This window comes from Cottoperca gobio, chromosome 8, assembly GCF_900634415.1.
Source record: "Cottoperca gobio chromosome 8, fCotGob3.1, whole genome shotgun sequence".
NCBI lineage: Eukaryota > Metazoa > Chordata > Actinopteri > Perciformes > Bovichtidae > Cottoperca > Cottoperca gobio.
This window is the reverse complement of record NC_041362.1, coordinates 1,957,243-2,081,116: the sequence shown is the minus strand read 5'-3', so window position 1 is coordinate 2,081,116 and position 123,874 is coordinate 1,957,243. Positions and strand designations below refer to the sequence as shown.

General features: G+C 38.3%; 8 protein-coding genes, 1 long non-coding RNA gene and 1 other non-coding gene across 10 annotated transcripts; 6 read left to right on the top strand and 4 right to left on the bottom strand.

The window, feature by feature from the left end:
• Window positions 1–4,755: 4,755 nt before the first annotated feature.
• radil2a (Ras association and DIL domains 2a) lies at window positions 4,756–35,496 on the top strand. Its single transcript, XM_029438412.1, has 16 exons — window positions 4,756–5,357; window positions 6,408–6,713; window positions 7,496–7,731; window positions 9,908–10,236; window positions 12,474–13,157; window positions 13,498–13,535; window positions 14,576–14,745; window positions 14,826–14,938; window positions 22,224–22,443; window positions 22,575–22,747; window positions 25,990–26,134; window positions 27,955–28,136; window positions 28,221–28,572; window positions 32,565–32,704; window positions 33,185–33,324; window positions 34,216–35,496. The coding sequence occupies exons 1-16, from the start codon at window positions 5,230–5,232 to the stop codon at window positions 34,316–34,318; spliced, it is 3,459 nt and encodes a 1,152-aa protein (XP_029294272.1). The 5' UTR covers window positions 4,756–5,229; the 3' UTR covers window positions 34,319–35,496.
• Window positions 35,497–50,891: 15,395 nt separating this feature from the next.
• LOC115012680 (tripartite motif-containing protein 16-like) lies at window positions 50,892–56,123 on the top strand. Its single transcript, XM_029438409.1, has 2 exons — window positions 50,892–52,464; window positions 55,895–56,123. The coding sequence occupies exons 1-2, from the start codon at window positions 51,023–51,025 to the stop codon at window positions 56,121–56,123; spliced, it is 1,671 nt and encodes a 556-aa protein (XP_029294269.1). The 5' UTR covers window positions 50,892–51,022.
• LOC115012682 (tripartite motif-containing protein 16-like) lies at window positions 54,432–55,912 on the top strand. Its single transcript, XM_029438410.1, has one exon. It carries the CDS (start codon window positions 54,455–54,457, stop codon window positions 55,859–55,861), a length of 1,407 nt encoding a protein of 468 aa, XP_029294270.1. The 5' UTR covers window positions 54,432–54,454; the 3' UTR covers window positions 55,862–55,912.
• Window positions 56,124–59,580: 3,457 nt separating the features above from the next.
• Window positions 59,581–62,152, bottom strand: mpv17l (MPV17 mitochondrial membrane protein like). The gene is made up of 4 exons (XM_029438319.1): window positions 61,737–62,152; window positions 60,713–60,783; window positions 60,139–60,168; window positions 59,581–60,012 (listed from the first exon to the last, which is right to left on the bottom strand). Exons 1-4 carry the CDS (start codon window positions 62,041–62,043, stop codon window positions 59,797–59,799), a joined length of 624 nt encoding a protein of 207 aa, XP_029294179.1. The 5' UTR covers window positions 62,044–62,152; the 3' UTR covers window positions 59,581–59,796.
• A 2,001-nt stretch (window positions 62,153–64,153) lies between these two features.
• Window positions 64,154–79,450, top strand: crlf3 (cytokine receptor-like factor 3). The gene is made up of 9 exons (XM_029438411.1): window positions 64,154–64,246; window positions 68,039–68,166; window positions 72,581–72,788; window positions 73,075–73,162; window positions 73,260–73,437; window positions 73,865–74,093; window positions 75,041–75,179; window positions 75,424–75,536; window positions 76,099–79,450. Exons 2-9 carry the CDS (start codon window positions 68,050–68,052, stop codon window positions 76,362–76,364), a joined length of 1,338 nt encoding a protein of 445 aa, XP_029294271.1. The 5' UTR covers window positions 64,154–64,246; window positions 68,039–68,049; the 3' UTR covers window positions 76,365–79,450.
• Window positions 79,451–80,355: 905 nt separating this feature from the next.
• LOC115012408 (polycomb protein suz12-A-like) lies at window positions 80,356–93,455 on the bottom strand. Its single transcript, XM_029438016.1, has 16 exons — window positions 92,759–93,455; window positions 91,615–91,661; window positions 91,420–91,484; window positions 88,519–88,587; window positions 87,987–88,036; window positions 87,821–87,906; window positions 87,387–87,633; window positions 86,790–86,892; window positions 86,556–86,661; window positions 85,585–85,759; window positions 85,409–85,497; window positions 85,112–85,255; window positions 84,390–84,547; window positions 83,576–83,768; window positions 83,213–83,292; window positions 80,356–82,941 (listed from the first exon to the last, which is right to left on the bottom strand). Exons 1-16 carry the CDS (start codon window positions 92,949–92,951, stop codon window positions 82,491–82,493), a joined length of 2,256 nt encoding a protein of 751 aa, XP_029293876.1. The 5' UTR covers window positions 92,952–93,455; the 3' UTR covers window positions 80,356–82,490.
• Window positions 93,456–95,434: 1,979 nt separating this feature from the next.
• Window positions 95,435–98,578, bottom strand: LOC115011639 (uncharacterized). The gene is made up of 2 exons (XR_003832601.1): window positions 98,375–98,578; window positions 95,435–96,914 (listed from the first exon to the last, which is right to left on the bottom strand). It is a non-coding gene; the product is annotated as an uncharacterized LOC115011639 (long non-coding RNA).
• A 434-nt stretch (window positions 98,579–99,012) lies between these two features.
• On the top strand, window positions 99,013–99,084 carry trnat-cgu (transfer RNA threonine (anticodon CGU)). Its single transcript has one exon. It is a non-coding gene; the product is annotated as a tRNA-Thr (tRNA).
• A 916-nt stretch (window positions 99,085–100,000) lies between these two features.
• Window positions 100,001–113,291, top strand: tsen54 (TSEN54 tRNA splicing endonuclease subunit). The gene is made up of 13 exons (XM_029438080.1): window positions 100,001–100,212; window positions 102,857–102,952; window positions 104,142–104,300; window positions 104,837–104,900; window positions 105,019–105,102; window positions 105,617–105,715; window positions 105,797–105,849; window positions 106,354–106,461; window positions 107,384–107,843; window positions 110,256–110,391; window positions 110,720–110,780; window positions 111,692–111,805; window positions 112,704–113,291. The coding sequence occupies exons 1-13, from the start codon at window positions 100,148–100,150 to the stop codon at window positions 112,852–112,854; spliced, it is 1,650 nt and encodes a 549-aa protein (XP_029293940.1). The 5' UTR covers window positions 100,001–100,147; the 3' UTR covers window positions 112,855–113,291.
• Window positions 113,292–115,628: 2,337 nt separating this feature from the next.
• Window positions 115,629–117,432, bottom strand: LOC115012645 (tripartite motif-containing protein 16-like). The gene has a single exon (XM_029438351.1). It carries the CDS (start codon window positions 117,391–117,393, stop codon window positions 115,726–115,728), a length of 1,668 nt encoding a protein of 555 aa, XP_029294211.1. The 5' UTR covers window positions 117,394–117,432; the 3' UTR covers window positions 115,629–115,725.
• Window positions 117,433–123,874: the final 6,442 nt, after the last annotated feature.

The following is a 123,874-nucleotide window of genomic DNA, read 5'->3' as shown; positions in this document are numbered from 1 at the left end:
TTATTATTACAAGGAGAGTCATTTTGATGTTCTCAAACAGATCTAGTTGTTTAAATTTAAACTTTTTGATAATTCTTGTAGACTCTCTTTGTGTCTGGATGTAGATCTTATGAATTAATATAGTTATGTATCCTTTGTCATTTTTGGACATTTTATTAAAAAGTATTGTAATGGTATTGGTATTTATAGCCATGCAAATAGTGAGGTTTCTGCTACAGTAAAAAGGATGTGAATGCGATTTTGTTTGTGGTCCTACAGAAGCCCAATAATGGTAAATTATGTTTTTCTAGTTGATCCCTTATCTGTTTTATTTTAATTTTGACAGTTTCCATACTCTCTCAGTTAACTTGACGCAGCTTCTCCTTCCTTTCTTTGAATTTACACCACTAACCTTCCTCCTCTGTGGACGCTTCACAGATACTACTCTGCAATTACGCAACTGTGGTTTAATCACACATCCATACAAAAACAACCTGACAAATAAAGCATCTCATTTATCTCTTATATATGTAGTGCATATTCTTTTGAAAAGTCTACATTGTTATATTATTATATCAAATCATCATTCTTCCACCTTAGAAATATAGCTAAAATCAGACAATTTATAAATCAAAAGGATGCTGAAAAACTAATCCATGCTTTTATCTCAAGCCGACTCGATTACTGTAACGCACCCTTTACCGGCCTCCCAAACAAAACAACGGAGAGACTTCAGCTCATCCAAAACGCTGCAGCGAGGCTGCTGACTAGAACCAAGAGGAGAGACCACATCATGTGTGTGTGTGTGTGTGTGTGTGTGTGTGTGTGTGTGTGTGTGTGTGTGTGTCTGCTGCTTTACTCACTCCTCTTATGAAACAGGTCGGTCAGCTACAAACAGAGCTTACCTGCTCTGTTGAAAGCCACATTTTGGCCTTTGTTGTGGCTCAAAAACTGCCAATCATAGAAATGTTTGGTCCCATATTGAACCGCAGCATCTGCAGATGAGTTCCACTCCCAATATGTTATAATACACTAAAGTTAAGCACGATACAAGTTGAATAACTCCACGTTGTTGTTATCCTCTCACCCTTCTTATACGGGAGCAGTGAGGGACAATAGAGTGAGATTCAACTCTTCTTTGTTTGGGAGAGGAGAGGGAGACACACCTTCACTGAGGGACACAATTAAACAAGAGCATCCTTTAGAAAATAGTTAACAGTTATGTAAAATATGATCTTGGTTAAAAAAAAAAGCGAAAGCATATATCCCTACGAGGCCTTAAGTGTGTTCAGAAATGTCCTTATAGTTTCTTCTGTATTTCAGCCTAACCTTAAGGCCGTGTCATGTCGAGAGAATGTGACTTCATATTCATTATCTGTATTATCAACTCGACCACCTGCAACATATTGAGTCAGGGGAGTTCCTGAGGAAGTCCCGTTTGCAGAGAAGCTTTTCATCAAGCTGCGAAAAACAAAAGAGAAGTTTAATGTTGTGCATTTATTGCATGTGTAAACAAATGTCTGTATCATGATTTTATATTCATCTCTTGAAGATACACTATGATTTATGTCGTTTTTATGTCTTCCACAGCAGCAGCGTTATAATACATGGCAGCGTTGACATGTTGCCACCAATCAATGAACGTTATCTTGAAGGAGTGCTATTGGACATGGATCTGATTACCTTGTGTGCTTGATTGCGTAATGTAAATGTTATTTATCTGTTTGTACTCCGCTGTAATTAACATGTGAATGTGAATCAGTGAGAAGGAGAATGTTTGATGACAAAATGCCCTTTGTTAATATTGTAAACAAGCACATTTGCGTTATAAATTATTGTCAATTTTGGCATTTAATGAGATAATTCCTCCCATAAATACATCAAAATACCTTTCAATAAGAAAAATCCAATGATTCCTAAAAAGGCGGTAACATCCTCACACAGGGAGAACAGATTCTAACTGATAAATGTTCAGCACAGATAAATAACTGAGTGACTGGATGGATACTGAAGTGCACTGTCGTGTTAGAGTCAGACAGAAACAGGCCTGTTGTTTGCAGAAAAGTGTAAAGATGTGTCTGACCTGAATCTTTGTCATCTCCAAACCGCTTGCTGTGCACAGCAGCTGCAAGTGGAGCTCAGTCACATCCGCCCCTCAGCCTGACTCTTCATACCACAACAGACCTTCGTGTGTGTGTGTGTGTGTGTGTGTGTGAGAGAGAAAGTGTATAGTTGTTAAGAATTCATTGCAGGTGTTTGTGGTGACATATCAAACATATATCATAATGACATGTATGTGGTGTAAGAAAATACAAAAACTTGGGGCGCTATTTCAAAAGGAAAATGACAAAGTGCTTTACAAGACAATAATAAAACTGTCTAAAATATGTTAAGTTATCAATCATATCGAGAAGCTAAAACAGGAGTAATGTGCTCTTTGTATTGGTCTTGTGAGGACTGAGGAGTCTGGCTGCTGCATTTCAGACATTCTGTAGTTCCTGTAAACTCTGTTGACTCAGACGTGTGTAGAGAGAGTTACAATAGTGTAAACGAGAATAAATAAAAGCATGTATGATCTACTGGCTAACATGTAACTGACCTTGAAGAGTCTCACGAGCTGCAGAAAACAACAAGACTGGACAACTGTGTTATTATGAGGTTATTATCAGAAGACACCAAATGGTTACAGTAAATGCTGGTTCTACTGTGTCCCACTGGTAGCTTCAAGGACTCTTAGGGAAACACTGTAACTCCAGACCTGCATATCAGTAGATAAGGAAGGGGCAATCACACATTTCAGTTTGTACATTGTCCAGAAGCTGCTTTAACTGACTGCTGTGTAAACTATATGTTACAATCAGCCTGAGAGGTAGAGGCGGAAAAAATATAAAGGGCCCCAACGCTTAGAAAGATTTCTAGCATGTAGGGCAGCCTGTATGGTACTGCATCCATGGTCTGATTATGAGACAATTGGCCCCTGGGCATAAACATGCAAAAGGCCCAACCACCTCTCCTACATATGATCAACACAATCATTACATTACAGGTCATTTAGCAGACGCTCTTATCCAGAGCGACTTACATTGAACTAAGTACAGGGACAGTCTCCCTGGAGCAACTCAGGGTGAAGTACCTTGCTCAGGGGTGGCAGCCTGGTATTGAACTCCCGGCACAAACTCTAGTGTTCAGCTTTACTACCACCAGATGGAGCTCTCGATGCACCTGTCAGGTGGATGACTGAAGCTTTGGTGTTTATTGTCCTTTACATGATCGTGCACAGCTTTACATAAACAGTATATTAAACAATACTTTGTATCAACATGTAAACTATATACAAGCAATATCATTCTTTTTCCCTTTTATCTTACATTGTGTGATCCACTGCCTGCAACTTATATAATAAATATAATGCACATGAAAACAAAGCATCATCCCTTTTGTTATATTTCTGAAACGTGTGAAGCAGCCAGTTGGAGCTCTTTAAGAGACAGTTTCAGTGTAAAAAATACTTTCAAATCTTTCTTTTTGGTGCAGAAATAACATTGTAGCTTCATGTTTCTGCTGCTAACAAACCCACAATTGCTATTACCCTACTACTATTACTGCACATGTACTACTTCCTCCTGTTTTGATTTCCTGTTTTTCTTTTGACTGTGTGCTCATCAGGATTTATTTAGGGAGTTTTCGTTAACACAAGAGTTAAACTAATCCTCACATAAGCCTTCTCCCTCATCCTCCAGTACAGGTCAAGATGACAGGAGCTGACGTTGTGATATGCAGCCTCAGCTCTTAACCCTGCATGGTATACCTAAACATGACAACTAAATAAAGGAATTAAAGCAACACTGTTTGATACTATAACTAACTAGTGATGCACCTACAGAGAATTAGTACCTGAATCTGCAGCTCCCCTCGGCTTTACGTAGCTTTATAGTGAGTTTATTGTTTATCTGTTTGACCCAAAACTTTACGGTTTTGTTTACTCTCACTGCTATCATAGCGTTGTTTTCTGCAGCAGCAGGCAGCTGTTTTTGAAGAAAAAAAGATTGAAAATTGCCTAAATCCATCAGGTGGATACACAAACAAAGACTTAAAATGAATTAAAATGTTGTTCTGTAACTGTTGGTGGGACACAGTGGTAGTAGAAGTATTCAGCAATACCAAGTATAAATATTTTGTTTACAAGTAAAAGTATAGAAGCAAAATAAAAATAAAATGGCTAGTGAATGTACACATTTTACCAGACACTCAATATATTATTATTGTTTTGTTTTGGCTGGTCAGTGATGCAAATCTGCTCGCCACTTGCATATTTGCCCTTCGTAAAGTACCAAAAGTAAAAGTACTCATTATGCAGAACATAACTCAACAACAAATATAGTTTTATATATAGTTATATAGTTTTTTTATACATTTAATGCGGAAAAGTTACAAATGATCCCTTAAAAAAATAAGATGTATTAGTTTATTATTACCTGCCTTGTAATGTACTTTTTGTTTTGGAAAAGATTGACAATGGATGTTATAAAAAAGTTAATAATTAACATTATTGAGGAAAATAAATGTTTGCTATACATTTCTAAAATCTCAATTACTGATGAAATCTGAGGGTTTGGGGTCTCACGAGGACTCTGAGGTCCCCCCAAGTGTTCATGCGTGTGTATGTGTGTGTTTGTCCCGCCTCCCTCGAGACGCCGCAGTGACGTCACCTGAAGTAGCTCGTGCCTCCAGCAGCAACGGGTCCCCTCTCTCTTCATTCAGTCAGGTCCAAGTCAGTTAACGGATCTCACGGTTGTTAACATGGACCGGGGATGTTTCTCGACCCGTTTTCTAACGGTTTCCAGTCAGCAACGGACTAACGGTGTGTGGAAATGTGTCTACTTCTTGTTATTCTGCTGAATAATCGTTTCAGTTTGGATTTTATCTTCAAGAAAACTGCTTTTTTTGGGAAGTTTGAAACCAACTGGCGCTCTTTTGATTTTAACGTGTGTGGGAATGTAACAAGCTAACATTTTTTTTAAATAACTTTCACAACTTTCATCGAATGGATACCATTACATAGATGATATTGGAGTATTTGTACATCTTTTTGTGATTTGTGAAGGTCTTTTTTGGAGGTGAAAGTGGACTATTCCCTTTGGAAAAACGTCAAGTTTTCATCACTTAGCTTGCGGCGAAGAATGCTATATTCTGGTTATTATTTCAACTGTTCCGGTAGTTTTGTTGTCTTTACGTGAATTAAAAACAACAATGATTTCCGAGGAGAGAAGCAGCCACGTAAATAAACAAGCCCTAAACTTCCCAGTGGGTTTACTGATCCGCTCCCCTAAGAAGCGACTGGCCAAACTGGGGAGGAAACCCAGCAATGGATCTCTCCAGTAAGTCTGAATGTATTGTGTATCCTATAGATATTCTATAACACAATCATTTCCACATTTGGGATCAATAAAGTACATGTATCTATCTATCTATCTATCTATCTATCTATCTATCTATCTATCTATCTATCTATCTATCTATCTATCTATCTATCTATCTATCTATCTATCTATCATATATCATCTATCTATCTATCTATCTATCTATCTATCTATCTATCTATCTATCTATCATCTATCTATCTATCTATCATCTATCTATCTATCTATCTATCATCTATCTATCTATCATCTATCTATCATCTATCTATCTATCTATCTATCATCTATCTATCATCTATCTATCATCTATCTATCTATCTATCTATCTATCTATCTATCTATCTATCTATCTATCTATCTATCTATCTATCTATCTATCTATCTATCTATCTATCTATCTATCACAGTGTAGAAATACTCTTTTCACAAGTAAAAGTATACATAATAAAAATCATCTTTTTTGGTTGATTTATATTTTGTATTATTAATCTGAATCTGCAAAGTCACTAGTATCTAAAGCTGTCAGACAAACATATTGGAGTAATCCGATTGGAGGTCACCTTTTTATTTACCCATAAATCACTGGACATGAAAATGAAAGTGTTGGTCTGGATTAGGGCTGCAACTATCGATTGCTTTCATTATCGATTAATCTGTATTAATCAAGTATTTTCCAGATTTATCCATTACATTTTGCTCAAAATGTCAGACGATAGTGAAAAATATCCATCCCAGTTTCTCAAAGTCCAAGGTGATGTCTTGTTTTGTCAGTCAAAAACCCAAAGATATTCAGTTTATTATGATGAAAAGCAGGAAATCATCATATTTTAGAGGCTGGAAACGTAATTTTTTGCATGACTATCAAATTATTTGGCGATTTATTGTTCTGTCAATCGATTAGTCGACTAATTGTTGCAGCTCTAGTATGGATATACAAAAGAAAATCACTTATGAAGAATGACAGATTATTCCATTGTGTATATTTAACCACTTCTCCCATCTTCTCAGGTCAAACCACTCGGACACCACCGTCCGCTCCACAGAGAGCGTGGGTGTCCGGCAGCCGGCCAAGAGCAAAATCCGCCGCCACAACAACAACCGGCTTTCGACTGTTTTCAACCACAGCCCCTGCAGTGGCCGCCGGGGCCAGGCGCCGGGTGCTGCCGACGACCCTGCAGAGCTGTCCAGTCAAATGTCTGTCCCTGGCATCCTGAAGATCTTCGGCAGCGACATCTGTCAGGGGACCAACTACAAGAGCGTGCTGGCCACCATACAGTCCAGTGCAAAGGAGCTGGTGAAGGAGGCCTTGGAGAGGTGAGGTCTTTCATTCAAATGATCTGAGATGTTAAAGAGTGCTGCAGGGATGACGTAGTTTTGTTAAATCCATTAAAAAAAACAGAACCAGAAGTGCTTAAAAGCTAAATTCTGGGATTTAGGACTCATTCCTGCACCACCCTTTATAAAATGCTAAAAAAAAGTGAAACGCACCATGGGTTGTAGTGAGAGGCTGATCACTGGAAGTAGACTTGAAAGTAGGAAAATATTGTCACACACTCTGGCTCTATTAGCATTTCTCTTTTATTCAGATGACGTTTCTGACCTCAGGCCTTCAAGATCAATGATTTTTGAATATTGTTGTTTATTTAGATTTTGTTGGAAAAAAACAAGCAGTTTGAAGACGTCACTTGAGCGCTCGAGCGACTAAATGATTAATCAGTTAAACAAAAACAAAGCTAAGAGTTTACAGTGGCTCTGTGAAACAGTACTTGTTAGCTAAATGCTAACATCCTAACGTTAAGCAGGTTGTGTCTCTATCTTAGTTTAGCGTGTTAGCATGCTAGTAATTGAACCAATCACCAAATTTACTCAAATTCCTCCTGAAGGTAAAATCAGTACCAAATTTCATACAAATGAATTTAATAGTAGTTGAGATATTTTAGTTTGGATGAAAGTGCTGGACCGACAGACTGCTAGCACGGTTAAAAGAATAAATTGTGACCTCGAGGTTGGCATATAAATAGTTAAACTGACCCTATAACAGCTAGTTAACTCAGTTCCAGAGGATTTAACATCCACCCTGTGGTTCTCTTGTCTAGGTACTGCCTAGAGAAAGAAGACGCCAACGACTACGTGCTCTGTGATGTGATCGGCCAAACGGGCGCAGACAACCAGTGGAAGAGGGAGTGTTTCCGGGTGGTGGGAGACAACGAGAAGCCCCTATTACTGCAGTCACTTTGGAAACCCAAGGAAGGATTCTCAAGGCGTTTTGAAATCCAGCTGAGAGCGAGCGTCCAAGAACAAAGTTTAAAAGACAGAGACACAGTCACAGCAGGTATAACATCTTCGTAGCTTTAGAGTTCATCACTTGCTGTTTTCAGAGACCAAAGATTGTTCCCGCTGTCCTTAAAAAGCATAATCTATCTGGAGCTGTACTTTCGAGGCTTCAAAGCTTCATTCATAACGTTGACATTCAGATTCTAAATAACATTTATAAAGATAAAGATAGGCTACACTAATATCATTAGTATTGGATAGGACAGCTTTAGTCTGAATCACTTCATTCAAATTGAGGATTTTATTCAAAGTTTACTTTTTTTTAGGGCGATGACTTCATAAAATATGACAACAGACATTTGTAGCTTTATTCAAAAACCTCAAAAGAAGCTTTGAATGCAAAAAAAATGACATCCGGTCCAGCACTAATCTGACCATTTTAAGTTCAACTCAGCACCCTTACATCCTTACGCCTGGCTAATCAATCACTTTGTTGATCAAGTCTCTGTTCTGGTGGCATGGGGAGCCTTTATCCTTGTCTCTTATTGCAGGGTAACAGCCTTCATTGTCCAGCTTATCACCAGCTAGAACAGGGGAGATGGCAGGCATGTAAGAGGGGTCAGGAGGAAACAAAAGCTGCAGTGAGGGATAGAGGAGGTCAGCGCGGCCCCACTCTTATCTTTGTTTTATTGCAAGGGCCCGTCAGGACCCTGTGAAACATCCAGGCACAAGCTCTTCCCACTGCAGCTGCCAGAAAGTGGCCACTCACTGTTGTGTTATTCTTCCTATCAGAGCTCACATCCTGCTCACTGGGGACTGTGCTGCAGCCCTGTTGACTTTGGCACAAGTTTGTCGTGGTTCTCTCTGCGTTAGACCAATATACTGGCTTTTTAATCAGTATTGTTCTTGGTACTACTTGGTACAAGTTATAACATTAACATTTGATTTCTGTTGTATTTTTTGCTTTGTTAAATTAGTCATTTTGAGAGTTAATTCTACATTTAAACTTGGGGTAGAGTGATTTGCCTGCACCCAGTAGAAGCACAGTTGACCCAGGACTTGGGGGCAGATGACTGTTAGTGTTTTGTTACCATTGGGCAGCTATGCTAGCTGCTTCCCTCTGTTCCCAGTTATTATACTAAGCTAAATAGCGGCTGGCAGTAGCTTCATATTCACCGTACAGATATGTACAATATATTATTTAATAACAACAACCAATTTAAACTGTATGAAATTAATTTACAGGTTCCATAAACATACGTTTGTTTTCTGGAAAAGAAGCATGTGACCTGTTTTGACCCCCTCAAAGAATCAAAATCAAGAACCGTAATCAATAAGCAGACCTTATTGATGAATGAGTTGTAGTGTCTTATAAAGGTCTTGAGGTTGTTTGAAAGGGTTTCCCACCATCAGAAGAATACAATTCAAGAGCAAGCATTCACAACGTATATTGTAGGTCATTAGAAATTAGCCTGAAATATCGATATTGGTCAACATCAGCCAAACCCGAGTTCTCTCACTGACCGAGGGAAACTGCCCTTTACCTATACAGTGTGAGAGTTTTAGGCACTGAGCCCGGTCTGTCACACTGCTGCTGAACAATGTAGAAAACACCCACTTCCACAGCTGATAAGAGCGGCAGGGCTGCCGGGTGTGAAGCCGGGGCTCGGTGGACATTCCTCGGTGCTTAATGGCTCCAAATGAGTTGAATAGTGTTTGTGTTATGTCAGGCCGACAGAGCGGCTGCTGGTATCAGATAGAGGCGTTCACATCTCACTTTCCCTGCACATTTCCTCTCTTTCCTTCTTTATATGTTTCATTTGAATTGGTGCCAGTGCAGTAAAACGTTATGCTGGAGTCTATTTGATTGACCAGAGTGATTTCAGGGGGATTTTTCATCATTGTTAATGTTTTGCTTATGTGTTACGCTAAATAGGTTTCACTAACAACTTCTGTTTGCCTTCTTGTTAAAAACTCTGGGAAAATGACCTATGGCTTTAGATGACGATACATGATCCTTATCATTTTATATTTACTAGTAACAAAATCAAAGAAGCACATTTTATATGTATTCATAAATCTTGTCTTACTCCAGTACTGACGAATAAGATCTTCAACAGTCTCACAGTCTCATCAGCAGTGTATTATCATGAACATGCAACAGTTTGTTTTTCATATTGTTAATAGTAACATGTACAGTTTAGCTTTAACACACTGTCTTCTTTTCGATCCAGGCATCAATGCTCAGGCTCGAAAGCTGCAGAAGAGCCGCTCCAGAGTGACCTCGCTGTTTGTGGACGGCAGCGGGGACGATGTGGACGGACTGGGGATCTGGAGGAGTCTCAGCGAGATGGATCTGTCTGCGATGGGGAAGGAGGCCAGCCGGGCCCAGCAGAGCGCGCTCAGAGAGGATCCAGAGGCCGAGGCCGACAAGGAGGTGCTGCGACTCGGCATGGAGAAGGAGGAGACGGAGAGCAGCGACGACAACACCACCCAGTACTCCATTCACCCTCCCTTTGACTTCCCGTACTTCCTCCTGCTGCAGGGCTACAGCCAAAGACAGGTCAGTGACAGGGGATATCTGACACTCATAGTGATGTTTCTCAGAACTAAGACTCCATTTCCCATAAACCCTGTTGCCTGCTCGCTAAAGATTATTTGCCACTTAGCTTCACTAAATGGATCTTCCTTTTGTTTCAAGACTTTAAGGTCATAGAAGAGTCTCCTTGAGAGCCTGGCAGTGTGTTGTCAGGCTAACACAGGCTTATAGGAAACATCAAGGTGTAAACCGGAACATAAGAGTGTTGCATTGAACGTCTTAAGTTAAGAACCTCAAGGAGAAAATCCCAGAGTCAGAGAGTCATGTGGTTTAAGAGGCCGGACAGGAAGGAAACACTGGATTTGTCTACAGCGGTGTGTTGTAGGCTCAGAGGGAAACAGAAGTGACCTCCTCCACACAGGACGAGGTGTCTGTCATCATGTTCCAATGAAAGGACTACGTGATCACTATACAGTCAGAGAAACCTGCTCAGGACGTTTAAAACCAGGCGATAACCCTGATTAAAGACACAATGTAGAGGAGATAAGCTCCACGCAAGCTATTCTGAGAGTGTATAAACAAATTTAGAGGGAGGCGTAAACTGTATGTGCTGTAATCTATGTACCAGTATACTTGTTTTAAATGGATAATGTTTGTGGGTTTGTATGAAGTACTTTTCAATAGTCAGTGCCTTAGTGCTGCAATTTACCATTATTTTCATAATCAATGAATCTGCCGATTATTTTATAGATTAATCGCTCCGTCCAAAAAATGTCAGAAAATATTGAAATATGTCCATCGCAGTTTCTTTAAATGTCTTGGTTTGTCAGTCCCAAAGATATCCATTTAAAGCAGAAAACCTCCATAATTGAGATGATGAAACAGCATCTTCTGACATTTTTACATGAAAAAATACTTATTAATTATTAACTAATTAATCAATTTCCAAATAGTTGCTGATTATTTTTCTTTTGACCAATTAATCAAGTACTCGACTAATCGTTGCTGCTCTACTGTGTATTACCTACAGAAGATGGCAGTCAGCAAGCTCCCAGTGTAGAGACACAGACAGGAGTACTAGCAGGAAGCTATGTACTGCTGTAGACAGGGGCGGCAGCAAAACGGCACCTACAAAAATCAATATCAGTTCAAGTGTAGGCTATATTTAGAATATTTTCACCACTTTATCTTGCTGTCGGACAGAGCTTTCCTACGGGGAACTGAAGCCGTTATCTATTCTTTCTTCAAAGCCACCAGACTCCCTTGACGAAAACAGTCATTTTACCTGGCAGAACACGAGGGTTGCTGGTCTAGCGCTGTCTGGATCGGTTAGTTTGTTTGTGTTATTGTATGCAGGGTTTCTGCAGGGTTTCTGTCAATTTCAAAAAGAAGTTTGACCACATAGAATGAATTTTAATACTGTTTGTATAATACAATAACAATATGACAAATGTCTATGAAAAAATATGAACAGTATATCTGATGTAAAAAACGAAAGAGCTGTGCAGTTTTACATAGTTTTCATGAAACTTCTCTTCTCTTCACGATGTAGCAGCTTTACTGTAGCTTCACATTGGTCGTCACAGGCCTGTCAGACAGCAGAGATGATACTGTATCATAGCATGACTAATAGTCTTAACGTGGCGTCCCGGAGGTCACGCACATACCCGACGTCTCACTCTTAAGCTCTTCTTTTCCTGTCTCGCCTCTCACTGCAAGTGTAGGATGATCATGCTGCTGTTCACACGCACACTGCTGGTTCATTTCCAAAATGTTACACAAGAAATTCAATCCCATCTGTCATTGACTGTTGCCTGTCATTAAAAAACAGGTTTTGCATCAAGAGTATGGGATTAACTCTTGTGCCGCACTTTAAAAAAAAAGTTGCTCTGAAAAATGTCTGACAGTAAATTATATATTAATATTATTTTCCACTTTCACTGGATTAAATATTTTTAACCAACTTCAGTCCTATTTATAACCACCAAATATTGATTCATTTTCAGAATTTTAACCCTTTGAATGCAATTTTCTAGTTATTTTCTGTATACTAAATGCTAGGGGGGATTGTTACTTTTTCACAGTCTGGGATATGCCAATGATTAGCAACATTGATTTTGATGTATTTTGATTTTGACAAAGAAAACCTTTTTTTTTAACCAATTTCACAGACAATAAAAGGATTAATCAAGAAAATAAATGGCAGATTAAAAGGTAATTGTTAGTTGCAGCCCTGAATTAAACAACACTTTTTTTTGCAGGATTTTGTCATTTACCTGATGAGTGGGACCACCACCATCTTTGGCTGCTGCAGGGAGCACTGTAACGGAGAAGACGAGGAAAGGTTAAAGGTCGACATCCTTCTCTTTGCCCCTGACGTGTTTCCACAACACTGCTGCGTCAGACGCCTGGACTCTAACACAGGGGAGCACAGAAAGACTCTGACGATGCTGAAGCCCCTGCATGGTGCTCCTGTGACAAGAAATGGTTTCCTCCTTAAAGAGGAGGTGGAACTGAACCCGGGGGACTTGGTGGGCTTAGGGAAACACTATCTGTTCATGTTTAAGGATCCTACCAGCACATCCGGGTCCCTGCAGACTCCTCCGTGGATGACCACACTCTGCCCAAACTCTGACACAAAGACATCATCCTCTTGTTTATCATGTGGCTCGTCTTTCGCCATCAAAAGCCTGCAGAGGAAGTCTTTACTGTCGTGTTGGAGAGACCTGGAGGGAAAAGAGGCTTTGGTGATCTACGAGCTGGAGCAGGAGGAGAGAGTCCTGCAGGAGGTTTTGGATATGTTGGACCCTAGTGGAAATGAACCAAAGCTGACACCTGCTTTCCTGCTGAGCCTTTGCATCCAGCATTCAGCCTCCACCTTCGAGCTGACTCACTTCAGACAGCTGCTGCTCCGGATAGCTGGACAGATCCAGCTCGTTATGTGGGTAAGGATGAATTTACCTTTTAAGTGTGTATTCAGCATAGGGCTGTGCAATTTGGTTTATAAATAATCTCAATATTTTAGGGCTGTATGATGTCTAAACTTTTCCTTAGTTAAAAGATTAGGACTGTGAGGAACTTGTTTTCTTTGTTCTTTGATTTAGTAATTTACTACATCCCACATCTACTATATTCGCCCAGCTCTGATTCAGCCATATATTCCCCTTAGTGTGGCAAAGAATGTCAAGTAATCAAATGTGCCTTTTAAAAATACATGAGATGGTTGATGTTTGCTGGTAAGGCATGCATGAAATGGATATTTTCTTCATGTGTTCTCCCTCTTAGGAGAAGACAAAGGAACTTGCAGCGATCCAGCCACAAACGTGAGTAAACAAAGTGTTTTGTTTTTTTAGAAATACATGACAATGAGCTGCCACAGAGAAAAGAGCAGCCGCTGATATACAATACCTCGAGTTTTACTGTCTGAAAAAAAAGCAGTTAAAGTCTGATTTTACTACTATTTGCTCCTCCAGAAAACAATAAAGGTTTTTCTAAATGCAGGTTGTGCAAAGAGAGCATTTCCCACAGTCTCTTCTTAAGAAAGAAGAAGCAGCTAAGTTTTCTCCCACAGTAACTACTTTTCTTTCACAAGTTTCACCGGATTACACTTTGTCTGACTCAGGAGGTTGCAAAGTTTAACAAACTCTAAAAACCTTCAATAGAATTGGACATGTGACCGTACCTTTAGAAGGATACAGTGTAAGATGTTTAACAGCGGCAAATAATAATCAAAACCCCTATTAATTAATATTATTATTGATTAATTATTTTGTTAAGAAATGTAAACCATAGCTTTGTTTTGACTAACATTTAGAAGCTGGACTAATGAGCTAAACAATAAAATAATCATCAACATTGTTGTTGATGGACTAATCATTTCAGCATTAGTTAAATAAATCTAACAGAACAAGACATTTTGACTGAGAGCAATAACTTTATTAGGAATGGAAAGTTCAATGGAAAATTGCTGTAACCTTCTTGACGGCACTTAAACTTTTAGCTGATTTGCGATAATATTAGAGGAAGTTCAAACGAGGTTAACTGAATGTTAAGTCCACTTTTGTGGATGGTTTAAAACTAAACAAAAAATGTCCATCTTTCCATCTTCACTGTCTCATTATTTTTAGGGTTTCGATTATGTCACAAATATTTCTGACTTCCTCAATTCTGTTGTCACAACAAACAACCTTTTGGAAGTGAAGCATGGGAATGAATTGATGTGATGCAGGATACATTTAATTAATTAATTATTTTGTTATCTTAGTTTCCAGGTTTTAGGTCTTTTTTTAATCTGCCAAATAAATGATAATTAACTTAAACTTCAGTTTATTTATAGCACTGATCCCTGTGTTTTTTCTGTCAGGAGCTCTAATGACGGGCAGCCGGAGCATCTTCAGCTGCTCAGCATGGAGGAGCTGATCCCAGGTCTGCAGCCTCTGGTGCTGTGGATGGCCAACTCTATCGAACTGCTGCACTTCATCCAGCATGAAGTCCCTCAACTGCTGCCCTGGAGGCAGGATCAGGAGGACGAAGGTGCACAACAACACAGCGTGTCCTTTAACTTTGTCATCATCTGTTGTATGTGTTTTTAAAATGTGTTTGTGTGTTGTAAGGTCTGTTGGACTCTGCAATTTCCTCCACTCAGACAGCCTGTGAGGAAGCCATGACGGTCCTAGAGGAAGTCATCATGTTCACCTTCCAGCAGTCTGTCTACTATCTAACAAAGGTTGGCTGCCACACATTAGTATATCTCATTATTTAAAACACAGAAGATACAAACAGTCATATAGGGCTAAATGAAATGAGAAAAAGAAGTGTAAAAAAAAAGAGATTTACATTTTCTTTAATAAGGGAGTCCTGGACAAGACAGCAGCATAAAAACATTTAACATAAAAGAGCAATCAACATAATTCAAGCAAAACAGCAAGAAGTTAAAACAAAAAGCAATTCGAGTTTCACTTGAAAGAAACAAACAACAGCAATAAGACAAACATCTAATAACATAAAATAGGACATGTGCAATTAGTGATCAGATAGTCTTAAATCTAGTTTTATAATCTTACATGCTTACTCACAATGCAGCTATGGTTATTGTTGCCACAGCAACAGCTGTATGTAAGCATTAGTAATGCAAGTGAGTAGTGATGTCACATAATGATCTGTGATGTCACATAATGATCTGTGATGTCACATAATGATCTGTGATGTCACATAATGATCTGTGATGTCACATAATGATCTGTGATGTCACATAATGTTCCGTGATCTTGTGCTTTTTTTTGTTGCTTTGATCTTTTGCTTTGATCTTTGGCTTTAATACATCAACGTGCACATTCTAATTTCTTATAAGGTCAGACAGACACACTGTCTGATACTCACTGATACTGAATATTTTCATCACGACTTTACTGTGCTGCATTGGTTATTATTTCTACAACACTGACAATGCAACTTGGTTCTGTATTTAAGTGGTAAAAAGACAAGTATTATTTATAAGATTTAAGAAAGCAAAACATGAGTTGTCCCGAACAAATCATCCCTCCTCTGGAGTCCTCAGACAACAACATGGACTCCCGTCTGGAACAGAGAGATTTGGTTAGCAACTACAATGACATGGATGTGAACATACAGTCCATCATCCAGCAGCTTAAGACCGTGCACCTCCAAATGAACAAAATGAAGAGAAAGTTTAACAACTGGGGAAGTTTGGAGGATACATACGACACAATGAAGGAAGAGGAAATGACAGACAAACAGAAATGTGTCTTCCTTCAAAGACAAGTCAGGGAGCTCAATGACAAGGTCCAAAATCAAAGCATCATTAATGCAAGGTTAAAAAAAACGATGAGCAACTCTGATAGAGTTAAAGCTGAATTTGAAGCTTCGAAACAAGAGCATGACGGGCTCCAGAAAGAAATTCAGGACCTGCAGGCAAACCTCCAAAATGACACCGATTTGGAGGAAATGTGTGCAGCAATGAAACGGGACAAAGACGCAGTGAGCCAGCAAAACAGCGTCCTGCAGAAAGAACTCCTGGAGCTCAAGGAAAGACATCAACATTTCAAAGATTTGGACAACTCCTACAATGTTGCAAAAGTTGAGAAAGAGGCGTTCAGCCAGCAGAATATCGCTTTGCGACATGAGATTCAGCAGTTGCACGAATGGCTCCAGAATGAAAAAGCTTTGTGTGAAATGCACGCCGCAACTAAAGCATTGAATGAAGACACGAGCCGTGAAAATGACACTCTGCAGCAGGAACTCCAGGCTCTACACAAAGAACATGAAGATGTGAAGATCTGGGGCGATGTTGCGAGGGAAACGTTGGACCGCATGGATGCTTTGGAGAAAGAAAACCAAAATCTTAAACAGAAGATCCAGGTCGACAAAGAACAGCTCACTCTTAAAAATCAGCTTAAGAACAATTACGAAGAACTGGAAGCTGAAGAGGCAGCCCTGCTGGCACAAAGCAGAGTCCTCATTAAAACCCATTCTGATGTCTACAGGAAGCTTTCCAATGAAGAAGACTGGAGGTACAAGTGCGACGTGCTGGGGGAGCAGATAGACGACTTGAGGCTAAAAAACCACAGTGTGACTGAAGAAATCAGGGTTTACAACGACAGCCTCATAACTCTGAGTGCTTTTAACACAACTTACAAGTCAATGAAGGTAGAGAAAAAAGCTCACACCAACCAGAACAACATTCTGCAAAAAGACTTTGATAAACTGGAGAAAAAGCTCTTAAAAGAACACTTTTTGGAGGTCAAGAATAATGTGACAAAAGCAGAGAACGAGGCCCTGATCCGAGCAAACAGCGATCTTCGACTCAAGACTCAGGAGCTCAACAACAAACTCCAGGGAGAAAGCATTTTGGCCGATATCCACGATTCCCTAAAAGTGGAGAAAACCGCCCTGAAACAGCAGAATGACACTCTTCGCAAAGACCTCCAGAAGCTTAGAAAAACAGCGAGCAGAGGGAATGCTCTGACGATGAGAGCAAGGAGAGTCAACAACAGCACACAACATGAAGTCCTGGTAGAAGAAATCAGGCCTTTGGAGGCTGAAATATGATACTTCGGTATCATATTTCAGTTCTTTAAAGAAACTGATGTTACGTTCCCCATTAGTCCCGGAGGGTGGGGAAGTAACAACAAGAAATTAAATAACCCGGGCAAAGAAAGGGAGAACGAGGCAACCGATTTGTAAAAGAAAATAAGAGCATTTATTCATATACAAAGGAAAAATCTCCCCAACCAATACACAAAGGCACAACTGAAAACAAAAGACATAAATTGTATAATGGTCATCAATTAACCGTAAATCCTTTCCTACAGCAGTCTAGCTGACACAGAGTAGGATTGGACACAAACTTCTCCAACACAAAGAAGCCATCTTCAATCAGCCAAATTCTATTCAAACACTATTGAATGCTGTGATATTACAATTTACAGTAAGCAACAAAAAAAAGTATCCTAGAAGCACAAACACAAACATTGACTCCAGTCTTTCTAAAACAATCTTCCCCAGATCCTACCTTACTGATAACTTTCCTACCTATCTTCTGGAGCTTGACGGGCTCGAGGCGACTTTAAAGGCACACATCAGCGGCCGAAACCCTGAAACGCCTGCCTCCAACAGGGACTTAATCCCCACCCAGGATTACCCCAAAACAAAAAAAAACAAAAAATATGAGCGCCTGAAGGAAGAACTGATACAGTCCAGCTGACCAAACTTTCTCTTTTTCAACACAACATCATTTTCTGTCAAATGTTGCATTTGTACTATGTTGTTTATCCTGTACACACGACATCTATTGCACGTCTGTCCGTCCTGGGAGAGGGATCCCTCCTCAGTTGCTCTCCCCGAGGTTTCTTCCATTTTTCCCCCTTTAATTATGGGGTTTCTTTTAGGAAGTTTTTCCTTGTGCGATGCGAGGGTCTAAGGACAGAGGGTGTCGTATCTGTACAGTCCTGTAAAGCACACTGAGACAAATGTATAATTTGTGATATTGGGCTATACAAATACATTTGATTTGATTTGATTTGAAATGATAAGGTCAAATGTCAGGGAGCTCAATGACAAGGTCCAAAATCACAGCATCATTAATGCAATGTTAAAAAAAACGATGAGCAACTCTGATTCTGCAAAACGACTTTGATAAGCTGGAGAAAAAGCTCTTAAAAGAATACACTTTGGAGCTCAAGAATAATGTGACAAAAGCAGAGAACGAGGCCCTGACTGGAGCAAACGACGATCTTCGACTCAAGACCCAGGAGCTCAACAACAAACTCCAGGGAGAAAGCATTTTGGCCTGACATCTACGATTCCCTAAAAGTGGAGAAAACCGCCCTGAAACAGCAGAATGACACTCTTCACAAAGACCAAAGAAAACATTCTTAATTATTGAGTAATAAAAAGTTAATCAACAAACAGTCGTTGTAAGTGTCAAATGTAAATGTACCTTATGAGTTTCCATTTTTATATTTATTGATTGCAATGTTTGCATAAATGACGGTTGTTCACTACTCTAACGTTACAGTATCTACCGCTGTCTTTAACAGCTGTCTTGTTCTGGTAGATCTTTTGATGATCATTTTATTGTTCAGCTCATTAGTCCAGCTTCTAAATGTTGAACAAAACAAAGCTTTGATCAACATTTCTTAACAAAATAATTCATCAATAATAATATTAATTAATAAGGGTTTTGGTTATTATTCGCTGTCTTTTATTTCCTTGTATTATTTTCAAGGAACTACTCTCACACTCAACATGCGAACTTAAATAGGTTTATGCGTGAATGTTTGGTATGAACTATGTGTGTATGTGCATTGTGACGTTAGCAAGTGAGTTGTGTGCTTAAGCGGCTTTGAGCCCAAGACAAATTTCCCAGTGGGAAAATAGAGAGCTGCAAGAATGAGTCCTAAATCCTGGGAAGGATTTAGTCTTTTAGCACATCCCATTCCCTTGTCTCAAAGTCAGTGGTTTTTTAAAAATAAGTTTGTGGTTCGAAGCCTGAAATAAGGTCTGTGGTTAACACAAACTTAATAGATTTTAACCATTTGTTCATCGACATAAAATCAGTCAGCAAATACGCCACTTGTGAATTTCTGAAGCTTATTTTGTTATGGTGGGGAAAAGGTGTGAGGACCCAAACGCAGAGCGGCAGACGAGGGTTTTAACAAAAAGTGAGGAAGCACGGGGGGGCCGTAGAACAAAGCACATCAGGTAACATCGACGAACAGACAAGGAACAATGGGACAGACAGGTATATATAGACATGGTTGAAGTCATGCGACTGGTGTATGTTGTTTACAGCCTAACTACAGCTTCTTTCTTTTTCACTTTTAGCAATTGAATTTACGCTTCAAAAATCATAAAAGTGTCGTTAATATGTGGTGATTATCCTGTTGAACAAAATGCGCAGGTATCATAAACGTTTGTTTGCCACAGAGTTTTTTTTCTGTAATAATCAAAAATCCAACAGAAAATTCCCTTTTTGTTGAGTGAACCAGTGTGGCGCTAACTTCCGGGTGTCGGCCTATAATGTATATATATATATATATATATATATATATATATGCTTCATCCCTGCAGCACTCTATAAAGTATCTTATCTTATTCTCTGTGCCACAAAACAAGAATACACAGACCCTTTAGAGCAGTGGTTCCACAACTTTTAATTATATTTTTATCACCAAGATGGAGCCTTGGTGTACACCACAGGAAACAGATGTTATTTACATCCCTAATGCATATGTCACAGGTACTGCAGGGGGGTCAGAAAATTGTTTGTAGATAAAGCAAATTTTATAAAAACAAAAAAAAGTATTATTCCAATATATATTTTATTTAAAAATATATTTTTTGCTTTGCGCATTCACATTCCCTCCTCCGCTGTGTTTCGCGAGGGGCGGGACTTCGCTCCTGACACACACACCTACAGTCAGAGACAGAGCGGATGAAAGGAGAGGAGTGAACTAAAAGAAATCCCCCCCCCCCCTATCGCACGGACCTATTCAAGCCTCTTCTATACAATATATACAGTAGGGGGTCCCTGCTCCACGCTACACCAGTTTGGGGGTCCTTGGCCTGAAAAACGTTGAAGACCCCTGCTCTAATGCCTTAAAAACTTAAACCTGGACACACTTCAGTATAGACTTGCTGGAAAGGCATTTTAGTGTGTGTCTGGATTTGCTTTGTTACAGTCAGCAGTCAGCTCTGCTCTTTTACAGGCCGACAGGACACTCCCAGGCTATATTTATGAGACTTTCCCATGTTAAAGATGCTTATTAAAGGCTGTTTGGTTCATGCAGAATCTAGTCGACATCACAGCAGCAGAAACACCACCACCCTGCACAGAGACTGTTTGATGAAGGGAGGGAAGGAAGCAGGAACAGTCTGTGCTGTTGTTTTGAATACTCAGACATAGTTCTACAGCCTGTACTGAAAAAAGAAACATTTTACTGTTGTGGCTTTTCAGAGGGAGTTTGCCATCATGTTTATTTTTGCCTTTTTGAGGCTTCTTAATCGAACAGTTTCAAGTTTGATTTTAGCATTAAGATGCATTGCAATATCTCTCTTTTGATCTCGTTTGTTGGTAACTATTTTTCCGATTTAAAGAAAAAGAGGATGTGCTTCCTGTAGAGGAAGACACACTGTCATCAGAGAAACACCCAACAGGGGAAAAGAAGAGAAGCTGTTTTTCAGTTGATTTCCTGTAAAATATGACTCAATGTTCATACTTTACAGCTATCACTTCATCACTTCTTCTTTTTAAATATAGAATATGAATACAACGTAGCCAAAGGGCATTAATGCAGCTGTTAAATACAACACAAAACAGTGCTAAGTAGAACAAAAATAAGGGGAAATATATGGGAAAAATGTATATTTATGTGCTAGTGGGTTCCCAAAAGGCCATACAGATGTGAAGAAAATGTGTAAGCATCCAGATGTTTTTTTAACAACCGTCTACTGTCTCCTTGCAGTCGGTCTCCATGATAACCGACCAGCACCTGCAGTTTTGCTGAGGCTCATATGAACTGTTTTCCAGGAATTAGGGTTATTGTAGTCTTTATGGCATCTTTTAGTTTGTCTGAGGTCATTATCTTAGTCATGTTGTGTGAGTGAGAAAGAGAGTGTGTGTGTGTGTGTACAGGTGATGTCATGCCATGTGAAACAATGGCAGAACTGTGTCAGAACAAGGAGTAGTGATAAAAGCCGGATCAGTGAGGTGGTGTTCAATAAAACAGTTTGCGAGAAGATTCTGCAGTGTTTGCAGTTTGCTGTCTCGTTTCTCCAGTTATTATACTTCAGTAATGGTGTATCAGGGTTAATGTAGGTATAACAAATAAATAAATGACCTGAGATTTAAGTCATAAATTTACAGGAAACTTCTGATTTTCTCTTAGACTAAAATGGTAAATGGTAATGTTTTTATTGTCTATAAGGTGTCAGTTTGTTATGTATGTATGCATGGTGTCACTTAGCTCACTTCCTTATTGCAAGAAGCACATTTATGAATTTAATCTCTATAACTAAATGGTCATATAAGTTTGACCTTTTTTCATTTTAAAATTCAAAGAAGAGAGAAAACATTGTTGCCAATAGTTGTATTTGTTTATTGTTGAATATACTTATGTTTTAACATTGACATAGCAATGGTTTGTTGTTTTATCATAATTGTCAGTGTTCTTTGTTTTCAAGCGTTCAGCTGGGCTTTTATGTTTCCTGCAAAGTTTCCTGAACGCTCTGTGAAGGCCTTCCTCTCTTTGAGTCATTATGTTAGACAGAAAAAGAACATTATTTTCCTTCTAACTTTATTGCACTGATATAATCAGAAGTCACATAAAGAAGAAGGAAAGTTGTGTCTACATGTTGTACATTTTTGTGTTTAAATGATACTCACTATCAGCCTTATCGCTGCTTTCTCCCATGGTGCATTAGCAGCGGTTATCTAGTGCTTCGTACAGCGTGCAGAGATGTAAACTGTCACCATCTCTCTCTCTCCACAGAGTATGTATTCAGCGTTGCCCGGACTGCTGGATGGGAACCCGTTCTCAGAGAGTGGCCAGCTGCGAGTGCCTGATGGACTTGGTGGCATCCTGGAGGTGCTGAAGGAAGCGCTGAAGCTTCTCACGGCCTTCCAGGTCCATCCAGACATCTCGTCACAACTCTGTGCCTACCTGTTCTTCTTCATCAACGCATCACTGTTCAACGCCCTCATGGAGAGAGGTGAGACTTCAGCGCCACCGCTCTGGTTCAAACTGAACTAGCTCACCAACTAGAGAATGAATTGCTCTATAAGATTTGAGCATTAGTTAGGTTGCAGTATTATCTCTAATTTTAAACACCTTGTTCTTCAGGATCGGTCGCTGGGTTCTACCAGTGGTCCCGAGGGGTTCAGATCCGGGCCAACCTGGACCTGCTGATGGATTGGGTCCAGAGCATCGGCCTCGGCGATCTGGCCAACGAATTCTTCCAGAAGCTTTCTACTGCTGTCAATCTGCTGGCCACACCCAAAGAAACCCTCCTGCAGGTCAGAGGACATCCGTCTCTCCTTTCCTGTTTGTCTCTCCTTGGGCGGGTGTAGCCTCGAGAGTCGAGTCACGTTGCCGTCAGCAGAATGTTTTCATTGTCTTTAAGGTGTCAGTTTGTTATGTTTATGTATTCGGTGCAACATGTTTGATCTGACCCTTCCCCATGCAGAGATGTAGCTACTTCTCTTTTCTACAGCTTCTTATTGTTCCCAAACATTGTGTAAAGTCTGTGGAAGCATGTTATTGGTTCATGGTTATAGTAATACTGATTCACATTAATCAGATATGAGGAAATGGCCTTCGGGAACAAAGTAAATAGACTAAAATGATCAACCCATGATGAAGGTTTGGCTTTTCTCTTATCTCACTTAAAATCCTAAGGACCTGAGTATATCCTGTTAGCGAGAGTGTGTATGCATGGATCGATTAAAATAAATACAAAGAAATGCAAAACAGCTGCAAAGAGACACAAAGAGACTCACAACGACCATGAAAAGGTGCAAAATAACCAGAAAGAAACACTTTGACTACAAAGAGACACAAAATGACAACAAAAAGAGGCTAAGAAAACTATAATGTGTGTCCTATACGAGAGGTGGTTGGGCCTTTTGCATGTCCATGCCCAGGGGCCCATTGTCCCATAATCCACCTATGTATTTATGTATTATATTATCAACTTTAATCCTATTTATTCTGACGTTAAACAAGTGGAAACGTGGCCAGAGCTCAGATAGCATTGTACTGTTCAAAGACAGATAAATACATTAGAGTAAAGGGATTTTAACGCCTCTGTTTCAGTGTATGCTCAGGAATACCGCACTCACACATCACTAGAACATCAACTTTTTATCTGCTTTGCTTTCGCTTGTTTTTACTCTTTGCTGCCACTTTAACATTTAATCCCTCCTTAAGCACACCGTTCTCTTAGTTAACCATTCAAAGCTTGTACCGCAGAAGGAAGCTAAGCTCTCACTTCGCTGGCTATTAAATATATAAAGGGAAACCGGCACATAAAATTAGCCAGGTATGCCTTTCAGATCAAAGCTTGCCTGTAACTATTTGTCCACTTTACAAGACAGCTGCAGTGAGAGCATTACTTCTTCCTGGGACATAACTTTGTGAGGGTTGATTGTAAACCAAAGGACGAGAAAGCAGTAGTTACTTTCATACATGAAAAATACTTTCAAACCCCCCTGAACACACTCACACACGCTTGACTAGCGCTCGCAGAACTCCTCATTTCCAAGTCATTGCCTGAGCTCCATCTGTGCAGATCCTCACATGGGTGACATTCGAAGCTTCATTCGAAAATTCCAATAGAAGATTAGATGTAAAAAAATAACAAATAAATTACATTCGGTACAGCTCTAAATTTAAGGTAATTCAACTGACCACAGAAGTTATTTTAAGTTGATATGATGCTGCTCTGTGTCAGTAGTACTATAATTGGTGGATCTGGGTTAATATGAGTTTTACACACCTGTTTTCACTGTATGACTCACAGTTGTACCAGCCTGAAACATCTCCGGGGCACAAACCAGCACCAACCCCCCCTCATCACACAGCTGTTGAAGGCTGCGTCTTGTCTGTTCTTGGTGTTGGCTGGATGCTAGGAAGCTGGTGGTTTTATGTATTCCTGCCCTGGCATGAGGTCACTTTGTGGCTGCTGCAGCGGAGCACACACCCTCGACAGATTTTTCCATCTGGAGTAGTTCTGGGCTTTTAAAAAACTGAAGTGGCACAGTTGTAAATTACACAGAGGGATGTGGCGTCGCTTGTTTTGCCAGCAATTATGAAGAACATCTGAGGAGTTATTTTTAGGAGGAAAAGAGCCGCCAAACTTTAGATCTCAGACATAACAAACAGACATTTTTACATTTCGGCAGCTTTAATAAGCATAATTTAAACTTCACCTTCTGTTGAGCTCAGTGCGTTTGTGTTAAACAACATTGGTTGGTTTATTTTGTGGCCCTGGCATGTCTGGGCAAAGTCCTACTTCCACCAATTCAACTGGAAACAGAATGAATGAACGACGTAATGTTTGTAATAATCACATGAACGTAGCTGAAGGGTGACTCACCTGTTTCCTTATCTTCAAGCTACTTTCTCAAATATTATCTTTCCAATGTGTCGTATTTCCTGATAAGAAACCTGAGGCGCTGAGCGACAGATAATAAAGTTTACACTTCTCACGATGCACAGAACAAGAATTACGTGTTGATTATAATAAGGTGAAACAACTTGAAGTGCTTCTGTATTCACCAGTGGAGAAATATTTTCCCAAGAGGCTTTATTACCACAAGGACAAAAAACATTTACTAGATCATATAATTGGTTTAAAGTACTCTGCATGCAAATAAGAGAGTAGCAATGACTTCGCTCCCTTATTTGGAAACAAGCATGATGGGAACATACTTGTTTCTCCCTCCCTGTCATTCTCACAATGACTACAAAGAGCTTTTGTGGCTCGATCTTTAAGAATAAACCATCACTTTTACAATCCTGTCTTTTAGATCTTGTGCCCCTTTAAAGAAGTCGCTCTGATGTTCTTAGAGGACAACCTTTTTCCACTTTCACTGAGTTGAATCTTTTAACCAACTTCAGTCCTGATCATAACCACCAAATATTCATTCATTTTCAGAATGTTAACCCTTTAAATGCCAGTTTGTTTACACTGTTGTGCAATGGTTGTGACAATGAATTGATAATGTGTATTAAGGCCAAACAATTAATCTGAATTTTATTGAAATCATATATGGAATAATATGGACTAGTGCAATATCCAAATCACATGTTAAAGGCAAAATATGTTGGTGCTGCAGAGATGTCCCGGCCGTTTAATCTATTAAATAAATGCTATTTTATCTTAATAAAAATGTCTCAATCTGGTAGAAAATACTAAAAACTACCAGGGCTCTAGATTTAAAGCCTTATATAACAGAATGCATGATTTTATGCTGTAATGGCCGTGGGATTAAAAATTGTGGTTTACATGGATTTTAGTTGGGACTTTTTTGGTCTTAAGGATCTGAGTGTCTGTATTTTGGCTGCACAGACTTATTATAGGAACTGACTTCCAAAATTAGAAAAGGAATTCACACTTAAGCCAATATTTATATACAAATTAAAAAGCCAAAACTGTCCCTAGTAAGGCACCAGGATTAAGTTGTTGTGAAGGGTTTTAGAATAAGTTTCCTTCATGTCTTTCAATGTCTCTCTTTGTTGTTTTATGTCCGTCCAGGCGTCCTGGGCTTCCCTCAGGACAGAGTTTTCTGGCCTGAACGCTGCTCAGCTTCACCACATGCTGCGGGAGTACAGCTCTGGTAAAGCCTGTCCCACCGGATGGACCCCGACACTGGACGATGCAGACGAAGTTGTCAGGACGGGTGAGTGACGTAGACCATCCTAAGGATAAACGTTTCATCGATAAAATGACAGAAAACATAATCTGCTAATATGAATGGTTTTAGTCATTTTCGTTTTGGACTTTTGGCCGGAAGAAATCGGTAGATGATTCACTAATAAAAATGATTATTAATTGCAATTTAAAAACAATCTGGACTGATTTAAATAATATAATAAATGTAGAAAATAAAAGGTCTTACAAATGTATACGCATGACTTTTCTTGTTTTAGTTTTCGTAAATAGAAATGTGTGGATTTACTGGCATACTTTAAATATATATTATAATATAGATGAAAATGTTAAAACACTAAGAATGCCAAACAACGACCCTGACTCTTCGCTCAGCAGGAATATATTGTGCAGCTTGCATGTCCAGGCTTGACTGTAGACATGCGTCACTGCACACAACTTCATGAGACTCACAATTACACAACTCAAGTGTAATTAAAACTAAGCTGAACTCTGCTCAGAAGCTCTGAAGAAAGAAAACTGTTGCTGAAACATCAATCATAATGTAACAAGTTCGTATAAACTTATTATACTTGTTCCAAAATTACTTTTTACTTTAATTTACAATTTACTTATTTACAAAATTGCCCCAAAATTCAAGATGCTCCATAAAACACAATCAAGAAGACAAAATAAAAGGTGTAATTGTGGATGTAAATGCCTCTAAATTTCAAACATTAGGGGGCAAAATTGCCTAAAATTGTCCTGTGCAAAAATATTTAATTTTCTACCCTAATCATGTTGTAATTATAATAATAGTACACCTTCACACTGACTCACGTACATTTATAAGTGGCAGTCTTCCTCTCAGTCTGTGTTTACCTCCAGAGTAATCCTGTTCTGTCAGTCTGTCTCCACCAATCAGCTTCAGCTCATAGTTTCCTTTCCATTCTGCTGCGTAAAAAAGAAATACCAGTAGCTGATCCAGCAACAGTTGCATCAGTTCTGAACTTTATTTACAGCTTTTAATTATTTGTTAAAGAGACTGTTCTGAGTGGGGTTGTATGTGGAACTTATCCATAGTCTTACCTGCAGTAGAGGGTGGTTGGCACGCCACCAGTTTGGAGAAACAGACTCGGCACAGAAGTAAAGTGGACGTGGGCGGCAGCAGTATTTTAGCCACCTCAAACAAAGCCTAGCTTAAAAAAAATCTGTTTAAGTGTATGCTATATTTAGGGGTGAACATGTGATAGGGTTGTTAAATGTTGCAATAACAGATATTATAATGTACTCAGTTCTGCCTTTCTGTTGCTTTCAATATACTGCTAAAATATAAAATAAAATTGCTTGTTGAATTAAATAAATAAAATGTTTTATTTGCACTTTTCTACTCATGCTCTCTTTCAAAAAGATCTTTCAATATCGCATTTGCGATATACATCGCAATGATGATACAGGACAATAGATGGTGCAGCCCTACACCAGACTCCATTGACAAAAACAGTCATTTGACCTTAGAGACCACGAGAGTTGCTGGTCTACCGATGCTTTGATCAGTACGTTTGTTTGTGTTATTGTGTGTCTTTGGGGAATGCGAACTAACGCTTTAAAACACCAAGGTCACGCAATAACTAACTAACTGGCAACTCTCTTGTTCTGCGAGGTAAAATCACTGTTTTTGTCAATGGAGTATGGTGGCTTTTAAGAGAGCATAGATAACGGCTTGAAACAAACTATCTCTTTAACCAAAATACGGCAACTCTACTTGAAAGTTACAGGATGGAATTTCATTAGAAGGCTGTAATAAAGCTTGTGTTGATGGTGATGGATGCTCTTTCTTTCTTCCTGCAGCCGACATCTTGGAGAGCTTCGACAGCCACCCGCCGCTCATCCTGCCCAGCAGCACGTTTCACCTGGAGCTGTGTAAACCCGTCGTGGAGTCCGCTCTGTTCGAACAGCTCAGCCATCTGCAGGAGTTCATACGCCGACTCTCCCGCAGTGAAACCCAAGCCGAGCCCGATGTGGAGGAACAGGTAACAAGCTCTCTGACCTTGGAGCAGGAAATGAGGCACCTTGATGTTTCTACGTCTGGTATTGATTGACTTTATGTTCCTTAGGCAACCACAGACAGCCAGTCTACAACCTCGTCCTCCGTAAGAGTCTTCCAGGACCCTGCCCATCAGGCGGTCTCTGACCCGGATACCTGCCAGGACCCTGCCTCCCCAGTGGAGCCGTCTCAGGCCCGAGGATCTCACGGTGACCTGAGCAGCTGTGAGGCGGTCCTGACCCAAAAGCTGAAGAGCCTGGAGCTGCAAAACACCCTCCCAGGAGGACAGATCGACATGGGCTACCACAAGAGCATGGCACTGGACCCGTCCTGCCTGCTGACTCCACCCAACACCCCGCAGGGCATGGAGCTGGCCGAGCTGGAGGCGGATCTGCAGGAGGGCGCCCGCCAGCAAAAGAAAGGTAACTGAAGAGGCAGAAGACTAAAGATCTGCACACTTTACTGAAAGCTCCCTGAAAATGTAATTCAACGGGGAGGAACGTTTCAATCTATGGGAGATCTTTGTCAGGCATTGACAAGTAAACATCACAGAACAGAACAAACAATATCAATAACAACATTTAAAATGAACATTTATTTTAACCTTCATGGTGGAGGTAATAAAAGAATGTTTATTTTAAAAACAAACCTTGCTTCACAGATGCTTTAAAGCAGGGCTTCAGACTGCAACTTCGCATTTTTACAAGTGCATAATGATTGTTACCATTGGTGCCCTGCGCTTGTACGTAGCAGCGTAGAACTTTACGAAACAATCCATTTAGCTGTTATCGTGCTCCAAAAATGAAGCGGCCTATACCTTTATTATTAAAGATGATGAAAGTGCAGGCAAAGACCGACTGCCAGTAAAGAAGAAAAAGTACTACTTAATATTCTGGTTAAAGAAAAGTCTGGAGTCCGGCTTTAAAGTTTTCTTTTAAAGCCACAAACAGCTGAAAAACATTAACTGAAACCTGACGATAGAAGATGATAACTAAGTGTGCGTACACGTACAAAGAAAACCATGAAACAAAGAGTAAACCGCACATGATGAGAAACCGACAGCTTCTCAAAAGGCCCATTCATGGCTTCTCTTACACACAGCAGGTTTTGATTCAGATGACACACAGCTCTGTCACTGAGAGTCTGTCCGCCTCAATTCAAACGTTGTCCCCTGTTCCTAACGTCTGGAGTGAGGTCACCTCTTAAAACCTCGTTCAACCTCCTCTGACTGAATCTATTAAGGAAAGTATTTAGTGACTTGACCTTCGTGGACCTGCTGCATATTTGTTCATGCTCCACATAAAAGGTATCCTCGACATAAAAGAGGTGCAGCGCCTTCATCTTTTTACTGACTCTGGGGGTCAGGAATTTCAAGTGGAAGGCTGTGCAGGGCGGGCTCGCTCTGCAAAGGAAAGAGTGTTTCCTCTCCCACATCTATTGTTTCTAGACGCCTCCATCATGAGGTCATCTGTAGGAGTGGGAGGGAGTCAGAGTGAGAGTCGACCCCTCCACGTTTTGTGTTAGGAAAATGATACTGCACTTTATCTAATCTTAGAGTATCTGTGGAAAGAGTGGCGGAATAAGTACTCTCATCTTTCTTATTAAAGGAATACCTCACCCACAAAATGACCATTTGTATATCAATTACACTTCAATATTGTTTTAAATATAAAAATATATAATAAAATGCTAAGGTTTTCGTGAAGATGCATGTGTTTGTGAAGCAGTGAGCGTACGAGTGGATAAATGAGACTTGGATTAAAATGCATGAAATGTGTGAGAGTTTGTAAACTTTTTTTTTATAAAGTTTTGCTGTTGTTAAACACGACTCCGATTCACTTCAATTCATCAAGACTTTTCTCCCTTTTTTATTTTATTATTAACACAGTGTGAGCAATTTATATACAAATGGTTATTCTGTGGGTGAAGTATGCCTTTAATAGTATAACTTTGAAAACGCTAAATTACTTGCAATAACACATTTTGTTAGTTTGTACAATGAAATGTTTCAGATTACAGACAATTAACTTGGCATTTCATATTCCTCGCAGCTAATGGCGAAGTTCATGCTGCATGTAAAGTTTATGTTGTGTTCAATCTAATGTTGAATAACATAAATGCCGTTCTTTTGCCTTAATAATTAATAATACCTCTAAATAATTCAGTGGTCAGGTTTTCTGGTATTCCCAGGACAAAAGATGTCTTCATTTTCTTTTGGTCCTCAGATCTGAATCAGACCTTCAGAAACATTTTTCGTCACATGTGATTGTGTTTGTGTTTAAGAGGTTCAACCTGTGTTAATGCCTCACAGACCTCCCACTGTGGCAGAAAGGCTTTAAAGCTGGAGGATTTTGTTGATCCTAATCAGACGTCTTTACTCTCATTGGTTACTTGTTGTATTACGTTTTCTCTGTTCGTGCCTTTTATAAAAGTAATTTGTTGAAAGGGTTTGAGGATTACATTGAAACAAAGCCATCTGGCACCAATCTCCGTACACCTGTCCTAATTGGCAGTATTTTAACTACCGGTACTTTAACACAATCTGCATAATTAATACTATCATGCAACGATTAATATTAATCTGAAACTATTTTTATAATCATCTTTAAAGCTTAAATGTCAAACATTTAACGATAATAGATCATAGTTAGTAATTAATGATAAAAAACAATTTAAATAAAACAGATAATAATGAATACAAAATTGTAATGTAAAAATGTAATAAAACTAAATAGATAATAATTCATAAGAAATATCATTCTAAAATAAAATAGATAATAATTCATGAATAAAATATACAAATAAAATAGATAATGAATATGAAATAATCATTAAAAAAATAATAGATAATATTTAACTTATATAACTTATTGAACATATTTGTGATAGTATTTTCTATATTTTTATATCCTCTCAATATGAATTTGATTGTATGCAACAAACACCAAGGCAAACTTATTCTGATTCTGAAATAATTAGTAGTTAAACTGTTTAAAACACTGCAAAAATCTATAAATTAGGGATTTACTTTACTTTTTCTCCCAGCACTTATTTATATCCAAGATTCCCCTCTAGTCATTGATCTTCTGGAGTAAATTAACATTTTATCTTGTATTATATATATTATATATTTGATAAATTCTCATGAGAAGTGTCTGAAATTGTCATTTTAAGAGATTTTTTCAGATATTGTAGAAGCAGCCATTTCTGTAAATTAATCTGGATGATAATGATGGAGTTAGTTTTTTTACACCCTGCATATCACCATGCGGAGCCGTACCTTGGCCTCCGGTGTTATCTACCTCTGTGTGGGGTTTTTTGGCTAACAGCTAATGTTATTTTGAAAGTTTGGTAATCCTTTAATCTGGCCCCAAGAATTACAGAGAGGTGGTGATGTCAGGAGAGAAAAGAGCAGTGGCCGATCCGTCATGGGAATTTACAGTTGGGTTGGTGCGTGGAATCTTAATCGGTGGCGGCATTGTTCGGGGGTTAGGGTCCTGCGTGGGGGGCAGACAGGCTGCATGTTGGGAAAAGGCGGAGGGAAGTGGGGAGGGAGGTCGAGCAGGAGCAGCCGGGGTGGAAACAGGTTTTCTTTCCTTTTTTTTGGGAGCGCTACTACTGCTGCTGCGTTGTTGTGACAGGACGAAACACACGAGGAAGACAGGAAGTGTCTGTTACAGCACGCTAACAGGTCGAGTTCCAGCAGGATCATTTAAAATGTTAACACTTCATCTAAAGTTCCCCACAGCTGTGCTTACTGTCTGCAGAACAAGGTTATGATACATTACGTTAAGTGTGCTGCCACCACTAGTACAATCATTTTAACACATTTCTGCAGCTGAAATGTAGAATTTTCTTTGCTGAAATCTGATGAAAAAAAACAATGAAAAATTGTTTTTCTTATCACACTATATTTAGTATTTTGGGCACATTGGACTACTGTGTTTTCTATATATTTCCAAAGACTAAATATAGTATCATAACAAATGGCTGTATCTCAGAGACTACAAGGAGCACAATCAAGTGTTTGGTATCTATGACCTCAAAGATATATATCAAAGTCAAATATTTTCATATAGAAGACATTTAATAAACTCAATGTTAGCGTTTTTACTCATTTTTGGGCAGAAGGGGAAACTGATTTGAAATGAAAATCTTTGTAAATGTCTATGATAAGATTGTCACAATAAAATATCTCTTGATTTCATTCCTCATGAAAATAGGATCTTTTTTTCTGACTGTCAAATTTGAAAGCAGCGTTTAATTGAAAATAATATTTTTTTTAAATGTGAGAAAGAAGATCTTCCTTTTCGAACTTTTGCCAAAGCTTCATTTACAGAACAACTCCTGATTTTATAGCTAACGAGGTTTTAAAAGTCAGTTTTGATGAGTATTTGTGTCTTTGTGTGTTCAGCTAGTGGATGTGCAGACGGGAAGACGGAGAATGTAGAAGAAGAAGAAGAAGAAGAAGAAGAAGAAGACAGAGAGGAAGTGTTCACGGTGGAGCTTCACAGAGGACCTCACGGTCTCGGTCTGGCGCTCGTAGATGGGACGGTGCGACTTCTTTCTTTCTTTAACCCGCATACATCCTTTTCTTTTTCTCATAACATTGAAGTATTTACTGTCACAGTTAAAATGACCTTGAACTCTTATCTGGATTGTTTCTCGTGGGCTTTTGTGTTTTCATAGTTTTTAATCCGGACAGAAAAAACGTATGTAGCTGCTGAGATCTGATGAAGACTAATGAGATCAGACTGTGAACTGGAGGGATTTTAACTACAAATCCAATCTCACTAAATGTTCTTACTGACTGACGGGGGCTCTGCAGTACAACCTCATGAACAAGAGCTGATTGGGTTTAAAACATAAAGTATTACCGCACCCTGAGGACAGCTTTTTAGTTTAAATGTATCGTTAAAAACAGCTTAATGATGGTAACACACAGTAAATAAACAATATAAATATTTGAGCACACTGGCTGACTGTCTCTAAATGTCAATAATCTTTGACTTCAGCTGTTTTTTGTTTGTACAGAAAACACAGCTGAGAATGAGCGGCATTTATGTGAAGTCAGTGGTGCCCGACTCTCCTGCCGCTCAGTGTCAGAAACTGAGAACGGGCGATCGCATCCTGGCTGTTAACGGCATCAGCGTGGTCGGGATGGAGTACAACATGTAAGTATTTAATCCTTGTGCATCACTAGGGACATTTTTGGCTGTTAATGCATACATTTTGACAAGTTTAAGTTAAAATTCAGCTCCTATAATAAGTCAAATGTAGCATGAATAACAGCATGAAAGCATGCATTGTAATTTATCAGGCTTTCAATCTAGAGCCAGGGCTTTAGAATTATAGTTTTTACTAGATTGAGATATTGTATTATGTTTTTTACAAGATATTTCTTTCTAGTTTCCTGCACGAAAAATAAAAATGCATCAAAATCAATATTTTTGCTTATTATTGACATATCCAAACACTGAGAAAGAAATCCCCCTAGCATTTAGTATACATTATGAATACAATTATGAAATATTTGTATTTATCTTAGTTTTTTATCCTTAAAAAACAAAAGTGACATTATGTAAACAAACTGGCATTTAATTGATTAAAATTCAGAAGATTAATTAATATTTGGTAGTTTCGATCAGGTCTGATGTTGGATGTCAGTGAAAGTGGAAAAGAATATATATATATATATATATATATATATATATACAGTATTTCTATAGAAGTTTTAGGAAGGGGATTTTTATATTTTAAATCTGATACGGCACAAACAAATAATAATACTGTTGTTGCTACATATTGTCGTATACAGCCTTTTTTTTTTACCTAGCATTTAGTATACAGAAAATTATTAAATATTTGTCAAAAAAAAACAACCGACAACAACAGTGATTGTGACATGATGTAAACAAACTGGCATTTAAAGGGTTAAAATTCTGAAGTTTTTTCTCCTCTAAGGACACAAGAACAACTTTTTAAAAGTTAAAGTTCACGCAGGTCTGCAGATATTAGTCTGCTTCCTGTCACTGCTTCTTTACAGCGTGTTGTTTTAATTTCAGCGGGAGAGAACTCATCCGATCCTCAGGAGAATCCCTCAGACTGCTGGTGGCCAAAATCGACTCAAAGACGAGCGACAAGGGCTCGGCTACGACTAAATGCTGAAGCGAGAGCTGTGTGTGGACGATCACGTGCAATTGGGAATACCCGGAGGACGTTTGGTTCATCCTTTCTGCTGCATCCAAAGTCAGTATTTCTCACAGAAAGGATGAAGGGAAAACACACTTCTCATTTCAGACTTGTTGTGTGGAATAGAGCTGTTTTCTGTGCATCGAGACAATCAGACTGAGGGCACGGTCAAGTTTTTAAAAGATCATTTTGCTGTCACAGCTTCTTTCTGGCCTATAAATACACTCTCATAAACCACCAGGGTTTGGCGGTGAGTGAAGTAGCTGCCTGTGGCTGTTGGCAAACATCTTATTTGAATGTCTGAGTTCACAGTATTCTGTCTGAAGAGCTTCATCGAGCGGATTCATGTCTGGTAACAACTGCATTTATTCTGAAATGAATCTTCTTACTTATGGCGGTTTAATAGGGAGTCATAAATTCATATTTCATTGCACAGATAAATGTGTCGTTGGACATCAAATATATTTGTTAATATTCTGTCTTTTGGAACACATTTCTGTACATTTCTCAGAACAAGGAAAAACACACTGAGACCAAACAGATTCATCTCAATTTACCGGGAGATTTCTTTCTTGTTTTATGGAAAAACAATTAAGAAAATAGGATTATCTTTGATCTTTGATTATCTGTAAATCATCACTAAGGTTTTTCCACTGTGAAATCTCTTTTATATCGATTGAAAGACGAAAAGTTCAGCAGGTCAAGTGACTATACATGTCCAGGTTAAAGGGTAACTTTGGCATTTTACAACTTTGTCCCTATTTTCCCACGTTAAGTTCCCCGTTTAGTGGAGTGACATTGCATCTACACACTAATATGTACAGTTGTTATATTGAAATGAAGGAACAGTTCAACATTTTGGGAAATATGGTTATTAACTCATTGTTAGATGAAAGGGTTAATAGTAAATAATGTTGAACTTTTCCTTTAAAGCCTTACTGTCGGAGGTGTGGGGATGAAAAACATCAGCAGATATGTTTGAATATGTTTAACACGACAAAGCTGCAGCCCTCATCTAAAGTCTGTCCGTGTTTTCATCCCAAATGTTTTTAAAGTAAAGACACACAGTATTATTCACAGTATTTTGTAATATTTATATTGAGCAGTATTTTTGGAAACTATGGAATAAATATTATTTTGATTTTGAAAACCTCCTGGATGCTTTCTGGTTATTCTGTCTTTATGTTTAACCCTTAAAGGGATAGTTTGGATGTTTTAAAGTGGGGGTGCTTATTAATACATTAATTCAAATTCATTTGAATATTTGATTTATAGGTATAGAAAATGATTTAGAGGCCAAATGCCTTACGTTGTATTAAAAGGACTTCACTACCCATAATGCTCTGGGAGCGTAAGAAAAAGGCAACGTTTGTTGAGACATAAGTTAGCTCTCCACTAAAAGAGAACGTCTGATTGTATGTCCAGAGTTTTGTCATTTTAAAAAGTAGTCAGACGAAGCTACAACACAAACTTAAATCGTTATCGACGCTCTCTTCAAAGCCACCAGACTCCATTGACAAAAACAGTCATTTTACCTCTGAGAACACGGGAGTTGCTTGTCTACCACTGCCTCTATCGGTTAGTTTGCTTGTGTTTTTGTTTGACTTTAATGCATCTGACCTAGCCTTTTAAAACACCAAAGTCACACAAGAACACAAACAAACTAACCGATTGAGGCAGCAGTAGGTCGGCAACTTCCGTGTTATGCAAGGTAAAATTGCTGTTTTTCTCAATGGAGTATGGTGGATTTGAAGAGAACATAGATAACGGCTTCAGCTCCTCGTTGAAAAGGGCTTTCTGACGGTAAGGTAAAGCAGTGAAAATATTCTAAATATAGCGTACACTTAAGCTGATATTTTAAGTAATTTCTTTAGGTGGTTAAAATACGTTTTGCTGCTGCACTCGTCCACAGCAGTACATTGATTTACTTCCGTGCTTCTACTCCTGTTTCTCCAAACTGGGGGCGTGCCAACCGCCATCAAAGTTAGGATAGTACCTCATACAACCCCACTTCAAAAAATACCAACTATCCCTTTAAACCTCCTTAAAATATGTGTTTGTTGGTGTTTTGGAGTGAACTACGTCTGCAGTAGGAATCTAAAAGCCGGGTGGAGCAGCAGGGAAGCTGCTGGGTGTGTCGGCACGCTTTAGTGGTCGCCACCAGCCGCTCTGTTTATAGCTGCTCTGTGGTTTCCACTAGCCAAGCACTTTCCACTGACTCCAACTTCAGCACAGTTCAGCCTCTGTGCCCCCCGAGGCCTCGATTAAGATAAAAACACGGCTTTATGTATTGACGTAAAAGGTTTTAACATGTTGCACGCTGTTATTTAAATGTGAGTGTAATTACAGCGTGGACAAGGTGCTGAGTGTGAGGCTCCCCTGCAGTTTTCTGACATAATTAAGAGTTTCATGTTCACACTGCAGGCTTTTAATGCTCAGGTTTGAAATGCTGCTTAGGTACACGTTTGAGGTACTTTACTTCAGCATTTACTTTTTCATGCCAGATTATACTTCAACTACATTTCAGAGGTAAATATTGTACTATTTACTATTTACTACATTTATCTGAAAGTCCCTTCCTGTCCAGTGAAAACCATGCATCTCCAGATGATTTTAAATGTTTGTGATGAACTGAAGGATGAAGTTTCCTTTATGAGAAGATCCTCCTTCAGATAAATAAAGTCTTTAAAAAGCTTCTTGATCAGCTGGAAGATGATGTCACAAAGCTGAAAACTGTTTTTCTGAGGAACTCATGAAAAGTTGACTTTTTAGAGACAAAGATACAAAACATGTGATGATCTTATAGAATCTGATGCATCGTGTACATTAAACTACCAACAGGATGTAAAGGAGGGAAACATCTGCAGCAGGAACATGTAACACACACATTAATGTAGCAGGAACATGTAACACACACATTAATGTAACACACACATTAATGTAACAGGAACATGTAACACACACATTAATGTAACAGGAACATGTAACACACACATTAATGTAACAGGAACATGTAACACACACATTAATGTAACAGGAACATGTAACACACACATTAATGCAGCAGGAACATGTAACACACACATTAATGTAGCAGGAACATGTAACACACACATTAATGTAACACACACATTAATGTAACAGGAACATGTAACACACACATTAATGTAGCAGGAACATGTAACACACACATTAATGTAACACACACATTAATGTAACAGGAACATGTAACACACACATTAATGTAACAGGAACATGTAACACACACATTAATGTAACAGGAACATGTAACACACATTAATGTAACAGGAACATGTAACACACACATTAATGTAGCAGGAACATGTAACACACATTAATGTAACAGGAACATGTAACACACACATTAATGTAGCAGGAACATGTAACACACATTAATGTAACAGGAACATGTAACACACACATTAATGTAACAGGAACATGTAACACACATTAATGTAACAGGAACATGTAACACACACATTAATGTAGCAGGAACATGTAACACACATTAATGTAACAGGAACATGTAACACACACATTAATGTAACAGGAACATGTAACACACATTAATGTAACAGGAACATGTAACACACACATTAATGTAGCAGGAACATGTAACACACATTAATGTAACAGGAACATGTAACACACACATTAATGTAACAGGAACATGTAACACACATTAATGTAACAGGAACATGTAACACACACATCAATGTAACAGGAACATGTAACACATTAATGTAACAGGAACATGTAACACACACATCAATGTAACAGGAACATGTAACACATTAATGTAACAGGAACATGTAACACACACATTAATGTAACAGGAACATGTAACACACACATCAATGTAACAGGAACATGTAACACACACATTAATGTAACAGGAACATGTAACACACACATTAATGTAACAGGAACATGTAACACACACATTAATGTAACAGGAACATGTAACACACATTAATGTAACAGGAACATGTAACACACACATTAATGTAACAGGAACATGTAACACACACATTAATGTAACAGGAACATGTAACACACACATTAATGTAGCAGGAACATGTAACACACATTAATGTAACAGGAACATGTAACACACACATCAATGTAACAGGAACATGTAACACATTAATGTAACAGGAACATGTAACACACACATTAATGTAACAGGAACATGTAACACACACATTAATGTAACAGGAACATGTAACACACACATTAATGTAACAGGAACATGTAACACACACATTAATGTAACAGGAACATGTAACACACACATTAATGCAGCAGGAACATATAACACACACACATTAATGTAACAGGAACATGTAACACACACATTAATGTAACAGGAACATGTAACACACACATTAATGTAACAGGAACATGTAACACACACATTAATGTAACAGGAACATGTAACACACACATTAATGTAACAGGAACATGTAACACACACATTAATGTAACAGGAACATATAACACACACATTAATGCAGCAGGAACATATAACACACACATTAATGTAACAGGAACATGTAACACACACATTAATGTAACAGGAACATGTAACACACACATTAATGTAACAGGAACATGTAACACACACATTAATGTAACAGGAACATGTAACACACACATTAATGTAACAGGAACATGTAACACACACATTAATGTAACAGGAACATGTAACATACACATTAATGTAACAGGAACATGTAACACACACATTAATGGAACAGGAACATGTAACACACACATTAATGTAGCAGGAACATGTAACACACACATTAATGTAGCAGGAACATGTAACACACACATTAATGTAACAGGAACATGTAACACACATTAATGTAACAGGAACATGTAACACACACATTAATGTAACAGGAACATGTAACACACACATTAATGTAACAGGAACATGTAACATACACATTAATGTAACAGGAACATGTAACACACACATTAATGTTAATATTAATCCAGAAACATCAGATATAATATTCAAACTCTGACAGGGAACATTTTACAGAACAATCAATATTTTTATCTTTCATACTTTAATAAACTAAGATGATAAATACTTTAACTCAAGTAAGGTTTTGAATGCAGGACGTGTACATGTAGTGGAGTATTTTTACAGTGTGGTATTAGTACGCTTAGAAGTAAAGGATGTGAATAGTTGAACTGAAAACACTTGCGTGTGAGCAGAGCCTTTAACTTTCAGTCCAGATCATGTTCCAAGTTTCCAAACATGCAAAGTATGTTACGTTGCATTACAGAGAGTGTAGTTTTGCAGATATGAACCAAAGTGATGGACAAATAAAACCTGATGATGGCGCTAATGGAAACACCAAAGTTGGTAAGATTCATCCTCTGGGGATCATGAATGTTTATTCCAAAGTTTGAGGCAATTCTTCAAATAGTTGTTGAGATATTTTTGTCGGACAATCGTCAGAAAGTGATGCCACTGGTTTAGAAACTCCTCATAAATTGTTGGATACGAATCATTTAATGCATATTTTCTTCAATGAATCAATCAGGAAAATAGATTGTTTATGCCGCAGAGCACAAATATGAGAAACATCTGCCAATTTGCCAATTTTGAAGCCAGAGCTTTAGATTGAAAGCCTGATTTAATATAATGCATGATTCCATGCTGTAATATTTGACAAAATAAAAAGCCAGAAATGTCCCTAGTGAGGCACAAGGGTCAAGTCCAGTATTTGAGTAAATGTAGGCTCTACCACACACAGACACACACACACACACACACACACACACACACACACACACACACACACACACACAAAACAATTATGGCACCAGGTCAAAAAAGGCAACAACACTTGTGCAAAAGGTCGTGTTGAGGTCTTCTTTGTTTACGAAGCTGTTGAGACGACATGTCCTGCAGTTAAATGTGATCACAGAGATTTACTGCTGATAGCTCAGGAATAACTCGCTTCACCTCCCACATGGAGGTTTTGGACTGAATGTCAACTGAGGGAAAAGCAATTATAACAGAATATAATACAAAACAACTCGTCTTTGCAGTAGAGTGTGTGTTTACTCTCGGCTTTCATAGCTCAATAGCAAAAAGGTTTTGTCGGAGCAGCTACTCAGTGTCAGGTATTTGGGGGTTTTATCCATGAATACATGAGTGCTTAGCATTGCCCGCCCTTTTGCACATGCCGTCACTACATAAAGGTGAAAGGTCAAATGTGTGTTGGTGGCTGCCGGACGAATGCGTTGAAAGAAAAGGTTGGTGCTGGTGTAAGAGGTTCAAATACAGTTGAGAAGCAATGCTAAAATAAAATAAAGATCTTTCCTTTCCTTTCAGGATTAGTACAAATATGAATGTAGTTCAACTACTAGTTTAGTGACATGTTCACTGCTCCCCAACTATGTTTATGTGATGATTTATCCTATGTAAAATGAGAACGTTGCAGAGATAATTATTGTATTTGCACAAGATTTGTGGTAAAACAACTTTAGATAAAAACATAAAACAGTCCCCGTCACAGCTAACAGTGTAGCTAGAGTAGAACAGGGATGTACTAAACCTGTTGACCTATGACTGGACATGCACCATAAACAACTTTAGGATCTGCTGACTCCGTGTTTTACTGTGAGTTAAGTGATTATTCTTGCTCAACACCAGCAGATACAACATCGAGCAACAGGGGGACAAAATAAGGGAAGAATAGGAAGAATAGCCCTGATGGTTTTGAGATTGCTCATCCTTCCTGTTCATCTTGAACAATGAAAGCAGGAAGCTACGGTTAAACATGACGAGAGTGAGTGTGCTGCTCACTGCTGTCCCCCCCAGTACCGGGGCTGGGAGGTGGTTGGGGGCGGGGGGGATCCTGAGATCCGGCCCCTCCCTCAGACACAGACAGGAAATCCCGTCTGGAGACGAAGACGAGGAAAGACTGACTTTGAGTAGAGAGTCAGGATGTCTGGGAGCGTTTGATGTGTGTAAAGTGAAAGATGTTCTCGTACCTTAAAGTGAAAGTAGTGAAACTACAATGGAAACATAATGTTCTAATTTAAAATCGTTGTAATCATTGTTTACAGTTTCATGGTTTAGAACGACATTTAATTTGACAGACATTAACTTTTCTGAGATTTCGCTCCACGAATAAAGGGGTCAACCAATCGTAGAGCTGCGCCTTTATTTATGAGGATTATAAAACTTTATTACTACTTTCAACCTTGACAAAGGGCAGCACATACCAGATCCATTCCTTCCGTTCTTACCTTTTACAATAAAAGCCCTCTATATATATATATATATATATATATATATATTTATTTATTTATTCTGGTTTACTATATATATATATATATATACTTTATCCATTTATTGCAATTAAATCACAGCGCAAATTAAATATTCTATCTATTGGTATCATAGGGTGTATAAAATAAGAAATTTCAATTTCAATTTCAAAATAAATATATAATTTTGTGGCTGTGCTTTTATTTCAATAAATATTTAAAAAATATAAATAAATGTGATTAGTAAAAAGAAGTAGTAGTATTCTCCCAAAAAAATAAAATAAAAAAACCTACATCTATTTGCCCCTTCTGATTAATAATACTGAGGTGGTGGTACAGTTTGTACTTATACACTGATAATATTACTTTCCCTGAATTGTTTCCAGTTTCTATAATATGCTGAAAACTTCTGAAACAGCTGAATGAACTCAGTCAAATATATAAAAAACTATGTTTCTGATGGAAAACACAACACGCTTCCTTTTTGAGAAAACTGCAGCTTTCATCCTTTGCTTTTATAAAATTCCTCTCATGCATATTTATGTCTCTACAACAGGCAGATCACTTCAAAGTGTATTTCAGGTTAACCAGAAGGAGAACCACAGGTGTGCTGCTGGTATGTGGGGAGCAGAGTGGGGCCAAAGTGTGCACTCATGCAACATGAAATTTAAGAACAGCGTCCGGCAGTCACTCATGCAAGACTTGATGAATGTCTTAACAAACTTAACAAAGCTCCAGTGAAATGTAGTGGAGGAAGTATTCTGGAGGCCTGTTTACTTAAGCAGCAAAAATGTATAATAAATATTTAGTAAAAATAAATAACTATATATTCCCTGAACCAAACCTAAATGTATTTACTTTTTTAATAAAGTTTAACTATGACTTTTATTATTATTATTATTATTATTATTATTATTATTATTATTATTATTATTATTATTATTATTATTATTATTTATATATTTTAATTATTATTATTGTTTTTATTTATTTATTTTAGATGTTGGTAATCAGGGGTGGGGAATATAAAATAGCTGTTATAAATAGAAATGATCTTTTCTAAAGTGAACTGCAGGGAATCACAGTTGAACAAATACAAAGTTGTTTGTTTTCATTTGAAAGCATCAATACCACATTGTAATTATACTCCATTAAAAGTAAAAATCCTGCATTAAAAATTACACTCAAGTAAAACTATTAATAACAAAATGTGCTTAAAGGTAAATTGTTGAAAGTACATGAACTGAAGTACTTGTTGGAAGTTCAACAAGAGGCATATGTCACCTCTAAACCTTTCACAGTTGAAATATTTTACAAAACAAACCCAGCAAAGATGAGAGAAAAGTCAGAAAAATCTATTTACAGATTTAAGGAAATAAACAATGAAAATAAACAAAATATATATAAAAAGACAGAGATAATAAATCTTAATCTAAGAATATGGATAAAACTCAGATCTTCCTTAAAAATACAGATTTCTGTATCAGAAATAATTATTTTCGTCTCTCTCCCATTAATATTCTCACGACCCCCTCATATTTATTCGGCGGCCCTTTGGAGGGGCCCGACCCCTATGTTGGGAACCACATGACTAAACCAGGTAACTATATATAAAGTAGTTCAAACCAGAGATGGTAGAAGAACTTCCTCCAGCACTACATGAATACTTTTATTTATTTATTCAGTTCTGCAGTGAGATCTTAATGTTTGGTTACAGCGCCCTCTGTTGGATAAATAATAAAACATACAGCATGTATCATTAAATATAATATCTCCTCATACTACGCTCCCAAACTTCAGTATATGTGGCTGTATACTAACACTAAATAATAATAATAATACAGTACTGTATTTTAGTACAATCTTAAGGTACTTGTACTGTACGTGAGTATTTCCATTTTCTGCTACTTTATACTTCTACTCTACATCACAGATGGAACTATTGTACTTTTTATTACACTACATTTATTTGATAAGTTTCATTATTAATACAAAATATAATCAATAAATAAATTATTATATTACCATTACTGTAGTATTTATACTTGTACATAAGTATTCTTGTAGTATTTGTACTTGTTCTGAAGTATTACTACAGAATGTGTACTTGTACTAAAGTAATACTGTGTTATATATACTTGTACTGAAGTATTACTGTAGTATTTATATTTCTACTGAAATATTACTGTAGTATTTATATTTCTACTGAAGTATTACTGTAGCATTTGTACCTATGCTGAAGTATTACTGTAGTATTACTGTAGTATTTGTACTTGTACTGAAGTAGTACTGAAGTATTTATATTTCTACTGAAGTATTACTGTAGTATTTGTACCTATGCTGAAGTATTACTGTAGTATTACTGTAGTATTTGTACTTGTACTGAAGTAGTACTGAAGTATTTATACTTGTAGTGAACGTATTACTGCAGTATTTGTGCAAGTACTGAAGTATTACTGTAGTATTTAGACTTGTACTGAAGTGTTACTGTAGTATTTGTGCCTGGACTGAAGTATTACTGTAGTATTTATACTTTTACTGAAGTATTACTGTAGTATTTGTACCTGTGCTGAAGTATTACTGTAGTAAGTATACTTGTACTGAAGTATTACTGTAGTATTTATACTTTTACTAAAGTATTACTGTAGTATTTGTACATGTACTGAAGTATTACTGTAGTATTTGTACCTGTGCTGAAGTATTACTGTAGTAGTTGTACTTGTACTGAATAATTGCTGTAGCAGTTGTACTGTACTGAAGTATGACTGTAGTATTTGTACTTGTACTGAAGTATTACTGTAGTATTTGTAATGTACTGAAGTATTACTGTAGTTTTTGTACTTGTACTGAAGTATTACTGTAGTATTTTTACTTATATTGAAGTATTACTGTAGTATTTGTACTTGTACTGAAGTATTACTGTAGTAGTTGTACTTGTACTGAATAATTACTGTAGTATTTGTACTTGTATTGAAGTATTACTATAGTATTTGTACTGTACTGAATTATTACTGTAGTTTTTGTACTTGTACTGAAGTATTACTGTAGTATTTGTACTTGTATTGAAGTATTACTGTCGTATTTATACTTCTACTGAAGTGTTACTGTAGTATTTTTACTGGACTGAAGTGTTACTGTAGTCTTTATACTTGTACTGAAGTAATACTGTAGTATGTGTACTTGTACTGAAGTATTAAAGTAGTATTTGTACCTGGACTGAAGTATTACTGTAGTATTTGTACTTGTACTGAAGTATTACTGTAGTATTTTTACTTGTACTGACGTATTAATGTAGTATTTGTACTTCTACTGAAGTTTTACTGTCGTATCTTTACTGTACTGAAGTATTACTGTAGTATTTATTGTTTTACTGAAGTATTACTGTCGTATTTGTACTTGTACTGAGGTTTCACTGTAGTAGTTGAACGTTTTCTGAAGTATTACTGTAGTATTTGTACCTGGACTGAAGAATTACTGCAGTATTTGTACCTGGACTGAAGTATTACTGTAGTGTTTATACTTGTACTGAAGTATTACTGTAGTATTCGTACTTGTACTGAAGTATTACTGTAGTATTTGTACTGTACTGAAGTGTTACTGTAGTCTTTATACTTGTACTGAAGTAATAATGTAGTATGTGTACTTGTACTGAAGTATTTAAGTAGTATTTGTACCTGGACTGAAGTATTACTGTAGTATTTTTACTTGTACTGACGTATTACTGTAGTATTTGTACTTGTACTGAAGTTTTACTGTAGTATGTGTACTTGTACTGAAGTATTCCTGTAGTATTTGCAACTGGACTGAAGTATTACTGTAGTATTTGTACTTGTACTAAAGTAATACTGTGTTATATATACTTGTACTGAAGTATTACTGTAGTATTTATATTTCTACTGAAATATTACTGTAGTATTTATACTTCTACTGAAGTGTTACTCTAGTATTTGTGACTGTACTGAAGTATTACTGTAATATTTGTACCTGGACTGAAGTATTACTGTAGTACTTGTACCTGGACTGAAGTATTACTGTAGTATTTATTCTTTTACTGAAGTATTACTGTAGTATTTATTCTTTTACTGAAGTATTACTGTAGTATTTGTACTTGTACTGAGGTTTTACTGAAGTATTTATACTTGTACTGAAGTATTATTGTAGTATTTGTACCTGTACTGAAGTATTACTGTAGTATTTGTACCTGGACTGAAGTATGACTGTAGTATTTTTACTGTACTGAAGTGTTACTGTAGTCTTTATACTTGTACTGAAGTAATACTGTAGTATGTGTACTTGTACTGAAGTATTAAAGTAGTATTTTTACCTGGACTGAAGTATTACTGTAGTATTTGTACTTGTAGTGAAGTATTACTGTAGTATTTTTACTTGTACTGACGTATTAATGTAGTATTTGTACTTGTACTGAAGTTTTACTGTCGTATCTTTACTGTACTGAAGTATTACTGTAGTATTTATTATTTTACTGAAGTATTACTGTCGTATTTGTACTTGTACTGAGGTTTCACTGTAGTAGTTGAACTTGTACTGAAGTATTACTGTAGTATTTGTACTGTACTGAAGTATTACTGCAGTATTTGTACTTGTACTGAAGTATTACTGTAGTTTATGTACTTGTACTGAAGTATTACTGTCGTATTTGTACTTGTATTGAAGTATTGCTGTAGTATTTATACTTCAACTGAAGTGTTACTCTATTATTTGTACTTGTACTGAAGTATTACTGTAGTATTTGTACCTGTACTGAAGTATTACTGTAGTATTTGTACTTGTACTGACGTTTTACTGTAGTATTTGTACCTGGTCTGAAGAATTACTGCAGTATTTGTACCTGGACTGAAGTATTACTGTAGTGTTTATACTTGTACTGAAGTATTACTGTAGTATTCGTACTTGTACTGAAGTATTACTGTAGTATTTGTACTGTACTGAAGTGTTACTGTAGTCTTTATACTTGTACTGAAGTAATAATGTCGTATGTGTACTTGTACTGAAGTATTAAAGTAGTATTTGTACCTGGACTGAAGTATTACTGTAGTATTTTTACTTGTACTGACGTATTACTGTAGTATTTGTACTTGTACTGAAGTTTTACTGTAGTATGTGTACTTGTACTGAAGTATTCCTGTAGTATTTGCAACTGGACTGAAGTATTACTGTAGTATTTGTACTTCTACTGAAGTGTTACTCTAGTATTTGTGACTGTACTGAAGTAATACTGTAGTATTTGTACCTGGACTGAAGTATTACTGTAGTACTTTTACCTGGACTGAAGTATTACTGTAGTATTTATTCTTTTACTGAAGTATTACTGTAGTATTTGTACTTCTACTGAAGTGTTACTCTAGTATTTGTGACTGTACTGAAGTAATACTGTAGTATTTGTACCTGGACTGAAGTATTACTGTAGTACTTTTACCTGGACTGAAGTATTACTGTAGTATTTATTCTTTTACTGAAGTATTACTGTAGTATTTGTACTTGTACTGAGGTTTTACTGAAGTATTTATACTTGTACTGAAGTATTACTCTAGTATTTGTGACTGTACTGAAGTATTACTGTAGTATTTGTACCTGGACTGAAGTATTACTGTAGTACTTGTACCTGGACTGAAGTATTACTGTAGTATTTATTCTTTTACTGAAGTATTACTGTAGTATTTATTCTTTTACTGAAGTATTACTGTAGTATTTGTACTTGTACTGAGGTTTTACTGAAGTATTTATACTTGTACTGAAGTATTACTGTAGTATTTGTACCTGTACTGAAGTATTACTGTAGTATTTGTACCTGGACTGAAGTATGACTGTAGTATTTTTACTGTACTGAAGTGTTACTGTAGTCTTTATACTTGTACTGAAGTAATACTGTAGTATGTGTACTTGTACTGAAGTATTAAAGTAGTATTTGTACCTGGACTGAAGTATTACTGTAGTATTTGTACTTGTACTGAAGTATTACTGTAGTATTTTTACTTGTACAGACGTATTAATGTAGTAATTGTACTTGTACTGAAGTTTTACTGTCGTATCTTTACTGTACTGAAGTATTACTGTAGTATTTATTATTTTACTGAAGTATTACTGTCGTATTTGTACTTGTACTGAGGTTTCACTGTAGTAGTTGAACTTGTACTGAAGTATTACTGTAGTTTATGTACTTGTACTGAAGTATTACTGTCGTATTTGTACTTGTATTGAAGTATTACTGTAGTATTTGTACTTGTACTGACGTTTTACTGTAGTATTTGTACTTTTTCTGAAGTATTACTGTAGTATTTGTACCTGGACTGAAGAATTACTGCAGTATTTGTACCTTGACTGAAGTATTACTCTAGTATTTGTACCTGGACTGAAGTATTACTGTAGTGTTTATACTTGTACTGAAGTATTACTGTAGTATTTTTACTGTACTGAAGTGTTACTGTAGTCTTTATACTTGTACTGAAGTTTTACTGTAGTATGTGTACTTGTACTGAAGTATGCCTGTAGTATTTGCACCTGGACTGAAGTATTACTGTAGTATTTGTACTTGTACTGAAGTATTACTGTAGTATTTGTACTTATATTGAAGTATTACTGTAGTATTTGTACCTGGACTGAAGTATTACTGTAGTAGTTGTACTTGTACTGAAGAGTTGCTGTAGCAGTTGTACTGTACTGAAGTATGACTGTAGTATTTGTACTTGTACTGAAGTATTACTATAGTATTTGTAATGTACTGAAGTATTACTGTAGTTTTTGTACTTGTACTGAAGTATTACTGTCGTATTTATACTTCTACTGAAGTGTTACTGTAGTATTTGTACTTGTACTGAAGTATTACTGTAGTATTTAGACTTGTACTGAAGTATTACTGTAGTATTTGTACCTGTGCTGAAGTATTACTGTAGTACGTATAATTGTACTGAGGTATTACTGTAGTATTTGTACCTGTGCTGAAGTATTACTGTAGTATTTGTACTTGTACTGAAGTATTACTGTAGTATTTGTACTGTACTGAAGTATTACTGTAGTATTTATACTATACTTGTACTGAAGTATTACTGTAGTACGTATACTTGTACTGAAGTATTACTGTCGTATTTGTACCTGTGCTGAAGTATTACTGTAGTATTTGTACTTCTACTGAAGTATTACTGTAGTATTTGTACTGTACTGAAGTATTACTGTAGTATTTATACTATACTTGTACTGAAGTATTACTGTAGTATTTGTACCTGGGCTGAAGTATTACTGTAGTTTTTATACTTGTACTGAAGTATTATTGTAGTATTCGTACTTGTACTGAAGTATTGCTGTAGTATTTTTACTGTACTGAAGTATTACTATAGTATTTATACTTGTACTGAAGTAATACTGTAGTATGTGTACTTGTACTGAAGTATTAAAGTAGTATTTGTACCTGGACTGAAGTATTACTGTAGTATTTGTACTTGTACTGAAGTATTACTGTAGTATTTTTACTTGTACTGACGTATTAATGTAGTATTTGTACTTGTACTGAAGTTTTACTGTCGCATCTTTACTGTACTGAAGTATTACTGTAGTATTTATTATTTTACTGAAGTGTTACTGTAGTATTTGTACTTGTACTGAGGTTTCACTGTAGTAGTTGAACTTGTACTGAAGTATTAAAGTAGTATTTGTACCTGGACTGAAGTATTACTGTAGTATTTGTACTTGTACTGAAATATTACTTTAGTATTTGTACTTGTACTGACGTTTTACTGTAGTATTTGTACTTTTTCTGAGGTATTACTGTAGTATTTGCACCTGGACTTAAGAATTACTGCAGTATTTGTACCTGGACTGAAGTATTACTGTTGTAATTATACTTGTACTGAAGTATTAAAGTAGTGTTCGTACTTGTACTAAAGTAACACTGTAGTATATTTACTGTACTAAAGTATTACTGTCGTATTTGTACTGTACTGAAGTATTACTGTAGTATTTATTATTTTACTGAAGTATTACTGTAGTATTTATACTTGTAATGAAGTATTACTGTAGTATTTGTACCTGTACTGAACTATTACTGTAGTATTTGTACCTGGACTGAAGTATTACTGTAGTGTTTATACTTGTACTGAAGTATTACTGTAGTATTCGTACTTGTACTGAAGTATTGCTGTAGTATTTTTACTGTATTGAAGTATTACTGTAGTCTTTATACTTGTACTGAAGTAATACTGTAGTATGTGTACTTGTACTGAAGTATTAAAGTAGTATTTCTACCTGTACTGAAGTATTACTGTAGTGTTTGCACCTGGACTGAAGTATTACTGTAGTATTTGTACTTGTACTGAAGTGTAACTGTAGTATTTGTACTGAAGTATTACTGTAGTAGTTGAACTGTACTGAAGTAGTACTTTAGTATTTGTACTTGTACTGAAGTATTACTGTAGTATTTGTACTGTACTGAAGTATTACTGTAGTATTTCTACTTGTACTGAAGTAATACTGTAGTTTTTGTACTTGGACTGAAGTATCACTGTAGTATGTGTACTTGTATTGAAGTATTACTGTAGTATTTATACTTCTACTGACGTGTTACTCTAGTATTTGTGACTGTACTGAAGTATTACTGTAGTATTTGTACCTTGACTGAAGTATTACTGTAGTATTTGTACCTGGACTGAAGTAATACTGTAGTATTTATTCTTTTACTGAAGTATTACTGTAGTATTTGTACTTGTACTGAGGTTTTACTGAAGTATTTATACTTTTACTGAAGTATTACTGTAGTATTTGTACCTGTACTGAAGTATGACTGTAGTATTTGTACTTGTACTGACGTATTACTGTAGTATTTGTACCTGTACTGAAGTATTACTGTAGTATTTGTACCTGGACTGAAGTAATACTGTAGTATTTATTCTTTTACTGAAGTATTACTGTAGTATTTGTACTTGTACTGAGGTTTTACTGAAGTATTTATACTTTTACTGAAGTATTACTGTAGTATTTGTACCTGTACTGAAGTATGACTGTAGTATTTGTACTGTACTGAAGTATTACTTTTTCCAGTTTTCCTGAAGCTGAAGTGAGTGTTTGTGATACATGTTGAACACACAGTATCTGTCACATCCTGCTCTCTCCCCGCCCCCTTCTTCTTCCTGGAAAGTGGAGGACCTTGTACCCCCCCTGCTCATACACGTCCTTGTCCCTCCCCTGCAGATCTACAGCTGTGTGGATGTGTCTAACCAACATGGCGCTGCACACACACAGCTGACGGGCTCCACTCGCTGCACAAACACATGCTGTTGAAATCGCAGCTCAAACTAGTTTCACTCCTCAGGAAGTGTGACTCACACAGTCGCTGGCAGTGAAGGAGAAATGGCGCAGAAAGGAGTTCAGCTGGACCGGGAAACCTTCTCTTGTTCCATCTGTCGGGATCTACTGAAGGATCCGGTGACGACTCCCTGTGGACACAGCTACTGCAAGAACTGTATTAAAACCCACTGGGATGGAGAGGACGAGAAGAGAAGCCACAGCTGCCCTCAGTGCAGGCAGGCCTTCACACCGAGGCCTGTCCTGCTGAAGAACACCATGTTAGCAGCTTTAGTGGAGGAGCTGAAGAAGACTGGACTGCAAGCTGCTTCTGCTGATCACTTCTATGCTGGACCTGAAGATGTGGGATGTGATGTCTGCACTGGGAGAAAACTGAAAGCCTTCAAGTCCTGTGTGCAGTGTGTGGCCTCTTACTGTGAGAAACACCTCCAGACTCATTATGATGTGGCTCCATTAAAGAAACACAAGCTGGTGGAGCCCTCCCAGAAGCTCCAGGAGAACATGTGCTCTCGTCACGATGAGGTGATGAAGATGTTCTGCCATACTCATCAGCAGTGTATCTGTTATCTCTGCTCTGTGGACGAACATAAAGGCCACGACACAGTCTCAGCTGCAGCAGAAAGGACTGAGAGGCAGAGAGAGCTCGAGGGGAGTCGACTAAACATCCAGCAGAGAATCCAGGACGGAGAGAAAGATGTGAAGCTGCTTCAGCAGGAGGTGGAGGTCATCAATCGCTCTGCTGACAGAGCAGTGGAGGACAGTGAGAAGATGTTCACTCAGCTGATCTGTCTCATGCAGAAAAGAAGCTCTGATGTGAAGCAGCAGCTCAGATCGCAGCAGGAAAGTGAAGTGAGTCGAGTCAAAGAGCTTCAGGAGAAGCTGGAGCAGGAGATCACTGAGCTGAAGAGGAAAGACGCTGATCTGAAGCAGCTCGCACACACAGAGGACCACAACCAGTTTCTACACAACTACCCCTCACTGTCCCCACTCAGTGAGTCTACACTCTCCTCCAGCATCAACATCCCTCTCAGATACTTTGAGGAAGTGACAGCGGCTGTGTCAGAAGTCATAGATGAACTCCAGGACGTTCTGAGAGAGAAGTGGACAAACATCTCACAGACTGGGACTGAAGTGGATGTTTCACTGTCAGCAGAGCCCAAGACCAGAGCTGGATTCTTAAAGTATTCACGTGACATCACACTGGATCCAAACACAGCAAACAGACGGCTGTTATTATCTGAGGGGGACAGAAAAGCAACATTCATGAGAAAACAACAGTCTTATTCTAGTCACACAGACAGATTCACTGGATGGTTTCAGGTGCTGAGTAGAGAGAGTCTGACTGGACGTAGTTACTGGGAGGTGGAGTGGAGCGGGGGAGGTGTTCGTGTAGCAGTCACATACAAGAACATCAGCAGAGCAGGGGGGGAAGAATGTGCATTTGGATTCAATGATAAATCCTGGATGTTAGATTGTAAAAATAACAGGTATACATTTTGTTACAACAAAGTCCAAACTCCCGTCTCAGGTCCTGTCGTCCTCCAGACTCGGAGTGTACCTGGATCACAGAGCAGGTGTTCTGTCCTTCTACAGCGTCTCTGACACCATGACTCTCCTGCACAGAGTCCACCACACATTCTCTCAGCCGCTCTACGCTGGAGTTCGTTTTTATCCTTCTTCTCATGGAGACACTGCTGAGTTCTGTAAACTCAAGTAGACAGAAGTAAATCTCTGGTTCTCCTTCAGGGAGTCTTTTTCTCTCAGTGAGTAAACTAACCCCCCCGGACTAAGTGACATGTTTTATGTTTCATATTATATTCCAGATGATCAGCTGTACAATGAAGCTGAATAATAAACACAATATAAGAGGCTGTGAATGACATGTGATGTTTGAATATGTAAATGTATAATAAATATTTTGTAAAAATAACTATATATTCCCTGAACCAAACCTAAATGTATTTACTTTTGTTTTGTTTCTTTTACTTACATTTCTTAATCTATTGTTTAACTATGACTTTAATTATTATTATTGTTATTATTATTATTATTATTATTATTATTATTATTATTATTATTATTATTATTATTATTATTATATTATATATATTTATTTGTATTTATTATTATTGTTTTTATTTATTTATTTTAGATGTTGGTAATCAGGGGTGGGGAATATAAAATAACTGTTATAAATAGAAATGATCTTTTCTAAAGTGAACTGCAGGGAATCACAGTTGAACAAATACAAAGTTGTTTGTTTTCATTTGAAAGCATCAATACCACATTGTAATTATACTCCATTAAAAGTAAAAATCCTGCATTAAAAATTACACTCAAGTAAAACTATTAATAACAAAATGTGCTTAAAGGTAAATTGTTGAAAGTACATGAACTGAAGTACTTGTTGGAAGTTCAACAAGAGGCATATGTCACCTCTAAACCTTTCACAGTTGAAATATTTTACAAAACAAACCCAGCAAAGATGAGAGAAAAGTCAGAAAAATCTATTTACAGATTTAAGGAAATAAACAATGAAAATAAACAAAATATATATAAAAAGACAGAGATAATAAATCTTAATCTAAGAATATGGATAAAACTCAGATCTTCCTTAAAAATACAGATTTCTGTATCAGAAATAATTATTTTCGTCTCTCTCCCATTAATATTCTCACGACCCCTCATATTTATTCGGCGGCCCTTTGGAGGGGCCCGACCCCTATGTTGGGAACCACATGACTAAACCAGGTAACTGTATATAAAGTAGTTAAAACCAGAGATGGTAGAAGAACTTCCTCCAGCACTACATGAATACTTTTATTTATTTATTAAGTTCTGCAGTGAGATCTTAATGTTTGGTTACAGCGCCCTCTGTTGGATAAATAATAAAACATACAGCATGTAACATTAAATATAATATCTCCTCATACTACGCTCCCAAACTTCAGTATATGTGGCTGTATACTAACACTAAATAATAATAATAATACAGTACTGTATTTTAGTACAATCTTAAGGTACTTGTACTGTACGTGAGTATTTCCATTTTCTGCTACTTTATACTTCTACTCTACATCTCATAAGTATTACTGTAGTATTTGTACTTGTACTGAAGTATTACTGTAGTATTTGTACTGAAGTATTACTGTAGTATTTATACTTGTACTGAAGTATTACTGTAGTATTTGTACTTGTGCTGAAGTATTACTGTAGTATTTGTACTGAAGTATTACTGTAGTATTTGTACTTCACTACAGGACGACTCATTTGTTTTTACAGCTGAAGTCTAAACTGACTGTAAGAAGTTTCCTGAAGCTGAAGTGAGTGTTTGTGAAACATGTTGAACACACAGTATCTGGCACACCCTGCTCTTCCCCCCCCCCCCCCTCCTCCTCTTCCTATCATGTGGAGGACCTTTATACCCTACACTTCTCAGGAAGTGAGACTCACACAGTCGCTGGCAGTGAAGGAGAAATGGCGCAGAAAGGAGTTCAGCTGGAAACCTTGTGTTGTTCCATCTGTCTGGATCTACTGAAGGATCCGGTGACGACTCCCTGTGGACACAGCTACTGCAAGAACTGTATTCAAAGCTTCTGGGATGGAGAGGACCCGAAGTATATCTACAGCTGCCCTCAGTGCAGGCAGACCTTCACACCGAGGCCTGTCCTGCTGAAGAGCACCATGTTAGCAGCTGTAGTGGAGGAGCTGAAGAAGACTGGACTCCAAGCTGCTCCTGCTGATCACTGCTATGCTGGACCTGAAGATGTGGGATGTGATGTCTGCACTGGGAGAAAACGGAAAGCCTTCAAGTCCTGTGTGCAGTGTGTGGCCTCTTACTGTGAGAAACACCTCCAGCCTCATTATGAATCACCTACATTCATGAAACACAAGCTGGTGGAGCCCTCCCAGAAGCTCCAGGAGAACATGTGCTCTCGTCACGATGAGGTGATGAAGATGTTCTGCCGTACTGATCAGCAGTGTATCTGTTATCTCTGCTCTGTGGACGAACATAAAGGCCACGACACAGTCTCAGCTGCAGCAGAAAGGACTGAGAGGCAGAGAGAGCTCGAGGGGAGTCGACTAAACATCCAGCAGAGAATCCAGGACGGAGAGAAAGATGTGAAGCTGCTTCAGCAGAAGGTGGAGGTCATCAATCGCTCTGCTGACAGAGCAGTGGAGGACAGTGAGAAGATGTTCACTCAGCTGATCCGTCTCATGCAGAAAAGAAGCTCTGATGTGAAGCAGCAGCTCAGATCGCAGCAGGAAAGTGAAGTGAGTCGAGTCAAAGAGCTTCAGGAGAAGCTGGAGCAGGAGCTCACTGAGCTGAAGAGGAAAGACGCTGATCTGAAGCAGCTCGCACACACAGAGGACCACAACCAGTTTCTACACAACTACCCCTCACTGTCCCCACTCAGTGAGTCTACACTCTCCTCCAGCATCAACATCCCTCTCAGATACTTTGAGGAAGTGACAGCGGCTGTGTCACAAGTCACAGATGAACTCCAGGACGTTCTGAGAGAGAAGTGGACAAACATCTCACAGACTGGGACTGAAGTGGATGTTTCACTGTCAGCAGAGCCCAAGACCAGAGCTGGATTCTTAAAGTATTCACGTGACATCACACTGGATCCAAACACAGCACAGACACTGCTGTTATTATCTGAGGGGGGCAGAAAAGTGACATACATGAGACAACATCAGTCTTATTCTCATCACACAGACAGATTCACTGTATATGCTCAGGTGCTGAGTAGAGAGAGTCTGACTGGACGTAGTTACTGGGAGGTGGAGCGGAGCGGGGGAGACGTTCGTGTAGCAGTCGCATACAAGAACATCAGCAGAGCAGGGGGGGGGGGAAGAATGTGCATTTGGAGACAATGATAAATCCTGGGCGTTATATTGTATCAACAACAGTTATATATTTTGTTACAACAAAGTCCAAACTCCCGTCTCAGGTCCTGCGTCCTCCAGACTCGGAGTGTACCTGGACCACAGAGCAGGTGTTCTGTCCTTCTACAGCGTCTCTGACACCATGACTCTCCTGCACAGAGTCCACCACACATTCTCTCAGCCGCTCTACGCTGGAGTTGGTTTTTATTATTATTCTCCTGGAGCCACTGCTGAGTTCTGTAAACTCAAGTAGACAGAAGTAAATCTCTGGTTCTCCTTCAGGGAGTCTTCTTCTCTCAGTGAGTAAACTAACCCCCCCGGACTAAGTGACATGTTCTATGTTTCATATTATATTCCAGATGATCAGCTGTACAATGAACCTGAATAATAATCACAATATAAGTGCAGGAGGTTTGTGTGACACCAGGATGAAGTGTGAGCAGATAGTTTCCTGTGAATGTTGATCACAGATCACATTTACTTTGAACACAATGTTCTTGTGATGTTAACAGTGAAGTTGAACATGACCCTCATCCTGGGTGGGGTTTGTATTAAACATGTTAAGACTAAAAAGAGTTCTTCCTTTAAAATGAATGTGAACGTGTGATTTAAGGGAAGCGGCTTCAGCTCTGTGTTTAAACTCTGAAACGTATTTCGTCTCCGTGTTTGTGCCGACGGCTGATTGTTGTGGCGTTTGTTCAGCTGTCACTCAAACATTGTGGGCGGTGCTTGACGTCATCAGTGGTTGTGTAATGTGGGACTTTGTTTAGGTGGAGCTGCTCCCTCTGTCTGTGGAGCCATGGAGGCTCTCACTGCTCATCATGTTGCTGTCTCTGCATCAACATGTCCACTCAATGTTTGATGAATATTTGTGTTGATGTATTTCTATCTTGTTTCTCTTCCACTGCATGTGTTCAGAGAGGAAGCAGCAGCTTCATCCTGGACACTTTGTTCTGTTAGAAAGACGTCTATAAGCACATTGATGTGTTGTTGTTGTTATGAGGACTTATAGAAGTGTACTTATCCTGATCATAATCCATCAGCAGAGGATTCATTCTTGTCTTTCACATGCTGACATTGTGCTCAAAGTGAACGTGTACATGAAGTCATTGAACTTTACTGATGTGAGAACAAAGTGCAGCTTCACATGATGAATAAACAAACATCAAGTCTTTTCTTCTTGTCTTCATTCCAGGGTATCAAACAAAGCTGACGGAGACAATGTGAAGCTGATCTGAGACAATAACTGAGCAAAGTAGCAGCACGTGGTGATCAATGTTGTCTTATAGATCAGCTGTGAATATGAAACTACTGTATTACTGCAGATCAATATTATCACTACAGTAATAAGGAGACATGTTTTGTGTCTGTCGAGTGGGGAAATGAAAGAACGTACAAATGAAAGTCATGAAATGTGCAGTTTGAAGGATTTAAAGGACCTTTGTGTTGCTGTAGTTTCCCAGCATGCTCTCTGGTCTGTGTGTTGGTGTGCAGGAGGATCCAGGTGGAGCAGATGCATCAACACAGAGGGGTCAAGGTGCGTTCACTGACCTGCTTCAACAGTAGGAGCAGTGACTGTTGAACTGTCTGTCAGTCTGTGTGTGTGTCTGGCTCCACCTGCTGCTTCTTATTTTAATGACTGACAATCTGCATCCAATAACTTCTGCACTCTTTAATATTGAGCTCCACCTTCCAGATACTGCAGTACTTCTTCTGTGAAACACATCGACACACTGCAGCAAGTATTCATGTGTTCAGTGAAGACGAGCTCTAATGAACTCCTGCATGAAGGTGAACAGGCTCAAATAAACAGCTCACACATATCAGCTGACACTTCCCCACTTCATGACTCACATTAACACAATTACATGTTGTGTTAAAGGTGTTCTGACATGTGATGTTTAAATATGTAAATGAGGCATTCTGTCATTAAATGTGTGTAATCTGCTACATGTCCAGATATAAAGTGAAGTCTGGATGAAGCAGGTTCAAAGTGTTTCATGTTGTTCACATGTCAAAGGTTTGTACAGATTCTGGATCTGTCTTTGTATCACTCCATAAATCACTAAATCCTGTCAACACACAGAACTTAGTGCATCTCCTGCATGTAGTGAGTGTAGCATGTATAACATGAGCTGTGAGTGACATGTGAACAAAGCCCTCTGCACAAAGCTTCAGAATATAGAGAGGAATGAAAGTGGAAAGTTTGGTGTATGTAAGTGCTACTGAAGTGGAGACTTCTGCTGAAGAGTGTGAGAAAAAGCTCCTTTAGAGAAAAGCTCCTTTAAAGATATGTATTGTAACATTCATACATGTTGTACACACTACAGGTGAACAGGGTCATACATGTTGTACACACTACAGGTGAACAGGGTCATACATGTTGTACACACTACAGGTGAACAGTCATACATGTTGTACACACTACAGGTGAACAGGGTCATACATGTTGTACACACTACAGGTGAACAGAGTCATACATGTTGTACACACTACAGGTGAACAGAGTCATACATGTTGTACACACTACAGGTGAACAGGGTCATACATGTTGTACACACTACAGGTGAACAGTCATACATGTTGTACACACTACAGGTGAACAGGGTCATACATGTTGTACACACTACAGGTGAACAGGGTCATACATGTTGTACACACTACAGGTGAACAGAGTCATACATGTTGTACACACTACAGGTGAACAGAGTCATACATGTTGTACACACTACAGGTGAACAGGGTCATACATGTTGTACACACTACAGGTGAACAGGGTCATACATGTTGTACACACTACAGGTGAACAGAGTCATACATGTTGTACACACTACAGGTGAACAGGGTCATACATGTTGTACACACTACAGGTGAACAGAGTCATACATGTTGTACACACTACAGGTGAACAGGGTCATACATGTTGTACACACTACAGGTGAACAGAGTCATACATGTTGTACACACTACAGGTGAACAGAGTCATACATGTTGTACACACTACAGGTGAACAGGGTCAAACATGTAACTAACAGATATCAGCATGAAGCTTCCCCACTTCATGACTCACATCAACACAACTTTATATTACAGGTGTTCTGACATGTTTGAATATGTAAATGAGGCGTTATATAATGTAACTGTTGGTGAGCTTAGGAGAAATCTACAGACCCTTATAGACAAAGTTAATAAATTAAACTCATAAAAGTGTATTTGTTATGTTTGCTTTCCACTAGTATGAAAGAAGACGTGTTGTTGAAGCTAAATAGTTCAAAATCTCAAAATGTAAAAAGTTGTTCCTGTAGTGTCTCGCCCCTTTAATGCTGTTCCATTTGATTTGCCACAAAATGTCTTCAAACTCTTATTCATGATGCCCTGAGAAGGAATCCTAATTATTTTGTAATGACAGAAAGAAATATCAAATCTATTTTTGCTATAAAATGTACTAAGCACCTTTAAATTTATTAGATTATAATGACCCCATGACCTTTTCTCCAGCGCCAACCTCAGGACAAACTTGGTGTTTTAAATGCTGTAAAAGTGGAATACTTTTGTGTTTTTTTTCATCCAGCATTTTGTTCTATAATTAAGTTTTTTCACACAGATATTAACTTATATATTTTCCTCTTTTAATGAACTGGTTTGCCTTTAATCGGTTCTTGGGAAGTAGTATATCGGCTTGTTTTTCACACAGAAAAAGGTTAAATATAATAATAATATTTATCACAGGAAGAAAATGTGAACACAAGTGCAACTCCAACTTTTAAATGATATTATTAGTATTATTACGGCAGCCTTCAAAGTCCATAACAGTCCACGGTTGTGTGCGTGTGTGAGAGATGAATGTTTGCTGCTCTCCGTGGTGCTTTCAGTTTGTGATTGCTGGTTAAGAGAAAGTGGAAGAAGCTTCCTCCTATTCGTCCTTTTTAGTTTTCCTCCTGGATTTTTGGCTTTTTTCGGGCCAGCCGGGCCTTGCGCATCTCCTCCAGGGTCTCTCGGGGGTCCATGACGAAGGCCAGAGCCACGCCGGCTGTGCCGTCACCGCTGTGCCGGGAGAAGCAGAGGAAGGTGGCCCAGAGGAAGGCGCAGCAGCCCATGAAGGCCGTCCGCATGTACAACGGCATCAGGACAAAGTTCAGAAACTGAGGAGGAAACAGGACGTGGTATTATTAAAACTGTACCTTTTATTCTCTCTTCTAACTCATGTCTTCCTATTTTAAAATGTCAGATATAAATGTGCACAAAACAGTGAATTGCTTCATGTTTACCTGCATGAACGGCCAGTACATGAGTCCAGTCTGAAAGTGAAAATAGGATACGATGAGAGTTTTAAAGACACAGAGGACCTAATGTTGGATCAGGCCGAGGTGATACAAAATAAACGTTTATTATAGGTTTAGTACAAACACTCTTAATCTATAAGCACTTTGTTTCTTTCCCCCACTATGAAACTGACACTTAATTATGTATTAATATAAATAACTCTCAAAGAAAAAGATGTATTTTAATCACTAATCTGGAACTTTTTACACATCTATGGAAAGATTTTAGGAATTAACCAATGAGACGTCAACATTTACCAGGATTATGAAGCGTTAATCTGAATTTCCAGCAGCACGACATTGTGATTTATATCTGGCATGATTTCAGCTCCTGAAACTCGCTGAGTTTTCTTTTTAATCCGCTGGCAGTAGCGGCGACTGAATTACCGGTCTTGCTCTCGGGATTCGTGTCCACTGCGCAAAAGCAGCAGTGGACACGAATCTGGGTTAATCTGATGTGAGCACGCAGCAGAGCAGCGTGTGCGGAGGGAGGAGGACTTTCTGCCGAGGCCGTGCTTACCTTCCAGGTGTTGAAGAACTTCTCTCTCCAGTCTTCAAAGATGTCCTCCTTACCCTCCAAGATGCTCACCCCTGCAGGACAGAGGAGACATTAACGTTGAGTTTTATGGGGTGAAAACGTGTGTAATGAACATGGATGGATTACTGACCGGGCCCAAAGTGTCAGGAGACTCAAAGCTACACAAAATGATCAGAAACGACCTCATTAAATGACTGGAAATGGACTCAAAATAAGCAAGAACATACACTTAACGACTACAAACGACCAAAAATTACTACAAAGAGACGCAAAACAAACTTATAGAAGAGTAAAACATCTAAAAGTAGTTTTAAAATGACCACAAGGATCCCGAAATTACTACAATGACTAAAAAAAGATGGAATCTCGCCACAAAAAGACTAAAAAATAGATGCAACACCACCATAAAAACATGCAAAACTATTACAAAGAAATGCAAAACAAACTCATAGAAGCGTAAAATTTCTGAAAGTACACAAACTTACTACAAACACGTGCAAATTGACTAACAATAGATGCAAAACGATCACAAAGACACGCAAAATGACTGAAATAGATGGAAACTCACCAGAAAAACATGCAAAACGACTAAAGAAAGATAGAATCTCACAACAAAAAGATGCAAATCAACTAAAAATAGATGCAACACAACCACAAAGGGGCGCAGGGTGACTAAAAGTAGACGTTTGGGAGTCTTGTTCCTGTGTAGACAGGGGGGGGGGGGTTCAAGTTCGTGCCCTTCTCTCATAATACGTCCATGGCAATGACACCTCACCTTGACCGACACGATGTTTGACTGAGAGATGACCTTCACAGCAGCATCATCTCCTCAGCTGTGTTTTAATGATTGTTTGTGATATGTTGCATGTTGTGCAAAGATTCAGAACATTTGTACAGATGTTCCTGTTAGTTTAGTTGTGTATATTTGTGTCTGCACTTTGCGTTGCATTAACTAAACTCTCCAATGTCTTTGCATTAGGTGTGGATTCACATCAGGCCACTTTACCTGTGTAGAAGACACTGGTGGCCAAAGGCGACGCGAAGCTTTGGTCCAGCATGAGTTTGCGGAAAACCATTCCGGCGGACTTCCCGGGGAATCTCCTCTCCAGGACTCGTAGCCAGAAGTAATTGAAGTTTCCATGGAAACTAATTGCCACAATGGCCACGTCGCGAGTGTGTTTCCAGTCCATGCGCTCCTCCTGAGCTATGAGCTGGTGGACCAGGTCACCGCCGGCGAACAAGCACCCGTACAGAGTGACATTGGCCAGCCAGGAGAACCGTTTGGCGGCTTCTTTGAGTACAGCTCTCCTCATATCGGCACCACAGGGAGGAGACGCTGGGGGTCAAAAGTGACGCTGTACGGCCCCTAAATGGCTTTAATTTAGCATTTAAGACGCAAGCATAGCGGTTAAAATGTTCTTACTAGGCCCTGATGTCAGTCGGCTGCAATCCATCTGTGCGCGGTAATCAGGGAGGGATTAGGAGGCTCCACCGGCTGCAGGAATATCACACTTTACCGGCTCTCTGATGACTAATGAGAAATGTAGACTACTACAAAAAGTTTCTCAAACCCTCCGTGATGCGTAAAACCTGCCATGGCTCCACTTCGGTCACTTTGGAGAGGGCTCCTCTGAAGTGTCGCGTCCTGGAGTTACGCATGCGTAAAATCCATCAATCCATCTAATCCATATATTTAAGAGATGGAGAAGTTTATAGAAAATTCTGCAGTGGAATATAAATATAGATATTTCTATCTGCTCTCACTCGGTGCATCAGGTGCTTCTACAACAAATCCTGCGGGTCAAGCGCTAATCTGATGGATTGTCCCGGCCGCTCAACCTACATCCCCGTCTACGTAACTACGTCACAGACTGCAGTAGTGCCGACGTGCGTCCAGCCAGTCCACAGCACTGTCTGCGGTGCACGAGGTCACTCGTGAACGAGGTCACTGCTCTACCTACATTTTATTCAATATGCTTTATTGGCACAAGTGTAAGAAAGACAATATTAAAGATCAAGGTACATAAAATCAAGAAAATAGCAGAAAATGTGTGTGTGTGTGTGTGTGTGTGTGTGCGTGCGTGCGTGCGTGCGTGTGTGTGTGTGTGTCCCATACCACCATACTATTCGTTATGCCTGTAAAAGATTTAGTATGTCCCAATATATAGTATGTCAAATGCAGTAATACCAGGATGACGCACAATCCTTTGTGCAGCAACTACATCAGCAGGAGGGTCAAAGTTCAAGGTGCAATTGTTGAAGTATTATATTCCAATTGTACACATACTGCATGCAACAGTGCATACTTTGTCAGGGGCAGCTGCAGTACATTCTAAAAGCGTTTTTAAAGTATGCGATTTGAAACACAGCCGATGTCTCTGATCCATCAAACATGGGACCCTTCGGTACTTTTACAGGACGCTACCTGCCTTTATTCAAGCAGCCTGCATGCTGCATCTATTATACACCAATAGAGGGCGCTGTCACTCCACATAGAGCCTGTTATCCCACCTGATACCTGAGCAAGGATTGTACTTAAATCTTTCCTATGAATATTTGATCAAAGGTGCACAAACATGTAATTACAGACTTTTATTTGATTTCTTATATCAGTTGTTACAGGATTGTTAAAGCTATAGCAAATAGGTTGTCTGCTTTTAATAGTTTTTCACCCCACACATTAGATTTGTGTTGCTTTCAGGTCTGATGCATTGCTCTGTTCTTCTCTTTAATGTTGCAGCAGGTAAAGATAGAGAACATTTTGAATTACTTAATACCAGGGCACAAAATTAGGACCATTTACCAGCCAAATGCTTTTAAAATATTCAAGTGGCTATAAAATCACTCACCAGCCAAAAAAAACAAAGTAAATCTATTTAGTAGCCGGTTAAAACGTTTTTATTTGCAACCTGTCTAATATATTGCATAATGTATTACTTGATTTATATTTTGTATTACAAATCTGAATCTGGAAAGTAATTAGTAATACTTTTAGTGGAGTAAAACGTACAATATTTGCCTCTCAGATGTAGTAAAGTAGAAGTATAAAGTTGCATAAAATGGAAATACTCAAGTACCTCAAAGTACTTGAGTAAATGTACTTAGTTACATTCCACCACTGAATATAGGCCTATAAGTAGAATAGTGATGACATATTACTATCAACAAAAAAGGTACCTTTAATAAAATCAAAATATAAAATAAATGCAACACAAATCAAGTAAATAAATACACAACTACAACAACATACGTGAACATTTCAAGTTCAGATTTGTGCAGATCAATGAGGAGTCGGTTGATAAGGGAGGGAAGAACAGAGCATTCCTCAATCCGATTGGCTGATTTCCTTGTCGATCAAAATGAGCTCGTCTGTGATTGGCTGCTGGCCCGAAAACCTAGGAAGTGTCATTTTTGGACTTCGGCAAAACTTCGGCATATCTAGCGGTGGGGTGGCTGTGACTTCGAGCTGATTCACAACTTTCGGGACTAAATGGCCACCAGAAAGCAATAAAACAGGTATGTTTGAACACTTTTCTTCACATAAGAAGATGTGCTTTTAATTTAAACGATTAGCTGTTGTTTTCTTTCGTAGTTTCTTGTGTTTGCTCTCCCAAACATGATTCGAGTTTCATTGTCTTTTTGTCACAAGCTAGCCCCAACTTTCCTCCTGTCTTGTAACGTCTCAGTAACGACAATCTCCATTACAATGTCGTCTAGATAACTGGTCAATATTGCTTTTAATAAATCGTAGCTTATCTAAATCACTTAAATCAACAGTAGCGCTCTTTCAGTCTCATTTACATCTAAAACTGACAACTTTTTCGCTCATTCATCTGTTACTGTTATCATCTTCTTCCACCAAAATACACCGTAACCACTATCTATTGAAGTAGACATTTCACGGATAAAGATGTTGCATAGTGAAAAAGCTTTAACGCCGAATTGACTTAAATACAATTCGTATTTAATTAAAGTCGTATTTCTGTTATTGTGATGTATCTGGGTTTTCTAACAGCAGCGCCAACTTTAAAAGACGAGATTTCTTAGCGGAGTTTGGGAGTAGTTTTCTGCACGCCTGATGCATAAAGATTAGCAGGGCTAGATCCATCGACCTGCCTCCTCGTGACATTCCCACGCGAAATTATGGAGCGTGAATTATGTAATTATCTATTTTACATGCTTGAACTTCCAGCCCCAATGCTGATGGGTGGAGGGTTAACTTGATGAAAATAACTTAAAAATACGGAAGTTGTTGTGAGCGAGTTTAGACATGTCTACTGTCTCCTGCTCTCTGTTCTTGACACTGGTCTGCTCTAATAATAATAATAATAATAATAATAATAATAATAATAATAATAATAATAATAATAATAATGATAATGATGTGGGTTTGCACTTGAGTGCCTTTCATAACTGTCCTGTTAGTCAGAGCATGTGCAGCATGCCTAAAGGAGGTGCATGCAGCTTCTTTAAATTCCTTATGCTAGTAGTATGAGAACTTAAATGCCTCAAAAAGAGCTCACTAATATAAAGAAGAATATTAAAAAACAAAATGATGAACATGCTCAACAAATCTATTTAGTCTATAAATATTTATGACAGAAATATATGAAATAAATGGCTTTTCTTGCCTCGTACTAAGCTTCTTTTAAGACATGTTTACACAGGTAGTTCTGCATATTTCTAACAGCGTAAACAGTCTGACAGACCTGTGGAAGTGGGACAGCAGGACTTCATTCCCTGCAGGTTGACCTAAATACTCTGGAAAACACGCTGCTTACAACTCTCTGGCTGCACATTTACATATAATGCATAAAGAATACGGTTTAAAAATGATACTTTATATAGGCAAGAGATTTTCTGTGTTGAAGGACAAACCAGTTTGCTTGGCTGAGTGCCCGTCATTCACTTTGAGTCTATAGAAGGTTTTAGAGGGAGATTATAATCCACAGGATTAAAGAGATGGAGAGAGATGGCTTCCTTTTTTAGAGGATAAAAAAAGAATATCTGTGTAGTGGGGGTCTGTTAATGGCTGCTGGGATTCAGCGAGAGGGGAGGACCAATATCTGTGTTGTTTAAGTGAGAGTGCATGCCTGAATAATTATTATTATATATAATTATGTAGCCCGACATTTGCATACATGGGGTGTAAACGCATCACAGTAGATCAGTTTACTTGTGTGTGTGTGTGTGTGTGTGTGTGTGTGTGTGTGTGTGTGTGTGTGCAGAATTTCAACACAAATCCAGGCTTTAACCCAAGTTTGTGAAATACTTAGTGTTAAATAGAGTGAACATCTTTAAGTTTTTCAATAAACAAATCTGCAATTTAACATAATTTTGGACCAATATTATTTGCAAAGTAGCTCCTGCTCACCGTCTAACTTTTTGTTTTTGCAAGTTAGACAGTGTGCAAGAGATAATCTGCAAAACGTGCAGAAGAATTTGATCTGGGAAAATAATTTAGTTAATTTTAATGCTCTAAATATTGATTATTTGGCTCATGTGGTGCCTAAGACGTAATGTTTAGTAAACTGATATAGTAAGCTTGAGTTCTGTCGGTGACTTCCTCTTTAGCTGCTGTAAAGGAAGCGCGTCCGACCGCAGCCGGGGCCACGTTGTGTCACAGCTCAGAAAGAAAGTTTCTGTAAAACATTCAAGATCTGAAGAGCGTTGTTTTCTAACAGGAAGATTATTTCTAGTGTCATATATGATGTTATTTTATATTTACAACACTTTCATCAGAATCATAATTTGGTGTATTGGTGCATGAACACAGTAAGAGAATTAAAATGGAAAAATAAGAGCAAATATTGAAGAAAGAAACTAATATTATAAATAAATATTATTTAAAAGAATGTGTGCAAGAAACATCAAAATAGAAAATACAATAATAATATGACAACATGTGTACAGTATATCTGAATTCAAAGTGCATTTGTGCATGAAAGAGTTTTACTGCAGGTTTATCATTATTATCCTCGTATCTTTGTTTATATAAAAACAGAAATAAAGGATATTAATAATAAAATGAAATGGCTCTTCTGGGCCAAAGCACTAAAAAGTATATATTCAATGTGTAAGATATAAGAATTTAAACATTAAAACATTAAAACTAACATTATCATCAGAATGTGAAGAGGTAACGGTGTTGACATTAAAGACGTTTATGTGTTTACTGCTTCTCAAACGTGACAATTGTATTTCTCAGTTTTAATTCATAGTAAATATCTTTTTAGTTTTGGCCTTTTAATCTGACAGAAAATGTGATTTAATTTCTCTTTGACTTTAGGGATTAAGTTAACGATTAATCAAGTAATTAAAATGACGGATGACAGATTAATTGATAGCGACAATAATCTGTTGGCGTTTTAAATCCCTTTGATTATTTCCCCATAAATAGGAAATAAAAGGAAATTAATCTAATTTTCAGTATTTATTCTGTGTGCAGATTAAACTGAGCTCTTTGACCTCAAGTCATATTTAAGTCGGAGTTTCTGGGTATGTTGGTGCGATAAACTCCATTAAGTGTAAATGCATAATATTTGTATATGTTATGCTATGATTGCTGCAGCTTTCAACATCTTACTGTGAAGTGAAAGGATGCTGGTGCGATGTTGCAGCGCTTTGGTTCCTTTGTTTGAATATTTAAAAGCTTTTTTTAATGTATTATAAGACCCAAACTGATGTATATATTATATTATGTTGTAGGTGCAAAGTCTCCTAAACCTTTATAAGCAGTCATATGTGTGTGTGACATTAACACTGACTGTTGTTTTACTTTGTTCTCCTCAAATACAACGACCGGCTTTAACATCAACACGCAGCATTATTTTAGTGATCTTTGATAAAGGATGCTAAGGTCACAGGAAGGAGTTTAATAAAGGGACTTCATGTTACCTGCTGCACATATTTAGTGTTTTATCGTTGCAGTCCTTATCCAAATTGAATTTAAAGGTCAGTATCGGTGTGATCCCACGCTGCAGCAGAAGTGTTGTTGGTAGGAAGCGGTTTTCTTGTTGCTCCACATCCTCTGCCAGTTGAAACGCTCTGCATGCAGAGTTGTACCTGAAGTTTTTGTGTTGGCGGTTGTTATGCATTTAACTCCACATACAGTGCATTAGGAAAGTATTTAAGTGTATTGATACAGCACACAGTGTGTGCATTAACATTATGTAAAAATATGTAGATAATCAACAACATGAGCTGACACATTCTGCTGCAGTCGTTTCACCCTTTATGTCTGGTTTCAGGTTTTACGGCATGTTTGCTTGTGTTTGGTAAATATTCTTCTTCTCTTGTGTGCGTCAGGAGGCGGCAGGATGTCTGTGGAGGTGGACGTGTTGCTGCAGGAGGCGAAAGAAAGCATCGAGGCGGCCCAGAACTACCGCAGTGAACTCCAGCAGCGCCTGAATGGCCTCAACCAGGCCCGCAAACAGGTCCGCTCACACCTCTGCACATGCACCACATGCATACACAGATTTAAACAGGTCAGATAGCGCCGTGCCAACGTCTCATGTTGTGTAACTTTACTTAAGTTAAAGTATCTAAGTATTAGTAAAGGCAAGTTTTCTTTAATAAAACCGCCAACATTACACCATTTATCATAGTACTGTAAAACTGTAAAAACAAAGTATTGTGAGATGTTCAACTTTCCGACGGTCCTTGAATGTATCATGTGTGATGAACACATCCATCAGGAAAATAATCAAATATAAGCTTAAAACAGTATTTATTTATTGTTTGCGCTGCCGTTTTGATCAGGACTTCCTGGCTAAATAAATGATGAATAAAATAAAATAAAAATATAATTGAAAACACTTTGTTCTAAGATGTTTACACGAACCAGATCCTGTAAAAAACATTAAATTCTGCACAACTGGGAAGCCATTATTGACTCTGGTAATACCAACAGTCGTGTGACAACAATTCAGTGAGACTTGAAGTGAGCTGCAGGCTGTGTACACAGAGCGGAGAGGACCGGTTGTAGAAATGTAAATAGTTCAACATGTGGAGCCACATCTTTTCCAATATTGGTAAAAAAATGTTCATGTTACATTAATGTATGTGTTACATGTTCCTGTTGCATTAATGTGTGTGTTACATGTTCATGTTACATTAATGTGTGTGTTACATGTTCCTGTTACATTAATGTGTGTGTTACATGTTCCTGTTACATTAATGTGTGTGTTACATGTTCATGTTACATTAATGTGTGTGTTACATGTTCCTGTTACATTAATGTGTGTGTTACATGTTCCTGTTACATTAATGTGTGTGTTACATGTTCATGTTACATTAATGTGTGTGTTACATGTTCCTGTTACATTAATGTGTGTGTTACATGTTCCTGTTGCATTAATGTGTGTGTTACATTAATGTGTGTGTTACATGTTCCTGTTACATTAATGTGTGTGTTACATGTTCCTGTTGCATTAATGTGTGTGTTACATGTTCATGTTACATTAATGTGTGTGTTACATGTTCCTGTTGCATTAATGTGTGTGTTACATGTTCATGTTACATTAATGTGTGTGTTACATGTTCCTGTTACATTAATGTGTGTGTTACATGTTCCTGTTGCATTAATGTGTGTGTTACATGTTCATGTTACATTAATGTGTGTGTTACATGTTCCTGTTACATTAATGTGTGTGTTACATGTTCCTGTTACATTGTGTGTGTTACATGTTCCTGTTACATTAATGTGTGTGTTACATGTTCCTGCTACATTAATGTGTGTGTTACATGTTCCTGTTACATTGTGTGTGTTACATGTTCCTGTTACATTAATGTGTGTGTTACATGTTCCTGCTACATTAATGTGTGTGTTACATGTTCCTGTTACATTAATGTGTGTGTTACATTAATGTGTGTGTTACATGTTCCTGTTACATTGTGTGTGTTACATGTTCCTGTTACATTAATGTGTGTGTTACATGTTCCTGCTACATTAATGTGTGTGTTACATGTTCCTGTTACATTAATGTGTGTGTTACATGTTCCTGCTACATTAATGTGTGTGTTACATGTTCCTGTTACATTAATGTGTGTGTTACATGTTCCTGCTGCATTAATGTGTGTGTTACATGTTCCTGTTACATTAATGTGTGTGTTACATGTTCCTGTTGCATTAATGTGTGTGTTACATGTTCCTGTTACATTAATGTGTGTGTTACATGTTCCTGTTGCATTAATGTGTGTGTTACATGTTCCTGTTACATTAATGTGTGTGTTACATGTTCCTGTTGCATTAATGTGTGTGTTACATGTTCCTGTTACATTAATGTGTGTGTTACATGTTCCTGTTGCATTAATGTGTGTGTTACATGTTCATGTTACATTAATGTGTGTGTTACATGTTCCTGTTACATTAATGTGTGTGTTACATGTTCCTGCTGCATTAATGTGTGTGTTACATGTTCCTGTTACATTAATGTGTGTGTTACATGTTCCTGTTGCATTAATGTGTGTGTTACATGTTCCTGCTGCATTAATGTGTGTGTTACATGTTCCTGTTACATTAATGTGTGTGTTACATGTTCCTGCTGCATTAATGTGTGTGTTACATGTTCCTGTTACATTAATGTGTGTGTTACATGTTCCTGTTACATTAATGTGTGTGTTACATGTTCCTGTTACATTAATGTGTGTGTTACATGTTGCTGTTACATTAATGTGTGTGTTACATGTTCCTGTTACATTAATGTGTGTGTTACATGTTCCTGTTACATTAATGTGTGTGTTACATGTTCATCACAAACAAAACCAAACAAATTGTAAAGTAACTAAAGCTGTCAGATATAAGTAGTAAAAAGTACGATATAAAGTTGCATGAAATGGAAATGCTTACTTAAGTCCTCAAGTAAAAGTACTTAGTTACTTCCACCACTAATGATGGATTTAGATGGTTTTACTCTCTTGAACGGGTTCAGGGTGATATGAAGTTGTTAGCCTCTGACCCAGCAGACTCCCAGGAGAATATAGTCCCTCTGCTATCTCTTCCTTCCTCCTGCTGTCTAGATTTACCCTCCAGCTGCTCGCTGTAAACAATGCTGCTATTTCCTGTCGCTCTGGACGGACAGCGTCGAGCAGACGAGGCCAGATTCTCGTCCAAAAAACATAAAGCTCTGACTCTTTTTATTCACATACTGGGAACTTGTTGTGAGTAAGAAAATGATTCATTCAGTTTTGTTACATAAGATAAAACTTTATTTATAAAGCACTTTTTGTGCAAAGTTACAATAGAAATACAACAACCCCATGAACATAGCACAATCAAAGTAGATTCATTAAAACAAATGCGACACAAGTGGATTAAGATTAAGAGAATACTGAGGTAAAAAGATGAATATTAAGATTTAACAACTTCCTTATTTACTATCAATAAGCAGTAATTATTGAGTTAAAACTCTCATAGTGCCTTATAATGTCAGATTATTATGCTGCTAATGCATGCTAATAATCTATTAATGTGTACCTTTTAATATAAAGCACTACAGAATGATTAATTGTTTATATGCTGCACAATTTAAAGTAATCATCTGTGATTTCTCAAGTAAAATCCAAAAACAAACCTATATTTCCTCAAACACAGGTGAAGATATTTGTCCCGTACGAATCGGCTTCTCTGTGATTTGGAGTCGTATTTAGTTTTTTGCACGTTTGCTTTTGGTTTTCTCCGCTCCTCGTTTCTGCCTTTCTCTATGGAGGCTGCGTTATAAATGTAAAGACTATAAAGATTAAATAAAGTACAGACGTCACTTATCCCGTGACATCAGGGGTCGTTTCTAAATCACGTGAGGTTTTTCATTAATGCGAATCGGACTCAAAATAAAAGCTTTGTCGCACTAGTGTATCCCGATCTGCAGCCACTGACATCGACTTTATTATGCTCTTCATTATGCACACACAACATTTGTCTATGTTTGTGTGTCGGAGACTCCTCCGCCCAATCCCAGCTGCTCCGTGACACATTATCTTTCCCATAACCTCCTTTATTCCCACAGCAGGGATCACCAGCAGATTAAAGGAATCCAGGGAACATTACACACACACACACACACACACACACACACACACACACACACACACAATGAGAATAAGAAAGGAGATACCAGATTGTGTGTTTGAGAACTCAGACAATACTATCCCGGCAGCATCTTGTCCTTGTAAGAGGAGTCGTCTAAACATTCGCCTGATCGTCTCCTCCCACGTCTCACAAACACTTTTTATGATGTCTGCTCATATTTTTAGTTTGACTATTATTTTAAGAACCCCAAAATATTGATCATTGGCCGCCTGTGTGGTGCTGATAGTCGCCAGGAAGTGATGCCTTGTCTCCAGTGGAAAGGTCACTTGTGTCTGCCCAACACACACACACACACACACACAGTTCAGTGTGTATTCTGGCAAAAAAACTCAGTGTGTGTGTTTCCACTCATCGTCAATCTGTCCCTGCTTATCAGTGCAGAAGTTGTCAATCAGCCTTCTGTCCTTCTGTTTCCTGATATCTTTTATCTGTGTGTGTGTGTGTGTGTGTGTGTGTGTGTGTGTGTGTGTGTGTCTGAAAGAGGAACTGAAACACGACCTCTACCGAGCTCAAGCTTCCTGACAAGCTGCTCGTCACTGACAGCAGTGTGTGTTCACTGTGTCTGACGTGAAGTTAGGCTGCGTGATAAAAAGTTCTGGAAACCGGAGGACGTGTCTCATGCTGATTATTTCTAAATGCTGAACATACCCAGATATAAGCTGTGGAGCAGATTCAGGCCACAGACACAAACTGTGCATGTGCAGCTGTGAAGGTGTGAAGTCAGTGCAGTCACCTTCATCCATCTCTCCTCTGTGCTGCAGGTCCGGGGCAGCTCTGGTCAGGCCCGCGAGGCCCTCCGGCGGCACTTCACGGAGCTGCAGGTGGCGGCGAGTCGGCTGCTGACGGAGCGGTTGGCCGCCCTGCTGGCCGAAGTCGACGCCATCGAGGCGGACAGCGTGAAGCCTCTCGATGACTGCCAGAGCCTCATTGAGCACGGCGTGGGCCAGGCCGACGATCTGCTGAGAGACGGTGGGTCCTGAAACACAACGTCTACGTCTCCGCTGCCGGACGGACAGCGTCTGGACAGCGTCTGCTGGTTGTGAAGCAGTAACTGTTCAGGGGATGCATTTGAAGCCTTGTATTTATTGTGGAGCATTAATCTTAACAACATTGTTTATTAGGTATTAAAAATAAGAGCAACTTATTCCACTAGAGACGCAACTTAATTATGAGAAATGACACAAACATAGTTTTACTTCTGATAAAAGAAAGTCATGTATGTGTTGTAGATTTAAAGCAGCCTCTGTCTCTGCAGGGGAAGCGGCTCTTCGCTGTGGTCTTGGGGAGAAGGAGGACAAACTGGGCAGTTTCACCAAGAAGGCCATGCACATCCACCTGGACAGGTAGACGGAGACGCAGCTGCAATAATCTATGTTGCCTTTGCTGCTGTAACGCTAAAGATAAAGAATAAACATATCTGGTGTTCTGTGTGTTCTCCAGCCTCCCGGAGGTCCCAGCGTTGGTGGACGTGCCGTCTGTTTCAGCCCAGCTGGACGACTCCCTGCTGGGGCTGCTGAGGGACCGGGTGTCCCGGCTCGGCTCCGTCTCCTCCCACCCGCCCGTCCAGGTAGAAGAGCTGCAGGAGAGACCGGGCAGCGTCCTGGCCCGCTGGTGTAAGGTCAGCGAGGGGGGGTTAAGAACATTATTTCAAAAATAACATTGGTCTATTAAAATGTGATGTATATCTAGAGAATGATTATATTTGTTAGGGCTGTCAGATGAATGCGTTAATTTCAATTAATTAATTGTATATGAGCTCACCCAAAACATTTATTATTTCCCACTTTAGTTATTTAATCTAAGCAAATATTGATGAATGTGATCAATTTAAATAAATGAAATGTAATAATGTTTTTATACATAATAAATATATATATATACCTTTAGTTCTTTATGATATGTTCTAATAAATATACACATTCTCACTTATCATTTTATTATATTTATGGTCCCTTCTGGAAATGTTTATGGTGTTTGTTTGTATCTCGTAATGTAAATGTATCATACACGTTGATGTCATTATTATTGTTGTTCGTGTGCACCAGGTGGACGAGGACTTTGCAGCCGCAGATTACCGGCTGCAGTACCGGCGGACTGGCAGCGGGGGGGTCCAGTACGAGGATGCCTACATCGGTCGGGACTGCGAGTTCCTGGTTCTCCACATCGACCCCCACACCGACTATCAGTTCAGGGTCTGCGCCCGCGGGGAGGGTCGCACCGAGTGGAGCCCCTGGAGCATCCCGCAGACGGGCTACACTACGCTCGCGCCGCACGGTAGGAAGTGGTTTCATGATGACGCATGTTTTGATACTCAATTATAGTATTGAAGCAATCTGGTCGTTGCCTAAAAATATAGGAATATGTTTCACATTGTTGTCACGCTTTGTACTTACACATGTTTATAATAGAAGAAATAAAACAGTCATTTCTAACTTTGATGCAAAGCCTGGAAATAGGTGTGCGTGTGCAGAGAAGGACGAAGTATTAATACTTTTACTTCAGTAAAAGTATTAATATCAAAGTGTAGAAATACTCAAGTAAAAGTCCTGCATTCAAAATGTAAATGTTAAGTAAAAGTACAAAAGTATTAACATGAAAATATACTTAAAGTACTCCTTCTGCACAACGGTGACTTTATATACTGCTTTCCCCAAGGGATCAATAAAGTTTTATCTTAACCTAGAATAATAAATGATAAATTATTTGTGGATTATATTTTGTATTATTAATATAAATCTTCAAAGTAACTTAAGGTAACAAATAAATATAGTAAAAAGTACAATATTTTAATATACAAGAATAAAATGCTGACGAATATGTAGCGTAGATTTTGGGATGAACTGTCCCTTTAAACCTCACATGTTCGGAATAAAGTATATTCAATGTGTGTGTGTGTGTGTGTGTGTGTGTGTCTGTGTGTGTGTCTGTGTGTGTGTCTGTGTCTGCGTTTGTCTGCGTGTGTCTGCGTGTGTCTGTGTGTGTGTGTGTGTGTGTGTCTGTGTCTGTGTGTGTGTGTGTGTGTGTGTCTGCGTGTGTCTGCGTGTGTCTGCGTGTGTCTGCGTGTGTCTGCGTGTGTCTGCGTGTGTCTGCGTGTGTCTGTGTGTGTGTGTGTGTGTGTGTCTGTGTCTGCGTGTGTCTGCGTGTGTCTGCGTGTGTGTGTGTCTGTGTCTGTGTCTGTGTCTGTGTGTGTGTCTGTGTGTGTGTGCTCTCTCATGATCCAGAGTGGTGTCCGGGTACTGACGGCTACATCCTGAGCAGCAGGAGAAACATCGCTCTGCGCAGCGACACCTCTCAGTCGCGCTTCCCCGTCCTCTACTCCAGCGCACCGACATACTTCTGTGGGCAGACGCTCACCTTCAAGTACGCGCAGAGAAAACACTCGGATACACTGATGTGATACTTGTATACGCATCGGGATACTTCCATCATCTTTATGAATGAATCTTAACTACTTTCCTCTGATCAGGATTGTTTAATGTAAAAACATTAAGGAACAGCTCGGATGCATTTTTATTAAAGCACTTTTTAATTGTAAAGCATGTGCATTGGAGTGATTTTTAATAACTGTGTGTGTGTGTGTGTGTGTGTGTGTGTGTGTGTGTAGGATGTCTGCAGCCGGGCAGATTGATCGGAGGGACAGTGTGGGCGTGTGTGTGGACAGCAGGAAGGGGGCAGAGTCCCTTCAGAGAGACCAGGCCGTCTGCATCTCCACCAACGGTTTGTTTATTTTCACGTATTTTATAGCTTCGTCAACAAATCCCACAACAATCCGGCTGAACCTAAGTTTGGTGCTCAGTTTGAGCGTGAAGTCGACTCTAACTGCTACGTTTTTAATATTTATTTTCACATTAAGTGAATTCTTTAAAAGTCTTGTAGCTCTTGGTCGGATGTTCCATCATTTTGAAGCGTTGCTATTTTCTTGTGTATTTAAAACCCGACAGTAGAAAGTCTGAGAGCTCGTGAAGGATAATAAAACGTCAGAGAGGCACAAACATTAAGACGCTAAAGGACGCTGCAGTAATCTCATCTGTTTGGAATAAAAGCATCTTTATAGGAGCGACGCTTACAGCAGCTTCAGTCCGTTATTTAATACATGTTGTATTATAATTAGCAGCACTTATAACTCGTGCAGCAACAGAAACAAACGTTGTGTTTTTATTGGTAATAAATAATCAAGTAAAACAAAATGCATTCTTTTTCTGAGTGGACATCTTTTTAAAATTGTTTCCTTAAGACAATAATGTTTGTTGTTCCTCACATGAGTAAACCTGATCCTCAGGTGCCGTGTTCGTTAACGGTAAAGAGATGACCAACCAGCTGCCGGCCATCACCGTGGGCTCGGCTGTGACCTTCGACATGGAGGTGGTGAACCTGTTCCCCGTCAGCAACAACAACCTGAGCGAGGGCGGACACTTCAAGCTGAGGGTCACCATCGGCTCCGGCAGCCGGGAGGTGGTGTTTGATTGGCTGGTGGACCAGGCGGTGGACTGCCTCTTCTTCGGCTGCGCTTTCGTTCACTCCGGCTGGAAAGTGCTGGTGTTTTAATGGATCCTTTAACCCTCACGGACCTGTTTCTGTCTTTGTTTTAGGGAACCTGAAGATTCATTTGAGGTGCAGCTCAAGTTTGTCTCGTTACACATCTGTAAACATTGTTTCTTGGTTAGGAGTGTGTAAGGGCTCAGAAGATTAGAATTACATGTATAAAGGCTCCTCGTGCCTTTTATGTCCCGTACGTTATGTGCTGAAACCTTTTGTTACACAGATTTGGTGCCAAATTAACTCGAGAATTAATATAAAATGGTTGAAAATCCCGCCAAAATACCAAATGAATACACCAACACCTCGAGCAACATCAAGCAACAACTCATGCTGGGATTTGGCATCAAAAACGATTTCTGCAAGAATTGCATTTTTTGGTGATCGGAATGGCGAGCGTTTCTGCTCAGAAACTCCCTTATTGTCATATCTATATATATATATATCTATATATATATATCTATATATATATCTATATATAGATATGTATATCTATATATATAGATATACAGATATATATCCAGGAAAGTCGTACATCCTCTGATTTCCCCTAAATCTGTGGTTGTAAAGTTTCATGAGGCTGTGATTATCCTCGAGGTCGTAGTTTAAGAAACTTCCAGATACGTTTTTTAAACATTAGCATCATATTTTGCAAGATTATTTTTTGTTCTGCCTCTTTGCAGGTGGAGAATATAATCTTATAGAATATTATTATAGAACAAGGTTTTGACCCGTTGGATTGAGACCCATTTGCACCGCAGCCTTTGTGAAGACTAACAGGCCTTTTATTATATCTATAGTTATTTCTATGAGGTCTCCTGGTAGTATTGTACATTCTAGTATTATTGTTTCCTTCAAGCTGTAGTTGCCTTTAAAGTTACTGTCATGTGATTGTTTTACAACGTTTAACAAATCACTGAGACTCAAATCTGGAAGAAACTTTATTTGTAAGTAAAACGGCTCTTCTGTTACGTAAACGCTGCTTTTCTAGTGTTTAAAATGTGATTTTCACGGCAAAAGATGAGAAGATTTGTCCTCTCGGTACCTGGAATATCGTGCATCTACCAACGCTGTAAGCTCTGTAAGCTTGTTTTCGTGCGTGCATGTCGACGTGCAGACAGTTTGTGGGAGCGTTGCTGCCTCTCTGGGAGGAGACGTGATCCAGACCCGTCAGTGTTTCCATCTTCTTCAGTCTTCAGGGAGCCACGTTGGAGAAATGATATCCGTGTTTCGTCACGGCTTCTTTCAGCTCACTTTGATTCTCGAGGTTTTTGTTTACAGCTTGTTTTTTTTTTTCCTCGCTTTGGGGAAGAATGTTGGCTGTGGATCTATGCGTCTTAATTTAGTTTGACACACACACACACACACACACACATGCTGTTCTCTTCTGCACAATGTGTTTTCCTTTCTGTTTTGGGATCAGTGGAAAGCAAAGACACGCGTTACAATCTGCTGGTTTTTCTATATTTGTATTTGTTTATCTTAAAAATAACCCATAACTGTGAAGATCACACCTCGTTTTGTTGCCTTGTAAACTTGTTTATAGGAGGTTTAAAGGGACAGTTCACTGAAAACAGTGTTGTGTGTCTGGAGTTTTGGGGTTTGATAAACCGCAGTAATAAAACACGAAGCCTGAAATGGCACAAAGACGCTTGAAGGTCCAGTGTGCAGCATTCAGGATCTATCTTTGTTAAGCTGCAGGCTGGAGAAATAAAGCTTTGTCTGTCGCCGTGACAATAATGACGATGTTACTTTGAGTTCATTTTGCTTTTTGCATTGACAATCCGAACAGTATTTACAAAAGCTGCGGTTGCAGCGGGAGGATGAGAGTTTGAGTTTTGAGGCGCGTGTGTGATTTAATGGTTTATTGATAAATCAGATTATTATTATTATTACTGTGTGAGGCTGTTGTTGGTTCATTAATGTGCAGAACTGTTCTGTGTTTGTGTACAAGATATTGTTCTAATGATGTTTGACCTGAAAGCAGAATAACAAGGTTTGGATATGGTGGAACTTTTTGGTTTTAAACTATTTTGTGTAATATTTTAACAATAAGTTCAGGTTTGTTGTCATCCAGCTGGAGAATTAGGGCTGAAACTGATGATGATTAATGAATCTACTCGTTACACCTCGTGTCCATCCAGCAGCATAAAAAACTAAAATATTCTATTAATGACAAACAGAAAAGCTAAATCTCTTAATATCTGAGGTGTAGCCAGTTAACAATAAACAAAGTCTCCTGATGGAGGCATCTTGTTTTAAAGGAATAGTTTGACATTTTGGGCCGTTGCTCGTCAATAAAACACCTCCAACATGTGAACTCATCGTCTTTATGCATTCCTGTTTTTGTTTGAAACGCTAGCAGTTTCCCTCCGTTTCCAGTCTTTATGCTAAGCTACGCTAATCGCCTCCGGGCCCAAACTCCATATTTAAAACACAAACATGAGAGATATTAATCTACTCGTCTCACTCTCAGCAATAATAATAATAAAAAAAATGATTGTTATTTAAAGAGCTTCGCAAAGACTGAAAAATCAAAAATCCTATTTTTTTTAAAAGAAAACAGTTGGTGTATAAAACAATATAGTGAAGAAATACACTATAATAATAATCATAAAAGATGATTCAAAGGAGATTAAAACTCAAGTAAACTCAGAAAAGGCTCTCCGATAAGTTTGTTTTAAGAAAGGACTTAAAGGCAACAAAGCAAATAAGTGCATCTCCTAAAATGTCAAACTATCCCTTTAACAAAGTTATTTTGTTTTGCATCACGTTTCTAGAAAAGCGTCTCCGACTCTGGTACATCAGGATTATTTATGTAACTTTTCACACATGTTTTTGTCTGTCAGTTTTATTATATGGTGGCGTGAAGGCCTTCAACAAAGATGCTCAACGGTCGTTAAGATATCAGTGGATGTTTCTCCTGAACTCTTGAGATCTTTCCTCGTGTGTCGTCTCTGGAGAACCCTGGATGGTACAGATTCCCTGAAACCAGTGAACAGAACTTTCTGCTGAAGAGGAAACAGCGACCTGCTGGTCAAACCTCTGTACTGCAGCCATCGATATTTTGTTCAATAAAGGTCAAATTACATAAACTGATCATTTCCTGCAGTTTGTGACATGAGACACTTGAATTTAAATATTTACTTGCAGATTAAAATGCAAATAGTTTTTTAAACTGCTTCAAAAAGATGAAATACCCTAATTAAGCAATTTATTTAATTTGGCTTATAAATATAATTCTCATTATATTCTTAACGCGTTTTTAATTTCACTTATATTTGACATTTAAAAAATATTATAAAGCACTTTGAGCTGCATCTCTTGTTTTGAAAAGTGCTCTAAAATTAAAGTTTATTATTATATCATTATCTGATGGTTAATAAAGTTACCAGAAACATCGCACATTATTTTAATTTAGCTGACAAATACAATAAGATGTAAGAGGGTTCATACAGATGCTTGAAGTCTTAAATGCATTGAATTGATTACAAAAGAAAAGGCCTTTATTGGTATTAAAATGTCTTAAATCATTCTTTCAACAGTCTGCTAAGACATGGGAAGTAGGATTTACTAAATGCCTCTTGCATTAACATCACGCAGATCCTGTAGGGGGGAAATTGTGCGTAAAATTAGTCTTAAATTTAATTTAGAGTGGTATTAAAATATAAAAACTCGAACTTTCCTGAGTTAAAATTCTGAATAATTATTAAAACAATTAAAATAATTAAGAATTCTGACGACTCAGAATTAAAATATTTTTCACAGATGGCCTACTCCTCTTAAAACACCACTGTAGGTCAACACACTCATTATTAACACTTAAACATTCAAATGAGGCAGAAGTGCAGCTACGTGTTGAGACTTTGCTAATGTTAAACTGACGATTATCTGAGAAAACATCTCAACGTTATATTTCTGCTCGTAAAAGTCTCGTGTGGTTTGAGCGTACACGCGATACACCTTTAACATCAGTGAAAGAAACGGACCACGTGGTCGATAATTGTACAAAATTGTTTTTTTAATAGAAAACCACTCTCAACTTAAGTTCACAACGTCAAGCTGTTTTGTTTTTTTACATGAATGCTGAAGAAAAGTCTCTTGACATTGGCTCTTCTCATAGTGTGCAAAATTCTGCTGGTCTCGTGTGAATGAAAGAAAATCTACAGCGGGTTTAATCCAAAACAAAAAGTGCTCTGCACGTGAAGACCCGCCGCAAACCAGCGTGTGTCACCGTCAGACTTCTAAAGCTTTTAAAGAGAAAGGAAAAATATTTCTGGGTCAATGCCAGTCCTGACCGCTGCAGGCGGATACACCATCTGTCCCACGTGGAGCAGGGAGCTGAACCTAGCGTCCTGACATTGTGCTTCTGTCTGTCTCCAAGGCAGTGATATCAGGTCTTCTTTTTATTCTTTATACAAACAGCAAAAAGAAAATGTTCACAAGAAACCTGCAGCAGATCCGTCCCCTTTGGTGTGTAAAACTAAAAGAAAAACCTCCCGTGTGGCGTTCAGGTTATTCAAAAGCTAATTTATTACACTTTCACAGAGTCTTATGTACAGAACGGCAGGAGGAAAGAGAAACCAGAAGAACCAGCTGAGAAATGACACAAAAGAATTAAACGAGCGACGACTTGACGGCTTCTGAAGGCAACTACTCCTTCCATTCATCAATGAAGTCAAAAAAAACACAGAAAGTTGAACCAGCACCTGGATTAACGTCTCAAGTTAAGACAGTTAATCTATTTTCGTGAGGACTGAAGACGCATTTTATCCCCAAATTAGACGACCGGCACGTCTCGACCGACTTCCCAAAAGGACGCACTTTATTTATTAATCCGGCCTTGAATTGTGGATTTAAAAAAATGACAAAGTTTAACGTGCGTTTGTCGTCCCGCGCGACGGAGCACGCCGAACAACGAGCGTGTTTGTAAAGCAACAAAGCATCTTGGTGTCCGAGTGCTGGCAGTGGAGTGTTTGAGCAATAAAGAAAAGATCTAGCACCAGTGAGTAGAAACTGCACAGCGACTTCGCTCCTGATCTTCCACTTTAACAATTTAGAAACAAGAAAAATATAATAAATATCAATATATATACTGATGGAGAATATAAGTTCATCAGATGGAGAATTTCAGAGACTTGATTGACGATTAGACAGAAAAATAAAACCGCCAACTTTTTTCATAATTCAATCATTTAAGTAATTTTTCTTGCAGAAATGCCTCAAATGTGTTCCTGCTTTTCTGTTTGTCATAATAAAGTCGTTTCTGGGGTTCGGCCTGACGAGACATTTAAAGACCAAACGATTAATGTAGAACTTGTGAGTTGCCGCTCTGATCATCAGGTCAGAGACCTCGTTAGACATCATGTGGATGTAATAAAGAGAAACCTTTGGTGGAGCTGAGCGTGGCAGAAACGTCACTGATTGGTGCTTCACACAGAGGAAGACTAAAGGAAATAATCCCACTGACTGTTTTTAAAAGAATACGCGAAATAAACGAACATTTGTATGTCGATTACTCGCCCGTGTTACTTTGTTTTACTCCCGACTCCACGTCTTGATGAGTTGAAGTAAATGGAACTATCAGAACATCTGTTTACAAACCGTCTCAAGCAGCAGTTTAATCACGACTTCACAAACGTCTTCACTAAACCTGTGGATACACTTCGTACTCTGTGCCAGCGTGAGACTGTTTGAGTGTTTCATATAGTAAAAGTTCAACTGCACGAGTTTGTAAAGAAATGTTTGGATAGTTCTAAAGGCGAGTTATTAAAATACAAACGCTCATTTTGGCCGCGAGGTATTCCTTTAACTAAAGTGAGCAATCTGAATGCAGATTAGTTTTGAGCTTGCTCTGCAGTTCCGTCGTTAATAAACTTGTTGGAACTAAAAGGACGCAAGAAACTGATGGAGCGCCGTCACATCTGCAGCGTCTGACGTGGAATAACAAGAAAACAATGAATCTGAGCTTCACGTTTGTATAAACTCCTCACTTTCCCCGAGTACTGAAATGACTCTGAAACATCTCTTCGATGTAGAAAAGTTCATCTTGATCGGATGTAACCTGCCCTTGAAAACATAATCCCTGCAGTGACCTTTTGATTTTCCTGTTTGGGGATCTGATGGAGTTTGAATTCAGTTTAAAGGCGAACCCGAGTCGGAGAGTTTCTGCTTGGTCGGCCTTTCTGTCGCGTCGTCTCCGCTCTCCTGCCGGTTTCCGTTCTCCACACAGCCGTCGCTGGTCTCGTCGTTACAGGGCGTGTACTCGATCGGATCGAGATCGGGATCTGGATCCAGCTCCAGCTCCGGCTGGGACTCCACGGCCGTCTCCCAGTCCTCCTCTTCCTCCTCTTCTTCCTCCTCCTCCCCCGCCGCCCCGTCTTTGTCCCTGCGAGCGCCCTGGCTCTGCAGGAGGCGCAGGCGGGCCATGGCCTGGTCGATGGTCAGCGTGGTGACCAGGTTGAAGTCGTGCATGCTGATCAGGTGCAGCAGGAAGTTGCGACAGAGGTTGTTTTTGACCATGTAGACGCCGTGGCGATCGGTAAACAGCAGGCAGGACTCGTTCATCTGGTTGTCCGCGATGAAGCTGGAGGGAGCGCAGAAGAGTGGACGTGGTGAGTGCAAAGTCTTTCAGATGCATCGTTTCACATGTTTACACGACAAGAACCAGTCTGGACTTTAGTCTCATCTTAAAAACCAACCAAACTGAACTTCTATACTTGGAGTCAGTCGATTCTAACTTCATGTGTAAATTAAATCAACACATTCTCAGTCAGCAAAATGTGATTAATCATCTTTGAGTTGGATTTATTTTGTTACTGTTGGTGAACAGAATAAGATCTGATGGTCATACACACCCGCGCTTCATGACGTGCAGGTTCCACAGCTTCATGATCTCCTTCTCGCCCTCGTTGACGTCGGTGAACTCCTCGATTTGCTGCAGTGAGAGAACAGAAGTCAGACTTTACACTTTAACAACTCGAATACACATGTAAAAAACTATAAACAAACAATAAGTTTTACTTTTGAAGAAGTCAAAGACATCAACTCCTCCATCTTTGTTTTTGTAAACATGCAAATTCCTCTTATTTTCACTTTAGACGGGATGCACGCTCGAGTTTCTAAAGTAACATTAAGCAACATACTCAACAAGTAAAGTAGACTTCATGTGTGAAACAAGTGAAATGCTCCTTTATTTGTTATTTCAGCTGTAAACGAACCTTTAACGTCTTCTCTCTGAGCCAGTCGGGGTCTCTCTCGTCCTCGCTGTCCACCTCCATCTCTTGCGGCCGCAGCGGCACGCAGCTGTCGCTGTGGAAGTAGAGGCGGTTGTGTCCGCTGATGATCGGCGGCTCCTGATCTCCGTCCTCCGGCTCCAGGAACTCCGACAGACTCGCCTTCGTCCTCTTGGGTCTGGAGAGAAACAACATAGTTTACAAAATGTAAAGAAACTAAATAAAGCAATTTCACGTTAAAAATCTGTTTTTCTCCAAACGCTTCCACGTGGACAACAGATGTCGCGGAGCGGCTGCGAGCAGAGTTGCTTGTTTCTGTGATAAGTTAAGATCCAGACGTTCAGGAGGTTTTTACCTGGAGCCGAATTATCCACAGAGGTTTCCTCCTCTGCAAAACAAACTAACACGACGAGTAAAACCGGTAAGAAAACTAAATAAAGCAATTTCACGTTAGAAATCGCTGTTTCTTCAATGCAGTTTGGCTGCAGCCAACGTTTCTTCAGCTTGTTTCTCTAACAACTTAAGATCCAGGCATCCGATGACTAAAATCATCGAGTTCAAAACAACCAAGATCTCAAGCGTGCGTTTAAAAATGTGCTCAACTGGATAAAGTGTCAATTTATGAAGCTTCTGGCAGACACCCACAATGCTGCTACGGACTTTATCTTGGTTAAAATGTCAGATTTCTGTAAGTCTGACAATTGTAAACATTTAGGATAATGTAAGTACACAACTCGTCGTTTTGGCAGATTTTAATGTGGAAATGTTACATATCTGTTAATAATGAGTGAAGTAATACCTGCAGACGACGACGTGCGTGACGGCCGTCCTCTTGACCGGCCCGTTCCTGCTGAAGGCGAAGCCCGGCTGGCTGTGGATGTCCTGAGGGTTTCCTGCATACGAGCCGTCGTAACACTCGTTGATGGAGACCTCGATCTTCGCTCCTTTAGGATGCGGCTGCCAACGGTCAGGAGACGTGTGAATAAAAAATACAACCGACAGCAGTGGGCTCGAGTAACAACGTTCACATTACTTATTTAAATCTTTTAAGGTTTAATTCTTTTGAAAAAATACTTTATCAATGTTAGTTGGATTTTATTTTTTTACTTATTTTGTGTATTCTATTTTATCTTATTTTATCCTTGTGTATTGAATTGTTATTTATTACTTTAAATTGCCTAATTTTACTTGAAAATATATTTAAGGTGGCGTATAAATCAAGTGTAATTATTATTTATTATTATTAATAATTAATTATTATTATTATTATTATTATTATTATTATTATTGTTATTACTATTATTATACTTCCAATAAAAATTATACTTTTGGAAACAAAAAAGGTGCAGCTTCAAACTCTACTGCTGTGTTTGGATATGTGACTGTCTCTATATTTATATACACAAGAGGGTCAAAAAATATATAGTTTATTATTGATCAATAAAGAAATATATATAAATAATTTATAATTTATTTTTTACTTTCTCAGGATATTTAGTTGTTTCTAGACGAGTGTCTCACCACGTAGTTGAAGATGAAGCGGGAGTGAGACAGTTTGAGGTGTTTGATGAGACTGTAGAGCTTCCTGCAGTTGAGCGTGCACCAGGGACAGTGGAGGTCGTCTCTGGCCTCCGTCTGCTGCCGCGTGTTGTGGTTGTACTGGAACTGGACAAACAGAGACGTGAGGGAAACAAGATCATCAGCTGGGCTTTAAGTCCACAAGTGATTTTTGTTGCTTTATCTGATTTCAGGGTGAATGCTAATAAATAACTCTCATAACTAATGTAGGGCACTCTGTGAGCATCCGGGGAGACTGACCTGGTAGAGGATGCGTAGCTTCTGTCGGGGCTCAGCGGAGATTAGTTCTCTTCTGGTTTGCACGTCAGCATTTATGGATTCTTTAACAGCTGCAGCACGGAGGAGAAACACCATCAGTCACTTTTAATAACGCACAGAATCAGTCCCTATAACATCTAACTCTCTCTGTCGCTCACCCAGAGTGTGTGTGGCTCTCAGGGAGCTGGGTCTGGGCTCCTGGTTGGTCTCAGAGTTGCGGGTGGCCAGAGGTTTAGCCACAGGTGCAGTGGAGCGATCGGAGGCGTCGCTGGTCCAGCGCAGGGTGAACTGCAGGGTGGGACCCTGAGAGAAACTCTCAAAGGGAGGCATACGCTACAAAACAAACAGCTGATTATTCACTGCGCTCGGAGCTCACATATTTATAAACATGAGCACGAAGCAGAAATAGTCGGACCGACACCTTCTGGTGTGTTGGTGTTACTTTCATACGGAGAACACGCTTCCTTATTTCGGGGGCAGGACGGCACTCACTAATCCAGATTTAAAATGAGTAAGTAGGAAGTAGGCTGTAAAAGACATAGCTAGCTATAAGGTTGGCTAGTTAGCGAGCTAACGCTACTCATAACGGCTCGGCGAGGAAGCTCTTCTGAGCGGAGCAGCGAGTCTGTTCCTTAACGTTGATTATTTTGTTCAAGCCATCTCAAAAACGTTAAACCTCCTCAAGTGAAAGTTTTAATCACTGGACCAAGGTTAAGGTTTTGGGGCAACATAATTAAATTTCATTAGACTTAGAGCACTGGAGGATTTAATGTGAGTTCATACTTTAAGGTTGTGTTATTGTTATTAATAGAGAGAAATAGATATAGATGGTGTCGTAGTGCGTTTGAGGTCAGATTACAATCTTTTATTTATTTATAGAGATACAAAATCTTTGCATGAGATAAAAACTGTTAGCTTCCTGTCGTCTGTATCTCATGGCTCATCGGTGAACGTAGACTCAGATCTCTCACTAAATAAGATGTGGAACATACAGGTTGAGAAACGATCCTGGAAAGTCTTTAAAAGATAGATTTTATTAATCAAATGCTGAAAGTTTCTTCCCTCAAATGATGCATCTAGTGAGGATTTAACTACCTGAATGTAAACACACACACACACACACACACACCTTTCCGTCCAGGATGGTCTCCCAGGTGGCCCTCTTCTTATTGACCGGACACTCCTCCATCTCTTGCATCGACACCTCGTACTCCCCGTCCAACAACTGCAGACGTCTACGCACAAGCAGCACAACAACCTTTTCACACTTCTTGATACACATTAGATTAGAAGAAACACTTTCTCCGGTGTGTCAAGGTGACAGTGTGTGTGTGTGTGTGTGTGTGTGCGTGTGTGTCTTTACCTGTTCTTATCAAAGACCGTCATCTGAGCCACAAATGTGGTTTCTCCCTCCTCCCTGAGAGAGGAGCTCCTCCTCTTCCTGTTTACCACTTCCTCTGTAAAGTCTGAGACCGACACATGACAACATGTAACTCTCCTCCACCACACAAGCTTCACACGGGTCTGAAGAACCTGATCTGTGTCCTCGTGAGCACAAAGAGCCAAACACCCGTGTGGTGGTGTCACATTCAAGACAAAAGACTTTAAAATAATTGTTTATTACAAGTTCTTGCAATCGTACTCGCCCAAAACCAAAACTTTAGTTTGAACAACAATTACTGATTTAATGTTAATTGGCTCCAGCTGATCACAAAGCTACAACAACGATCTTCAGACCCTCAATTTACAGAAGTTAAAATGTTATGTTATAATGTTATAAATGTTTAGCCAACTGGGAACCCAAAGTTCAGGCAGGAAGTCTGTGAACACTTCACCTTCCACCTTTTTTAGTTTTCTCCTCCAGATAACCTGTTGGAAGTGAGTCACCGTGTTCCCAGTGGGCTTCACCTGGTGAGCACGATCTTATTATCCTGCCCAGATGTCCAGAGTCTCTGCTCACCTCTGTTGTGGTGATTCTCTCCGTTGGCCAGGCCGTTGATCTGAGTCCGGGGGTATCCGGGCCTCGATACTCTGAAGAGCAGCGAGTAGGACTTCACCATGTGAGAGTTGCTGGGTTCAAACTCGCTGCTGGGAACCAGCAGGGAGGGGAAGGAGCCCGGCTTGGCTGAGACTCCAGCGCTTGTGTCTGGATTCAGAGGAACCTGCTTCTTCCCCGTGGGGACCTGCTTCACCGGGCAGCTCACATCCTGGACAGGAGGCACACACGTCAGATGGGATGTAAAGATGATGTAAAAGTAAGGAAACAGCAAGAGATGCAACACACACACACACGCACACACACACACACACACACACACACACGCACAGAGAGAGAGACACACAGAGAGACACACACACAGAGAGAGACACACACAGACACACAGAGACACACACCTTCCTCTTCTTGTGACAGACTTTGACCAGCAACACCTCCAGAGACACAGAGTTCTGCTCATTCTCACTGTCCTGAGATGACTTCCCTGAGAAGAAACAAAAGACTTCCTGTAAGTCAGAATCCTGAATCAGAGACGACAGAAAGAAAGAAGACGGAGAAACTCACCAGCTTTATGAAAGAAGCCAGTAAAGGTGAGCTGCAGATTAGAGGCCAAGCTGTTGAAAAAATACAGAAGCTTTAAAAAACTCTTTTACTTCTTACAGCTTCTCAGAGCTGATCCACATCGACACTATTGCAAACTATTTTGATCAATTAATCGTTGAAACAATTCCAATATTCTCTGATTGTAGCATCTCAAGTAGATTTCCTGCTTTACTTTGTCAAATATCGTCATGTAAATGAAATATTTTGGGGTATTTGGACTCACTGACAGTCATTTTGTCTCCATTGAAGCCGTATTTCTAAACGTTGTGCTGGTGCTATATGCAAATCTCATCGATACATAGAATGAGGATTTATAGGAAAATAATGACTGAAACAGATGCTGCTGATAAATTAAGGTTTTTCCAGATTTGGGAGATCTAGACCAAACGATTAATCTAGAAGAAAAAGAATCAGCAGATTCATGGATAATTAAAAGAATGTTAATCGCAGCTCTATTCAACAACGTGACACATTAAATCTCTGCAGTGTTTACCTGTGAGTCTCCTGTTCGCCTCTCATCTTCTCCACTTTGAACAGCAGATTGTCAACCTTGGAGCTTTTCCTGTACGTGCAGACACACAGCAGGGAGTTAGCAACAACAACACCAGCAAACACTGAGCCACAGGCGGAACAACAGATCACTGCACAGCGGAAGGATTTCACCGGCTAACATCACCGGCTATAACGGTGCCATTAATGCTCCCTTCCCCCCCCCGTATAAGCCCACTGTATGCTTCTCCTGGTCGCAGATACTTCACGTAACATATGTTGAGACTATGTACTGTATTCTTTGGAAGTTGTATTATCTCAAAAAATATACATTTGTACAAGAGCAAGGAAAAATGTACTTTGTGAAAGTAGATTTCTGACCCACGTTAAAAACATTAACGTTGGATCCTAAATAATAATAATAATAATAATAATAATAATAATAATAACAGCACTTGAGAATAAAAAGGGTTTTCAGTCTGGATTTAAAAGCTGCAATAGTTGCAGTTATTCCTAATAACAGGCAGTGCGTTCTAATGACTAAAAGAAGCTTCTTGTTTAGTTTTTCTAAATATTTTTAAATAGTATTTGATGTTTTCTGTTGGCAGGTGCTGAATATTCATGTTTATCTCTCAGACTGGAGCAGAAAGTAGTTTGATACAAAGTGGCAACGACGCAGAAACCTGCTTAAATCACATGAAGCAGCAGGTACGATGTTTAACACCAGCCGATTGTTAAACAGTTCGTGGAGACGGTTAACTTTTCTTTCTTTCTCCACAGAGTTCAAGTGTTGGCAGAAGATTCTCCATGTGGATTCAACAACAAGCCCTGCGAGGTCTGTGTCCGTCAGTTGAAGCACCGCGTGCCTGAACTGAGGTTTTCAATAGAAAGCATGCCCACATGGCTCAAATCTGCAGTGGGATTTTGCAGCGTATCATTAGCACACAGAGTTTCAGGAGCTCACGTAATTCCCACATCCGCCCAACTTCAACCTGAGCAGCAGGCTAATGAGCCGGAGTAACTGAAAACACCTGTAAGGCTTTGCAGAATACGAGACACCCGCCTTACATCTTTAGCTTGACAGACTTTAGCATGGAATCAAAATTGTGCAGCGACGAAGATGCAGCGTGAACCGGGCTCAACTTTTAAATCCAGCAACGCACTGCGTCCAACATTTCTCTGCAACGGAAAGCAATTTATTGTCTGCTCTCCAGGAGAAAATGATTGCTACCGGACATGCTGTCGGCTGGGGGCCTTTTACTTTAATTGGCTTATACATAAAACATCGAGACTTGAGATTTAGCACAGGTAGAGCTTTAGACTATGGATCCATTTTATAAAAAAAAAAAAAGCATTTTCATAGATGCAAGCCAATTTAGTTTACAGAGCATAAAAGAGTGAGAACACTACAACACTAAACCAGTTTGATTTTGTTTTGAACATTGATGAAACTTCTTCTCTTTAGTGTATGCATGTCAGTTATTCATGCTCGTGTGGCTCGTATTCATCATCACAAGCAGCGTTTCATGTGACTGAAGCGTGCAGTGGAAAGTGAAACTGAGCCGAGCTGCAGCAGACAGAACAACTCCGCTTCAAATCAGGAATAACACACGTTCTTCTAACGGCTGCCATTTTTAGTCCCCAAGCGAGCACTAAGCAGAAGTTACTGTTCCTCTAATAAAATGTACAAATAAGGACTGCAAAAACATCTACTAAATCATTTTAGTGGTTGTCGTAACAGAGATGGGCCGAGTGCTTCAGATATAGATAAGAATTATCAAGAATTACATTTATAAAATGTATTTTTATAACATTAAAACTAAATTAATGAAGGAAAATGTGTTATCTAATCTTTCACATCTGTGCTGTAATACAACAGGAAGTTTTACATATCATAGATTAGAATAAATTGATTTTCATTTAGTCGATCGACAGAAAGAAAGTCATTTTAATGCAAAATGTCAGAAAATGAGTTTTCAGCCTCAAATGTGGAGATTTCCTGCTTTTCTGTTTGATATCACATGAAGATGAATATCTTTGGACGGACAAAACAAGACATAAAAAGAAACTGATGAACATTTTTCACTCTTTAACAGACGAAATGATTAATCGAAAATAAAAATCTTTAATTGCAGCCCTACAGTTTAATGTTTAATGTTTAATACACAGTTATGTTTTGTAGCGACATTAATAAAACAAGCATAAACAAACACGTGCTAGCTTGTGTTTAATAGCAGCACAGCGGGTGTCAATGAAAGTTATGTGTCAAAGTTTTAGAACCAATCCCAAGAAGAAAACTATTTCAATACTTTCTGACAATTAATACATTTCTGTAAGAAGCGACACAAACAGCTTTACGAGAGCACCGAATACAAACTGCACAAAACTGACAAATACTAATGAACAATATTCAGCGTGGCGTGACTCGAGCAGCAGCTGATAAACGCTGGTTACTCGTCACCATTTGACACTATTATGCAGCTCAAGTGTTTTTAAACACAACACGTAACCTGCAGTCCTTTAAACTGAACATCCACGTGATGACACCAGACAATGCCATGTTCCAACCCTCCTCTGAACCACAAGCAGCCCCGTGTGCATCAGAAGGATCTTGTGCAGCGTCTGTATGCAAAGCAGCCCAACTGAAAACCTCTCTGCCCCCACCTACAGCAGCCGACACGTCTGGTAACTTTCTCTCATGATAACGTTTGACCTGCTTTTTAATAGACAAACTATCTCACAGCAAGGTTTAACATTAAGTTATGAAACATAAAACAGAAAGAAACAAAGCCGCAAGCAAGCTGACCCAAAACACAACTGATCTGTTGAGCTTCAACTTTTCCACGAACACTTTTGTGAGGAAAATTGGATTTTCTGCAAACAGCTTGTGAAGATTTTTTTTTACCTTTTGACGTTATTCCTTGAGTTTCTGTGGGACATATAGGTGAGTGTCCTGTGCAAGAATATAGGCTGAAATATAACAGATACAAAACAAGTGTTACGATTGTTCGTCAACATGCCAAGAGGTACAAAAGGTTTCCCATTATCTCAGAAGGTCAAAGTTATCATGTGACTATTCTCAAGGAAAGGCAACACTCACAGCGATCAAGTTCCTGGTGCGGAGGAACCTGTAGATTTGGGTTGGTTCTGCAAATACATAACATTAAATCATCAGCACATTACTTTATATATTGTTCAGCCTTTTATATGATTATTTGGTCAAGACAAATGAAAAAAAGTGCTGAAACAATCATTCATTCAATGAATAAAAACATAATAAATGTATCATATCATTAATTGTAATTTTTTTTTTTTAAATACCAAATATTTCAGCTTTTATTGTCGACTGTTCATCAGACAATAAGATCGTTTGCCGGCAGGTAACTTTTGGCATTATATAAATTACATAGGCTAATTGATTAAGAATTAATTGATCTAATAACCAAAGAAATATCCTTTTGTGCAGCAATGTTTGGGAGACCGTTAAACACATGGCTACATAGCAGCAACAGATTAAAATAATGACACAGCGTGCTTTTATTTTATCTTATGAGCTCACATTGATTTAATTATGAAAACAACCTGCAGCTACAAGTTATGTGACAAAAAGAAAGAAAGTGGCAGCACTGCTTCATGGGATATTACCAGTGGTGGGATGAAACTACCTAAGTACTGTACTTAAGTACAGATTTGAGGTACTTGTACTTTACTCGAGTATTTTCATTTTATGAAACTGTATACTTCTATTCCAGGACAAACTGTACTTTATACTTCACCATGTCAGCTTTAGTGATTTTGAATGTTTCTGATAAACTGAAGGATTAGGTGTTTTTTCTAAGCAGTAGTAGTTAAATTAGTCAAAACCTTAAACAACTAAAACATCTTATATAATTGTAAAACACTGACAGGGAACATTTTACACCACAATAAATACTTTTTAGTACATTTAGCTGATACAACTTATATATTTGTTTTGATTGCAGGACTTGTACTTGCAGTGGAGTATTTTTACTGCTGTATTTGGTACTTTTACTTACGCAAAAGGATCTGAAAACTTCTTCCACCACTGGAAATTAAAGTAAATGGAGAGTGGCCATAGTTAAAATCACGATAGTTTGGGTATGGAGTAAAAGTATCTGCTCCTCCAGCATTCACGCGGCTTCCTGTAAAGCTTCTCGTGATCTTATATTAAACTCCAACACTGATATCTTTAAATAAACAACTTGATAACAGCAGCAACTCACTCTCGAAGGCCTGCAGGAACAACTCGTGGTCGGCTTGAATGAGTTGCATGTTGGGCTTCTTGGCTACAGCCATCGTAGAGGAGGAGGAGGAGGAGGAGGAGGACGACTGGTGGCATGACCCGTTGGCTTTTCCACCAGAACCAAAGCCCACAAGGTGGTTTCCACCTGAGGAGCTATGCTTCTGTGGAGCCATTTCCAAAAAAAAAAGAAACTATCCCACCACCAGGTGTGAACTGATGTTTAAAAAAAAAAAGAAAGAAAGAAAATAAACTCGGGTCCTCTTCCTTTGTCAAAACAAAAGAGCAGCGTTTGCAGTAAAACAGCCGCTTAGGCGAAACACTCCATTTTAAAAAGAGGATTAATGAAGTTTAAGTATTTCCTATTTGACAGCTACAATCTAATGTTTCCGTTTAAGTACCGGTAAAACAGTTACAGAGGTCGGCGAACAGGCTTGAAATGCGCCAAACAAGAAATCAGCCTCTGGAGAGCTAACCGGCTAACTTCCTTAGCCAGTTAGCAACAACCCCGGGCTAACTGGTTAGCATTGTCCGGTACTCTGACTTCACTAATCGAGAACTCGGAAGCTGCTGCCAGACGACAACTGATTAAACACAGAAATGGCACACGTTTTCAGGGTTTTCGATGCCATAATTTCACCAAAATTCGCATTAAATCTCGCCTAGCGCCCGTTTGCAAGTTCGGTTAGCGGTAACTGGAAAGCAACACAAAATAACATAAGAGGTTATCCGGCTAGTGTTTTCAAAATAAACTTTATTTCAAATGTAACATTATTGAACATAAGTTTCGCTTGGTTTTTTGTGTAACATAAATGCCAATATAGAAATCATAAATACATCTCAATGGAAACACTTACTACAATCAACACATGTTATCTAAAAAGGTCCTCTTGATCAATTAAATGGTTTTATTTTGAAGGCAAACTCATGATTTCCGTTTTCTTTGCTTCGTCGACTTGTAAAATGTAGGGTGAAGCCGTGTTGAAAGATCCCGCCTTCTAACAGCTCTAACCAATCACGGTGCTTGTTTGTGAAATCCTGAGCTCTCATTGGTGAGAATATTAGCCGGTCTGAGGCCCATTTGCCGCCTGCAGCATGGCGAGCCAAGTCTAAATAAGGGCATAAAGAAAACTTTATTAAAATGTAATAGATATACCTTGCTGACTCAAGTAAAGTCATAATGCTGTCAATGAAATAAAAAGTTTTAAATAAGAGAAGGATAAGTTGCGTTTAATATGATTTCCCTTCGATTTGTCCTTTTGTTTTTAAAAGACAAATCATTAAAACTACAGTCCTTTTGATTAATTCACCATTCAAAAACAATTACAATTGGAAGAGTGTATAACTACTGAATGATTGGTTTCAATGTATAGTCTTGAAAATCAAGAAATATCAAATTTCATTCTAATATTCAGCAATTAATTATCATATCTAATGATAAAAACTCAAACTGTTGAAATTACAAATGAGTACAAGAGTTAATGAATGTGTACTTAATTTCATTTTTATATATAAATATTCCTCATTGATTTATCACAACTATTCAATTACCACATCAAACACCCTTTGTTATAAAATAAAATAAAGAAAACTAATCTAAAAATTATAACAATAAAAAAGGACAAAGCACACAAAAGTTTACATTTCTTGTTCAAATTTATAAAGAAAATGAATATGAACTGTGGTTATTATAGAGATTTCATTACATGGTAATCACCTCTCCTGATGTGGTTCAGGATTAGCACAGAGCTGCCTGCACATCACTAAACCACTGACCCCAAAACATAATGAGGACTAAAATAGCTCATGAGCAAACACTTGAACTTGCACACCAGTGATATATTTCCTCTGTGTTACTCAGCCCCAACAATAACTAACCAGTCAGAGTCCATGAGTGGGATTAAACGACTGAAAGCCATGAATCACTGACAGTATGTCTCAGTTCAGTTTATATTTTTCATGTTGAAATGTCAGTTTGAAGAAGCTTCAAGTGTATATTATTGTACAGACGTTGAGTTAACCAAAGCCTTCATAGTTTTCTGATGTGCTGTGTTGTATATGTCAAATATATGTATTTATTACCATCATCACACTCCTCTTAAATAATGCATGACATTTACGCACATCTTTGGGACTATATCTCAGAACATTGCATCCTCCATACTGTAAACCTTTGCATATTCTTTACAATTTTGCAAATTTCTGCACAAAACTACCACTTCTAAAAACTGCACATGCATTTTCACTTTAATTCACATATTTAAAAGTATTCTTTCTTCTTTCTATATTTGTTTCTTGATTTTTGAATACTTAATTCTCTCTTACTATGTTTATGTTATGCACCAATACACAAAAGCAAATTGCTTGTATGTGAAAACCTACAAACCTCGCAATTAACCAATATTCTTATTTAATTGCATGATTGTAGCATTGTTCCTTTAATGTTTTCCATCTCACGTTCTCATACTTTCTACAGACCTTCTGCTTTTCGTCTTATTTACAATAGAATTAATACAAAAAGCACAAGATGGAAGCAGATTTTAAAAAGACTAATTTATCAGTAAAATGCTCTCCATTGTGGATAATCTATTTAACCCAAAACCTGACTCTTTATTCATGACAGGGAACAAAACAGATACAATTAAAAATCATACACAGCTTGGACTTGAATTATGATTTATTATTCAAACATTCCCTTTAAAAGGTAGTGGTTTTGTCAGAGTTACATACAGTACACTGGCGGAGGAGGCAGGTCGTGAAAGTCAACGATACTGGATTAAATCATTAGACCATTTTTATTTTTTAAACACAAAAGCATGAAACAAGACACAGACTGGAAACAGTGTTGGTGAAAACTAAAAAGGTGGAGAAATTAAACACATTCGACAAAATAAATAGACAAATCCCTCGTCCTCAGTATGGCAAAATAAACAATAGATTAATTTCCAGTGTTTGACCTTCTTAACTGTGTTCTTTTGTGTCTTTCACCAGGAACCAGGATGATGTGCCACTGTTGTTTTGCTGATTACGAGTTCATCTACACAGACACGCATATCTTACGACCACCATTATCTCAAGATAAAGATAATTTAATAAAAGATAAAGATAACTTGTGATATTAGTTATGTCAAGACAATGAGATAATTAAATCAGTATTTCAGGTTAATGCTGTTAGAGAAATTAATAAGCTATACAACAAAAAACACATGAGAAACTGTTGATCTTGTGATAATGGGTTGAAAGAATATAGTAGCAATTGACACACTGGGAAGATGTTTAAAGCAATACTTCACCCCCAAAATGATAATTTTGTGTAAATCAACTACTCACCCTGTTACTTTGAATTCTTTAAGAAAACTGTTTTTCTCACATGCCTCCACGATGAACGAAGAACCAAAAAAACGGAGAAAAGTTTTAATGAATTGAAGTAAAAAAAACACTAATTTCTACAAATAGCACAAGGTGAGTTATTGAAATCCAAATGAAATTTCTTTTGGTGTGAAGTATTCCTTTTAAATGAATGGCATCATTTCAGAGGGTTTTTCAAAGTCAAAGTGCAAAGTTGCCTTGAGAAGCCGTTATGATCTTGTATTAGTTTAACATTCAAAACACAGAGACAAACAGACTGATAGGCAGACCACAAGCTGAAGGTTACCAGACAGGTTTTCAGACTCCTTATGGAGCTTTGTGGCTTGGTTTAGTTTCCCATCAGTGCTCCGGGCCTCATTTGGGACTTCCTGATTGTTGATGATCTTCAAGCGTCAGCAGCCACACAATCCAAACTGTCACTCTGGACAGCAGCGGGATGGAAACCACCCTGGATAACGCATGATATCCTGCGACAAAACAACATGGAGTGGGAGCTTGGCCTCACTTAGTCAGTGAGGTTTCAGTGTTTTCTCCATAATATGTAGGTAACGAGCAGAATGAGGCCTGCAGACAGGCCTGCAATCACAAACTGGTGGATAGAGAGGACGTTTTCCAGCGTGTGGATCCTCGCCTCCATGGCACTGGTGTGGAAGTAGTCATAGATGCCAGCTCCAATGCTCCACAGCGCCCACACTGCGTCCAACAGCAGCGGCATGGTGAAGCAGACAGGGAGGCTCGGCTGCAGCGGATCAGACGGGCTCTGTCAAAGACTGGAACAAAAGACATACCGAGATTCAAACTGGGCACCGAGCAATGATGGATCTGAAGGTCAATGTCTAAACCTTTTTTTTTTTGACAAATATTTATTGGTATTTTTCAAAGACATATCCAAATGTATACCCACCCAAAAAATAAATAATCGATACAGTTAAGATATTTTGTAAACCAAGTAAATAAATAAATATCCTAAACAATAAAAATAGTAAATAAAATAATATAAACAAATAACTCAAAATGAGGTAAATGGACATGTGGAATTGTTAATGTTTTAATGCCAAAACTTTTACCGTTAAAGTATCGCTTTTTCTTTATTTATATTATTATTATAATAATAATAATAATTATTATTATTATTTTATATTTATTTATTATACTTTATTTATATAGCACCTATGGTGAAAAGTTGCAATACAAGGAAAATACAACAATACAATTATCATAGCACAATAAAAGAGGATAGACAAAAGATTACATATATTTAAGAGGATTAAAAGAGTTCTAAGGTAAACAGATAGGTTTTAAGATTCACTTTAAGGGTATTTTTCCTTTATTTATTTATTACCTTCTTTTTTTCCACCTGTTACTTATCTGTGTCTTGTTTATGTTTTGTAAATCAATGACATCTGTTATTGCCTTTGCATTTCTTAGCATGTCCAAATTGTTACATGTGTATGCACAAGTTGGTGAATAAATTAAAACAGAATTACATTTTGTCCAGATTATTTTTCGTTGGTAAATCCACTAACATGAATAACATGCAAAAATGTAATTTAGTTATGTTTCACCACAGGAATGTTTCAAAGGTCACACCAATCTACTAGTCCTTCAGAGATAATCATAAGGCACTACTTTTATATCGTTATTTGCTTTAATGCTTTGTTTACCTGCTTTATCCAGAAGTGAACTGGGAGATATGGTTTAAATCTAAGATTTCCAATTTTCCAATTGCAAAAGCATTAGGATAAGTATATATAAAAATAACATGTAAAATAATCACATTGATGTAGAATGCAATTAACTTGTGTTCTAAATGTGACATTCAATAACTTGATTGGAATCATTTGAACAACAAAAGTTTTGTATAACGATGGCATATCAATGGGCCTAAACAGTTAACACTTTATATATAGATATTATTTCATATGCCGAATTGAAGAAAGGCTCACAATGACGTGTTAAAAGTCATAATTCATGTTTGCCCTAAAACGTAAATTCGTCTATCAGCACGGGTTTATTCAATTCTACGATTTTTTAATACAATCTTGGATGCGGTTAAATGTGTAAAACTAATTAAACAGTTACAACCACAATGTAACAAAACACACTTGCAACACCATGACTAGTTTAATATTCAGATAAATACCGTATCTTGCACAGGAAATAGCCAAGCACCAGTATTGAAGTCATGCTCTGCTAGCAAGCTAACGCTTTAGCTAAGATTTGTTCTTACCATACTAGTACTGATTATTCACCAAGTGATATTACTTACAGCATTAGCTGCTTGTAATATTCGCATAGATCGCACGATCTTCGCACCATCCGATGCATTAAAATGTTTTTTTTGACATCATCATATTAATCTGTTGTTATTATTTCTGGGAAATATTGAAATCCAATCTGAGTCACTTTAGGTACTTCCGGGTGTGTTCTTGCCCTTCTCATTTGTATGGCAAGAAAGGTAAGCCAAACTTCATTTCGACTTTTTTGCTTGACTTTGCGGACCGTCAAAAATGTAATTAATAAAACATTACGACATTTGTTATTTACTAAGACCATCTGCTTGGACATTCGGCTGCATACAAGAAATCTGTTGGGATGCGTTTTTATTTTAATGGGTTCACATCTCATCAGCTCCCCACATGTTAAAGTTTACTGAATGGTAGCTTTTTGGTGTATTGTGTTTAGCCGATTTCCAGAAGAGTTCTTTGGAAATATTAGGATAATGTCTTGTAGTTATTTGAAAGTATGATTAGCCTGTTTGCCGCCAAAAATATTAAAAACAGTGTATAATTTCAATGTAGTTTGATTCCCGCAGATCCAGGGGCGACTTTGTTCAAATCATCATAAAGCGGCCGATTCACACTGCCAGGCGCGGTGGCCAAGTGGTAAGGCGTCGGTCTCGTAAACCGAAGATCGCGGGTTCGAACCCCGTCCGTGCCTGACATCTGTGATCAAATCTCTACATCTTTTTCGTATAAACATTTACCTTGTAGATTGCGTCGCCTTATGAATTAGGAATTAATGTGTTGTACTGTACTTACAGTATACATTAATGTGTTGTCCAACCACAACTTTAATGTAAAGGGCACAGAATTGTGCAAACATAATATTTATTTTATAACATGTATTAATTATTAATAAATAAGCAACAAAAAATACTTTACAATATTTTTGGTTGTGACTGAATTCAACTTCCACACACAACTGCTCTCCTGTTGTAAAAGATATCTTAAAAGCCCACAAGAGAGTGCTAAAACAGCACATATAGGCCTACCTTTCAGATTACCCTATAATTCATTTTAGTTTGTACTGTACACTGTTATTTATCATTTGTCACAACATCAATTATTATGTAACCGTTAGATAGAATGATATAAATTAAACCAGTGTGTTTTTCTGGCCTTAATATGTGCAACATCTATGATTTCACATTTCAAGTAGTATATTTTATATAGTATATAGTATATTTTGTCAATGCTTGCAGTTCAAATACACCGTGATTAAAATGAAAGATTTCTCTCGGTTTGAAAATTCTTGGAAACATTTGGGATAGTGTAACAACTCAACAAAATATAAAACAGTCGTTTTTAGATATTTGAAAGAAGAAAAGACTTTTAATTTGAGGTAATAAATCAGTTTTTATTACATTTAGTGCACAGACCTGCATTGTGGTCATCATCTTCTTCGTATACTGTATGTCATACAGGTCTAAATTATTCCAGCATGACCACGCTACAGCTCACTATCAACAACCACCACACTTCCTTTAAGTTGAAGCACTGTGGTTTCCCAGTCGAAGACGTTTCCTCTTGATACTCTCTTCCCGGTGAACATGTCTTTGATCGCGGTGTGTGAGAGGACAGAGTCCCACAAATTAATATCACTAATTGCACCAACAAAACTCTGTTTGGCATCAAAATCACCCATGGAAGCATCCGGATCTTGTCCGATGATAACCCTGCCACCCTCCCGGATTGTGTGACCTTTCTTGTAAATTTTGGTCATGGTTTTCCTCCCATCCATGAAGAAGGCGGCCGCACCTGAACTGGAATCCCAGGTGACACACAGGTGGGTCTGCAGGGGGCCGAGCTGAGGGGCTTGGAACATAACACCTTCTCCACTCAGGTAGAAGGACAATCTAAACACACATATGTACAATAATTAGAGTAGTTTGCACGTTTTGTAGTGAGGCTGTATGAGGTAGTTATCCATAGTCAGTGTACACAGTAGTGTAATGGCAGTATTGTTAGTGAGAGCAGAAGAAGGATTGTTAGTAGTAGTAGTGGTAGTATGATGGATGTTTTTTGGCATGAAAATGGTGAAATTAAATGCAATATAATTACTAAATATTGTCTTATGTTAAATGTAGACAATAAACGTGTTTTTGCGTCTACCTGCCGTCCAGCTCACGCCACACATTCAGCTCGTCGAAGTCTGTAGTGCGGTACGCAAACAGGATGATCTCACGCTCATTAGCTGGGAGCTCTGTGGCCACATGCATGCACAGAGTGAAAGCCTTCAGACTCATGGGCTTCTGGGGAGTCATCTCCACATAACTGTTGCTCGTCTCGGAGGGGAACACCAAGGTCTTAATGGTCACACCCCCTGAGAGAAAAGGAACAGTAAAAGGTGGAAAAGTGGAAAAATAAGAGCAAGTACGATAAAAAAAAATTATAAAATTGAAAGAAATGTACAAGAAACATAAATATACAATAAAATCTGACAAATTACTGTGAAAAAATATGTACAGTCTATCTGAATTAAAAGTGGAAGAGCTGTGCCGTTTTAAAAGTGGCAGTAAATGTGAGAAATGTTTGAGATGTATGAAAACATTACATTTTATACGTGCACATAAATGCACACAAAGACACAAAGGGAGGGTAAACAATTACCGGCCATCACTGCCGAGACGGCCACGAGGAACAGGGCGGCTGAAAGTCTCATTTTGTCTCTGCAAACCTGCAGAAAATTGTGATAGTAATTCCAAAATAAATCAGATAACCTGCACCAACGTGTGTTACAAGCATCTGACCCGAGTATACAGAAACACAAATCATTTATACAATAGAATTGCTCAGGCAGGACAGCAGGTAATGCACATTTCTGTCTACCAAATGGGAGCAAAGTCACAGAAACATCAGACATGTGGAGAAAACACAGGGTCAGTCACTGTAAAGCCAAACAACAACAAAATACAACTAAATGAGACTATATAATACATTTCCTTGTCATTTACTCTTCAACTCCTTCTACACATCATGCAATTTAAAGTTAAATAAAGTGTTTTAATGCCTAGAAAGGGTTATATAAAGATATAAAAGTATAATGAAGCTGTGCACTTACTGTGAAGGCAATGCTGCAGACAATCTGATCACAAGGGCTTTTATGTTCACGGATGTTGCGTAATGGGGTTTGAGATGACTGTGACTATTTGTAAACAGGATTGGATCGTATCAATGTTTCAGAGGTCAGACAAATTGAAATGAAAGGAAATATAGACACGTGTATAAAGTCCAGGTATTGTGAAAGCGGATTCTCTGGACATTTTCCAGGTTAAGAACAGCAAACCTCAGCAAAAAAAGACACAAAAATAACTTCAAAAAGAAGCAAAACGATTACAAACTGATGCAAAATTACCAAAAAAGACACAAACTGACCAAAAAAGATGCAAAACGACTACAGAGACATGCACAATTACCAAAAAAGACACTAACAATAACTGCAGAGATGCAAAATTCTCAAATAGACACAAAATGACGCTAAAATATACCAAAAAAGATTACAAAGAGACACAAAAAGACTAAAAACGAATGCAAAACGACCAAAAAAGACACAAAAAAATACCAAGAGAAACAAAACTCTTGAAAAAAGACAAAACGACAAAGATACAGAAAGTGACTTTCATAGCAGCAGCAGTGAAAGTTGGAGAAGAGAAAATAGTCAAAACAGTTTTATTCAGCTTCAGATGACATATTCTTATATTTGTTGAAGAAATTTTGCCAGTGTGCAGGTTAGCTTTGCCTGTGTGTAAAATGTCATCGTGACTGAGCCCAATCCAAGGTTCCCAACCTTTCTCCTAATGGACCCCACTGAGTAAACTGACGGACTAAGTGACTTATTTTATTGATATTTCATAATATATTCAATGCATGCATAACAGTGCAGAGCAACTGATAAACTGTACAATTAACCCAAATAGTGAGTCCAATATTTGTAGGAGGTTTGTGTGAAATAAGAGATTTGGATGATTTTTGAGTAGATTATTTCCTATAAAGATTGCAAATTTTAATACAATTCTCTATGTGTATAACGATTTTCCAGTTTTTTTTTAACAACTACTTAATAGGCTTCTTTTTTGATAAATTCAGGGTTTTCTTCAAATTCTTGCCTTAGCTCATTGTTGTTTAACTGCATACTTTTCCAATGCAGGACGAGGCTGTTTATCTTGTGTTCATCGTGCCCTTATCGAGTTTTAAGTTTAAATACTAAATAATAATCTAAACTTTATAAATTACATTTATAAATACATTACAATTTCCTTTCCTTATTTGTTTTTTATTTTAATTAACTTTTTAATTGACGTATTTATTATTGTAAATATATATATATTTTTACATTTATTTCTAAATGTATTTATTCAAAGATATTTTTTTATTTCCCAAAATGTATTTATTTTTCCATATTTGCACCTACTGAATGTGACGGGCGTAAGGACCCAGAGGAGATCTGCAGCAGCGGGAAGCTGCTTAAACATGGCGGACCAAAACAAGAGAGACACCGATTTGAACTTCTACAGTGAAATATTAAGGTGTGTTGTTGTCTCTAATGGTCAATATTATTACATTCATCGACAGGGGAGCAATTACTTTTACATTATTTATTCATGTTTTTAAGTTTGTCATATATTTTCTGTTGTCGGAGCTCTTAAACGGTTACCCCGTTCACATGGAGGGAAGGTTCATTTAAGCTAGTTTAAGTGTCAGTTAGCTAGCTAGTGATAGTTAACGTAACGTAACGTAACATCAGTTAACGTAACCTTTTAGAAAACGTAACAATACTTGAGCGTAGTGATGGTGAAACATTATTATTGCTATTCTCAGTGATGGAGGAAGTATTCAACTCCTTCGTTGTTTCAGTTAAGTGAAGTAGTGGTGGAAGAAGTACTCAGACAGACACACACACACACACACACACACACACACACACACACACACACACACACACACACACACACACACACACACACAGCTGTCTGATCTTGCAATTTTATAGCAAACATCACGCAACATTTATCTTTGTATTTGATCTGTTTGTTTAACTTTTATCTTGTTGTATAAACGCTTTTGACTTTTCGTTTGACACTTTGCAAACAACCTACTGAACTTTCCCAGTTAAATAAAGGTCTAAAGTCTAAAAGTCTTATATGGGTTATATGGGTATAGATAATGAACTGATGGAGGAAATACACTTCTTTAATTTCTGTCTTATTTATTAAAGCCCAACTTTATTTAATTTAGTTGTTCTTTGTTTAAAATGCATTGGTATTAAATCCACAGGCAATACAATTGCTAGAAAATGATGATAATAATATTCCTCTACTTTAGTAAAGAAAATCATCATAACAAGGGAGATGTAAAAACAAAAACGAGTGGTGTCCACTCATAAAATGCAGTCTGTTTGCAATGTGAAAAGGGGAAAACTAAGACATTTATAAAGTGTGTGGTTAATTACAGGTTGTTTCTTCATGCTAAATAGATTTTGGGTTGAGAAAATTCCATGAAGCTGCTTTTATTTAAGAGGTTTAGTGGAGGCGAGTGGTTTTTTACCCTTAGGACATGGGGAGTAGGATGTAGGACAAGATGTTAAGACAGCACAAGGGTTAAGTAAAAATAAGTAAGTATAATCAGCCAAATCGACTCACAGTATTAAACGTAAAAGTTTTATTTAGTGATAAAAAGACCTGAAGCTAAATGTTGTTTTCCTTCTTTATATTCCAGTCCATCTGAACTGTTTGCAGCCCGGTCCAGGAGTCACAAGATCCCAGTCAGAGGACAGAAGGACTTTTTCCCCGATGACTCAGACGAGCAGAGACAGCGGCTGGAGCAGAGTCTGAATGAGCACTGGAGCCTCATATCAGAGGAGAGAGTGGAGAAGCTGTGAGTAGGCGTAGCATCCTCCTAATATTAAAGTAACCAATATGAAAACGCTGAAAGACTAGGTTTCTGAATGTCCATGAATGCATCATCAATGCTTGCAGTCCATTAGCTTTCACGGCTCTGCAAGTTATTTTATAATCCAGTAGAAGAAGTTGGAAAGTAGAAGCTGAAGGGTAGGACAACTTTGATGCTGCATTAATATCAAGATTTCTGATATTAACAATTAGTAAAACCCGTACATTGAATACTGGATTTGGATTGTTTAATGTGTAAAAGATTATCTTGCTCAACAAAACGTGAAAGTCTCATAAACTTTGCCACAGAGCTTTTATTCTGAAATCCCGTTGACTCTTTGTGAAGGGAGCCAGGGCAACGCTTACTTCCTGTTTACAACAATACATCATCCCTGCAGCACTTCTTATGTCCGGGCTGTGTGTCTGTTTTCTGCACCCTGGTGGCCAATAATGTAAAGTGTGTGTGTGTTGAGGTCCAGATTGTTCTGCACCGACAGGAGATATGTGTTTATTTTACTGTAGAGGAAACCTCGTGAAGGCCACATGGGTTCCTAGTGAGAAGATCGTGGAGCTTCAGTCTCCAGCTGTGAGTACACACACTCTGTGAAACAAACAATACACACACACTCTGTGATAAGCTGATACCTTCTGCACATCCTCCTCTATCATTAGCATGTCATTATACTGTGTCTTGTTGTTTTTAGGGAAAGTTTTGGCAGACGATGGGCTTTTCTGCCAACGGCAAGCAGGTTCTCTTCCCCGAAGAGGCTCTCTACCTGATGGAGTGTGTGAGTGGCATGAAACCTGTTTCACCAGGGTGGAGCTCACATCATTCTTTGTGTTCTGTAATGTTTATATATAGCACTTGTGGTCTAGGGTTGGCCATGTGTAAGAATGTTCCAACATGTATGAACCATCCTCCCATCAGCTGGTGATCAACATGTCTCTTAGCTTTTGTAGTCCAATACAATTGTTCTTGGGAGGCTGTTAACCCTTTAAATGTGGACCTCCCCGGGCGGCTGCGGGACATTGTTGTTTGCTTCATCCTGTTTGAATGGATCTTATATAATCATTTAGCTTAGTTTGTACATATTTTAAAGATATGAAGCATTTGAAGATGCTCCAAGAAGTGACATCACAATAAGCAGAAATCCCAGTGTAGGCGCTGGTGGATCATTTCTGCTGCATAACTGGTTGAATTAACGACTCAATCGGCCCAAAACACATCCAGCGATGTTCAGCCGATCCCTGTTGTGATGTTTAAATACAGATGTGTGACTCTGCGAGTGGCTGTGTGAACAGGGAAACGTGCAGGTGTTTTACGAGGAGCTGCCGATGTCCATCCAGGACGGGTACGAGAAGTTTCTGTCGTCGAGCGCAGTGAGCCTCCAGCAATATCAGGTACGAGCAGATGTGCCGACAAACACTCTGAAGGAGGACTGCACTGCTGCACCGGTCTAACAGCTCTGTTTCATCACAAAGGTGTTTGGGCATTTGAAGAGGCTCGGCTATGTGGTGCACAGGTTCGATCCCAGGTGAATATAACCCCCCCCCCCCCCCCCCCCCCTTCCCCATTCATAAGGGATTAGAAACAACATGAGGGACATATTCCTACAACACTGGGTGCTGTATGTCAAACCTCTGCTACCAGATGTTTAAAGATATTTAAATGAGGAACAGACTACGAATCAACCTAAATGAAAATAAGAGACTTTGTTTTTGGTAAAAGATACTTTCTTACTCTTCTATACTCGTATAACCCATATAAGACTTTTAGACTCTTCATTCATTCAAACCTTTATTTAACTGGGAAAGTTCAGTTGATCGTTTGCAAAGTGTCAAACGAAAAGTCAAAAGCAACAAGATAAAAGTTAAACAAACAGATCAAATACAAAGATAAATGTTGCGTGATGTTTGCTATAAACACACAGCTGTGTGTGTGTGTGTGTGTGTGTGTGTGTGTGTGTGTGTGTGTGTGTGTGTGTGTGTGTGTGTGTGTGTGTGTGTGTGTGTGTGTGTGTGTGTGTGTGTGTGTACAGTTCGGAGTCGTCATCCTATGCGAGGCAGCTGAACCTGCCTCAGTCATGTGACGGAGCGGGGAAACACCTGAAGAGGAAGCGCAGCACCAGCCCGACCTCCACATCCAGGTGAACACCGGCCCTGCATGAAATCTATTTGCTTTATCGTGCAGCGTGTTTACTGGAGAATTCTGTTCTCCGTGACGCTTTAACAAATATACAATAATAAGATGAAACACAATTTAGATTCACAATATTATCCAGATAATCATCAAAATGTGCTTAAAATTCATAAAATGGCACCAAAACATACTGGAATCACTTTACCAACATACACACCATCTTCAATAAGGTAATCATAATTCATAAGGTTAGTTCAACAAAAGATAAAGAAATAAAAGAAACTCATCAATTTATTGTGTTTTTTTTATCCTGATCTGTGAATAAAATCCAATTAAATGGAACAAAAACAAGTTTATTAGGTTCTGCATAACGACTGCGTGGAGAACATCATTAGAATATATTTCATATTTGCCACATGACACAAGAATAACACGTTTTAATTGCTCTTGTGTGGTTTCTATTTGTACTTCTATTCTTATTTCAGTTTTATGCAGCTCTTATTTATTTCTTGACTTTCTTTATTTATCAGTACTTATGCTGCTCGTGCTCTCTGACGATCAATAAGACTTATTTTATCCCAAACATGGGATCTACAGCTGGATCCTACAACTCCCATAATGCATCTGAAATAAACCCTCCCCACCTGGTAAACATCCTTCTGAACACCGTAATCTTCATGTGCAAAGATCCGTGGAGTTCCCCTTTAATTGTTTAACTAAAAGTAAAGTGTCAATAAATATTGAAGAATGAGTCCAAGGTGCGATCTAATCCATCTAATGATTCTAATCATATTTAACAAAGTGATGGCACCGTGCAGCCCTGTTGTAAAGCGTTCCAACAAACTGACGTGTGAGATGTTCCGTCATTAGTCGGCGCAGTGAGTCTTCATGTTACTCAGAAACGTACACGATGTTTGCTCTCGCTGCAGTCGCACTGAAGTGCAGGAAGAATCCACGGCGGACAGAACGGAGGAGGATAAATGCGTCCGTGAAGACGAGGAGGATAAAACACCTCCCGAGTCACACTTGACGCTGTCGCCAGAGACTTCAGGCCCCCAGACTGCACGTTCAAACGAAGGCAGAGGCCGGACCTGGTGGATGACGGATGTTCTCGGGGGCCGATCGGATCAGCGGCCCGCCTCTGGTGCGTCACGCTGGGACTTCAGCTCCATCGCTTTCCCTGACCTGGGATCCAGCAGGGAGCGCCTCTCCAGCTGCCTGGCCTCTCCAGAGCCCTCGCTGCTGCCTGGGTCTTTGGCTGTGGGAGTCTGTGACGTTGACCTCTGGAGGAGGAGGATAAACCTGCGGGAGGTGAAGATGTCATCAAAGGAGCAGGAGAGGGAGGAGGACCAACGCAGGCGCCGCTCAGATGTCAATAAGGACAGAGAGGTTTGTAGTTTATGTACAGGGATCCCGCTGATCCTTAAAAAACATTTAGTTTAGGAATCTAAAATAAGGCTGCAGCTGAAGGGCCGGTTTCTCACCGTCTGATCATCCACAGTTTGGCAAAGTCATGGGCAAAATGCGACGGTGCGGTTATTTGGCAATATATAGTATATAGTATATAGTATATAGAATATAATATATACTATATACTATATAGTATATACAGTATATCTCAAAAGTGAGTACACCCTTTAGATTTTTGCAAATATTCTGTTATATCCTTTCAGGGGATAACATTATCCTACTGAAACTTTGATATAACTTAAAGTAGTCAGTGTGCTGCTTGAATAACAGTATAGATTTATTGTCCTTTGAAAATTACTCAGTACACAGCTGTTAATGTCTAAACAGCTGGCAACAAAAGTGAGTACACCCCATAGTGAACATGTCCTAATTGTGCCCAATGATGTTGTTTTCCCGCCCTGGTGTCATGTGACTCGTTAGTGTTACAAGGATTCAGGTGTAAATGATAAGCAGGGCTGTTAAATTTGGTGTTTTGGGCATAATTCTCTCTGAATGCTGGACAACATGGCACCTCATGGCAAGGAACTCTCTGAGCGGCTGAAAAAAAGGATTATTGCGCTTCACAAAGATGGCCTTGGCTATAAGAAGATTGCCAACACCATGAAAATGAGTTGCAGCACAGTGGCTAAGATCATACAGCGGTTTTCCAGGACAGGTTCCACTCGGAACAGGCCTCGCCAGGGTCGACCAAAGAAGTTGAGTCCACGTGCTCAGCGTCATATCCAGAGGTTGGTTTCCAAAAATAGACGTGCGAGTGCTTCCAGCATTGCTGCAGAGGTTGCAGAAGTGGGATGTCAGCCTGTCAGTGCCCAGACCATACGCCGCACACTGCATCAAATCGGTTTGTATGGCCATCGCCCCAGACAGAAGCCCCTTCTGAAACCGATGCATAAGAAAGCCCGCAAACAGTTTGCTGAAGACAATGAATCCAAGAACATGAGTTACTGGAACCATGTCCTGTGGTCTGATGAGACCAAAATAAACCTGTTTGGGTCAGATGGTGTCCGGCGTGTGTGGCGGCACCCTGGTGAGGAGTACCAAGACAAATGTGTTTTGCCTACAGTCAAGCATGGTGGTGGCAGCATCATGGTCTGGGGCTGCATGAGTGCTGCCGGCACTGGGGAGCTGCATTTCATTGAGGGACACATGAATTCCAATATATACTGTGACATCCTGCAGCAGAGCATGATCCCCTCTCTTCGGAAACTGGGCCGTAGGGCAGTTTTCCAACATGATAATGACCCTAAACACACCTCCAAGATGACAACGGCCTTGCTGAAGAAGCTGAAGGTTAAGGTGATGGACTGGCCAAGTATGTCTCCAGACCTAAACCCAATTGAGCACATGTGGGGCATCCTCAAGAGGAAGGTGGAGGAGTGCAAGGTGTCCAACATCCGTGCGCTCCGTGATGTCGTCGTGGAGGAGTGGAAGAAGATTCCAGAAGCAACCTGTGCAGCTCTGGTGAATTCCATGCCCAGGAGGGTTAAAGCAGTGCTAGATAACAATGGTGGTCACACAAAATATTGACACTTTGGGCACAATTTAGACATGTTCACTATGGGGTGTACTCACTTTTGTTGCCAGCTGTTTAGACATTAACAGCTGTGTACTGAGTAATTTTCAAAGGACAATAAATCTATACTGTTATTCAAGCAGCACACTGACTACTTTAAGTTATATCAAAGTTTCAGTAGGATAATGTTATCCCCTGAAAGGATATAACAGAATATTTGCAAAAATCTAAAGGGTGTACTCACTTTTGAGATATACTGTAGTATATAATGTATAGTATATAGAATATAATATATACTATATACTATATAGTATATAATGTATAGTATATAGTATATTATAGTATATAGTATATACTATATACTATATATTATATACTATATACTATATACTATATAGTATATAATGTATAGTATATAGTATATTATAGTATATACTATATAGTATATACTATATACTATATAGTATATATTATATTCTATATAGTATATACTATATACTATATAGTATATAATATATAGTATATACTATATACTATATACTCTATACTATATAGTATATTATATAATATATAGTATATACTATATATTATATAATATATATTATATAATATATAGTATATACTATATAGTATATAATATATATTATATAATATATAGTATATTATTACTTATTATTACTTATTATTACTTTCCCAGATTCTTCTCTGCAGGAAGTGTTTCTAATTTAATGTGAATTGATGCCAATTTCTTCTTAAATGTGTCTTAATTTTCGTTCCTAGTTGCATGAATAAAAAGTCACATTGTGAGTTCCTTCAAGGTTCGGCGGTGCAGAAACTGGACGGAGTATCGGGAGCTGCTGAAGAGGCGGCAGCGGAGGCATAAAGAGCGAGCAGAACATCTGTGGAGCAGAGAAGTCACTCCGTTACACGACCCGAGACAACCAATCCCCACTGGTGAGTCTGTGAAGTCATCTGAGAGGAGTACGTCACCCACAAAATGATCATTTTTATATCAATTACTATTATAATAATTAGTAATTATAGTTTCTTGTTAAACGCGGCTCCATTCACTTCAACTCATCAAGACTCTTCTCAGTTGTTTGATTGACAGTTCGCTGACACATGCACGTTGTCTTCATTAACTCAACGTAACACTGGTAGTACTTGATATAAAAATGCTCATGTTGTGGGGGAAGTATTCCCTTTAACACAGCTTCTTGAGTTTAATCTCCATTAATCAGCTGTTTCAGATTCAAGTGATGTTTGTTTGTTTTTATTCCAGGGGAGCTGCTGGATAAAATCAGTGTGATTAAATCTACACATTTGCTGGAGGGAGCATCGAGGTATCAGCTGTTTCTACTTCCTGTTATTACTCTGAACATCGGGAGTGACAATGATTTGTCTTATCTGATGGAGGTTCAATCAGGGGAGACTCAGCAGGGAGACAGGGGCTGCGTTCATGAGACAATGAAATTATGTTTGACAACGTTTTCAAAGATGAGAGCAGCGCAGATGGATGATGGGAGTTAATCTTGATGCACCAGACGATCATTGCAGCACATGCCTTAAAGCTGATATCGTACAATCTGACTTTATTAGCCCCGTCTGTGTGACGTGCAATGAAGCTCACTTTGCTGTATTCAAAGGTATTAAAATGCCTCACATTTAATTCACAAAGGTCTTAAATGTTCTTCCTCTCTTGCCGTAGACGTGACATGAGTTATATATTTGTATTTTGTAGGAGAGACATCATAAACCTATAATCACAGGTGGAGTGATGGTGCATTGTGGGTGCAGGAGGCTGTATAATCTTTATTTTGTGGTGTGTTAGTCTCTTATCAGACGTGTAGCAAAGACTGTCACAGCTACTACAGCTGCTGGGTCCAGGTCACAATAATATATTCACTGTATCACTAGGAGTTATTGTTATATACAGCTGAGACTTACTGACAAAAGTATCTTTATAAATGTCAATGAATTCCTGCACTTAATAAATAGATGAGGCCTTATTGTCCCGACTAGTTTCCATCATTCTTTGATCAGTATAACAGTAAGCGTTTGGACTTTATGTAAGCTGAGCTCGTCTCACTCACTTCATCATCTTTGACTTGCAGACACAGAGACTGTGAGACGAAGCAGCGAGATGCTGCAGCTCCAGCGTGTGTCCCCTCCGCCTGCTGCTCTTGTACAATGAGGTGTTTGTATTGATGTAAGTGCATCATTCAGGGGACGACCTTGTGCTTTGTCCGCTCAGGTTACAAGATTCAGAGGAGTGGAGCATTTGTTTCAATGTTTACCAACCGGATACAGTGGCTGACTTCAAGAAGAGCGACCCGGGGAAACCGTACTCCCGGATGTGTGTGTGCAGGTGAGCAACTGCTCACGTTTACAGAAAACAGACATGTGACTTAAAATATGAACCGTTTGTGTCATCGAGGGATAACACCAGACTTTTAGGAGTCCATACTAATACCAATGAAATGTCCACGATTCTCAATATAATTAAATATCAGGGTATAAAAGCAAACCATAGACCCCATGTGCTCCAACATGCACTCCTTTATTACTGTTTGATCGTGTCTTCTGTTAGAAAGCTAAACACTTCATGATTCCCTTTCATCTGCTTCAAACAGCTGTATTTATCCACTTCCTGTTACACGATTACATTTGAACACATTATGATAATGTTATCATTTACATTCGCCCAATACTCCTTTTTACTGAATATTTTGAACACATCATAACGCAAGTCAATAGCATCTCCGGTGCTAACGTTAGCTAGCTGCACTGACTTCAACAGAGCTTTGTGTTGTTTACAATGTAGCATCGTCAGGGGAAATTACTGACGCGGCAATAATGAGTTTACAGAATAAATAATTAGAGAAAGTCGAGTGTGTGCGTGTTTGGTTGAGCGAAAGAGAAACAGCTGTTCGCACGGCCAGACTCGTGTTGCTTAGGAACCGATCATCTAAATGTAAATGTCTTATTTCCTTTCCTGCGATACTGTATCGGTAATCGTGACATCCCCAGTTTCATCTTTCTTTTTCAATTTCAATAATCATTTGGTCTGTAACATTTCAGGAAATACAGAGACATGCTCGTCACAACTTCCCAGAATGCAATTTGGCGTCTTCAGATCACTTCATGATTCACAATAATGTAAAACCTTTTCGTTACAGATGGCGTCTTTAGTTTGGATCGAGTGCGTTGGTCTGTGTCTCACAAAACGTACAAGATCATTTGATTCTCTCCGTGTTGTGTCTCAGTTTCGATGGCCCGGTGCCGGACCTGCGGTCCATCAAGCTGCTGACCTTCCAGAGCGGAGACGTCCCGGTGGTCTTTGCTGTGGTGGACCACGGAGACATCTCCTTCTACACCTTCAAAGACTTCCAGCTGCCCACTGACGTTTACCCCTGAGATCTCACCGCTCTTTAACGTCACCGTCACACACGGGCCAACACGTATCCAGGACTTTTACATTCATCTGGATCTGTTGGGTCGGCTGGACGTCCAAAGATCTCAATAAATCCAATCGTTTATGTTACAGATGAAAAACTAATCCTGAAACTTGTATTTTGTGTGTTTGGCCAGTGATTTACAATGAGGCTGGTTTTACTGACAAAGTTCTTTTTCTGTCCCTTTTTAGATATTACCTCTGAGCAGCGCCAAAGATGGACATTTATTCTTCTTCTTCATCAGTTTCCAGGCTTTGTTTACACATTGTTAACGTCCAAAATACACATTTAGGAGTTTCATGTCAGAACACTTGTAATATAAAGTTGTGTTGATGTGAGTCATGAAGTGGGGAAGCTTCATGCTGATATCTGTTAGTTACATGTATGACTCTGTTCACCTGTAGTGTGTACAACATGTATGACCCTGTTCACCTGTAGTGTGTACAACATGTATGACTCTGTTCACCTGTAGTGTGTACAACATGTTTGACCCTGTTCACCTGTAGTGTGTACAACATGTATGACCCTGTTCACCTGTAGTGTGTACAACATGTATGACCCTGTTCACCTGTAGTGTGTACAACATGTATGACTCTGTTCACCTGTAGTGTGTACAACATGTATGACTCTGTTCACCTGTAGTGTGTACAACATGTATGACTCTGTTCATGTATGACTCTGTTCACCTGTAGTGTGTACAACATGTATGACCCTGTTCACCTGTAGTGTGTACAACATGTTTGACCCTGTTCACCTGTAGTGTGTACAACATGTATGAATGTTACAATACATATCTTTAAAGGAGCTTTTCTCTAAAGGAGCTTTTTCTCCCACTCTTCAGCAGAAGTCTCCACTTCAGCAGCACTTACATACACCAAACTTTCCACTTTCATTCCTCTCTATATTCTGAAGCTTTGTGCAGAGGGCTTTGTTCACATGTCACTCACAGCTCATGTTATACACGCTACACTCACTACATGCAGGAGATGCACTAAGTTCTGTGTGTTGACAGGATTTAGTGATTTATGGAGTGATACAAAGACAGATCCAGAATCTGTACAAACCATTGACATGTGAACAACATGAAACACTCTGAACCTGCTTCATCCAGACTTCTCTTTATATCTGGACATGTAGCAGATTACACACATTTAATGACAGAATGCCTCATGTACATATTTAAACATCACATGTCAGAACACCTTTAACACAACATATAATTGTGTTAATGTGAGTCATGAAGTGGGGAAGTGTCAGCTGATATGTGTGAGCTGTTTATTTGAGCCTGTTCACCTTCATGCAGGAGTTCATTAGAGCACGTCTTCACTGAACACATGAATACTTGCTGCAGTGTGTCGATGTGTTTCACAGAAGAAGTACTGCAGTATCTGGAAGGTGGAGCTCAATATTAAAGAGTGCAGAAGTTATTGGATGCAGATTGTCAGTCATTAAAATAAGAAGCAGCAGGTGGAGCCAGACACACACACACAGACTGACAGACAGTTCAACAGTCACTGCTCCTACTGTTGAAGCAGGTCAGTGAACGCACCTTGATCTCTGTGTTGATGCATCTGCTCCACCTGGATCCTCCTGCACACCAACACACAGACCAGAGAGCATGCTGGGAAACTACAGCAACACAAAGGTCCTTTAAATCCTTCAAACTGCACATTTCATGACTTTCATTTGTACGTTCTTTCATTTCCCCACTCGACAGACACAAAACATGTCTCCTTATTACTGTAGTAATAATATTGATCTGCAGTAATACAGTAGTTTGATATTCACAGCTGATCTATAAGACAACATCTGATCACCACGTGCTGCTACTTTGCTCAGTTATTGTCTCAGATCAGCTTCACATTGTCTCCGTCAGCTTTGTTTGATACCCTGGAATGAAGACAAGAAGAAAAGACTTGATGTTTGTTTATTCATCATGTGAAGCTGCACTTTGTTCTCACATCAGTAAAGTTCAATGACTTCATGTACACGTTCACTTTGAGCACAATGTCAGCATGTGAAAGACAAGAATGAATCCTCTGCTGATGGATTATGATCAGGATAAGTACACTTCTATAAGTCCTCATAACAACAACAACACATCAATGTGCTTCTAGACGTCTTTCTAACAGAACAAAGTGTCCAGGATGAAGCTGCTGCTTCCTCTCTGAACACATGCAGTGGAAGAGAAACAAGATAGAAATACATCAACACAAATATTCATCAAACATTGAGTGGACATGTTGATGCAGAGACAGCAACATGATGAGCAGTGAGAGCCTCCATGGCTCCACAGACAGAGGGAGCAGCTCCACCTAAACAAAGTCCCACATTACACAACGACTGATGACGTCAAGCACCGCCCACAATGTTTGAGTGACAGCTGAACAAACGCCACAACAATCAGCCTGTCGGCACAAACACGGAGACGAAATACGTTTCAGAGTTTAAACACAGAGCTGAAGCCGCTTCCCTTAAATCACACGTTCACATTCATTTTAAAGGAAGAACTCTTTTTAGTCTTAACATGTTTAATACAAACCCCACCCAGGATGAGGGTCATGTTCAACTTCACTGTTAACATCACAAGAACATTGTGTTCAAAGTAAATGTGATCTGTGATCAACATTCACAGGAAACTATCTGCTCACACTTCATCCTGGTGTCACACAAACCTCCTGCACTTATATTGGGATTATTATTCAGGTTCATTGTACAGCTGATCATCTGGAATATAATATGAAACATAGAACATGTCATTTAGTCCGGGGGGGTTAGTTTACTCACTGAGAGAAGAAGAGTCCCTGAAGGAGAACCAGAGATTTACTTCTGTCTACTTGAGTTTACAGAACTCAGCAGTGGATCCATAAGAATATAAACAAACTCCAGCGTAGAGCGGCTGAGAGAATGTGTGGTGGACTCTGAGCAGGAGAGTCATGGTGTCAGAGACGCTGTAGAAGGACAGAACACCTGCTCTGTGATCCAGGTACACTCCGAGTCTGGAGGACACAGGACCTGAGACGGGAGTTTGGACTTTGTTGTAAAAAAATGTATAACTGTTATCGTCACAATTTAACATCCAGGATTTATCATTGTGTCCAAATCCACATTCATACCCCCCCCCTGCTCTGCTGATGTTCTTGTATGTGACTGCTACACGACCACCTCTCCCGCTCCGCTCCACCTCCCAGTAACTACGTCCAGTCAGACTCTCTCTACTCAGCACCTGAAACCATCCAGTGAATCTGTCTGTGTGATGAGAATAAGACTGTTGTTTTTTCATGAATGTCACTTTTCTGTCCCCCTCAGATAATAACAGATATGTGTTTGCTGTGTTTGGATCCAGTGTGATGTCATGTGAATACTTTAAGAATCCAGCTCTGGTCTTGGGCTCTGCTGGCAGTAAAACATCCACTTCAGTCCCAGTCTGTGAGATGTTTGTCCACCTCTCTCTCAGAACGTCCTGGAGTTCATCTGTGACTTGTGACACAGCCGCTGTCACTTCCTCAAAGTATCTGAGAGGGATGTTGATGCTGGAGGAGAGTGTAGACTCACTGAGTGGGGACAGTGAGGGGTAGTTGTGTAGAAACTGGTTGTGGTCCTCTGTGTGTGCGAGCTGCTTCAGATCAGCGTCTTTCTTCTTCAGCTCAGTGATCTCCTGCTCCAGCTTCTCCTGAAGCTCTTTGACTCGACTCACTTCACTTTCCTGCTGCGATCTGAGCTGCTGCTTCACATCAGAGCTTCTTTTCTGCATGAGACGGATCAGCTGAGTGAACATCTTCTCACTGTCCTCCACTGCTCTGTCAGCAGAGCGATTGAAGACCTCCACCTCCTGCTGAAGCAGCTTCACATCTTTCTCTCCGTCCTGGATTCTCTGCTGGATGTTTAGTCGACTCCCCTCGAGCTCTCTCTGCCTCTCAGTCCTTTCTGCTGCAGCTGAGACTGTGTCGTGGCCTTTATGTTCGTCCACAGAGCAGAGATAACAGATACACTGCTGATCAGTACGGCAGAACATCTTCATCACCTCATCGTGACGAGAGCACATGTTCTCCTGGAGCTTCTGGGAGGGCTCCACCAGCTTGTGTTTCTTTAATGGAGCTGCATCATAATGAGGCTGGAGGTGTTTCTCACAGTAAGAGGCCACACACTGCAGACAGGACTTGAAGGCTTTCAGTTTTCTCCCAGTGCAGACATCACATCCCACATCTTCAGGTCCAGCATAGCAGTGATCAGCAGGAGCAGCTTGGAGTCCAGTCTTCTTCAGCTCCTCCACTAAAGCTGCTAACATGGTGTTCTTCAGCAGGACAGGCCTCGGTGTGAAGGTCTGCCTGCACTGAGGGCAGCTGTAGATATACTTCGGGTCCTCTCCATCCCAGTGGGTTTTAATACAGTTCTTGCAGTAGCTGTGTCCACAGGGAGTCGTCACCGGATCCTTCAGTAGATCCAGACAGATGGAACAAGAGAAGGTTTCCTGGTCCAGCTGAACTCCTTTCTGCGCCATTTCTCCTTCACTGCCAGCGACTGTGTGAGTCTCACTTCCTGAGAAGTGAAACTAGTTTGAGTTGTGATACAAGGGGTATAAAGGTCCTCCACATGATTGGAAGAGGAAGGGGGGGGGGGGGGGGCGGGGGGGAGAGCAGGGTGTGACAGATACTGTGTGTTCAACATGTTTCACAAACACTCACTTCAGCTTCAGGAAACTTCTTACAGTCAGTTTAGTAAGTAATACTTCAGTACAAGTACAAAAAGTACAGTAATACTTCAGTACAAGTACAAATACTACAGTAAAACTTCAGTACAAGTATAAATACTACAGTAATACTTCAGTACAAGTACAAATACTACAGTAATACTTCAGTAAAAGTACAAAAACTACAGTAATACTTCAGTACAAGTATAAAAATTACAGTCATACTTCAGTACAAGTACAAATACAACAGTAATACTTCAGTACAAGGACAAAAACTACAGTCATACTTCAGTACAAGGATAAATACTACAGTAATACTTCAGTACAAGTATAAATATTACAATAATACTTCAGTACAAGTACAAATACTATAGTAATACTTCAGTACAAGTAAAAATACTACAGTAATACTTCAGTACAAGTACTACAGTAATACTTCAGTACTAGTATAAATACTACAGTAATACTTCAGTACAAGTACTACAGTAATACTTCAGTAGAAGTACAAATACTACAGTAATACTTCAGTACTAGTATAAATACTACAGTAATACTTCAGTACAAGTACTACAGTAATACTTCAGTACAAGTACAAATACTACAGTAATACATCCGTACTAGTATAAATACTACAGTAATACTTCAGAACAAGTACTACAGTAATACTTCAGTACAAGTACAAATACTACAGTAATACTTCAGTACAAGTACAAATACTACAGTAATACTTCAGTACAGTATAAATACTACAGTAATACTTCAGTACAAGTACAAATACTACAGTAATACTTCAGTACAGTATAAATGCTACAGTAATACTTCAGTACAAGTACAAATACTACAGTAATACTTCAGTACAAGTATAAATACTACAGTAATACTTTAGTACAGTATAAATACTACAGTAATACTTCAGTACAAGTACAAATACTACAGTAATACAAGTACAAATACTACAGTAAATATTCAGTACAAGTATAAATACTACAGTAATACTTCAGTACAAGTACAAATACTACAGTAATACTTCAGTAAAAGTACAAAAACTACAGTAATACTTCAGTACAAGTATAAACATTACAGTCATACTTCAGTACAAGTACAAATACTACAGTAATACTTCAGTACAAGTACAAAAACTACAGTAATACTTCAATACAAGTATAAATACTACAGTAATACTTCAGTACAAGTATAAATATTACAGTAATACTTCAGTACAAGTACAAATACTATAGTAATACTTCAGTACAGTATAAATACTACAGTAATACTTCAGTACAAGTACAAATACTACAGTAATACTTCAGTACAAGTATAAGAACTACAGTAAAACTTCAGTACAGTATAAATACTACAGTAATACTTCAGTACAAATACTACAGTAATACTTCACTACAATTACAAATACTACAGTAATACTTCAGTACAGTATAAATACTACAGTAGTACTTGAGTAAACGTTTAAATACTACAGTAATACTTCAGTACAGTATAAATACTACAGTAATGCTTCAGTACAGTATAACTACTACAGTAATACTTCAGTACAGTACAAATACCACAGTAATACTTCAGTACTAGTATAAATACTACAGTAATACTTCAGTACAGTATAAATACTACAGTAATACTTCAGTACAGTATAAATACTACAGTAATACTTCAGTACAAGTACACATACTACAGTAATACTTCAGTACAGTATAAATACTACAGCAATACTTCAGTACAGTATAAATACTACAGTAATACTTCAGTACAGGTACACATACTACAGTAATACCTCAGTACAGTATAAATACTACAGTAATACTTGAGTAAACGTATACATACTACAGTTATACTTCAGTAAAGTATAAATACTACAGTAATACTTCAGTACAAATACTACAGTAATACTTCACTACAATTACAAATACTACAGTAATACTTCAGTACAGTATAAATACTACAGTAGTACTTGAGTAAACGTTTAAATACTACAGTAATACTTCAGTACAGTATAAATACTACAGTAATGCTTCAGTACAGTATAACTACTACAGTAATACTTCAGTACAGTACAAATACCACAGTAATACTTCAGTACTAGTATAAATACTACAGTAATACTTCAGTACAGTATAAATACTACAGTAATACTTCAGTACAGTATAAATACTACAGTAATACTTCAGTACAAGTACACATACTACAGTAATACTTCAGTACAGTATAAATACTACAGCAATACTTCAGTACAGTATAAATACTACAGTAATACTTCAGTACAGGTACACATACTACAGTAATACCTCAGTACAGTATAAATACTACAGTAATACTTGAGTAAACGTATACATACTACAGTTATACTTCAGTACAGTATAAATACTACAGTAATACTTGAGTAAACGTATACATACTACAGTAATACTTCAGTACTAGTATAAATACTACAGTAATACTTCAGTACAAGTACTACAGTAATACTTCAGTACAAGTACAAATACTACAGTAATACTTCAGTACAGTATAAATACTACAGTAATACTTCAGTACAAGTACACATACTACAGTAATACTTCAGTACAGTATAAATACTACAGTAATACTTCAGTACAGTATAAATACTACAGTAATACTTGAGTAAACGTATACATACTACAGTAATACTTCAGTACAGTATAAATACTACAGTAATACTTCAGTACAGTATAAATACTACAGTAGTACTTGAGTAAACATATAAATACTACAGTAATACTTCAGTACAAGTATAAATACTACAGTAATACTTCAGTACAGTAGAAATACTACAGTAATACTTCAGTACAGTAGAAATACTACAGTAATAGTTCAGTACTAGTATAAAGACCACAGTAATACTTCAGTACAAGTACTACAGTAATACTTCAGTACAAGTACAAATACTACAATAATACTTCAGTACAGTAGAAATACTACAGTAATACTTCAGTACAGTATAAATACTACAGTAATAGTTCAGTACTAGTATAAATACTACAGTAATACTTCAGTACAAGTACTACATTAATACTTCAGTACAAGTACAAATACTACAGTAATACTTCAGTACAGTATAAATACTACAGTAATACTTCAGTACAAGTACAAATACTACAGTAATACTTCAGTACAAGTACACATACTACAGTAATACTTCAGTACAGTATAAATACTACAGTAATACTTCAGTAAAAGTACAAAAACTACAGTAATACTTCAGTACAAGTATAAACATTACAGTCATATGTCATTACAAGTACAAACACTACAGTAATACTTCAGTACAAGTACAAATACTATAGTAATACTTCAGTACAAGTAAAAATACTACAGTAATACTTCATTACAGTATAAATACGACAGTAATACTTCAGTACTAGTATAAATACTACAGTAATACTTCAGTACAAGTACTACAGTAATACTTCAGTACAAGTACAAATACTACAGTAATACTTCAGTACAGTATAAATACTACAGTAATACTTCAGTACAAGTACACATACTACAGTAATACTTCAGTACAGTATAAATACTACAGTAATACTTCAGTACAGTATAAATACTACAGTAATACTTGAGTAAACGTATACATACTACAGTAATACTTCAGTACTAGTATAAATACTACAGTAATACTTCAGTACAAGTACTACAGTAATACTTCAGTACAAGTACAAATACTACAGTAATACTTCAGTACAGTATAAATACTACAGTAATACTTCAGTACAAGTACACATACTACAGTCATACTTCAGTACAGTATAAATACTACAGTAATACTTCAGTACAGTATAAATACTACAGTAATACTTGAGTAAACGTATACATACTACAGTAATACTTCAGTACAGTATAAATACTACAGTAATACTTCAGTACAGTATAAATACTACAGTAGTACTTGAGTAAACATATAAATACTACAGTAATACTTCAGTACAAGTATAAATACTACAGTAATACTTCAGTACAGTAGAAATACTACAGTAATACTTCAGTACAGTAGAAATACTACAGTAATAGTTCAGTACTAGTATAAAGACCACAGTAATACTTCAGTACAAGTACTACAGTAATACTTCAGTACAAGTACAAATACTACAATAATACTTCAGTACAGTATAAATACTACAGTAATACTTCAGTACAGTATAAATACTACAGTAATAGTTCAGTACTAGTATAAATACTACAGTAATACTTCAGTACAAGTACTACATTAATACTTCAGTACAAGTACAAATACTACAGTAATACTTCAGTACAGTATAAATACTACAGTAATACTTCAGTACAAGTACAAATACTACAGTAATACTTCAGTACAAGTACACATACTACAGTAATACTTCAGTACAGTATAAATACTACAGTAATACTTCAGTAAAAGTACAAAAACTACAGTAATACTTCAGTACAAGTATAAACATTACAGTCATATGTCATTACAAGTACAAACACTACAGTAATACTTCAGTACAAGTACAAATACTATAGTAATACTTCAGTACAAGTAAAAATACTACAGTAATACTTCATTACAGTATAAATACGACAGTAATACTTCAGTACTAGTATAAATACTACAGTAATACTTCAGTACAAGTACTACAGTAATACTTCAGTACAAGTACAAATACTACAGTAATACTTCAGTACAGTATAAATACTACAGTAATACTTCAGTACAAGTACACATACTACAGTAATACTTCAGTACAGTATAAATACTACAGTAATACTTGAGTAAACGTATACATACTACAGTAATACTTCAGTACAGTATAAATACTACAGTAGTACTTCAGTACAGTAGAAATACTACAGTAATAGTTCAGTACTAGTATAAATACCACAGTAATACTTCAGTACAAGTACTACAGTAATACTTCAGTACAAGTACAAATACTACAATAATACTTCAGTACAGTAGAAATACTACAGTAATACTTCAGTACAGTATAAATACTACAGTAATAGTTCAGTACTAGTATAAATACTACAGTAATACTTCAGTACAAGTACTACATTAATACTTCAGTACAAGTACAAATACTACAATAATACTTCAGTACAGTATAAATACTACAGTAATACTTCAGTACAAGTACAAATACTACAGTAATACTTCAGTACAAGTACACATACTACAGTAATACTTCAGTACAGTATAAATACTACAGTAATACTTCAGTAAAAGTACAAAAACTACAGTAATACTTCAGTACAAGTATAAACATTACAGTCATATGTCAGTACAAGTACAAACACTACAGTAATACTTCAGTACAAGTACAAATACTATAGTAATACTTCAGTACAAGTAAAAATACTACAGTAATACTTCAGTACAGTATAAATATGACAGTAATACTTCAGTACTAGTATAAATACTACAGTAATACTTCAGTACAAGTACTACAGTAATACTTCAGTACAAGTACAAATACTACAGTAATACTTCAGTACAAGTACACATACTACAGTAATACTTCAGTACAGTATAAATACTACAGTAATACTTGAGTAAACGTATACATACTACAGTAATACTTCAGTACAGTATAAATACTACAGTAATACTTCAGTACAGTATAAATACTACAGTAGTACTTCAGTACAAGTATATGAACTACAGTAATACTTCAGTATAAGTACAAATACTACAGTAATACATCAGTACAGTATAAATACTACAGCAATACTTCAGTACAGTATAAATACTACAGTAATACTTCAGTACAGGTACACATACTACAGTAATACTTCAGTACAGTATAAATACTACAGTAATACTTCAGTACAGTATAAATACTACAGTAATACTTGAGTAAACGTATACATACTACAGTTATACTTCAGTACAGTATAAATACTACAGTAATACTTGAGTAAACGTATACATACTACAGTAATACTTCAGTACAGTATAAATACTACAGTAATACTTCAGTACAGTATAAATACTACAGTAATACTTCAGTACAAGTATAAGAACTACAGTAATACTTCAGTACAGTATAAATACTACAGTAATACTTCAGTACAAATACTACAGTAATACTTCACTACAATTACAAATACTACAGTAATACTTCAGTACAGTATAAATACTACAGTAGTACTTGAGTAAACGTATAAATACCACAGTAATACTTCAGTACAGTATAAATACTACAGTAATGCTTCAGTACAGTATAACTACTACAGTAATACTTCAGTACAGTACAAATACCACAGTAATACTTCAGTACTAGTATAAATACTACAGTAA

Bases quoted from the DNA above. Each gene is read 5' to 3' on its own strand.
- radil2a (XM_029438412.1), top strand. From the start codon at position 5,230: ATGATTTCCGAGGAGAGAAGCAGCCACGTAAATAAACAAGCCCTAAAC. The intron at 7,732-9,907 runs GTATAACATCTT...TTTTCGATCCAG, and splicing joins CAGAGACACAGTCACAGCAG to GCATCAATGCTCAGGCTCGA. The intron at 22,748-25,989 runs GTCAGAGGACAT...ATGTCCGTCCAG, and splicing joins CCAAAGAAACCCTCCTGCAG to GCGTCCTGGGCTTCCCTCAG.
- LOC115012680 (XM_029438409.1), top strand. From the start codon at position 51,023: ATGGCGCAGAAAGGAGTTCAGCTGGACCGGGAAACCTTCTCTTGTTCC. The intron at 52,465-55,894 runs GTATACATTTTG...TATCAACAACAG, and splicing joins TTAGATTGTAAAAATAACAG to TTATATATTTTGTTACAACA.
- LOC115012682 (XM_029438410.1), top strand. From the start codon at position 54,455: ATGGCGCAGAAAGGAGTTCAGCTGGAAACCTTGTGTTGTTCCATCTGT.
- mpv17l (XM_029438319.1), bottom strand. From the start codon at position 62,043: ATGAGGAGAGCTGTACTCAAAGAAGCCGCCAAACGGTTCTCCTGGCTG. The intron at 60,784-61,736 runs GTAAAGTGGCCT...TCTGTCCTGCAG, and splicing joins CACCAGTGTCTTCTACACAG to GGGTGAGCATCTTGGAGGGT. The intron at 60,169-60,712 runs GTAAGCACGGCC...TTTCACTTTCAG, and splicing joins AGTTCTTCAACACCTGGAAG to ACTGGACTCATGTACTGGCC.
- crlf3 (XM_029438411.1), top strand. From the start codon at position 68,050: ATGTCTGTGGAGGTGGACGTGTTGCTGCAGGAGGCGAAAGAAAGCATC. The intron at 73,163-73,259 runs GTAGACGGAGAC...TGTGTTCTCCAG, and splicing joins ATGCACATCCACCTGGACAG to CCTCCCGGAGGTCCCAGCGT. The intron at 73,438-73,864 runs GTCAGCGAGGGG...CGTGTGCACCAG, and splicing joins TCCTGGCCCGCTGGTGTAAG to GTGGACGAGGACTTTGCAGC.
- LOC115012408 (XM_029438016.1), bottom strand. From the start codon at position 92,951: ATGGCTCCACAGAAGCATAGCTCCTCAGGTGGAAACCACCTTGTGGGC. The intron at 87,634-87,820 runs GTGTGTGTCTCT...CCTCCTGTCCAG, and splicing joins TCTGTCACAAGAAGAGGAAG to GATGTGAGCTGCCCGGTGAA. The intron at 86,893-87,386 runs GTGAGCAGAGAC...TGTCGGTCTCAG, and splicing joins AGAGAATCACCACAACAGAG to ACTTTACAGAGGAAGTGGTA.
- tsen54 (XM_029438080.1), top strand. From the start codon at position 100,148: ATGGTTTTCCTCCCATCCATGAAGAAGGCGGCCGCACCTGAACTGGAA. The intron at 102,953-104,141 runs GTGTGTTGTTGT...TTTATATTCCAG, and splicing joins TTCTACAGTGAAATATTAAG to TCCATCTGAACTGTTTGCAG. The intron at 106,462-107,383 runs GTGAACACCGGC...CTCTCGCTGCAG, and splicing joins AGCCCGACCTCCACATCCAG to TCGCACTGAAGTGCAGGAAG.
- LOC115012645 (XM_029438351.1), bottom strand. From the start codon at position 117,393: ATGGCGCAGAAAGGAGTTCAGCTGGACCAGGAAACCTTCTCTTGTTCC.